This window comes from Megalobrama amblycephala, linkage group LG13 (assembly GCF_018812025.1).
Source record: "Megalobrama amblycephala isolate DHTTF-2021 linkage group LG13, ASM1881202v1, whole genome shotgun sequence".
Lineage (NCBI taxonomy): Eukaryota > Metazoa > Chordata > Actinopteri > Cypriniformes > Xenocyprididae > Megalobrama > Megalobrama amblycephala.
Genome location: NC_063056.1, coordinates 25,353,360 through 25,475,255, shown reverse-complemented (window position 1 = coordinate 25,475,255; position 121,896 = coordinate 25,353,360). Strand labels below are relative to the sequence as shown.

The window sequence follows — 121,896 nt, the reverse complement described above, 5'->3', positions numbered from 1 at the left end:
AACTCTCAAGATCCATAAAGGTACTAAAAACATATTTGAAACAGTTCATGTTAGTTCAGTGGTTATATCTTAATATTATAAAGCGACAATACTTTTTGTGCACCAAAAAAACTAAATAACGACTTTTCAACAATATATAGTGATGGGCCGATTTCAAAACACTGATTCAGAGCTTTACGAATCGAATCAGTGGATCGGAGCACCAATGTCACGTGATTTCAGCAGTTTAGCCGTTTGATAGGAGATCTGAACATAGCCGTAATTTGCGGGTGGGACATGTCCCCACCACTTTTTGAAAGGGTCGATATTGTCCCCATCACTTTTTGAAACACCTCGCGGATATCTAATACAAAATAAACACCTCTAGTTGATTAGCAATTTGTGTTAATAATAGGCGATTTGGCGCTGGGATGTGTTGTTTTTGAAATCATGTCGAGTGCTCGTTGTCACTGTTATTAGAGGCGCGTGCAACAGGGTTCTCAGCGCTCGTGCACACTGCACAGTCTTCACACGGATTTGCTGTTGCGGAGACTCTCTATTCGTTACGTTGAAATCAGAAAACAAAATACACATAAACGTGTCCCTGCTCTTGATATACAATCACTGATGAACATCTTTGGTTTTAATAAGAAAAAAAAAATCATTCATGGTTGGATTAGAACCGAGAACCTCTTGCACCCTAAACGGATTTACTGCCACTAGTCCATCAGGACATTTGATTATCAAAGGTGGATCGTCGTATTTATTAACTAATGTACATACTCTCGAGACTAACGTTAACGACATTTTGTATTATAGCAGATGTAGGGAAACTATCATATTTTAACACATTTATAATTTTAATATCATATTATTATTATTGTAATAATACAATTACGATACACCCCCCACACACACATTCTTGTCCCACCCACTTTTTAAAACAAAGTTACGCCACTGGATCTGAATCACTAATTCGAAACAAAAGATTCATAAAGGTCCGAGCAGTGTTTTGAAATCAGTGTTTTGAAATCAGCCCATCACTAAATATTTTTGAAAAGTTGTTATTTTGGGGTTTTTTTGGCGCACAAAAAGTATTCTTGTCAATTTATAATATTAAGATATAGAACCACTGAACTCACATGAACTGTTTCAAATATGTTTTTAGTACCTTTATGGATCTTGAGAGTTTCAATGGCTTTACTGTAGAGGCCTCACTGAGCCACTGGATTTCAACAGCAATATCTTAATTTGTGTTCCGAAGATGAACGAAGGTCTTACGGGTGTAGAATGACATGAGGGTGAGAAATACATGACATTATTTTCATTTTTGGGTGAACTAACCCTTTAATTGATGTTTTATTTTTTATTTTCTAACTTAAGAAAAGAGTTAAGAATATGTTGTATTCCCAAAAATACTTAAGAATGTTATCTTTTTTTTCTTAAAGTTATCTTTAAGATTATCATAGATAACTTATTAAAGTTAGGATAAACTCAAGCTTGTCTTAAATCCCCAAAGGTAAGAATTTTAATTAAAGGGTTAGTTCACCCAAAAATGAAATTTCTGTCATTAAGTACTCATGTTGTTCCAAACCCATAAGACCTTCTTTCATGTTCGGAACACAAATTAAGATATTTTTGATGAAATCCAACAGGTTTTTTCTTTATCCCACATAGAAAGCAATGTAATTACCATCATTCAAGGTCCAGAAAAGTGGTAAAGACATCGTTAAAATAGTCAGTGGGGGCCTCAAATCATTTCAACATTTGAGTACAGAATTCTCCTTAACCAGGATTTTCCTTTTTCCTATAGACTGAGGTCAGCCCTAAAGGCCTATGGTGTTACCTGGACTGCTAATATATTTCCACAAAGGAGTACTATTGAAAGACAGTACCAACTATTTATTTCTACCAGCTATTTATTCCTGGGAAAAGGAAGTAACAACCAAACCTGATTGGGATGTTGTATGGGCCAGCTGTTTCATTTGATCTAAAAAGCTGCCACATCAGATGATCCACTATAAACTTATTAATAGGGCTTACATTACTCCAAGTTTATTGTATAAAATGAAGATCAGATCTGATCCTTATTGTCATCTATGTAATACTTCTATAGTAGGTTCGTATTAGCACATGTTCTGGGAATGCCCTAAGGTGGTACCTTTATGGGCCTTTGTATGTATACGGCACTCTCTGATATTTTACATCTAGAAATACCTCAGGACCCCTTGATCTTCCTGCTCTAGATGACTCTACACTTCAGCTAAATATTCATCAAAAGAGGATCTTATTGGCTGAAAAAAGCTTTCCTAATCTTAAAGCTATGGATTGAACCATCCACCTCTTCTACTTCCATCTGGCTTTCTTACTTCAGAGACATTGCCTTGCTTGAGGGCACCACTGCTAAACTCAATGGGGCCAAGGACAGAACTATTCAAAGTTGGTCAATAACCGCCGAGATGTTAGAAAAAAAAAAACTTGACTTTCCGAAAATGTGTACTTGTTTTATGTAATTATTTTACTTTGGTCTGGGTAATTTTCATGGCATCTGTTTGTATATAGTTCATTGACTCTGTGATAATGTTTCTGAGACAGCTGAAACTTATAATACAATGTTAATAAAAAAAAATTCTCTACCCTGTCAGACTCGTACGCAGTTGACGCAGTGAACACAGTTCAGCGCTTCCGTGTTTACGTCTAAACGCCGGCTCAGTATTGGCTGATGCTGTTCACGTGAGCACCACAACTGCATCTTTAATACCTTTCTGGACCCTGAATAATGGAAATTATATTGCTTTCTTATGGGGGATAAAAAATCCCTTGGATCCCTTAAAGGTCCCGTTCTTTGTGATCCCATGTTTCAAACTTTAGTGTGTAATGTTGTTGTTAGAGTATAAATAAAATCTGTAAAATTTTAAAGCTCAAAGTTCAATGCCAAGCGAGATATTTTATTTAACAGAAGTCGCCTACATCGAACGGCCAGTTTGGACTACATCCCTCTACTTCCTTCTTTAATGACGTCACTAAAACAGTTTTTTGACTAACCTCCGCCCACAGGAATACACAAGAGTTGCGTTTGTAGAGTGTGTTTGTCGCCATGTCGTCGAAACGCTGTTATTTTCATCCCGCAGTCCAATCACCGGGTCTGATTCCGGCTCAAATTGATAGGGTAAGCGCGTGCATCTCCACGTTATGGTAAGAGGCGTGACCTTTCCGGGCAAGATGCGCTAAACTGCTGTCGAATCACAACACAGGAACCGCGGGCACAATCAGAACTCGTTACGTATTTCTGAAGGAGGGACTTCATAGAACAAGGAAGTCATCAGCCCGTTTTTATGACAGTGGAAACAGCGGTATACAGATAAGTAAATTATGTGAAAAATACTGTGTTTTTTTACACGCGAAACATGAACACATGTTATATTGCACACTATGAACACAATCAAAGCTTCAAAAAAACACGAAAAACGGGACCTTTAATTTGTGTTCCGAAGATGAACGAATGTCTTACAGGTTTGGAACGACACGAGGGTGAGTAATTAATGTCAGAAATTTCATTTTTGGGTGAACTAACCCTTTAATTTATTGGTTTATTTCAAATATTAAGCATTACAACCAGTGTTGGGGGCAACGCATTACAAGTAACTTGAGTAACATAATCAGATTACTTTTTTAAGTAACTAGTAAAGTAATACATTATTTTTTCAATTTACAACAAAATAAGTTACTTTTTCAAATAAGTAACAAAAATTACTTTTTCACATTTATGGACTGACAGCTCTCCTGTCCCCATGTTGAGAGAATTAAAGTGCAGAGGAGTTGTGTGCGCTGTGTGTAAACATGACGGTTATTGTAGTTCTAGACTAAATATGAACATGCATTTACTCATCTCACTTGAGACAATCAGTATTCCGCAAAATGAATAAAAACAGTGAAGTGCAATCTCAGAATTTTATGCAAACCTGTAATAATTAACTATTAAATTACACAAAGATACTTTATGTATTTTATCTCACTTTAATAACCAATGTCTTTGCTGTTGACCTCATTCAAACGTACCAATAAGCAAAATTTACTTTAGATTAGATTTAGAAATAAGAGTGTTTAACTTCCTCCTCCTGTATCCTATTCTTGAGAATGGCAGCACAGCTGAAAGATTTGTTTGAGCTGCGCCCTCTACTGTACAAATGTAAATATGCATTTCCTTCAGTCTGAGGCTTATTCATTTCACTTTTGGTGTGAGCCTTGACATCTGCCAAAAATATAACTTTATTTTTGTTGTTATTAAAAAAACAAACAAGCAAGCCCAGCCAAGGTGAGAAAAGGTAACGCAAAAGTAATGTAACACATTACTATATAGTAATGTAATGTAAAAGTAATGTAATACATTTAGTACATTTTGTAACACAGTTACTTTTTTAGGGAGTAACGCAATATTGTAATGCATTACTTTTAAAAGTAACTTTCCCCAACACTGATTACAACATAACACTATAGCTACATATAAGCAGGGTTCCTCAAATCTGGCTCTAGATGGCCGCTGCCCTGCAACCCAAATCAAAGACATGAACAAATTAAAAAGAACAAATTAATCAAGGTCTTCAGAGTTACATGTTAGTGATTTTGATTTGGGTTTGAGCTAAACTCTGCAGGGCAGCGTTTTTCACTTTGCCACAGTCCATTTTAAATGAGCCTTGGCCCAGAGAAAACGCCTGCGCTTCTGGATCATGTTTAGATATGGCTTCTTTTTTGGCCTATAGAGTTTTAGCCAGCAACGGCGAATGGCACGGTGGATTGTGTTCACCGACAATGTTTTCTGGTAGTATCCCTGAGCCCATGTTGTGATTTCCATTACAGTAGCATTCCTGTATGTGATGCAGTGCCGTCTAAGGGCCCGAATATCACGGGCATCCAATATGGTTTTCCGGCCTTGACCCTTACGCACAGAGATTGTTCTGGATTCTCTGAATCTTTGGATGATATTATGCACTGTAGATGATGATAACTTCAAACTCTTGGCAATTTTTCTCTGAGAAACTCCTTTCTGATATTGCTCCACTATTTTTTGCCACAGCATTGGGGGAATTGGTGTTTCTCTGCCCATCTTGACTTCTGAGAGACACTGCCACTCACAGAGGCTCTTTTTATACCCAATCATGTTGCCAATTGACCTAGTAAGTTGCAAATTGGTCCTCCAGCTGTTCCTTATATGTACATTTAACTTTTCTGGCCTCTTATTGCTACCTGTCCCAGCTTTTTTGGAATGTGTAGCTCTCATGAAATCCAAAATTATAGACATGTAAACAGCTAAAAATATTATGTATTATAACTGTTGTATGCTGTCTTAACATTATGTCATGGATAATACACAGTCAGATGGTCATTATTGCAAAATAAACTGTCATCTTTTTTCCAATAACTGACATCATCCCACTTTATTTGGATACTTGTAGACATTTAATATTGATTTGTTTTTAAATATATTTATTTATTTTAGCCAATATTTGATTGGCTCATTCAACTTTCAACATTTGATATGTTATCTATATTCTATTGTGAATAAAATATAAGTTTAAAATATACTTTTTTTATTCACAATTTGTACAGTGTCCCAACTTTTTGGGAATCAGGTTTGTAATTTTTTTTTTCAAGAATTGCAGTTTCGTAAAAACATTCTTAAGAACTTCTTGGAAATCTATCTTTAAATATTTCTTAACTTCTTTTATAAGAAGAATTTGGTGAATCCGGCCCCAGCTTGGTTATGCTGGGAGACCAGCTAGACCAGTTTAAGGTCAGAACCTCAGGGTTATAATGGTGGTACAGTCAAATGACTCCAAATGGGAATCAATGGAGCCTTTGCTTATGATGAGTGAGTTAAAGGTGCCCTCGAATGAAAAATTGAATTTATCTTGGCATAGTTAAATAACAAGAGTTCAGTACATGGAAATGACATACAGTGAGTCTCAAACTCCATTGTTTCCTCCTTCTTATATAAATCTCATTTGTTTAAAAGACCTCTGAAGAACAGGCGAATCTCAACATAACACCGACTGTTATGTAACAGTCGAGGTCATTAATATGTACGCCCCCAATATTTGCATATGCCAGCCCACGTTTCCAACATTATAAAAGGCATTAGACAAGGGCAGCCAGTATTAACGTCTGGATGTGCACAACCAAATCATCAGACTAGGTAAGCAAGCAAGAACAATAGCGAAAAATGGCAGATGGAGCAATAATAACTGACATGATCCATGATAACATGATATTTTTAGTGATATTTGTAAACTGTCTTTCTAAATGTTTCGTTAGCATGTTGCTAATGTACTGTTAAATGTGGTTAAAGTTACCATCGGTTATTACTGTATTCACGGAGACAAGAGAGCCGTCGCTATTTTCATTTTTAAACACTTGCAGTCTGTATAATTCATAAATACAACTTCATTCTTTATAAATCTCTCCAACAGAGTAGCATTACCCGTTAGCCACGGAGCACTATCAAACTCATTCAGAATCAGAAGTAAACAATATAACAGTATACAATACTCACATAATCCGACGCATGCATGCCGCATGCATGACGAACACTTTGTAAAGATCCATTTTGAGGGTTATATTAGCTGTGTAAACTTTGTTAAGGCACTGTTCAAGGCAAGCGCGAGCTCTGTGGGCGGAGAGCACGGGATTTAAAGGGGCCGCAGCATAAAAACGGCGCGTTTATAATGATCCCCCAAAATAGGCATTTAAAAAAATTAATTTAAAAAAATCTATGGGGTATTTTGAGCTGAAACTTCACAGACACATTCAGGGGACACCTTAGACTTATATTACATCTTTTAAAAACATAATCTAGGGCACCTTTAAGTACAAGTTGGACTTTAGAAATTAAATTTTAAGTTGAACCACCTTGTTTGCATTATTCAAGTTATTCATGTTTTTTTTTTTTTTTTTTTCTCTTGTACCCAAGAGATTTTAAGAAATTAAAGATCTACATTTAGCCCCAATATGTTTCTGGTCTTGCAACAAGACAAGCAGCTTAGATAATAAAATCTGGGGGTCTTGTTTAAATGTATTAGACTAGCACATGTTTTGACATTTGACAACATCAGTTTTAATTGGTTTAAAACCACTTAAATGAGGCACCTCATGTGGTTTGTCTTGTTGTGATCAGGCAGCATTAAGTTAAATTGGGATGCGCAACAGCTACAATGTGATATCTTTGGTTTGTTCTGAGAAATGTTCTGAGAAGGTGGGTCACTCACACTTTGTTTGTAGATTGTTAACTGTGTCTCCCAATGAGAATCCATGAGGTAATTTGACAAAGATACATGGATCTGTGTGTATGTGGGGGTATTTGTGTGTCCTGGTGTCATCTCTCTGATTCAGAAACTAATCAGGGCTGACTGTCCCTTAACCTTCTGCTAGCCAAATATAGATTTCTCTATACCCCACACCCCCACCCCTCTATGACATCAGAGATCAGTGGATTTCTTGGAAGGTATCCTTAATAAATCATTGGTTATTGCCCACCTATGTCATGTGTCAAAGTGAGTAAGAGTATTAAACAGAGTGTTGAACAAATTAAAAATCCTAGTGGATTATTAAAGAAAAACATTTGAAATATTTGGTTGGATTTTAGGTGTACAACTTAATTATAGACATGTAAACAGCTAAAAATATTATGTATTATAACTATTGTATGCTGTCTTAACATTATGTCATGGATAATACACAGTCAGATGATAAACTGTCATCTTTTTTCCAATAACTGACATCATCCCACTTTATTTGGATACTTACTAAATAAATAAATAGACATTTAATATTGATTTGTTTTTAAATATATTTATTAAGTTGGCTTGAAAAAGACAACATATTGTTATGCTATTTTCTTCTGAGACTAAAATTTGCAACTCTAACTCCTCCTAGAGCTTTAACTCCACAAACTCCAAACTCGGGTCAGACCTTCAGACTGTTCTGACTTAGTGTGCTATATCTTTTCTAACTGATCCGACTTACGGTTTTCCTAAAAATGACTGTTAAAGCTCGGAAAAATCCCATTGACTTTCATTGATGGAATGTTCAAATGAGCCAAGACTTTCAAATTCCAACTGTCAAAATTCAAATTTAAACTACGGAAGCCCATTAGACTCAAAAACTCAATTAGACTCAAGTGCCATTCTATGTACTACTTCTAATCCATTGAAACTCATTCAAACTCACAACCAGAGTACCCTAGCAACCGCATAGCAACACCATAGCAACCGCCCAGCAACCACACACATCACCCTGTCAACATCCTAGCAACCAACCAGAGTACTCTAGAAACCGCATAGCAACACCATAGCAACCACCCAGAGTACCCTAGCAACCGCATAGCAACACCTTAGCAACCACCCCGAGTACCCTAGCAACCGCATAGCAACACCCTAGCAACCACCCCGAGTACCATAGCAACCGCATAGCAACCACCACGAGTACCTTAGCAACCACATAGCAACACCCTAGCAACCACCCCGAGTACCCTAGCAACCGCATAGCAACACCCTAGCAACCACCCCGAGCACCCTAGCAACTGCATAGCAACACCTTAGCAACCACCCAGAGTACCCTAGCACCCGCATAGCAACACCTTAGCAACCACCCAGAGTACCTTAGCAACCGCATAGCAACACCCTAGCAACCACCCTGAGTACCCTAGCAACCGCATAGCAACACCCTAGCAACCACCCCGAGTACCCTAGCAACCACCTCAAATACCCTAGCAACCGCATAGCAATACCTTATCTATCTATCAAACTAAATCAATCAATCTATCTGTCTATCTATCTACTAAACTGAAAATTTCAAACTGAAAACTTTTAAAACTGCTTCAAACTTTCTTGACCGGCTTTTTCAAGCCAACCTAAAGTTTGTCTTGACGAACTTTTTTATCTAGTTTATTTTATTATACTTGTAGATTAATTTTAAAATTTCTGTTTGGAATACTCCATAGAAAACAAATATGCAATTTCTTATTAATATGCAATGTCTTTTAAGTAGCACACTCTTTGACTGGGGAGATCAGTTTTCAGGATGAATGATCAGTCATTGACCGCTGAATGCATATTAAAATTTATTTTACTACACCTTTCTCTCTTTCTGCAAGGAGGGACTGCAAAGGTTCCCCCATTTCAAAGGTCAAAAGTTATTTTAAATTGATACTGCCATAAATCCTGACCTTAACGCTAAATGTGTACCGTAAACAGTATGACATCTTGTCTTCTCGCTCATCTTTTCTGATTTTCAAACTTTCTTTGTGTAATCGAGCCCAGCAATAATCTAATATAGGAATCTATCACTCACTTAATATAGTGTTTCATGTTTCATATAGGCTAAACTGTTCTTTAGTGTTGTAGCCAACCTCTGCAAATTTACCAACATGTTTTTCTTCATCTGTTGTTGATCTGCACTGTTGCGGACACTTTACCTGTTCAGAATGATCCCAAGGCTAAATTTCCAGCATTAATGTCTAATGCGTGTGCTTTTTCCGTGTGTTTGCATATGTGTATTTGGCTGTGGTGACAAGCAGGCATCTCTGTTATGTAACCTGTAAAGTTGGCTGATTGAGTGTGTTAACATGCCAACATAGTAATAAAAGAACTCTTAATTTATTAAGAGCCTAGACAGGTTGATGTGGGATCCCCCTTATTGGAACGTATACACATATCCAGGAACAGTTATGAAACTCTCCAACCACAAGTCAACTTATGAAATTCACTATTAAATATGCACATTCATATAGAAAATAACGTATATTAGTAGAGTGTGAAAGAGTAATTTGGAAGACATTAATAAAAAATATTCTGTCCTGTCAGTAAATTTCAGTGTGAATAAGTTAAGGTTCTTCTCACGATTGGATTTTGGTTAGCAAGCTAATCGTCAATTTAAACAAAACATCAAAGCTTTTTGTGATTATATTTTTTATACCTCCCCAGTATAACGTTTTGTTCGTGTTTATTTAGCGACCTCTAACAACCGTGTAACTTTCGTAGCCATTGAAATTTAAAAACTTAGATTGATTTAAGGGGCCTAGACCCCGTATGTTGAAAAGAGAGAACGAGAGTTCAACTGGGCGCTATCCAAGCTAGCGAGTGTCTTATCTGACGAATAACGGGCGCAGTGGCGTCACAGCTTTTGGGAGGAACAACGTGTCCTGCAAAAAATAGCCGGTCACGGTTTACCCTCATGAGGCAGCGCTCAACCAGAACTGACCGGTAAGACAGCAGACTACCGACGGACTCACAACTCACAGCTGTCAACCAGGGCTTTCTTTCCCGTCGAAAACATGGTGAAAAAAGATAAAAGTCCCGTCACTTACTCAAAAATGAAGGGAATAGTTTCATATTTTACAGGTAAGCTCAAATACTTATTCCTTAAACTTTAATGAGAAGAGACAAATTCATATTTTTGACCAGATAGGTCAGATATAATGCAGAACCAATTTGCCACAATAACTGTATTATATAACTTTATTCATACTTTAACATCTATCTATCTTTCTATCACAATATAAATTAAATATTTGGAAATTTGCTTATTTTTAAAATGTAAACCAATTTAAAGGTAAGGTAAAGGTAAATGCTTAAATATACAGATTTGAACAGTCTTACAAAGTTTGTTCTATATCCACTATATGCAGCAGATATTTCACTCATTAACATATTTTTATAATATTTTATTTTCTCAGCTTTGATCAAGGACAAGAAGCTTGGATCCAGCCACCCAATCTATCGACAGTGAGTTTTGTCCTAGTCATCATTTTCCATTGCATGAGCTAAAAGTGAAGCAGCACATGGCTCTGTATGAATTCCAGTGCAGAGTTCAGAAAATTGACTCGTTATATGATTATTTCTGCAAAGATCAGCTTAAAAATCAGGAATGACTGAAATTGCACTGCATGTTTCAGACAGACCACCAGTGCACTTTTAAGACCATGACCTACTTATAGCAACATTCCAAAGTGAAACCAATAGCCAAGTGCTGTTACATAGGGGTCGGGCGACTTTGGGGCAACTTTAGAAGAATATTGCTAGAACTAAAGATTTTACATTTGTTAAAAACACCTGCATTTCTCTGATATGGTTTTTCTCATTCCAGGATGGATTTCTTGCGACCCAAAGATAGTCTTTCTGAGGAAGATGGTGCAGCAGCTGTAAGTGAACTTTTACAAGTACATGTCCACTATAGTCTTGGGCCTGCATACAGATTAACAATATCTAAGCTAAAGTATTAATAAAGGTCTCCAGTCCTTTCAGAAATATAAGGTCAAGTCAGCTGCACAGATTTGAGTTGCTGTACTCGCTGACCTACTAACAGGAAGTGAAGTGAACTGTGGTGAGGTTTCATATGTCACTGGAGTAAGCTGCTGACTCTATCCCTGATCTCTTTCCCAGGTTTGTTATAGTAATCTATCAACAGAGGAGCCTCAATCTTGGTAAGCGGGGTGCTCAACTATCACTCTATATGGACACAAACACATACAAGTACACATAAATATTTATTTCTATATGATTTTAGGGTATCTGCGGCTGATTTTGACTACTTGAAGGTTATCGGGACAGGAAGCTTTGGCAAGGTATAATGATTATAGAGACACTCTCTGCTTTGTATTTTCTATAACGTATAAAAAATTTTCAAACCTTGTTTAATTGTTCTTATTCAGGTGTTCTTGGCCACACACAGGGAAAATGGCAGATACTACGCAGTCAAAGTCTTACAGAAACATGTTATTTTAACAAGGAAAGAGGTGAGTATGACTGTATGAGTGTATTAGTATAATTATTTGACTCATAATGTGTCTGTATGTATTAATTGTGTTGTTTTTTACAGGAAAGAAATGTCATGTGTGAGCACAGGGTGCTGTTAAAGACTCTTAATCATCCATTCCTGGTGAAGCTCCACTTCAGCTTTCAGACTAAGGACAGACTCTATCTAGTGCTGGACTATGCATGTGGAGGAGAGGTATGTTTACTTATCTAAATGGGGTTCTATACCATTGACTTCTATTGTTCTATGTTATAGTTGAGTATTATAACATAACCCTAACAGAAAATGTTCTGCTTTTATACATTAAAAAAACATTATGTACTATATTTCTATACTGTTTTTACAAATAAGGACTCCAAAAGGAGTTTTTGTCAGATTTAGCTTACTTCTAAGTACATATTTGTCTCCGAAATATAGTTAAGTAGGCACAGACACAATCACATACACACAGCTTTGAATCTGGACATGTTTATGGAGAAGAATCTAGGTCAAAGGTTCAAGTCAGATGCCAATAATAGGATTACCCATCAGAACATTAGATTATAGTCAGATTATCAGATATTATTATCGTATTATCAGATTATTATCAGAATATTTGCAGTTGTAATTCAGCAATAGCTGGTTTTCGCATAGTTCTTATCTCTGTCTGAATATACATAACACAACATGTAACTGAATATCAAATCAATAAGTTGAGTATCTCCAATGTTTGAAGAACTCTGAGGCCAATTGTAGTGGACGAAGCCTAAAGTCACATTACTTAGATCTATTAGTCCATCTTTGCAAAACCAGACTGTGCAATTTCAGGAACAAAAGTACAAGACATTTTAAAAAAGATGAATTATTGCATTAGTCTAACTGAAATTGAGCTTTTAAAGCAGTGGTTCTCAACCACGGAGTCGGGGGTCTCAGCAAACTTCAAAGGGATAATTAATATATTATTCCCATATAATTAATATCTTATTATTAATAAAATTAACATAAATATTATTAATATACTAAAACATCTAACTTCATTAAAATGATGAAATGATATCTAAAATGATCTTTTTTTCTTTCATATTTATAGTTTTTTTTATTAAAGAACATGCACAAAATGAATTGCGGCTAATTGATTTTACACAGTTTCTGTTAATAATTCTGTTCATACAAAACGGTTGAGAATCACTGTTCTAAGTAACAGAACAATTTATGAAATATTCATATAAATTATATGAGACAAAAGGCTTGTGTTTTATTGTGGCATATCCAAATAATACAATTTTGTATGTATCATCATTTTAATGAATGTCTGTTTTCATTTTTGCAGCTCTTTTACCATATGCAGAGAGAGGGGGTGTTTGGAGAACCCAGAGCCAGATTTTATGCTGCTGAGATAGCCTGTGCTTTAGGATATTTACACTCCCTGAAGATTGTCTATAGGTACCAACACCCTTCTGAAATATCTGTGCCTGTATAAAGCAGATAAGCCCATTCATTTGTGCTTAGTGAGAACAAAATGAACACCAACTTTCAGCAGATTTACAGTAATCCATCTTTCTCACATGCTCACAGGGACCTGAAACCAGAAAACATTCTGCTGGATTCTGCAGGTCATGTGGTTCTGACTGACTTTGGCTTGTGCAAGGAGGGCGTGAGTGGACGTGACACCACCAGAACCTTCTGTGGAACCCCGGAGTACTTAGCACCTGAGGTTCTCCTGCAGAAGGAGTATGACAGGACTGTGGACTGGTGGGGTCTGGGCGCTGTTCTCCATGAAATGCTCTATGGCCTGGTAAACAAACCCACCAATGAATGCTCAGTTAGATAAATAATACAGGTAGACAGGTGTTATTTACACAGACTCTTTCTCATTCCAGCCACCTTTCTACAGTGCAGATCGGCTTGATATGCTCAGAAATATTATTTATCAGCCTTTGGCACTAAAACCCGGATTGTCCAGTGCAGGCAGAGATCTGCTGAAGAGACTGCTAAACAGGGACAGGGCCAAGAGACTAGGAGCCAAACGTGACCTGGTAACCCAACAAGCACACACACACATTCAATCACACAATCTGAAATTTGTGTATCTTGCGAGTGGCTAAATGTCATTTTGCCCTTTCTTTGGCTTTTAGACTGAGCTGCAGTCTCATCCATTCTTCTCATCTATTCATTGGGATGATCTTGTTGCAAAGAAAATTTCTCCTCCTTTCGTTCCCTCATTGGTAAGTTTTTTATTATTATTATTATTGACACATTTGTCTTTAAGGGGATTGTTCACCTAAAAATTAACATTTTTACTGTTTAAACCAGTAAAACTTTTTTTCTTCTTCTGTGGAACACACACAAAAAAAGAAATTTTGAAAAAACAAACAGACTATTTTTGTCCACACAATGAAAGTCAGTGGGTTCCAAAATGTTTATTTTCACTATACAGGGGGAAAAAAAATCTTCTAAATATATTTTGTTAGTGTTCCACAGAAGAAAAAAATGTAAGCAATGAGTAAATTGTGTGCTTGCATGACATGAGCTTATTTTATAAAAATAATGTGTAAATAATTTGAATGTTTACATTTCAGTCTGGCCCTGGTGACCTCACGAACATTGACCCTCGGTTTACAGAACTTCCTGTTCCACACTCACTAGGAGCATGTGAGGAGTCTGGAGCAACCTTTCCTGGTTTCACCTACACCAATGAAAACATTCTCTCACTGACTCGTGGACACTAAGACAAACTTTTGTCAGACCAATAGACATTTTGTCGGAACATGTTTCTAATGATGTTAAACACAGTTCATTTTTATGTTAGCTGGACCAATGCTTTTGCACATGACTACAAAGTTTCTATCAGGAAAAGTGACTGTGTTTTCCTAACATTCATATGTTATTTAATTCTTTTTTAGCCCTATTTCATAAAAAAAACTATTTGCACAGAAATACAATGTTTAGTGGTGTTCTGACTGTACTATATTGTAATGAGATGAAGTGAGACTACAGGTTGCATCAGATGTTTGATTATAAAAGAGATTTGAAGTTGTGAGACCGAAAGAATGTAATGAATGTACTTAATGTACTAGTGTACAGTATTAAGATTGAATTGGTAAGTGTTTGTAAGGAAATTGTATGATCAGTTAAAAGAATGTCCAGTTTTTGGAATGGAATCAATTAAATTATTTTAAGCTAATGTATACTTATGAAGTATGTTTTATTATGAAAGGTCGTGTTTTTGTGAAAAAGAAATAAGGTATCACAGATATCACAGTTGTGCACGCGCAATCGAGACCTAGTAGCATCTGGGTCACAAAGAAGCACACAGATCATTTAAATGTATCATTTGGCACTACTTTGCGTCATTTTTATAAATGCCAACAATGTTCTGCTTCCTGGATTAGCCTCAAACCGACTTTACAAACAACGTGCCAACCACTAAAAAGAACCTCCACTTTTAAGCTCACAGCGCCATCTTGTGGCGTCTTCACCGTCTTCCTTTTCGCCACTCTTGCCACAATGCGGCTGTCAAAACACTGTATTTAAACATTATGAACTTCAGTTTGTAGCTCGACACAGTGTTGTTTTATGAATAAGCTCTGCCTTTCACTATTTATTGCATATGGCCAAAGTATGCCCTTCAAAACTGATTTGCGGAGTAAAACCTGAACACGTGATTTTTACAGGAAATCAAATCAGAGGATCGCCGCTACAATGACTGTAAACTGAACAGATACAAAATCATACTCTGAAAACAGTGAGCACGCACTTACAGGACTCCATTAACACTGAATCATTTGGACCCCGTCTGAATACTACAAAGCGATCTCTTTTTGTTTAAAGTGCGTAAAAACGTAAAGTGGATCAAACCCATTTTCTATATCTGTAATAATAAGGCCTTCGATTGTTTTAGCGCAACAAGCACCGATTGAAACGGGTATCGCAGACTAGTCAATTCTGGGGTCACGTAAGGACAATAAGGCTCAGTTCCCCTGATTCCTCATCACATTAAGATCATCACTCACAAATATATGTTGTGATGATGAAGTTTATCGGGGCTGTAGAAGTTGGACAGACACATATCGACTGGCGCATGCGCAATAACGCCACCATCCAGCTCTAAATAAGAGTTAAGAGAGAAACGAGGTGAGTTGCACGTTTATCAATAAATATGACGTTAATGTCGTCACCCACGCAGTAAACAATGATACTAACACAGAGTGCGTTTCTTGTTTAACAATTTTCAACCATTGCGACTATTTTCAACGATGTTCAAAAACCGTAAAGATAAATAGAAGTCACAAGTTTGTGCAGAAGAAATTAAAAGCATGCAATTTGTTATTTCCGCGGGTCTGCATGCACCCGAGTTATTATGTTTATATACTGATGAATGACAACTCATTCAAAGTACCTCGGGGGATGTTTTTCTTTTGGATATGCAGGTGAAACTGTTGATTTGGTTTATTGTAGGCTGCCCTGCTAATGTTACAGCTAGCCGGGGCTATCAGTCGGGCTAACGACATTCCGTGACAAGGGGAAAGTAAGGAGTTTGTTGACGGAGGGGAAAACATTGCGTTTTAATAAAACAAGTTGTACACTTGGCTTTCCCGTGTTGTTTGAAGGTCCGTGCGACGTGAATCAGACCAGAAAACTGTTATAATTTACATACTTTAAACGTGTCGGCGGCCCTTTGCTATCCTCCGCCATTTTGTGTGTCAGTCGAATGCTAATAATGGGCGCTCGCGCATTACACTTTATTTATGCTCAGAATAAATTCAGTCATCACTTGAAATACCCAAACAAACGTTTTATAATAAATAGACGAGCTTTTGGGTGGTGTTTGCGGGGCGTCGTTCCTGTATAATTTTGATAAATTTTGATTTATGATAAACGACAGATCAAGAACGTTAATACACTATTGCCTGCTGTATACGAATGAAAACGTGCTTAAATAAAGACTTTCTTCTTTGAAAACAAATCCATCGTGATTACGTGCGTTTTAACTTGTCATCACAATTATCCGCGCTCTTTTAAAGCTCAGATTTAACGAGATTCTTTTAAAACAAGGAAAAGCTGAACTTGTTCGTCTAACTTTACTTTTAATCGCTTTCCTCCATTAATAACCACCAAAGTGGTTTAAGTGTGTCAGTGTGAGTTTGTATACCTAGCTAGTCCATAAAAATTATCATCATAACTATGCAGAAATACATATTTTTGTTCTCGTTTAAGTGCTTGTGCAATCCGTACCTCGAGCAGCAGTCGCCCCCTAGCGGAATTGGGTGAAACTACAAACGACGCGCGGCTATTTCGTAATCCCGAGTTGCGGTTGTTTCATCAGCCGCAGTCAAAACACGATTTTCGAGACGAGGTCGTCATATTTGAATATTGAAAACGACAGTTTTGTTTTGTTTAGTAAAACAATGTGTGCTGATCTACATTTTTAAAAACACCTTAGTGAATTTCTCATACCCTTTTGCAAGATGGAAATGATTATGATTAGGCCTATGAAGACCACTGACATCCAGACTGAGTAACGTTACAGTGATCATTTTTTTCAAGTCATTTTTTTATCAGACAGCTCTGGATATTCAGCATTTTATCTTGGTCTCGCATTATATTGCGTTCGAATATTTCTATACCACTCACAGCACATGTTTGGTTCCCAAAATGCAGTTATTTGTAAAGCAGTGGTTCTCAACAAGGTGTCCTCAGCAGACTTCCAAGGGGACCTCAACAATTAAAATGCCTCAAGGCTTAAAATAATTTAAAACAAGCATTAAAATAAGAGGAAACAACAAAAAATCAAGATATTGCTTATTTTAATTCATCCCTCTCTTTTTTGAAGATCCAAGATTCCCACAGTCTTGGAAAACTTGGATATATGGGGAAGTCTAATTATAAAAGTGTTATTTATAGAGCTGGAAAAGTTATGTACATGATAAAATATTAAAATGCCGTGTGCATTTTTATATTGGATGTACATTTTACTAGTTATGCCACGTTCTAGAATATTTTATTGGTAAAAATTGTGTTAAAAAAAAAAATCTATAATCCAGTAAATCATGAATGACTGAAAAAGTTCATTGGTTAAACCCCAAATAACATTCAGCTCTTAAAACTTCTTGAGTCCTGAAATTAAATTATTTAAATTTTAATTATAACTATTTTACTTTTTTAATTTTAAGAAACTAAGAGTGTACATAGATTAAAATAAGTTTTAAAAAACATAACTAGGGCTTGGGGGCCTTCAGATATCGCTGTGGACAATGAGGGGCCTTGTGTACATTAAAGGTTTGTTTGCCCTTTAGAGGTGTTTTTGACAGTTTGGTTAACTTTAAGATGCTTACTTCAATCATCTGCCCATGTTGTGACAATATGTTTTTCTCTTTTGTCTTCCATTTTGCAGGAAAAGATGGCAGAGACATCTACAAGTGATGGTCCTGCCACAGGAGCCGATTTTGACATGATGAGCGCTCTTGACTGGAAAGACGGCATAGCCACATTGCCTGGAAGTGACATTCGGGTACAAACATTTAGTGTATCTGAGGCATAAAGAGTGATAAGAGGGATTATTTTGAATATGTGCTAATGAAACTTCTCAAAATCTGGTCATTTTTTAGTTTCGGATGACTGAATTTGGCACCCTGGAGATTGTCACAGAGGTGGAGCCCAAAGTTAAAGAGGCGGAGCTTACAGGCCCACAGCCTCAAACTACAAGCACCAACAACAGTCATTCCGCTGAGCAAAACAAAACTTCAAATCAGACTGCAAAGCCTCAGTCGAATACAGACCTTCAGACAAATGCTGTGGGTGAGTACATGTAACTCACATAATTCTACCAACTAGAGGAATAATTTGCTCTTTCATTTATTTTTGAGAACTCAATTTCTCTTTTTTTCAGTTTCCACTGACCCCCACAGGCAGGCCGGGGGCAACAACACTAGGAGCCCCAGCACTGTGGAAAGCCCCAGCGTGAGTACAGTGCCCAATGCCATTGTTCCCATCACTGAGGCGACTGCAAACTGCAGGTCCTGTGGTCTCTCTGGTTCACAGGAGTCTTTCCTACAGGGCAAATTTTGCAGCGCTCCTTGTGTGCAGCCCACCAGTGGCAGGTACATGTTTTTGGCGCTTATAGAGGTCTGCCAGTAGCACTGTTTATGGTGTATTTATAAGTTCTTCTGCGTGTGCAGGTCAACCCCAGCTGAGGCATTTGAAGGAGAGCGTTTAGGTAAACGTGTGAGAAAGAAGAAGAAGATGTTCATGGAATCTGGAGATGAAGAGGAGGACAACATAGAGGAGGAAGAGGTAATACACACACATATTTCACACAAAAGAGTATACATTCAATATCAACAGGATGTGCTACTGTATTGCTCATTTTATTTTTTGGTTTTTCAGGAGAAAGTTAAATCCTCGAAGGGAAGACGAGCGGCTAAAGTTGCTAGACTAGGTTGGTAGTTTTCATTTAGCACACACACACACATGGAAATATAACCAGTGCTATAACCAGTAAATGTTTCTTGAGCAGCAGATCAGCATATTAGAATGATTTCTGAAGGATCATGTGACACTGAAGACTGGAGTAACGATGCTGAAAATTCAGCTTTGCCATCACAGGAATAAATTACTTTGTGAAATATATTCAAATAGAAAACAGTTATTTTAAATTGTAATAATATTTCACAATATTACTGTTTTTTACTGTATTTTTAATTAAATAAATGTAGCCTTGGTGAGCAGACGAAACTTCTTTTAAAAACATTAAAAATCTTAGTGGTTCCAAACTTTTGGACTGTACTGTATATATTGGATATATATCATCTAATATTTAATTGTGTATGCTCATTTTTACATTTAAATGACCTTTGCTGTTTAACGATCACATAATTAACTCAAGTTTTTATCCATACTATACATTTTAATGTTGTGATGCTTAAATTCACTTTGTCTGGTTTTAGTTTTTAGTCTTATAATATAGTCAAAATATTTTTATATTGCTGATTCGATTGTGTCTTTTATATTTTCAGTCAATTTCAGACTGTCATCCATTCCATGTTTTATAATTTTTTTTTCTTTGTATAACCATTTGGATGCTTTTCTAAGCCATCTAAAGTGCCTGTTTGTGATGCTGTTTCCATAGTGACAGCACCTCCTGTTAAGAAGAAAACCTGGAGTTGGTCAGCTTATCTGGAGGAGGAGAGAGCCATTGCCGCTCCCTTGAAACTTTTTAAGGAGGTGAGACACACAGCATGTATAACTGTATTTCTGTTCATTTACATAAAATAAACATGGAATGGCTAGGATCCTGATTAGTGTGGTAAGTTTGATGTCAATTCAGTTTTGTCATTAGAAAAAAGTGTTACAGCTTTTTAGCTGGAGAGATTTTTTTAAAAGCATGACATCTATGAAATTTAATAGTTTTGTATTTGTGTGTTTGCAATACAGCACCAGTCTTTTCCTCAGAGCAGGAATGGATTTAAAGTTGGCATGAAGTTAGAGGGACTGGACCCCTGTCACCCTGCTCTTTTCTGTGTTTTGACTGTTGCAGAGGTAACCAGGGTCAAATGTTACTTTTTCTTTTTAGGAGCACAAAACTAAATATAGTTTTTAAGTTGCACTTATACAAAAAAAGTGTATTTTCTGAAATATTTGACTTCTGTTCCAGGTGCAAGGCTACAGGATTCGGCTTCACTTTGATGGTTACCCTGAGTGCTATGACTTCTGGGTAAATGCTGACTCATGGGATGTGAAGCCGCCGGGCTGGTGTGAAAAAACCGGCCTCAAGCTATTGCTTCCAAAAGGTGCTTAATGTACTGATAAATATGTACTGTGAAGAAAACCCTGTTGTCAAGGATACACCATGCAAAACAGCTTTTGTGCAGAGCTTTACTTTTGTTTTCTGCAACATACTAGATCTGTTTTATAGATGTTTCTTTAGGTGTTAAAGCTAAAGCTTAAACTTAATATTCACTCTGAATGATGATTATTCTGAAGTTTAACATGGAAGTAATAGTATTGTAATTACAAGTATTGTGATTTATACAAATATTATTTATAAATAATAAATATAATTCAATATAATTCATGTTTTTTAATGACAAAACTGAAGTTTTTTATTCAGATGCTGTTAGAATATTTACATTTATTTTAAAAGAATTAGTAAAATGTATTGCATATGCTGTTCTTTACTATTTGTGTGTTTGCTTACAGGTTGCAGAGATGGAGAGTTTAACTGGAACACATATGTAAAGAACTGTAGGGGTCAACTGGCCCCCAAACATCTCTTTAAGAGTCTTAATACAGTATGTCATTTCATACGCACACACTTCAAGAGAATAAGAGATATTTCAATGTTAGTTTGTGTTCCAGGAGATCATGCTTTCTTCTTTAACCATGTGTTATCTTCCATATTTAGTCAGTCACACCATCAGGATTCCGTGCAGGAATGAAGCTGGAAGCCGTGGACAGGAAGAACCCGTCACTCATCTGCGTAGCAACCATTGCTGCTGCTGTCGACAACCGGCTCCTCATTCACTTTGACAACTGGGATGATACATATGATTATTGGTAAGATAGTGAGCAGAATGCTGGGCAAGTGAGCATCCCCATGAGTGTGTGCGGTTGTAAATGTATTCTGTTTGTTCTCAGGTGTGATGCCAGCAGTCCTTACATTCATCCAGTAGGGTACTGTGAGGAGGCGGAGTTAACGCTCACCACTCCTGCAGGTCAGGCTCTAAGTCAGTACATCATTTACATTACCTTTACATATTATTATTGAATTTTCTTATATAGTGTGTGAGAAACAGCTGAAATAAAGATAAATTTTTTGTTAACATTTGAAGACTTAGGGTTCACACTTGTCATGTTTGGTTTGATTAAAACGAACCCTGGTGCGATTGCTCGGTTAGTGCAGTTCATTTGAACATATGTGAACGCTGCCATCCGAACCCTAGTGCGCACCAAACAAGCGGACCAAGACCGCTGAAAAGATGGGTCTCGGTCCGCTTCCAAACGAACTCTGGTGCGGTTCGAATGATATATGAACGCAACACGGACCAAAGACATGTAAACAAACCAAAAACAGGAAGATGAGACCCTAAAAAGGACAGAATCCTCACGCATGTCGGTTTTTCTTGTCATAGTCGCGAGTTTGCCCATCACAGGCATCAGACGCATGTCTCCATGCAGCAGATAATTTGTGTGTGTGACGGATGGATTCCCGCCGCTGTTTTGACTACTTTACACATTTTATAAGCTCTTCACGAGTTCCCAGCTGGCCAAAATACCACCACATGCAGGCTGCGCACCGCTACACACACAACGAGCGCATTTACCTCAGCACACAACATTGTTTTGGATGTTCGGTATGTTCCGTCTCAAAATAGGCAGTACGTCATAAAATCCGACCAATCACATTGTGAATGTATCACTATGCCTTAAGGTTCGGTATCTTTTGGTTCGGTGATAAAATTGCCAATCTGAACGCTAATCAGACCAGGACTAAATGTTTTTTTTTCTTCTTTGGTCCAGATCAAATGAACCAAACGAACCGAACTACAAGTGTGAACGCACCCTTAAGATGCCCACCCAAAAGCTTCTTAGTGCCTTCTGAAATTTTCTTCGAAAATGAGAATTTTTATCAAGCTTGTATGTTTATGTTCAGTTATTTCACTTTAATGGCAGTGAAAAGGACCTATTAATTGCCATTAAAGTGAAATTACTGAACCTAAACATATGAGCTTGATAGAGCTCATTTTAGAAGAAAATTTCAGATGGCATTTAGAGCCTTTTGCATCTGAAGTCTTCATTTATATGTCATTGTACTAAATTATTAAAATATTAGAAGGAAAAAATGTACAATTTATAATGTATCTAACATCTTCTATTTAATTTAAATGTATTAGTATAGCACTTGATGCATTTTCACAGACCCCATAGCACCCCCTGTGGCCCCTGGACTCCAGTTTGAAAACCCAAGGATTAGAGTTTTCTCTTTTCTTTTTCTTTTTTTTTAAACAAGCTCTAATGTGCACAAAAAGTGTTATTTAAAAGTTATTTGAAGTTTGTTTATGTCTGTGTCTTAGAGTATAAGCAACCGAAGAGTTTTTCTTGGGAAAAGTACCTTGAAGAAACTGGAACCCAAGCGGCACCAGCCAGAGCCTTTAAACAGGTGAGGTTTGATTCACCGCTCTGAACCACAAGAGGTGTAGGTAAATCATTTAATGTCCTTTATAATTGGTAAAATGTCTTTTGAAAGGTCCTAGTATTTGGTGTGATGCAAAAGTAGAGCCTGTACAACACAGAAATAAAATGTACAAAGAATAAAGCACATTTGAGCTGGTTCAAAAGTAGTCAGAAAAAAAACACCATAATAAATTAAATTACAATATAAATGACATATGTGCTGTTTTATACATATTTGGTGTTTAACAATTTAATCTTCTACACAATTATAATTTATTAGGATAGCACTTTTCATAATAAATATAAACAAATAAATGTAGAAAAATAGCGAACAATCTAAACGTGACAGTGGTGAGGAAAAGCTCCCTAAAAAGATAATATAAATAATATTAATTACATATTTTGCTGTTTTATACATATGTTTGATTTAAGCATCTATTATTTATTAATATATTTCATTTTTTAAAAAATTTGTTTTCTAAATGCCCTTTGATCCTTGGCCATCCAGAGACCACCACATGGCTTCCAAGTTGGGATGAAGCTGGAGGCAGTGGACAAACGTAATGCCGTGCTCATCCGTGTCGCCACCATCTCTGATACAGAAGACCACAGAATTAAGGTTTACACACAAATTAATCTGTATTGTCTCATGAATTTAGTCTAATTAGAAACCAACATGGAAATACATTATTTAATATGCTAGTACAGCTCGTATATATTCACTAATCCTTTGTGTGTTGATATATAGATCCATTTTGATGGCTGGAGTGAGGAGTATGATTATTGGCTAGATGCCGATAGCCCAGAACTGCACCCAGTAGGCTGGTGTCAAAAAACAGGTCATCCTCTACAACACCCCAACGGTAAAATATTGTCCTACACACATATATACAGTGTTTCCGCACATGGCCACACCAGGCTCATAATCAAACTCATAATCTTATCAGGTCCCAGAGATTCTCCAGTCCCCCCAGGACAAGGCTGCCCTACCCCAGGATGCAATGGAGTCGGACACATTCGAGGACCTCGGTATGGGACACACTACACGTAAGTTATAAATGTGTTGTTACAAAACGACTCAAAATGCTCGTTCAAATGCAAACGAGTCTCTCTCCCATTGTTAGGGCGGTGAGTTGTCCATACTCGGATCTGAATTTGAATAAGGATGGGTTGGTTCCGGACAGACTGAGCGGGGAGAGGCCGGTCACGCTCAGTGGACCCCCCCGCCACCGCCGTGCTGAAACACTCACTCAGACGCACCCTCCCACACTCAGCGCCAGCACCCCAGACCCCCCTGACACCACCACAGACACCTGTCCACAAGCTCGGCCAGTGCGTGAGCACATTGTGTGAGTGTCAGCAGTGATGTACAGTTTTACTTTTCTCTTTCACACACACACACACACACACACACACACACACACACACACACACACACTTGTATATATGGTTTACGGGGACTCTCCATAGGTGTAATGGTTTTTATACTGTTCAAACTGTACGTACCTATCACAAAAAACATTCTGCATTTTTACATTTTTAATAAAACATTGTTTAGTATGTTTTTTAAGCTATTTTAAATATGAGGACTCATAAAACGTCTTCATAAAACATGTTTACGCCATAATTCCAGTGCAATACCCGTGTCATTATACAAATTTTTGTCCTCATAAATCATGAAAACAAGCGCACACATGCACACACACATTCACTCTTTATCTCTTTCTTATCCCTTTAGATCTGCCAGCGCTCCCAAATGTGTCAAGCCACCCCAAGTGAAGCAGGAAAGTGATGGGAAAGGTACAGATTTTACAGATATTGATATATTTTGGCTTAATTTGCTTTTTTATGGATAATCCATAACCTCTGAGAATTTTTGTACATGGGTCAATGAAGTGATGCTTGTTTTTTTGCCTGGATGTGTTAATTTATTCAAAAATACATTCAAGATAAAATTCATACATATAATGACTTGAATACACCTCATCTATGAAGTGCATATTTTTAATTTCTAAATTAAAATAAGTTTGATATTTTGGGGGGAATAAAGTCACACATATGATAACCTAATGAAGAAAAAAGCTTCATTCAAAAAATGAATTAATCTATAATTGTTATTTCTTATAACACCAAAAATATTTTAACAAAACTGCTTTACCCACTTTTGTCCACCAAATCAAAGCTATGACAACTAACATGACCAGAAAAACAAAACAGAAAATGATATCAGAAATGCATGCTGTCATGACTGTGTCAAGGTCAATAAGGTAATTTGACCTTTTTATAATAAAACAAGCTTAGTTCATGATATGTAAAGTAAAATGTGTTGTGAAATATTTATGAATTGAAAACGTTGTGCCTTGAAAAATATACTTGAAAGTTTTTTTTTTTTTTTTTTTTTTTAAATAATGATTAAGATGTTTACACTCGTATATATTCAGGGTGTAAGAAAAATATTAATACATTTACTGATGGTTATACTACATTTAAACATTTCATTCAAAATGTTCAACACCATATGAAAGCTACACGAATACAAAGAGCACATTTCTAAGAACTTGACACCTGTATTTTCAACTAGTAAAATTTTCTTTATTTTGGACTCTTTGTCATTGACTGACATGAGAACGTTTTCAAGGCATGTCATGATTAAAGTCTGTTTGTGTTGTAGATTCTCTTCAGCAGTTCCTGCATGAGTCTGTGTTTTGTGGATGGGAGCCACCAAGGTTTCAGCTGTGTTGGGAAAAGCATGGCAAACTGCTGCCTGAAGCTTTGGGCCTCACCGCCAAGAGAGTGGCAAAGTGGAACACAGAAGAGGTGGCATTTGTTAATTCTAGAAAAATTCACTTAGGTTTTATAAGAGGTCTTCTAAACGTATTTATTTTTATGGGGTCTTATTTGACAATGTTGTTTTTTCAGGTTGCAAGTTTTGTAAGAGGGCTGCCTGGCTGCAGAGAGCATGCTGCCACCTTCAGGAAGGAGGTAAATAACTAAAACATCAACTTTTATTGTGATTGTCAGTGTAATTTACACTACCATTCATTGATCAAAAATACAATAAAACAGTAATAGTGTAAAAACATTATTACAATTTGAATATAGTAAATATTTTCAATTTAATTATTAAAATGTAATTTATTCCTGTGATGGAATTTTCAGCACTACTCCAGCAGGGTTCGTACGGTCATGAAAAACCTGGAAAAGTCATGGAATTTTAAAATAGCAATTTCCAAGCCTTGAAAAGTATTGGTAAAATAAATAACCCAGAAAGTTTTAGAAAAGTCATGGAAATTTGTTTCACAGATATCTATATAATAGAATATATGCTTAATCAGTGCCTGAATTTTGGAGCAGGATTGCAGATATTGTGCATAGTTTTACTCATTCCTGCATGTTTCGCACTTATAATGCAGGGAATTCCCACAAACGTATTCATTATAACAAGTATGATTAGAGGAGTAAATGAATCCACACAGAATATCAGATCAATTCAGTAATTTTAAAACAGTGTGAGTGATTCAGTAGTGTCACGTCTTCTCTCTTCCTCACTCTCTCTCTCATATATGGCTTCACATCAGCACATTGCATCTGCACTACAAGCGAGTTGCACGCTGCATGCGATAAAGACTTTCGCTTGCGTTTTGAGACAGAATTGTCACTTTCCTAATTGGACCAGTGTGTATTGTCACAAAAGTTTATCATTTACATGTATTTTTAAGTCTTTTTAAACCATTCGGTACTCACATAAAGTTGCCTCGCAAACAGCTCACAAGTACCAAATTGAGTTCTTTTTTTGCGGCTTATTGTGTGCGCTTAAATGGCCAAATACACACAGAATCAAAATGGCCGTCTTGGCGAGTAAATAAAATCGGTTATCCCTTAACCCATTTGTGCCCAAATTTTTCTGAATGGTTTCATGCATATAGTCCTGTTAATAGTGTCCTATGTGAACATGTTCTGCATTTATTTTCCCCAGGTTTTTGTTTTTCTTCTTAAAAAACATGTTTGAATGTGCGGCAACTATAGTTGCCGGTGGGCAAATATGTTGTATGCACCCCTTCAATGTAAAATTTGAATAGGAGGAGAACATTTATGCATCTAACTCAAAATAACTGCTTTCAACAGATCAACAGATCAATCAAAGTTGAAGAACATTCGATGTGAACACAAAAAAGCTGCATCTAGCTTATAATCTCTTGAATATGAAAACACAACAAACAACAAATCCGTTTGTTTTAAAGTGGTGGAACATAGTGCAGAACAAAGTGCAGCCATTAAGTTGCTCCAACAGAGCATTGTGAATTAAAATATTAAATTACATTGTTCATTAGAAAAAAATACATCTATATGTGACCCTGGACCACAAACCCAGTCAGAAGTCACACAGGTATATTTGTAGCAATAGCAAACAATACATTGTATGGGTCAAAATTATTGATTTTTTTTTTCTTTAATACCAAAAATCATTAGGATATTAAGTAAAAATCATGTTCAATTAAGATATTTTGTACATTTTCTACTGTAAATATATAAAAAATTCTTTTTGTGAATGGATATACATTGTTAAGGACTTCATTTGGTCAACTTTAAGGCAATTTTCTCAATATTTTGATTTTTTTTTTTTTTTGCAGCTTCAGATTCCAGATTTTCAAATAGTTGTATCTTGGCCAAATGTCATATCATAACAAACCATACATCAATGGAAAGCTTATATATATATTCAGCTTTCAGATGATGTATAAATCTTAATTTCAAAAAATTGACCCTTATGACTGGTTTTGTAGTCCAGGATCACATATAACAAACAAACAAAAAATAAATAAATTTAAAAATAAATTAATTAACAAATAACAATATATAATATATAACAATATAAAATATTATGAAAGCAAAAAGCACTAAACAAGATTTATAAACCCATTAAACACAGTATACCCCATTTCCCCATGATATATGTACTTACAAGTCATTTGCCCACCGGCAACTATAGTTGCCGCTTGGACTTTTGACTAAGTATACAAAAAACTATAGATCTCTTGTAAGATTTGTTTTGTTTGGTTGATTCTAGAGACCCTCATGATTACATAGATATATGTCAACAAAAAATTCTTAATATTAACATGAAAATTACTTTTCTTTGGGAGGGTTTGCCTTCGCTATGCTTCCTGGAAGTAGGGGCTGGAAGTTGACACCCCCATGTCACAGGAAGGAAGTGAATATCTTTTTTTTGTTCTTGAAATCCTTTATTTGGATGTTTTCTTGCATGTCATTGAGAAATAAAACATGGAAAACATCTAGAAAAAAACTTACAAAAGGAAAATGACAACCATACACTGCGGCAACTATAGTTGCCGGTGGGCTAAAATGGGTTAAGTGAATGTAAACAGTTGAGAGAGAAAACATCAGTATGTTAGATCTCTGAATTTGCTCTTAAAGTGACAGCAGCCTAATAAACCTGCTGCTGTCTGTCATTAATGTTAATCAAACAACAAAAGACAAAGAGAAAATCACTCACTGCTCTTCACTGAATAACTGTAGTGGCTTTAATTTTAAGGTTTATAATGTACACTGAATTTACTGTTTTTAATTTACAGTTTATTCAATATCTGTAGTATTTCTGTACCTAAATACTAGTTAGACATGAAAAAAACTTACATTTTTATATTTATTCTGTTCATTTATTTGTTCTTATTTTTTTACTGACAGTTAGTAAATTAAATTCAGTCTGAAATCAAGCATTCTTGTGCTTTAAGCTATATTGCACAATAAAGTTATCTCAATGTCAAAACACAAATACATAGAAATAAAAAAAGACCCAGGCCCTTGTTTAATTAATAATGTTGGTTAAACAAATTACAATACATTCGACCATTTAGTCACGTGAAGTTGTGTTCTCGGCATGGAGTAACGTCTTGCACAGTCGCAGCTTGTACGTAATATTAAAACAAATAGTAAGTAAATAGCATTAACAGCATTTTATTTAAGATATGCAATGATATATTTAAACATGGATTTTTATTCTTATTTTACATGTATAAATAGACTGTCATTTGAACGGTGGTGTAAGTAAAGATCATTTAGCACAAATCTGTATTTTTGTTCTCGGACTAAGTGAATATGTTTTGTTTTTTTTCTTTTTCCTACAGCAAATTGATGGCGAGGCCTTCCTGCTCCTTACTCAGTCAGACATCGTTAAGATCCTGAGCATCAAGCTCGGCCCCGCTCTCAAAATTTATAACTCTATCCTCATGCTGAAGAGTGCAGATGAAGAGTAGGCACCTCAAAGCAACTGCTGCTCCATCAAACAACATGTTTGAAAGTTGCTCTTGCCTCCACCGATGTGTCCAGCAGACTGACAAATGATTGTCTCAATCATTGGTCTCATTTATGACTGACGGACATTGAAAATCAGCCGATCCAACAAACTGTGTGTGATCGGAAAAATCACATCTCTTAAGGCTGATAAATATTTGACGTCTCCCCTCCTCCCACTCTGCACTCGCTCTATATTAGGTCTGATATTCTCTTTTGAAACAGATCATTTGATTCATATTAGACTCTGGGAGACGTGACTACACTATACTGAGGCACCTTAAAATGTTGAAAGCTTAAACTGGATTGTTTCGTTGTTGATATTTATGCTTTTATGGTTGCTAAAATGCCAGCTAATTGCATTTGGTGCCAGAGGCACGATTGAAAGGCATGATGGTGGAGCTTTTACTTGAAATGTAATTTTTATTTTAAAAAAATGCAAAAGACCTTTGTTTGTAATTGAACACACATCCCAAATAATCCAGATTAGCCTGTTTGAGACCACTAGAGGGCAGCAGGATTCGGTATGTGTGTGCGCGAATGTGCGAGTGTGACTTTTGCAAGCATGCGTGTGTGTGAGAAAAATGTATAAAAGTGTGCTTGCATCTAATGTCAGGGAATTCTTGCTCTGGGCTAATCTGGAATTGAATGTCTCAGTTTGTATTTACTTCAGATGAAATGTGTAATCTTGTAAAATGCATTTGTAAATTGAAGAATCTGTATAGTGAATTGGACAGTGTGCTGACTCAGTAGACACTGCAAATAGAATTAGACATAGAAATGAGCGGGTGTGTGTGAGTGTGTATTTTAAGCTTCTGAGACCCTGACATTTCACCTTGTACAAGCATTCCTGAGTACTAAGTTCCGTCATTCACAGAGCGAAAGCTTTTTGTTCATCTGTGACCTGCTGTATAATACAGCTGTAATTCTCAGCTCTGCTACAACTGATTTTACTCAGCCATGTTGGAATCACTTCGCTGTCATGCATGGTTTGGTTTTTGCAGTGCTTCACAAAATTGTCATTATACGCACACGCAGGTTCTTCTTATAGCATTAGGCCGGATAACAGATCCAGTTGGGGTCGGAAACTGGAGAAGAAGTGGAATGTGGTTGTACTGAAGCTAAAATACTAAATAAAAATAGATAATAGTCTGCAGATTATTGTGATTGCAAAGGCATTTGGATGGTGATGGAAAATCAAGATTTAAAGAAAATCCTCATCACAGTGTTATGGGTCAAGGATGAGTTTGTATCAGATTTTGATTGTTTTCTTTGGTTTGTGTGTGTGTGTGTGTGTGTGTGTGTGTGTTTGTAGATTAAATGTCTCTCTAAGCAGACTGTTTATGTGTGACAGATTGTGTTTCTGAGTTTCAGTCCCAAATGGATGAATGGATAGAGCGACGGAGAATAAATATGAATTTCAAAGAGAACTGTTTAATTTTTTTGTTGTTTTCTGTCATAAAGATCTTAACAGATGCATAAAACTGAAATTAAGTTCATGTTTATAAACAGAGGAGTTACTTTTGTGTCTTTTTTAATGCAATTATACATATTGGGTTTGAAAGAAAAAGATTGTAATTAGATTGTAATAAAAAATAATAGATAGCAAATAAAAAGTCTTCTTAAAACTGTTTTAAATGACAAAATAAAGCAACTGATAATAAAACTCTTTGCACTGTGAATAAACTTTTTCCACTTTTTATTACGAACCCACACATTTTGTGCTCTGTTCTGCTGTTGCTTGCTTTTTTTAGCATATTATCAGCTATTTTTGTAATTAAAAACTGTTTTAATAAGACTTTTGTAACTTAGATATAATAGTATACAATTGTATATACTATTATAAATTTTACAATATAATAGTATATACAATTACAATATTATTACTTTTGCTCTTGAACACAATGAAAACGCAAAAGTAACTATAAACTGGCCACTTCATAACCCACAGAATGTACACTGAACTTCCATGAATGCCCACAGTTATCTGAAGTCATACTAATGTAAATACATATTTAAACAACTTAATATAATACAAAATAACAGTCTGAGTCAGTCAGGAAAAACCTTGAAATGGGCCTAAATCCCTTGAGACTCTAAGAATAGGTTATTCTGCCCACCGTGGGACCCAATGGGCTTGCACACATGTTCCCATGACCCTCTAACCACAGTATCTCTCTCTCTCTCTCGCTCACTCCCACGTCACTGGCCGGTTTAAAGTAAATGCGCCTCCCCTCACGCTCATGATACGCGCGCTTGCTAAGGTTAGAGACTGATGGATTTGAGCGTCTTCATCATCGACATGGTTATTAGACTCGTTGCAAAGTGCGCGCTCTCACGTCACTGAAGCAATTAAAACGGACCGTAGCTAATGATGTGTTTCCAGTGGAGAAGCAACTGAGGTGAGTTAAAGTGGTACTAACTTCAGGTGATGACTTGATGTAGGTCAACGTTCAGGATGAGTATGAAACAGAAGGGTGTACTGAAAACGTACTGCGTTTGGGTAATGTGCTTGGATACTTTTGAAGACACGCCCAAACTGTTTGTTACTTTAAAGGTGAAGTGTTTTACAGGGCAGCTATATTTTCAGCCATTTTCATGTTGATTTCCCTGCAAAAGTGTAAATGTTGTGGCGCTATCATAACATTATTCTGTTTGTGAGTCTAATAAGCCCAATCTAGCAACAGAAGTTTAGACTATCTGTATGTCTGACCAATAGAAGACAAAACTCCACCTTACATTTTTTCACCAAAACCAAGTCACCATGATATCAAAATTGACAAATCTTTTTTTTTTCTCTTCAATATTGCAGTATTTATTGTAAATTATTTATCCATGCACATCTTTATTAATATTATTATTATTATTCATGTGCCCTCCTAATCTTTAATCAAACTTTCCCACCTTCTTGCAAAGATATTTCTTCTCTGATGATGTGTTTACTGGCGTGAGGGTGAGACAACCTGTCAACCTTTCTCACATGAGATCAACCAATAGCAAACCATAACCATCTGCAGGTATGACGACAGAACTTCGGAAGTCTTATTCTCCCCTAGCTCCTTCAAGATTTTCCTATGGGTTTTTTTAATTTATGAGTAAAATAAAGCCTGTGGTAAACATAACTTGACGATGCTGTGATGTTTTGCTCTACAATGTACACTCCACACACTCACACCCCAAGCTGTCTTATCAAGTTACTTAAAAAGTTACTTTAAAAATTAACATAACTTTTTCAAAATTTGCGTTTTCGCTAAGAGTGTTATACGAATTGGGTGTATGAGTTTATGTTGTAGAACAAAATGTCAAAGTATCGTCAAGTTATGTTTACCACAGGCTTTATTTTACACATAAATCGAAAAATTCTATTCTAAAACCCAATAGGAAAATCTCGAAGGAACCAGCAGCAAATTAGTCTTCTGGTTTCTGACATCATACCTGCACCACCCTATAGAGTGCAACAGTTGGGCTCTGGAAGTAAAAACTCCTTTCAAGGAAAGATTGTGAACGACTACTTATAAACCTTTAAAGACAGACCTACTGTGAGCTATAAAGGTTGTTAAAGGGTTAGTTCACTCCAAAATTTCTGTCATTAATTACTCACCCTCATGTCGTTCCACACCCGTAAGATCTTCATTCATCTTCAGAACATAAATTAAGATATTTTTGATGAAATTTAAGAGGTTTTTTTTTTTTAATCCCCCATAGAAAGCAACATAGTTGTCATATTCAAGGTCCAGAAAAGTAGTAAAGACATCGTTAAAATAGTCAAAGTGACTGCAGTGGTTCAACCTTAATGTTATGAAGCTTCGAGAATACCTTTTGTGAGTGTGGTAATCATGTTGCTTTCTATGGGGGATAAAAAATCCTTTCGGATTTCATCAAAAATATCTTAGTTTGTGTTCCGAAGATTAACAAAGGTCTTACGGATGTGGAACAACATGAGGGAGAGTAATTAATGACAGAAATTTCATTTTTGGGTGAACTAACTCTTTAATCCATAGTATTTGATTCTGCTGAAGCCGTCAGCCCGCATTATTTTAGCTTATTTTTAAGATAATCATGTTCAACAGTGGAATTCCTGGTGAAAAACTACATTACCCATGATGCTGTATAGAAAATTACACCAAACAGAGAGTCAAAAAAACGTACTTGGTTACTAATGTAACCTCGGTTCCCTGAGATATGGGAACGAGTACTGCGTCGCTAGACGCGGTGGAGAAAACTCCTTTTCTCCGATTACTGAAGCCTTTTTCAATCACAGCAGTGCATCATAACCAGAAGGATCAGGGCGATCGGGGGGAAAGCGTAAAGGAGACGGCTGGGCCAATCGTGGGCCAGCGCATCCCTTTCCTTCAAAAAATGCTGCTTTCAGAGAGCGCAGGAGACAATCTGCCCACTCCAGAAGGCTCTTTGCCATCGTGAAGAGGTGTGGGGAGGAAAGGCCACCCTGGTGATTTACGTAGGATACTACCGCCATGTTGTCCGATTGGACTAAGACGTGGCATCCTTATAGATGTGGTAGAAAGGACTGTAAGGCCTGCCATACTGCCAGCATTTCCAGACAGTTGATGTGCATCTTTGTCTCTTCACTCGACCACATGCCAAAGGCTGGTTTGCCATTGCACAGGGCTCCACAGCCTGTGTTTGATGCTTCTGTAAAGATGACCTTCCTTTTGTGAAACCTCTCTTTGTGGAGAGAGTCAGGCACGCAGGACTTGAGTCGAAGTGAGCTCACTCATATCCGATCGCTGTGATCCTCTATCGCGATTAATCGTTTGCAAAATAAAAGTCTGTGTTTACGTAATATATGTGTGTGTTCTGTGTATAATAATTATGTATATATAAATACATGCACATACGTGTATAAATTAAAAAAATATATACATGTATAAATAAATATACATATTTATATATATTTTAGATTACATATAAATATAAATATTTTATATATAAATATAATTTTTTTCTTAAATATATACATGTATGTGCATGTATTTATATATACATAATTAATATACACAGAACACACACATATATTACATAACACAGACTTTTATTTTGCAAACGATTAATCGCGATTAATCGTTGTGCAGCCCTACCTGGAACAGAACCTGTTCCGGAGCAGGTTATATTCAGAGAGAAAGTAACTATGGCAACATACCCTGAAAGTTACCTCAGTTTTTACGGAGAGTTGAGGTTATCCACTTACTTACCCTTAAACATACCCCGGGTATGTCACATAACCTGCTTTCTGGAATACCTCCCTGGTTGACCTACGAGTTAATCTTATTTGAATGAACGGCTTAGTGGAAAAGTAAAATGTAAAATAGTATAGCATGGTTATTGTTACATAAAATAATATTGTTAGATTAAAATATGTTTATAAATGCTAAATTTTTGCGGTGCCATGTGACTTCTAGTTTAAGTTGTATTTGTTTGTATATCCTGCATGACTAGATGCGCTGGAAGTAAAAAGTAAAAAAAAGAAGAAGAAGAAAAAAACAACGTTTCTTAGAAATTTACAGCGATTCCACATCCTGATAGCTATTTTCTACCTAATCACGTGCTACTCATGATTTTAACACTTACATTTCAGTAGTAGTACATCTGATCATGTTTTCCTGTTGGCAAGATGTGTTACCCATGTGTGTATTTATTTATCTCTGAGTAGAAATGAAATGTCAGACAGCATTTGCAGTAAAACTGTGAGGAACTGAAAGTACAAAGAACTTAAAAAAAAAAAAAAAAAAGGATTATACAAGGATTGTCAAGGATTAGTTTTCTTCACCACAAATAAATGCTTCTGAGAAACTGCTAGGATTACTGTAATAATGCATGCAGTATTGTCATTTAAAAGACAAAAAGACATGTTTTTTAAGGACAATTCACACCGCACAGACAAACACCAACAAACAAGTTGGTCTTTGGATTTAGAATTTTATGAGAAAAAAAAAAAAAACGGTCATGTTCACACTGCCACAACAGACACCAACAAACGCTGATTGAACATGTTCAGTCGGGTGAAACAGATGCTGAGAGGGGTAACACACTGATCTGACAAAGCCATTTGTTGGCGTTTGACTGTGCGGTGTGAATTGGCCTTTAAATATACGATTTGCAGGAGAATTGCTTGAGTCCATTAGCCTATTTTTGCCTTTTTTTCCCAGGAGAATGTCTGAGGTAAATCCCACAGAAAAAGTAGCTGTAACAGTCCCAGAGTCAAAGACTCCACCTCCAAGTACGGATACAGGGCCTGTGATTGGTGGACTGCGCCTGCGATCTGCACCAGGGGCTTGTTTGTTGTTTGCTGCCGTTTTGCTGATAGTAGGAATCAGCGTCGCTGTGGTAGGGTATTGGAACAGTCAATCCCGTCGACACACGTCACATCATGTTTCAACTGGACGCACCTCTTCGGAGAAACTCAAGCTGATTGGTCCTGTCATCATGGGGGTGGGGCTTTTCATATTTATTTGTGCCAATACAGTTCTCTATGAAAATCGTGACAGAGAAAAACATCATGAACATGACCGAGATAAAGACAACCAGGAGATCCTGCCACTAGTACAAACTCATAGGAATAATCATTCAGAACGATTCTCACAAATTGAAACCAACACCAACATACATACATTGGACTTGTCTGAACTCAACATTCATTGCTTAGAAGAAGGGGTGGGAATTCCCACCCTAAAGTGCTCTTCCCCATCCTCTGGCTCATGTAGCTCCAGTCAGGTGAACTTGGAAACCGGATCACCCCTCCAAAATCACAGAAACATGGAAACATTGCCCTTGCCTATCATTAAACTCAATGACTGCTTGATTGGCCCCTCAGACCCAGAGCCTCCACCTCTCCCTGAACGGACATACCAGAAAAAGATGGGAGTGGAATATATAACAGATGTGGAGCTAACACAAGCTAATCCTGCAGATTCATCTCTTATGACACTGAGCAAAGAAGAGCTAACGGATCGGTAGTCTTTTACATCTGTTGTCCTCATTTAAGGTCCACATGTGAATATCTATTCATGTCAAAGTAATAAAGATATTAGGGCTGAGATTAGATACAGATTTCCCAATTTGATTCCAATTTACAAGTTCTCGATTCGACTCCTATTTTTTATTGTATTTAAAATGAAAATTACCCAGTGATTTACTCAACCTCAAGCCATCCTAGGTGCATATGACTTTCTTCTTTCAGACAAATACAATCGGAGTTATATTAATAATCACCCCGATGCTCCAAAGCTTTATAATGGCAGTGCATGGAAACCACCTGTTTGAAACTCAAAAAAAGTGCATCCATCCATCATAAACATATTCCACATGGCTCCGGGGGGGTTAAGCAATGCATTTGCTTAAGAAAAATATCCATATTTAACAAGTTATAAAGTAAAATAACTAGCTTCCGCCAGACCGCCTTCTGTACTGTACTTTTTACCTTGTATTAGTTGCTAATTTCAAATAGAGAATTTTTTTTTTTTTTTTTAAGTTTTGAATGAATCTGAAATTTTATTATTTCTTGATTCTGGTCTATTTTATCTATTTGTTTATATAACGCTTATGCAGTGTTGTTGCATTGGATTGATGGATTGTAATCTGCCTTGTAAGAGTTTTAATTGAATTTTAAGTAGGCCTAATCAATTATATATGATCCTATTTTTTTGTGTTCCCACCCACACAAGCTAAAAAGAATAAAGACTGCACTATGTGACACTGTGTTTGTAGTGCTAGTCTTTATAGTTCAAATAAATGTCAGAGCGAATATGAAAGGCGGCCACCTGTGAGACACACATAAATAGATATGTGTTCACACAAACTGATTCTCCTATCTTTTTCTTACAAAAAACAAGTTTATTCTAGTGTACTTCTTATAAACTAAAAAATAAGTAAGTTTCAGACTCATTTTTATGTACTTCTCTGAAATATACTTAAAATGACACAAAGTATATTTGGCATATACTTGTACTTGATCTTTTGAATAAGAAACTTAAAAGTACAATTAGCTGGTAGTTGTGTTTACTTAAGTGTATAATTGCTGCAAAACCAGTACAGCTGTCTGGTACAGCATCAGAGCTTAGAAATATGGATTAACAGTCTTTTCAGCAAGTATACAATGAGGGATGAAGGTTTGGCTGGTTAGCATGGTGGTTTAATGAGCTCCTGCTGGTGGATGATGTAACTACAGTATTTTGGAAGCAAAAAACAAAAACAAAAAAACAAGTGCATTCTAATGAAAAATATGTTTTTGCAAGAAACGTATAAATCACAAACGAAAAAGGAACAGAAACAATGTTTGCAGAGATATTCACCTGCTAGCCACAAAACAAACAAAAAAAAAAATCACCCATTTCATCAGAGCTCCAGTTTAGACTAAAAAAGTTTTTCCTTATTAGTAATTTTGTCTTGTTTTACAGTAAAATATCTAAACATCCTCAAAACAAGATCAATTAAATTAAGTAAAATTGTTTAAAATAATAATTATTTTCAGAGACTTGCATTAAGTTTTTTTTATATTTTTCTATTACTATTTTCCTATTATTTTCTTAGACTTATACCAAAATAAATAAATAAATTGCTGAACATGTTTAGAAATGGACAGTGTGCCACATATTGAACCATACTGAACATACTCAGAATAAACACATCTCAAATTTGGCATTGCATATGACAGTTTTTATTCTTTTTAATTATAATTGAATAGGTGCAAGCAGTTAAAATAAACTAAATTAAAGCTTGAGTACTATCATTTAATACAAATTAAATGATGTCAGCTGATATACTATTGTGGACATGATTACCAGTGTACAAGTAAACAACAATTTATCAGCAATTATGTTTTCATTATAATACAAATATAACAAGACATCACCAAAAGAAAAACAACACCTCAAAAAAAACTACACCATAATATAATAGGTTAGAAAAAAAAAAAAAAAAACTTTCAAAAATTTCAAAAAATAAAGAAAAGTACAAAGAAAGTCCAATGTCCAGAGAGTTACAAATTACAATATTCCTTGTAATATAATAGGGCGAAGACGAGGATACAAAGAGTCCAGATATGGGGTCCAGACTTTATAAAACTTGCCTGTCTTTTGATGTAGTACATAGGTAACTATCAACAATTTTAAAGTACACTGATCAAATTGATGAAAATGGCAAAAGAGAATTATATTCTATAAAACATGCAAAGCGTTTCTTTTTCCACACATTCACATCCTTGAATGTTTCAGCAGTGATTCAGCAAGTGTGTAGAAATGAAATGTTCAGGCAGTTTGAATTCAAACATATATTGTTTCTTGTTGGCGAAGCAAGACTATTTTTTCCTCATCTTTAATCTGCAAAAGAAGATTTTACAGTCACAATTGGTTCACAGACTTTTCTGAAAAGCATTTAAAAGCATTCCTTTTGGAAAATCTTTAAAGACAGGGGTGTGTGATAATATGAACGGTGGAACAATAAAGCTAAATCCCTGTGTTTATCTCACATATAGATAGTGTAGGTCAGTGGTTCTCAAACTTTTTGACCCCAAGCCCCCCTTTGTTCAAGACAATATTCAGCCTAAGCTGATATGTACCATTGGTACTTCTGTTGTAATAATTAAAAAAACATAAAAAATGATATCAATTTAAAGTTGTACATCTATTTAATTTAGTGTTTTTTGCATTTTAATTAAGATGTCAATAATATCACTAAATTTAAATAAAATCGACTTATTGGGCCCACTTTGCAGAGGCCCCCTGGTTGAGAACCACTGCTATTTTTAACAATTCCTTGTTGTGCACATTATAACTATATGCAGTTGTGTGTGTATACATGTATGTATGTAACTCACTAAGCCCATTCTGACGAGTATCTCGCCGTTGGCATGGGGGAGCTGAGCTTTGCCAGTAGGCGAGTATGACGAGAGACGTCTGTCCCATTCAGTGGGTCCGAAATCTTGCTTGACCTCCATAAAGACACGTTTAAGTTCATTAATGCTGGCGTGGTGCTTCAATATCATCTCTTGGGATACATCACATTCCTAAAGAGAGCATTTATTAGTAGGATTAACTTAGTAGAATTACCATTAAAGTAGACAAGCCAATATAAATTTCACACACTTCACAAACCTCCAGCATCAGAATGCTGTGACGAACATAAATGCTCTCTCCTTCAATTCTCTTTGTCCATGTCTGTGACTAAGGGAAAAAAAAAAAACAGGATTATGGATTAATATGCTCTGGATAAGAAGGAACATGACAAAGGTGATATAAATAGTTGAGTATCTCACCCTCCTCATGAGCACAGACTCATTCTCAGCCTGTTAAGTGAGAAAGACGATTTTTAGAGGATTGAAACTTATGAACATTTCACATTGTTTTGGTGTGTGTATGTGAAGTTTACAGTATGTGTGTATGTTTGTAACCTCAGACTCCAGTGTAATGTTCAGGATGTCTTTTGTCCTCTCTTGATGGGTTTTTGTAATGGACACAGGTTGTGCGGTCGGAGTGGAAGTCAGTGGTTGGTCAGCTGGGATCTGTGGGCGGGGTTTGGGCGGAGCCACTGGGGAAATAACAGGTGTGCGTGGAGGCATGGGAGCTAGAGACAGAGAAAGAAAGATGTTCAGGAATACATGGTAACAGTTTTGACAGATATTTGAAAATATTAATTTCTTCTAATTCTGTTTGTGATACATACCATATTCTTTACTGGAAATGCCCATAAGCGTAAACCAATCGCCCTCCACTTCTGTCTGCAACTGTACTGGTCTTTTCTCTGGTACAGATGGCCTTTTTGGTCTTTCGTCCACTCTTATTTGTTTTTTCTTCTCTTCTTCCCTTCTTATTTTCTCTTCTTCAGCCCTCCTGTCCACTTTAAGGACATCTGCGAAAACTTTAAAGAGAGTAGAGAATAAGAATTTGTTGACAAAGACTGCAAACTGTGTGAATGAAATCTGTCCAACTCAGTATATGTTATTTTGTATGTAAAAGGGACATATTTAAAAAAAAAAAAAAAAAATGATACACTAAAAATTTGGTATTCAGTAAGATACAAACAAGGACACATTAAATTGCCTTATAAATCAAAAATAAAATATTTCTATTTCAAATAAAATCTGTTCTTTTGAACTTTCTATTCATCAAAGAATCCTGAAAAAATGTATCACTATTTCCATAAAATATTAAGCAACACAACTGTTTTCAATTTGATAATAATAATAAATGCATCTTCAGCACCAAATCATCAAATTAGAATGATTTCTGAAGGATCACGTGACACTGAAGACTGGAATAATGAAGCTGAAAATTCAGCTTTGCCATCACAGAAATAAATTACATTTTAAAATACATTAAAATCAAAAACTGTATTTTTAAATTATATAATAATATTTCACAATATTACAGTTTTTGCTGTATATTTTGATCAAATAATTGCAACTTTGGTGAGAAAAGAGACTTTTTAAAAAGCATTAAAAATCTTATAGTAGTGTATATATAAATTTAAAATGTGTATGTACCTGTTTCTTTTGGTGAAACATCAAAAAGAATGAACCAGTCGTCTTCTACTTCAATCTGAGGCTGTACTTCTGTTGCCAGAGTAATAGATGGTTGAGCTCTTCTGGCTTCCAGCTCCTGCTTTCGCTTCTCCTGTTCTCTTAGTCTCCTCTTCTCCTCCTCTTTCACTCTCATCTCCTGCTGTCTCACTCTGTCCTCTTGTTCTTTAATCCTGCGCTCTTCAGTGACCACTGAAACAACAGATTAAACATATAAGAGTGTTACTGATTTATAATTTACCTCTCACCTGAAGCAATACTAGGATAGCATAGAGAATAAGACATGCAGCTATTGTTCCCACCTGAAGGGACGCTCCTCTTCTCAGAAGGTGTTGTGTCCAGAAGCTCAAACCAGACATCATCAACTTCCTGAACCCCAGCGGGAATCATCTGCGGAACAATGTCAGCTCTCTTTCTGCGCTCATCAATGACCACTCTCTTTTCTTCCGTGATCAGTCTTCTCTCTCTCATCTGCTCCTCCACCACCATCTGAACTCTCGGGTCTTTGGTGGGTTCACGGACCTCAAAATCTATGCCACTGACATCTGAAAAAAGCACAGTAAACATTTGGGTTTGTGTGCACTGTCGAAGATGTTTTGCATAATGAGAAGCTTGTGAAATTATTTGTACTGTAAATTCATAAAAAAAACCATGTCTGTCATCTTTATGAAAAGCATGTAATAATAATACTTAGTCTTACTTGCGGTAACCCTTTAAAATAAGTTGGTTAATGCATTAACTACGAGCAATACATTTGTTACAGTATTCATTAGTAGTGAATTAATGTTAACCAATGGAACCACCTTACTGTAAAGTGTTACCCATTATTTTAATTATACAGTTTACAGTAAAGTTGTATGTTAATACAGTATGTATCATGTTTTTAAAGCATTTAATAATATTTGTAAATGTTATTGAATACAATGTTTCATGTTAAAGGTGCCATAGAATTGAAAATTGAATTTACCTCGGCTTAGTTGAATAACAAGTGTTCAGTACATGGAAATGACATACAGTGAGTCTCAAACACCATTGTTTCCTCCTTGTGTAAAGACCTCAGAAAAAGAGGCGAATCTCAACATAACACAGACTGTTACGTAACAGTCGGGATCATTAATATTTATGCCCCCAATATTTGCATATGCCAGCACATGTTCAAGGCATTAGACAAGCCAGTATTAACGTCTGGATGTGCACAGCTGAATCATCAGACTAGGTAAGCAAGCAAGGACAATAGCGAAAAATGGCAGACGGAGCAATAATAACTGACATGATCCATGACAACATGATATTTTTAGTGATATTTGTAAATTGTCTTTCTAAATGTTTCGTTAGCATGTTGCTAATGTACTGTTAAATGTGGTTAAAGTTACCATCGTTTCTTACTGTATTCACGGAGACCAGAGCTGTCGCTATTTTCATTTTTAAACACTTGCAGTCTGTATAATTCATAAGCAACTTCATTCTTTATAAATCTCTCCAACAGTGTGTAATGTTAGCTTTAGCCCCGTTAGCCACGGAGCACTACCAAACTCATTCAGAATCAAATGTAAACATCAAAATAAATACTGTACTTACATGAAACGATATATGCATGCAGCATGCATGACGAACACTTTGTAAAGATCCATTTTGAGGGTTATATTAGCTGTGTGAACTTTGTTTATGCAATGTATTAGAGTCGCGAGCTCGGGGGCGGGGAGCGCGAGGATTTAAAGGGGAAGCAGCCTGAATTGGGGCATATTGAATGATGCCTCAAAATAGGCAGTTAAAAAATTGATTTAAGAAAATCTATGGGGTATTTTGAGCTGAAACTTCACAGACACATTCAGTGGACATCTTAGACTTATATTACATCTTGTGAAAAAGCATTCTAGGGCACCTTTAAAATGTATTAGTATGAGGTTTTAAATTTCCTTTCACTGAAATTGTTATCTTTTTATTATTATTTTTTTGTAATTATTGCTATACATCCACAGTGTTTAAAGGCATGTGTGGTGCTGTACCTGATGGAAAACTCTTCTGCTCATAAGGCACTTTGTCAAAAAGCTGAAACCAGTCGTCATCAACTTCCCTGGGCACCACTGGAAACTGTGGGGTTTGTATGATGCTCATTCTCTTCTTCTCTGGTACTATTATTTGTTCTTTAGTGCTCACGGTCATCACTTCAGTCACTTTCTCCTCTGTCCTCACTCTGCTCTGAATCACTTCCTCTCTGGTCTCCTCATAAAGTGCAACAGATGGGCCTCGCAGCCGTGGAGATGAGGGCACTAAAACAAACACAATGTATGATGAATATTTTGATGTGTTTACACGTGTGCATTTGTGGTTGTGTGTGAGTGTGTACCTGATTCTTTAGGAGAAACATCAAAAAGGATGAACCAGTCGTCCTCTGTGTCTCGTTCAGGCTCTGCTGCCTTCTGTTCCAGAATAAGTGCCTCTGGCCTTCTATAATTCACTGTCACCTGCTCCTGTTGTTTTATCTGCACTTCCTCTTTTATCCTCTCCACAGTTCTCTTTTCTTCAGCCTCCAAAGGAGCCACAGACACAATGCGAGTCTCTGGAGTGACGGATGAGGATGAGAAACGACCCGTTATCAATGAAAATCACCACAATAACGATCTTGAAGTATGTCAGTCATCCACGCAAAAATTCAGTAGCTTTCTGCTTTATTTCTCACATATAATTTTACTCACACTTACAATATAATGCACTGAAAATGCAAATTCTAGCATTATCTACTAACCCCCATCATGTTGCTCAAAGATTATTTTTGTTAACCCACCGCCAAGATGTTTTTATTTCTTGTTTTAAGCCCAAATCTCACTAAAGGATGTTAAATTTATGCTTAAAAACGACAAAAAATTTAATTAAAAATACTGACTGATAACATATTTTGAATAATTTAATTTTTAATACTTTTGTAGTGTAATTTGATGGTACTTTTTATTTTTTTGATCAGTGTCATTTTAGTAATATTTATATATTTAATAATAGTTTCAATTAGCTTGTAATTATATATTTTAAGTTTAGTTATTTTGTTGTGCTTTTTCATTTCTATATAGCTTTAATTCATGTTTATTTTAGTTTTAGTAATTTTAATAATTCAACTTAAACTTATTTCAGTTAGCTGCCAGTGCAACAATTCTAATACCTTTCTAATGATCTGTAATAATCTTAGTTTTAGTTAACATTCACAACATCCTTTTGAATGCCACAGTTAATGTTCATGTTTGTTTTACAGAAATGTGCAGCTAGGACGTTCTGCTTAATAACGTCTTATTTGTTAAATGGAAGAAAAAAATCATACAGGTTTACAAAAAAAAAAATCATGCAAAAATCATAAAGTGACAGGAGGGTGAATAACTGATGACAGAATTATTGGCTGAACTGTCTCTCTGAAATGAATCTTTATCACACAAATATCAGAATTGTGAAATGTGGATTGTGCTTGCAGTACTTCACCTGATGGAAAACCCTTCTGCTCATAAGGCACTTTGTCAAAAAGCTGAAGCCAGTCGTCATCAGCTTCCCTGGGCACCACTGGAAACTGTGGTATTTGTATGATGCTTGTCCTCTTCTTCTCTGGTACTATTATTTGCTCTTTAGTGCTCACGGTCATCACCTCAGTCACTTTCTCCTCTGTCCTCACTCTGCTCTCAATCACCTCCACTTTGGTCTCCTCATAAAGCTCAACAGATGTGCCTCGTAGCTGTGGATACACCAAGGTCTCTGCAACAAACACAACTCATGATGTATGTTTAGATACAGTATGTGTGCTTATGTGTGTGTGTGTACTTGATTGTGGTTGTACCTGATTCTTCAGGAGAAACATCAAACAAGATGAACCAGTCGTCCTTCACGTCTCTTTGAGGTTGTGCTGCTATTTCCTCAAGAATAACTTGCTGTGGTTTGCTATCTTTCAGTGTCACCTCCTCAGTTCTCACTCTGCTCTGAATCACCTCCTCTCTGATCTCCTCATACAGGTCTGCAGTTGGGCTTTGCAGATGTGGAGTCAAGGGGACTGAAAAAACAACAAAATCCATGATGTATGGTTTTATTTGTGCGATTGCATTATATGAGCAATGATGCTTGAAATGCCATCAATATAAATGTGTTTTTAATCTATCTATCTATCTATCTATCTATCTATCTATCTAATGTATATACATATATAGATGTGCTTCTGAATCAACACCTATCCCTCACGCAAACCCTAACCATAAACTACACTTGATATTGTTAATAGGAATATGGTTCTAGGATGATGGCACTGAGATAATTTACACTAAGCAACAGTGTGTACCTGATCCTTTAGGAAAAACATCAAAAATGATGAACCAGTCATCCTCCACGTCTCTTTGAGGTTGTTCTGTCCTCTGCTCCAGAATAAGTGTCTGTGGTCTCCCATAATCCACTGTCACTTGCTCCTGTGGTTTTATCTGCTCTGTTCTCACTATGCTCTGGATTACATCCTCTCTGGTCTCTTCATACAGCTCAACAGAGGGCACTGAAACAAACAATCCATCATGCATAAATTGATTTGTGCATTTTACATGAGTGCATGATAGTGGTTGTGTGAGAGCATGTACCTGATCTTTTAGGAGAACCATCCAAAACGACAAACCAGTCTTTCTCTTCATCTGTTTGAGGCTCTGCTGCTCTCTGCTCAAAAACAACGGTCTGTGGTCTCCCATAATCCACTGTCACCTGCTCCTTATATTCATTCTGTAGCTCCTCTGTTTTCACTCTGCTCTGGATCACCTCCTCTCTAGTCTGTGTTTTTGGCTTCTCTGGTGGCACCAGCTCTTGCTGTATTTTCCTTTCTACCTCTCTCTTCTCTTCTTCAGCCTGATATTCTTCAGGAACGGAGCTGCACACATCTGGTAGCAGAAATCCATTTTAATGGTTTGTTGACATTTGTTGATAAGCATTTCAAATCATATTTATGCATGTTTCCAGTGTTATAGTTCAGCAAGAATTTTGAACTTGAAGCTTTTGCTACTCACAGCAGGTACAACTAATTAAAAAGATTTTATAATTAATTATTTGTTATTTTAATAAATATTTTTTTATTAGCAATAATTTTTTATTATTAATTTAAAAAGAATCAATTTAGAATAAATAGTTTTGTGGCGTGGACTTCACTAGTATTCTCATATAATTAGAACGATTATTAAAGGGTAGGTTCACCAAAAAATGAAAATTCTGTCATGCCGTTCCACATCCGTAAGACCTTCGTTAATCTTCAGAACACAAATTAAGATATTTTAGTTGAAATCCATAGGGAGCAATGGACACTTCCTCTATCAAGATCCATAAAGGTACTAAAAACATATTTAAATCGGTTCATGTGAGTACAGTGGTTCAATATTAATATTATAAAGCGACGAGAATATTTTTGGAGCGCCAAAAAAACAAAATAACGACTTATTTAGTGATGGGCGATTTCAGAACACTGCTTCATGAAGCATCGGAGCATAAGTGAATCAGTGTACCGAATCATGATTCAGATCGCGTGTCAAACTGCCAACGGCTGAAATCACGTGACTTTGGCGCTCCGAACAGCAGATTCGATACACTGATTCATCTGTGCTCCGCATCTTCCTGAAGCATTGTTTTGAAATCGGCCATCACTAAATAAGTCGTTATTTAGTTTTTTTGGAGCTCCAAAAATATTCTCGTCGCTTTATAATATTAATATTGAACCACTGTACTCACATGAACTGATTTAAATATGTTTTTAGTACCTTTATGGATCTTGAGAGAGGAAGTGTCCATTGCTCCCTATGGAGGCCTCACGGAGCTATCGGATTTCAACTAAAATATCTTAATTTGTGTTCTGAAGATTAACGAAGGTCTTAAGGGTGTGGAACGGCATGAGGGTAAGTAATAAATGACAGAATTTTCATTTTTGGGTGAACTAACCCTTTAAACCTTTATTGTTATAGTTATAGTTATTGTTCTTGGTGTGAACGGGTCAGCAGTATAAAGTCATAATTGACCATTCTTGTTCTTTAGGGAATATTGCAAGAGCCTGCAGTGTGATACGAGAGACATGAAATAGTTGTTTTAGTTGGACGAAGGTGAAATATGACATCTGACTGCTAGATGGTGCAACGGACCAATCAGAATAGAGTATTTCAGAGAGCCGTGTAATTAAAACAGAAAAGTATTTTATAGATACCTGTAAGGGGACGCGATATCTCCATGGTTTGTGGGAGCACATCGAATAGAATGTACCAATCATCATCTTTCTTCCATGGTTTGGGGATATATACTATCTGTTGCAACTCTTCCTGAACTCTTCCTGAAAAAATGTTTAGTTTTCACCTTAGGCATTTTAATTAGCTTTTCAAATGAACTTAGAAATGTATTTAATGAAAAAGCAATGCGCAAAATTTCTGGTGATAGATGAATGGTTGGTCACATGACATACCTGTGGGAGTAGTAGTGAGCATCAATGGCCTGCGATCTAGTAAAATGTACCAATCATCAATCTCCACCTGTTGAAGCTCCTCTTTTTCAATTTGCTGCAACCTTTGCTCCAAACGTTCCACTTCCTGTAATCCAACCCTCAGTTCTTCCACCTCAACTAGCTTTCGTTCGATAGCCTCCACCTCCTCTAGTCTCTGTTCCATGATTTCCAGTCTCTCAAAAGTGTCCCCAGAAACCAATTTCTTCTCTTCAGTGACCATTACACGTCTTTCTACCATCTCCATGCTCTCTACCTTTTTCTCAACATCTACTTGTGATTCCACCAAAGAGCTGACCTCCTGTGTCCATTGTTTAGTGATTACTACCCTCTGTATTCTTTCTCCGTTGACTTCTAGTACTTCTTCTCTTAGTGTTTCCTTTAGAGGTTTCAATTCAAAATCAGGATGCTCTTTCTCAGTAACATCAGACCCCTCCTGGAGCACCTGAAGTTTATATGATTGTTTTATCACAAGCTCATCTGTGAGCCTCTCGTCTGAACCCTCCACGACTTCCACGTTCCACGTTTGAAGAGGCTGCTGGATGCCTGATACTGAAACTGGAACAAAATGAACCAAAATTACAGTCAATCACAACTCTTTCCTTCAGGGAATGTCAAGATTTAATGGAAACTAAAATATTTATTTATGCAGATCGGTCCAGAGGGACTTCTTGAATGTTATGGAAAATGTCAGCCCAACTTGCCCTTTTATCCTTATGTCAACAAATTTGGTAGATAACCAGTGGTGGAGCTTGACTTTTTGGCATATGGGCAGAAGTGAGAAAGCCTAACTTAGGTGCAAACTAAAAGAAATTGGATAAAGCTTATACCAAAATTTTAGGAGTTACAATATTTTATCATTTAATAATTATTTATTTTATACATTTATATATTGTTCTCAAATTATATCACTATATATATTTTGTGCATTCTAAGTTAGGCACCCATTGAAGCTTTTCTATAGATAATGTACACAGTGGTGTATTTGAGAGCATTAGACAAGACTTACATGGGCTGCCGTCAAAGAGAACACACCAATCATCTGCATGATGCTTCCACTCCTGCAGCTTTTGGCTTTCCAGCATCACATCATCTGTACAGTTCATCAGAAAATATTTTTAATGGCATAACGAACAAATATCCAAAAAGGAACCAAAAATCATGTAGTGAAATTTATTTTTTTGAAGAAGAATTATTCATTAAAATAAGGTGTTTGACACAATCAAATGTATTTTGTGGTCAAATAGCAAGAGAAATATAAATATTTATAATGCACTCAGTTATTTCAGTCAGATTACATTATTTACAGGACTTTACCTGATGTAGAAATGCGCCATTTGTCTGGACCATAGACCAGGAACCAGTCGTCAATATCAGATCGAACTGGTTGCTTTAGAATATCAAGAATTTCTTCATTTTCTGCAAACAAACAAACATTTAAAGTCAATAATTTGTATCCATAAATAAATAATCTAAAAAACTAAAGAAAAAGAAACAAATATACTACAAACCCGATTCCAAAAAAGTTGGGACAAAAACAGAATGCAATGATGTGGAAGTTTCAAATTTCAATATTTTATTCAGAATACGACATAGATGACATATCAAATGTTTAAACTGAGAAAATGTATCATTTTAAGGGAAAAATAAGTTGATTTTAAATTTCATGGCATCAACACATCTCAAAAAAGTTGGGACAAGGCCATGTATACCACTGTTTGGCATCCTCTCTTCTTTTTATAACAGTCTGCAAACGTCTGGGGACTGAGAGATCTGGACTGCAGGCTGGCCATTTCAGTACCCGAATCCTTCTTCTACGCAGCCATGATGATGTAATTGATGCAGTATGTGGTCTGGCATTGTCATGTTGGAAAATGCAAGGTCTTTCCTGAAAGAGACGACGTCTGGATGGGAGCATATGTTGTTCTAGAACTTGGATATACCTTTCAGCATTGATGGTGCCTTTACAGATGTGTAAGCTGCCCATGCCACACGCACTCATGCAACCCCATACCATCAGAGGTGCAGGCTTCTGAACTGAGCGCTGATAACAACTTGGGTTGTCCTAGTCCGGATGACATGGCGTCCCAGTTTTCCAAAAAGAACTTCAAATTTTGATTCGTCTGACCACAGAACAGTTTTCCACTTTGCCACAGTCCATTTTAAATGAGCCTTGGCAAAGAGAAAACGCCTGCGCTTCTGGATCATGTTTAGATATGGCTTCTTTTTTGACATATAGAGTTTTAGCCGGCAACGGCGAATGGCATGGTGGATTGTGTTCACCGACAATGTTTTCTGGAAGTATTCCTGAGCCCATGTTGTGATTTCCATTACAGTAGCATTCCTGTATGTGATGCAGTGCCGTCTAAGGGCCCGAAGATCACGGGCATCCAGTATGGTTTTCCAGCCTTGACCCTTACGCACAGAGATTGTTCCAGATTCTCTGAATCTTTGGATGATATTATGCACTGTAGATGATGATAACTTCAAACTCTGTGCAATTTTTCTCTGAGAAACTCCTTTCTGATATTGCTCCACTATTTTTCGGGGAATTGGTGATCCTCTGCCCATCTTGACTTCTGAGAGACACTGCCACTCTAAAAGGCTCTTTTTATACCCAATCATGTTGCCAATTGACCTAATAACTTCCAAATTGGTCCTCCAGCTGTTCCTTATATGTACATTTAACTTTTCCGGCCTCTTATTGCTACCTGTCCCAACTTTTTTGAAATGTGTAGCTCTCATGAAATCCAAAATGAGCCAATATTTGGCATGACATTTCAAAATGTCTCACTTTCAACATTTGATATGTTATCTATATTCTATTGTGAATAAAATATAAGTTTATGAGATTTGTAAATTATTGCATTCCTTTTTTATTCACAATTTGTACAGTGTCCCAACTTTTTTGGAATCGGGTTTGTAAATTAGTTACATATCTAATAAAACAAACTACAACTAAAACTAAGAAAATAAGTAAATAAATAAATGGTTGCCTTTTCTCATGATGATATAACGTGTGAATCGTGGAGGAGCTCGCGTGATGTTGCCACTGGCCTCGAGACACTCAGACTGAGTGCGTCCACAGTAGCGGAACCTTGAACCCAAGGTCAGGAGCCGTTGTGCCTTTGTGTCTTGAAGTCTGTTCCTGAAAAACACATTCAGAGGTATGGTCGTATTTCTTGAAACCTCCCAAAGAGTTTCAAAAAAGCATGTTTTTACTTCGAATAGACGTTTCAAAGAGTGTATTTGCATATATTTAACTGGAGCGCCCCCTTGTGTTTCTTGTGGTCAAATGGACACAAAAAATTGCTAAACCTTGTTATATGTGTGTGTGTGTGTGTATATATATATATATATATATATATATATATATATATATATATATATATATATATATATATATATATATATATACACACACACACAAGGTTTAGCAAAAAAAAAATTTTTGTTAAGCCTTTGTTACGTAATACACATACATACATGGACTTACCTGAAGAAACTATGATGTTCCACAGAGCATTTCCACAGTTGTTTGCAGGCTCGGTAGTTGGCCAAACTAAAGCTGACGACACCATCAGACTCATCCTGCTAAATCAGGTCAAATGGAAAAAGTTAACCACATCAGCTTGTTTGTCACTTCTCCAAAATAGCAAGAGCCATGCATAATCCAAAAATAAAATAAATGGGTTATAAAGAATAAAGCTAGTATGCATGAATACCTCAGAAGGACGCATTTTGAGAAGAAAGGTGCTGCGTTTGTGGGAGATTTTAAGAACTCTGGGCCAGTGGAAAACATTTGTTTTTATCTCATCCTCATAAACCATCAGTCCCTCAGAGCACACGCCGAGCATCACATCTGCACCACTGACATCCTATCAACAAATCAAACATTATACATTGTTCATGCCCCGTTAAAGAGATCCAAAAATGAAACTTCTGTTATCATTCACTCAACTTCAATGTCGTTTCAAGCCGTATGACTTTCTTTCTTCTGTGGAACACAAAAGAATATTTTGAAGAATGCTTTTGTTCATAAAATGAATGTCAATGGGGTGCAAAACAACACTGGACTGGATTGACTTTTATTGTATGGACAAAGAAAACAGAGACATTCTTCAAAATATCTTCTTTTGTGTTCCGCAGAAGACAAAAGAGGGTAAATGATAGCATAAATTTCATTTTTGAGGTGAACTGCTTCTTTAATACATTCCAAATATTTTCAAAATGGTTAAGCACAAGTTAAGTTCACTAATTAAAATTACTTTGGCAGGATGCAGGTCCACTCCATACATGGGGAGCCCCATGGCGTTCTCAAGGAAAAGCATATCTGCCTGGGCAGGACTCATAAATCTGTGTAATACATAAAGAAATGATACAGTATGTGTTTTTGTGTATAAGTAAGTGTACATATGTGTGTTTGATTGTTGGTACAGGATACCTGTATGTGGAATGCAGTTCCATCACTCTCTCCTCCAGCTCTTCACTCTGATTGGGTGCAAGAACAATTTCATTGACATAGTTGTCCCTGTGGAGATTTGGGTCGTAATCGCCAAGTGTTGACTGAACTGTGTATGAACCCAACAGAGCCAAGATGTCCGATGGACAGGGCAGTCGGCCAATCAGAATATCTTTCCTCAGCTGAAGACACAGGAGATATCTGAAAGAATTACAGAATTAAACAACTATTGATACAACTCAAGAGTTCAATGTGTATGTTTAGTATGTTTGTATTTTTCTCTTGTTGTACCTAGTGATGTCCTCAGCCAGAATTGATGGATCAGGTGGGTAAAACTTGATGCTGAAAAAGAATTCAGCTACTGGACCTGAAACCAAACAAACAGAGAACAAATGTAGAGTTGAAAACGCAAGCACGTGTGAATCTTCACCGTCCACTAAACAATGTATATCTGAAAATCACATACTTTTTATCTGTTTTCGGATCTCTTTAGCACAGTCCAGCCATACCTGAATCAATAAACACAGAATAATACTTAAAAAAATTATAATAATAATTAGAGTTTTTATTTGTCAAATATTGAATATAGTATCTCTATATGCCAGTGTGATATAAAATGAAATAAATACCCGGGTACTAGGAGAATCCCACATGACCAGACCATAATATTCCCTCTCCAGCAGGTCAAGGTGTTCACAAACTTTACTGAAGAGATCCTGTCCCACTGCATTTCTCTGTGCAACAAAAAAATTAAAACTAAGAGAATCTATATTACCTTTTTAATCTCTCTTTTTAATTTTTTACAGAAGAAATATCTAAACATCTTCAAAACGATAAATTTAGATAATACTTGTTTTCAGATAATATGACTGAATTTTTTTAAATACATTTTTTAGTTATTTTTAATATATTTTTTCTTCTTGTAAGCACTTTATTAATTTCAAAAGATTTTCACTTAAAACAAAACAAATATAAGTGATTTTTAAGTGATATAGTGAATTATTATTATTTTTTTTTTGCAATGTGAAAGAAAGGACAGAGAAGGTCTTTGTTGAGATACCTCCAGCTCCCACACAAAGTGGGTATCGTCCAGGAAAGTCACTCGACACTGCAACATGTCTCTCAGTTTTCTCTTTGTTTATTCCTCTGGTGGTGGAGTTCAGGTGGTCTCGTCCTTTTTCCCACTTTAGAAATCATGCAATGAGCTGCAAAAGTTGCAAAGTTTTACAATTCTCTTCAGAACTGCACTTCAGTTCACATTCATGTTCCTGTGCTTCTATAGCAGCACACGTCTGTATGAGGCAACATAAGAGGCCCTGCCCTCCTGCACTGTCCTGTTGAGTGATACTGGTACAAGTGTTTTAGAAAGATATGACACCCCCGCCCCCTTTGCCTATTCACAATCACATATAAATACATCAACATGCCTGTTTATAGGAATGAGTGAGGTGGTCAGTCATAAACATAAATTTATTTGTCCATCATGGCCGGGGAAAGAGAAGACAATAAGGAATTACTACAGTATAAATGGATTATTTATTTGATATGATGTTACCCGCTCTTTTCTCACTAAGATAAGCTGATAAGAATGGGTGGGGTATGCAACTCTTCCCTCACGTAGCATTATATTCATATTACAAAATATGGGCAAAATGACTAAAAAAAGAGAGTTACTTTTATCCAAACCCTATCTGTCCTATACTGTCAATATGTCATGGTATGCAGGGTTCAAACTGACCTTTTCAGTAACCCATGGGTTTATATATAATGTTGTGGTTCATGAAAAATAATATCTGCAAGCCTATTACATTAATATTTTATATGACAATTTTGTAAGATTGTCTGGAAAGTAAAAGGGAATATTCACAGTATTACTTAGACTCTCACTCTTACTAACAATAGCAAACATCATAAAATGCATTTTGAGATTTGTACTTCCGATTTTTCTTTTAACTATAAATTAAATTAACTGTCTTAAAATTTCATATTGCCTAATAGAAATTAAACAAGTCTGTTGGAAAATAACATGAATGATCAGCCTACCTGTGCATGTGAGGTCTTCATTGGTCTTCTCAGCAACTTCCACAGCAGTCTGTGACAAGGGTGTAAGATCAACACTATTTCCATGACGTTAGTACTGATAGTGAACAGTGCAGATGAAACCAGACCTAGTAGCTTAAAACTGAAAGCATTTTAATAAGTATCCCGCCAGCTGATAACTGCTTTATTTTATAACTCCAAAGTGAAGAGCTACAGCTTCCACTGATAAATATATTCCAACCTGATATTTACTGATATGATATGGGACACTTAAGTCTAAATATTAGACTAAGCAAGCCTTTCCATCCATCTATCCATTCTCCCAACGTCTTCTCCAGGTCACAGGGATGCTGGAGTCTTTATAAGCAAGCCTTTCTATTTAACATTATATTTTAGTGTAAGTGCAATATGATATTATTATATAAATGTGTGCAAATCAATCCCATAGCAGTCCTCTGTCTGTTATCTCTCTCAGTGCAGAGGAAAGCATGAGACTCAGATAGATAACACTGTACAGTAACTGTCATGCTTTTACACATGCACAGTCTAAAAGACATTTAAGACCAGTGGACAGTTGCATAAACTGCTAATCTTACAAGTTAATACTCTTTTTTTTTCTTTAAGACTGTTTTATAATTTATTTTTAAGCCAGTTACATAAAATTTATTTAAAATTAATTCAATTTAAGTTTCGAAAATCTCACATATGAGAGTTTCGAGGTTGAAAATGTTGTTTACCACAATACTGGAATAATTTTAAACACTTCTGACAATCTACCCAAAACATGCCCTTTCACAATAATTTGGACATCAGTCTTAGCTAATCTACATGAGTCTAGTGAAATCTGAGATTTTTCTATTATTAACCAACGTGGGTATTCCTTTTTTGACTGGAAGACTTAAAACGGTTGAGACATAAAAAACACATTCAGTCTGATAAGTGAGATAATTTATTGTTTTTGTTTCATCAAATTTAGTTTTTTTCCCCAACTTTCACCAGCTGATATCAAATGTTATACTGCATCTGTGAATAAACATACCTGACCCAATCAAATGGCAAATAAAAAACGGAAACAGTTATCTTTAATTGTCTTTATACAAAAAAATAGAAAATGCTTAAAATTAAGTGATTGTTGTTCTTGTCACATGATCATAAATGCAACACTGTTTCTTGCAAGTTCATATATCAGTGTAGCTGATTCAATGTTGGCTATTGTGATTCAACAGTAGCAAGGTTAATTGTTTTAGACAGATTTAAAGTTGATTAAAAAAAGCCTTTCTCTACTTAACAATCAATAGTGTTTTGCACTAATAAAGATGCCATTAGCATTTTTGAAGGCTTGAAAAAGAATATCTCAATCCTGACATAGTAAATCTCACAAATATAACACGAAAAGACCATTAATGATGATGCAAGTTGAATTTTAGCATAATAGAACAGCCTTTAAATTTCCATTTCTTTCTTTTCCATTCCATTTAAAGGAGTTTTCCAAGTTTAGTACAAATTACACTAAAACAACTGCATTTGTGGCATAATGTTGATTACCACAAAAATAATTTCGATTCGTCGAAGGGAATAGGTCCAGTTTTTGGAGGATTTAAAAGCAGAAATGTGAAGCTTATAATTTTATAAACACAAATTAATTGTACTTTTAAAACGTGTATTATTTGAGCTGTAAAGCTGATTAATCATCATTTTTGCAGTGGTTAAATAGGTTTTAGTGTTTATGGTGCTACATTGTCAGATTGACAAAATTGCACAATTGGATATAACTTGGATACAAGCAAAATTTTCCTACACTGAAATCATGTTAGGACATATTGTTAATGTCTTGTGGCAATACTATTGAAACAGTGACTATTTTAAATGTTTAAAAATATGTTGTAAGATTCTAACATGGTGAAATTAATTTCTGTGGAAATCATTTAAACATTATGCCACAAATTCTGTTACTTGGCTTAACTTGTACTGGATTCAGAATATTCCATAAATTCTGTTTAATTTGGTTCAATATAATTCAAACTGTATAGCAACTTTAGAGGAGGCAGCATGAGCATGTTTACTTATTGTTTGTGTATGGTCACTTTAGCAGGCAAGATAGAGATGGGTGTGCTCTGGAGCCCTGGGCCAAAGATGGGGAAGAGCCTTTCATTGAACTTATCATTATACGTGCACAGGTGCTTGTTGTTGCCTGTATCCCAGAAGGACACCTCTCCCTTCTCCATATTGACCTTTACTCTGATGGTTTCTGGCCGTCTCTCTAGATTCAGCACAGTGCGTGGAGTGGTCAGAGCATTGTAGATCCCTTTACTCAGGCCGATGGTCCACACTCCTGCTTTTGTTGTCACTGTGAACTTCCTCTTCCGAACCACTGACTCCTTGCACACTCCCAAGATCCATTTGGGGTGGTCAGCCACACGAACCTCCCAACGGTGGCGCCCTGAGGAGAAACCTTCTGAGCCAAGAACAAAAACACATGGATCAAACCTCTCAGGGTTGTCTGGGAAAGACTGCCTCTCAGGACTCTCTTGCACACTGGAAAAATCAGGAGATATAGAGAGCCAAGGCGAGACTGTGTTGGGATCCAGGATTACAGGCACTGCAGACACAAACATTTTAAGGTGACCCACAAAGTTGTCTGAGTTAATACTATATGTATTTTAGACAAGGTGAAATGTGCACTCACAACATGTGACATGAGATTGCATATTTTCCCAGATTTTGTAACCCAAAGCTCCTACATGCAAGGCCATGTTAATAAGAGCTCCTTCAACCTTCCTTGGTTCGTCACCAGTCCACTGGGTTCTGTGACAGACATCAAGAGACATTTACACTCTTACACACAACAGAATTCATGTCACAATGAAATGCAATAGCAATCTTTTCTGAGTGGAACGGATTATCAAAACACTTGGTTCTCTTGGTTGTTGATTGGATTTTGAGATGTGCATTGCACTTCTGCGTACGTCACATGTCAGTCGTTTTCACTGGAAGGTCCAGTTATGACATTTTAATTACATTTTGAGGTAAAAAAAAGAGAGAAAGAAACATATGCAGATGAATTGTTCACAATAAATTTGCAGTCACGTTTGTCGAAATCCAGTGATTTTAAAAAGGAATCCAAAAGATCGGGAATTTCACAAGTGCGAAATAATTCCTTTATGCACATTTCACAACAGATTCAGCTGGTCAGGTGAACTGACTAACAGAAAGATGCTTGGTTTTAAAATGACTTCTTTGTGAGCTGTGCTTATACATCATTTAACACTTAATTTTGCTAATGTGATCTCACCTTAACCCTTGTAAAGTTATTCGTTTGGGATGTACATTGTCCCAGAAAGACCCCAGAAAATAAAATGTGATTTTATAACAAAATAATGTTTTTTTTTAAAACAAATGTATTTTTACCTACTTTAATTTTACTTTACTTATGTTTTTACTCTTCATTTTTGCAGTTTTGTGGGATTTATGGCATGTTTAAAATTTATATGAATAAATTAATAAATGTAAAAAAAAAAAAAAAAAAAAAATATATATATATATATATATATATATATATATATATATATATATATATATATATATATATATATATATATATATTTTAAATAGTTTTTTTTTTCTTCTTCTTCAAAATAGCAACCATTTATGTAAAATTCACTTTAAAAAAGACCCACATTTCTAACTTTTATTCATGGAGATAACACTAAACTATGGTAAATTGTACAACCTTAAGATTTTTGCCATCCATTTGACATCTTTTCAAGTTTTTCCAGTTGGATTATTATGAAATCACAATTATAACAATAAAAATAACTTTTTGTCCAAGTTTAGCATTTTTATGTACTGATGTCAGTTTTGTACTGAAGTGTGTGCTAATTTGTATTGTCTCATCCTTTCATCTCTCTCCCCCTCTCTCTCTCTCTCTGTGTGTGTGTGTGTGTGTGTGTATGAGCGCACTGTTCTCCATCTTGGATGTGTCTTGGTGTCACCACTTTATCTTTGTGGTGATTGTGCATTTTGGCTGATTTTATTTGACATTGACAAATTATAGTCTCACTAATTTATTTCTCTCTCTCTCTCTCTGTGTGAGTGTGTGTATGTGTGTGTGTGTGCGTGATCATTTTGCATTGTTGATGTTTTAAAGTGTTGCCACTTAATTTCTGTCTATATGTGTTTTCTGCGTTGTTTCTGGTTTTGAGAAAAAAAAATTTTCACAGCCTGAGTGTGACTTTTTTCTGACACATTTTTTTGTAGATCTAGAAAGTGTTGACAGCGTTACAAAGTCTCATGCGATTTGGATCATGGGAACTTTTTTTTTTTTTTTTTTCAGCGAATGTCATGTGGGGTCAAAAAGACCCCGAATACCTCTGAAGTATAGTTGATTTTAATTTTTGGGTAAACTAACCTTTTAAGATCTATAATATGCATTTAGAAAATAGGGGGAAGTTTTATTTCAAGCCAAGTTTAAAGCATATTAGATGGAAAAAAGGGCAAAAGGGCATCAGTGTGTGCAAGTATAACATATCAATAGTGATATTAGGCAAGTAATTCATAGCATAACAGAACTATGAAATACATGAGAAAAAAAAAATCAAGAGGCACATACCGTCTTTTTAGTTTCTGGAAGTTCTGTGGAAAAAAAATGTGAAAAGTTCAATTAAAGAGCAGAATGAATGATTCATGTATAATTTAGTTATTAGTTATGTTACAGTGTGAGAAAACCCTGTATAAATGTAAGGGGTCAATGGCTCATTTTCCATATCTTGCATAGTTACAGGGATAAATGTAAGGTTTTGCTATATGTTTTAAAGCCTTGCATGGCTTAGCCCTACAGTACATTGGTGATCTTAGCCTTCTCCTTCCACAATATTTACATCTATGTTGAAATTTATTTTTCTCCATTGGCTTTGATGTTTTTTTATATATGTTAAGGCTACTGTAAACATGCCTGATTAAGCTAATCAAGGTCTTACTAAGCTTACTAGAAACTTCCAGGCAGATGTGTTGAGGCAAGTTGGAGCTAAACTCAGCAGGACAGTAGAGAAGGTTTGGATATCAGTTTTACTAGTCTGTTCTTATTTAACTTCTTAATTCTATTTTTCTTGATTGTACTGCACTTAAGGTACAGCATTTGTTGCTTTATAAATAAACTTGAACTTGAATCTATTAATTTATTCAAAAGTGCAATTCATTCATGCATACAATAACTGGAATGCACATCTGATGAACATGTTTAAAGGGTTAGTTCATCCAAAAATGAAAATTATGTAATTAATGACTCACCCTCATGTCGTTCCAAACCCATAAGACCTCTGTTCATCTTCGGAACATAGTTTAAGATATTTTAGATTTAGTCCGAGAGCTTTCTGTCCCTCCATTGAAAATGTATGTACGGTAGACTGTCCATGTCCAGAAAGGTAATAAAAACACCATCAAAGTAGTCCATGTGACATCAGAGGGTCAGTTAGAATTTGTTGAAGCATCGAAAATACATTTTGGTCCAAAAATAACAAAAACTACGACTTTATTCAGCATTGTCTTCTCTTCCGGAATCCTTTCCATTGAATTGATTCCATTGAATTGATTCCATTGAATTGATTCCATTGAATCCTTTCATCTGTCGGCGTTGGTAATGCACTTTTACGTCGCCGTGGTTGTTTTTGGCGATTAGGACATCTGCGACATTTTGAAGCATCGAAAATACATTTTGGTCCAAAAATAACAAAAACTACTTTATTCTGCATTGTATTCTCTTCCAGGTTTGTTGTCAATTCGCGTGCACGACTCCACTTCTTCTTCTTATTCTTTCCTGTTTTACGGAGGTTGGCATCCAGCTTATTGGTGCATTACCGCCCCCTTCTGCTCCGGAGTGTGGTTCACGACTCCGCAGTGACGCTGCTGATGTAAGACGCTGCTGACGTGCTATCCGGTGCGCCCGAGCTTCGTTTACAGTCTGAGGGAGACACACGCTGTATTCAAGCTATTCTACATTGTTTGTATTTTGTTATTGCTATATTTTTTAAAATTGTGCGTAAGTGTGAATGTCGCGGATGTCCTAATCGCCAAAAACAACCATGGCGACGTAAAAGTGCATTACCAACGGCGACAGATGAAAGGATTCAATGGAATCAATTCAATGGAAAGGATTCTGGAAGAGAGGACAATGCTGAATAAAGTTGTAGTTTTTGTTATTTTTGGACCAAAATGTATTTTCGATGCTTCAAAAAATTCTAACTAACCCACTGATGTCACATGGACTACCTCGATGATGTTTTTATTACCTTTCTGGACATGGACAGTATACCGTACATACATTTTCAATGGAGGGACAGAAAGCTCTCGGACTAAATCTAAAATATCTTAAACTGTGTTCCGAAGATGAACGGAGGTCTTACAGGTTTGGAACGACATGAGGGTGAGTCATTAATGACATAATTTTCATTTTTGGGTGAACTAACTCTTTAAGTAAGTCCAATCAAAATGTATGAATGCATATGTGTGTTCTCTTTACATTTGGTAAACAGAACATAAGTTTTAATTATTATCAGGTACACATACAAAAAAAAAGTCTTACCTGAAGGAAAGTCAAATCCTCTGCTCCCATTTCCCTCTTTACTGATTGAATTAATTCCGCAAGAGCTGAAATATCACGAGTAATGATTTCAATCCTCTCATTCATAATCATCTTCTTCTCATTTTCTTCTCTATACAAAGCATTTATTCTAGTTGTCTCCTCTTCATTTAAGACCTGATGAAGTCTCTCAATCTCCTGTTTGATTTGCGCTTCTGCCTCTTTAGTCTGGCCCTGTAACAAAACAGAGAAGTAAAATGAGCATTAGGTTTAAATGATCAAGATACTTGTATTTCACTGTATTGGAGTGTTTGGCCTTCAATTTTCAGAAACTGTTTACCTCAATAAAGGAGATTGTGTCTCTATATCTTTTTTTCATTCTTTTGAAGGAATCCTGCTTAGTTTCCAGTATTTTTATTTTCAAGTTAAGCTCATCCTAGAAAAAAACTGCACGTTAGAAATGTGCATTTATGCATTTCCACAAAAAGGTCAGTTTTAATTTCAATAGCTGTAACATGAAATGGGTTGCTTTTGGTTCACTAATGAGCTCACCTTGCAGAAAGGTACTCCCTGATCTATTGGCACCAGCTCGTGTCCTGGGTGAAGTGTCACGCAGTCCACGCACACTGGCTCCTCGTCTTTAATGCAGAAGAGCTGGAAGGGGCGCTGGTGCAAACCACAGCTGACCTCATCGAAACTCGGACCTGTTCTCCAGTTCCTCTCCTTTTTATAGGATACGCAGGTGTTGTTTAGTGCGCGGTTGGGGATCGGTGTCTCTCCGTCACAGTTTTTTCGGCACATCGGGCATTGCTGTTTCGCCTGGCCCTTCCAGCTGCTCTCCAGACATTGCTTACAGAAACTGTGGCTACACGAGAGCAACACGGGTTCCCTAAAGATGTCTTTGCACACAGGACACGTCAAGTCTGATTCGAGAAGAGATGGTCTGTCTGTGATATCTTCGTCACTGCAGTCTGCCATGTTAGACTCGAGCTGTACTTTCACTTTCAATAAACGGCGATATTTTCTTATAGGAGTTTAAAAGCTGCTTAAAAATCGCTGAGCTGTTTAAAACAGCGAACCTTTAGCATTTAAAAAGTGTTTTTTTTTTAAAAAAAGAGAAGTAGGAAGCAATTTTTTAAGGACGAGACGTTCTACCTGTTTTCGTCTTGTCACTGCAACTTCCGCGTGTGTGTGTGTGAGAGAGAGAGAGGGTGGGCGGGGGAGAGAAAAGCAGGAAAATATAATAAAAGTGCAAACAGTTAAACAAGTTTGTCTACATGTTTATACAGAATTGGCTTGCCATCTCACCACAGATCATTAACACCAGTAGTTAATTGGTTATGAATTTTTGTCAGTAATTTCTGGGACGCAATCGGTTGAAGTTTGTCTTGCATTTTTTTTTTTTTTTTTTTAATTGTCGTTTGTGATATGTATTTATGTATTAATCTTTAACAGATAATAAGAGATAAATAATAAATGGTGTTATGTTTTGTCAATGTACATTATTGATGATAACGAAAAGTACTTCAACAATATACTTATGAATAAAAATTAAATAAAAATATATAATTAAATGTAAATAAATAAATAAATAAGTTAAGGTGTGAAATACATTTATTGTTTCATTTATTTTATTTTTACATAGTGAAATGTTGCAATCGATAATATTAAACAATAAAAAGTGAGGGAAAAAATGAATAAATTGGTGAAATTTATGTAACATGAAAAGTACTTGAACAACATACTTATGAATAAAAATTAAATAAAAATATATAATTAAATGTAAAAATAAATAAATAAGGCATGAAATTCATTTATATTTTCATTTATTTTTATTTTTACATTGTGAAATGTTGCAATTCGGTAATATTAAACATAATAAAAAGTGAAGGAAAAAATGAAAAAAATTGGTGAAATTTATTTATGTAACATGAAAAGGGACCTGAAATAGGCATATGACATATACGCCTTGAAATGAAAAATGAAAATTTCATTATTTTTTCATATTATCACTCCATTTGTCTTAAATGCCTATATCAAGCTTGCTATTGTTTTGACACATCATAGCTGGGAGATCATCGTCATATCCTCCTGACACCCAGAAAAAAAAAATGCTTTTTTGAATTTAGTATTTTTTCACGTCATTACATTGTTTAGAGAAACAAATGAAAAAGAATTTTTTTTTTTTTGAAACATTTCATTATTCATATGTTATGCTATGTCCTCTGATGTGGACACCAGGACTAAGTTGTTTAAAAAATAAAATGACATGAAATTACATGTATAGGCAAAAACAATGGGATTTTTTAAAATCAATTTTTAGGCTTCAGAATTTTTTTAACCAAACTTTGTATAAAGATGATTCTCAACTATGTTCTGAAAGATATAATGCAATTAATTGATATACCATTTTACTTTAAGCAATATGTGGGTAAAATAGTCATACATGGGTTTTCCCATTCAATACAATGTATCTATACACTGTATCTTGTTTGCATATTAATGTGTTCTTGGAGCAACATGTAATGAAAAAAGTGTAATAATGGGCAACATTTTCATAATAATCTAATAATTAATAGGAATATTGATATATAATTTCTTTCCCTATTCACTTGTTGTGTCTCCTAAAATGCCTGATAAACATGATTTAAGTCCTGGTATCCTCTACAGAGGACATGTATGAAATCAATGTCCTGTTTCCCATAATATTTTCCTGAGATGTTGATTTATAACAAACAATTTGAAAATTAATCCGATTTAAATGATAATTTTCAAAATATTATCATATTTCCATAAGAGTGCTAATTTTCATTTTCAGTCATATTTAAAGACCAAGAAGTTGGTGTAGTCATGGCGAAACTGTATGATGTCAGAGAAAATCACTAAAATATAATGTCCACTACAGAGGACAAAAGTCTATTCCTGGGTCCCAGGAGGATATTTGGAGGTCCTAAGCATTACAAGTTTTAAAACCCCTGATATGTAAGATTGCAATACTATCAAAAGACCAGCAGAGAGCCCGTTCAGCATGCTCACGGTTATTAGGCTTTGTGTTGTTGACAACCATCTGGAAGCACACACACATTCCCAGTTCACAAACACTAACAGCACAGATGCACGATTCAAGACGCGTCCTGGACATCAGGAAAAAACTTAGGCACACGGTTGATATTGGAACAGTTATTTCTTAGATTTAGCCCGAAGTTGAACCAAAGAGGAAGCGCATTCTTCTTAATAACATCTGGAGATGTTTGGTAAATAAAGCCATCCTGTGAGCGGAGCTCAAGGCCTTTGATTCAGCGGCTCACACATCATCATCCGCGGTGGTCTCGCGCTTTAAACCGCCGCTGGGCTCAGTAGCACAATAGCTGCAGCGATACTGGGGCGTCGCTCAGCGGGTCTGTTTATTTATATACCTGACACAGGATGTAAGTTACGAATACCTCAATGCTTTAGAAACATGGAGACCAAGACTAGGGAATTGGTGAGTAAATGAGCGGAGGACGGTTTACTTTTTCCCGACAGCTAGCGGGATAGACATGGCTAGTCGGTTAGCTTGTTCAGCTAAAGCGCTGGCTCATTTGTCAGTTTTAACATTTTCTTTTATTGATACGAGTCAGTAAATGCTTAACTGACAGTTGAAATGTGTACATTGCTATATAAATGCTTATTTCACAAGGGACCACAGCCTAGTAAATTTGATGACAGAACAGCTAAGTATAAACCGTTAGCTCAGCATTGCTGTTACAATGATGCCTGTGTCAGCTCAACCACTAGACATACTAGCTTAAAAGCACAAATGCATTGGAAAGTTAATCAAATCCCAGAAGCATCCCTTTTTAGATTTTATGTTGAGTAACTTTCTGTTTGTATGTCACATAGTTTAGAGTTGAAAATGCTCTTTTTCTTCATAAGGTTTGTGCTACTTTGCAGCAAATATGGGTGATTCTGGTCTATTGCATAGTTTTAAGACAGCTAAGGGTTTTTGCAAGCATACCTTAGGCATAAGATTAGATAAGAATGCTTTGTAAAAAAGACAAAAACGTAAAACAACAATAATTGATAATGCAAATAAGGATTGTATAAACAATCTTAAACATTTGGCTTAAACCTGTAAACCCTAATATGATTTTTTCTATTCTCTCTCTCTCTCTCTCTCTCTCTCTCTCTATATATATATAAGTTTACTTTTTCGTTTTATGTTTTGTATCATGTTTGATACATCAGGCTTTTATGGCTCTATGATATTGTGAGAATATGGAGCTCACATTCAAGGAGGAGAAATACACATAATTTTTATTCATATATCTAAACTGAGAAAAATATGCAATTTAGTGCAGATGTTATTAATATGGCAAAAAAGTAAGATGAAATTGAGATCCTGATAGCTTGTAATGTGAATGAGTTTTATAAAAGTATAAGACTAAATGCATAAAATGCATATAAATATCAGTTGTCACTTATCTATATCTCCCAATATGTCTTAGTAAGATGTTATTTATTAAATTAAATTAATTAATTGTGGGGGCTGATTTACAAAAACAAAATGAAAGTTATTCTTCTGTTTACTTTACAAAATCATTAAAGATTTCACAGCAAAAAGACACGTGTACCACTTCCTGAAGGTGGAAATTTCTAGAATTATACTAAAAGGCCTTTTACTTACTAAAAGGCCTTTTACTTGCTAAAAAGGTATGAACTATCAGAGGGCAGAAGAAGACATGTAAAAGATTAGGGACTTTCGCACTGGAGGAATAAATAGTTCCTGGAACTATTTGCTAAAATAATCATATTTTGCTGTGTTTGCACCGCAGGAACTAGGAACGATTTTAGTTCTAGGAACTCCTTTTGGGGGAACTAAATTAGCTCCTACTTCAGAGTAGGGCCTAAACCAGCACTATATTAACTATCAGTGATGTAAGTGTATGTTGATTGGTCAAATGCATGTCAAACACCGGCACCCAGCATTTTTAGAAAGTCGTGTAAACATACTTCACGAACATGGAAAATAGCGATAACGGGATTTACTATCTGTTGTCTGCAGGTTCTTGTGTTCTTTTTTCCGTTGTCATAGGAGATTTCGTCTCTTAGCCCCACTTTTTGCTCTTTCAGTAACATAAATTATGAGTTTACATTCCATCTACGTTATCACGAAACCCACGACACAATACAAACAGAGCTCCGATCATGGCATTCTCCATCCGGTTTTTAGTGTTTGTAAATGCTGCGCTTAAAGGGATAGTTCACCCAAAAATAACAATTCTGTCATTATTTATTCACCCTCAGGTTGTTCCAAACCTGTATAAATTTCTTTGTTCTGTTGAACACAATGGAATATATTTTGAAGAATGTGGGAAACTGAACAGTTCTGGGGCACTATTGACTTCCATAGTGTTTTTTTTTCTACTATGGAAGTCAATGGTGCCCCAAAGCAGCCTGGTTACAAACATTCTTCAAACTATCAAAGAAATTTATACAGGTTTGGAACAACCTGAGGGTGAGTATATGATGACAGAATTTTCATTTTTGGGTGAACTATCCCTTTAAAGATGCCGCTGTTGGCCGCTTCAGAGTTCCTATTCTGGTGTGAATGCAACCAGGAACATGACCCAGGGGAGAAATTAGTTCCTGGGGAAATATTTTTAAGTGGCTAATTCCTATATATATATATATATATATATATATATATATATATATATATATATATATATATATATATATAATATATTTTGATGTTTTTTTTCTTTTTATAGGTCTCCATACTGTGAGCAAGTCCAACTTCCCACGCTCCAGCAGTTTCTCCATCTTTTTCTCACTTTGCCCTTTGTGGGTGAAGGAGAGGATGATTTCCCACACCCAAGCTCTCCTGCTGCCTGTCTTGGTGGTTCTGATCCCTGTTATCTGGGCAGGAGACTGTAAAGGCCAAAGACAGGTTCTCCGGGGTGTCCCAGGATATGTCACAGATGGGATGGGAAACTACTCTGTGAATGGGAACTGCGAGTGGCTCATTAAGGGTTGGTGTCAAAAACTACAAAAACAAAGGACTGATTAATGAGAAAAGCCTTATTAATATATAGTAGAAATGAAAGGAATTACTGTTTTTAGCTTTTTGCTTGTAATTTGAATGAAATGTGAATTCACCCAATCTTTTTTTCTAAAAACATTATTGTGAATGATTCGTCCATGCATCCATGTTTCTTTTTTAATTTTTCATAATTTGATCAAACTCAATCTTCTGTTCTTCTGTTTTGTTCAAACTACAGACCTCTCTGTGGTTACATATGCCAGACTTTCCAAATAACTAGTCAGTCTAAATTCTACCCCTTTCTTACAATTGGCTGCATGCAAGCTCACATTTAGATCTACCTCTATCCAATCAACAACCGATAGATAAAATCAAGTCTTATACATGTCATGAGAGCTAAAGGATATCTTCTGCAGACCTATCATGTTACTAAGGATGGCTTGCATAGAAATTATTACAACTACTAATATCAGTAGCTAAGTGACTATGACCCTTCACTCTCTTAATTGTTATAGTTGAATGTTTGTTCTATTTGTAATTGGAACTCTTCTGTCCTCCTTCAGCTCCAAGCAGAAACCATCGCATCGTGCTTAACTTCACGTTTATGGAGACGGAGTGCACCTATGACTATCTGTTTGTCTACGATGGAGATTCCTACCAGAGCACCCTACTGGCAAGTTTAAGTGGCAACACCTTACCACAGCCAATTGAAGCCAAGTCTGGTAAGGTAAGCCCAAAAGTATCAGTTTACATTATCTGTTCAACTCTAGTCTGAGTCTGTGTGCTTTTTATTTTTCAAGGAATCGAAATGCACTCCCATTTTTTTCTTTTTTTCTTGCTTAATGCTTTTTATTTAGCTTTAAGAAGAAAGGAAGTTCCATTTTAGGTATTTCCATTTCTGTCAGCGTGTGTCCGTTTTATAAGACCATGAGTCATAAGAAACTATGCCAGAGCTTGACTGCTAGATTGGTTTTATGCTCACTTTCTGCCCCTCTTTGTGCATAGTCATTATAATTTTTTTTCTTCATGTGTTCTTTACAAGATGCTGCTCCACCTCTTCAGTGATGCTAACTACAACCTGCTGGGTTTCAATGCCACCTACACTTTTTCGGTTTGCCCTGGGGACTGCGGTGGTCATGGGCGCTGTGACGTAGCTACTGCCCACTGTCAGTGCCATCAGGGGTGGGGAGGAGTGGACTGCAGTACCCCTCTATGCTCCCAGGTCTGCACACAACATGGCCATGGTCGCTGTGATAAGGTAAGCAAAAAGGGAACCTCTTTGTCATATGTAAATTGAGTAAAAAGTTATTTTAAGTAATATTTCTGTTTTATTGTTCTAACGTCACCAAGTAACCCATTCTTAGTTACCTCATTCTTCAGAAGATATCCTTCAGTTCTCATGTTATAAAAGCAGCAAATACTAAAATACCAACTGAATCATTTGACTAAAGAATTATTTCCTTCCTCTTTTGATCACAGAGGGGTGAGCATTGTATCTGCAACCCAGGCTTTGTGGGACAAAACTGTCAGCTGGGTCTCCGTGACAACAGTGGGGCAGGGCAGTGGTGGGAGGTGAGCCCAGGTGACTTCAAAGCAGCCCCTCGCACCGCCTCTGCTGGAGTTTACCTGGCTTCCGCTGGAGCCATGTACATGTTTGGAGGTAAGAGAGAGGGAGAAGTTATTCAGCCTTTCCCATCACTGACTGATCATTAATCATGATCTGGGATATGGGTTGCATATATTTAAAAAAATATTTTTGTACTTTTGGTTTCTTGCAAAGGACCCCCTGCCTACAATATAAAGGCAGCCATGTATCTTCAAGTATAAAAACATTTATACTTTGTGAGCAACATATTTATCTGTTTTAAAGCACATTATGATATATTAAATAATTATTTCCAGCTGTATTTCATATTATCAGTCTACAAAAACAATATATATATATATTTTTTTTATACAGACGTAAAAGTGTTATATATATGAACTATATACAGATTCTTTTCCACAATTTTAGAAAAGCAGACCTAAAATGAAATAGCAATATTATACAATTCCACGAATGTGAAAAAATCATTATTTAATTAATATCTTGTTTTCAAACATTAACTTGAACATGAACTTTAATTTTATTTTACTCTCTTAGTTTGAAAAGCCTTGCTTTAAAGTACAGCTGTGGTGTGATTTATTTAAATTCTTTCATCATTTCAGGGTTTGATCTGAACAGAGCACTAGGGGACCTTGTTGTTTACAATTTTTCGACCAATAATTGGGAACAGATGTCACATTTATATAGTCCAGTAAGAAACTCTTAAACATTTTGTCTTATCTTATATATTTCTAATAATCTGTTTTCATTTTAATGATCCCATAAATAATATCACGTCTCTATCAGGCTCCTCGACATTCCCACACAGCGGTAGAATGGCAAGGCAACATGGTCATCTATGGCGGTGAGCTTGCTAATCACTCATTGGCTAGTGATGTCTGGGTGTACCGTGCACAGCAAGATGAATGGCAGCAACTAGGCCAATCAAACGCTTCAGGGGCACCCAGGCTGGCAAATCATGCAGCAGCAATAGTTGACAACTATCTATATGTTTTTGGGGGTGAGTAGACATTATTCCTTTCCTTAAATATAAAAAGAGTAACATTTTATATATATATATATATATATATATATATATATATATAATAATTTTTTTTTTTTTTTGCTTGGACTTTGAGAAATTGTACCTATCCTTAAGAATAATTAATCAACCTATCTTTTCAGGGAGGACAGAGGAGGACATGTTCTCCTCATCACTGTACCGGTTCCGGTTGTGGGATGGAGTGTGGGAGGCAGTTCAGCCTACAGGCGGAAAACCACCTGCTACCGCAGGACACAGCATGGTCTATCACGCCCCTTCCAAAACTCTGCTAGTGTACGGGGGACACAGACCTACCACTGCTAGGTATAACAACACCACATACCACTATATTGCACAAGCTGATTATATAGTACAAGCTGATTATAGCACACACACCCGTGTATATATATTTATCAGATATATACACAGCTGCTTGATGGTTTATATTGTAAGCTGTATTATCACACAGTTCTATATATAAAGTTGGACATATATTATATTTGAATGTATCCACATACATGCAAACACCTGCTTGATTGCTTGTATCATCACAAAATATATATTCTCTCCCATCTCTAAATGAGACTAAAGCCAGGACACACCAATCCAATGATCAGTTGTCGGGCAATGTCAGACTGTTTTTAAGTTTTTCCGGTGTGCTCTGCACCATTGGCTCTAGTCGGATGCCGTCTTTTTTTTTTTTTTTTTTTTTTTTGCCGATTCAGCATGTAGAATTGGCATCGGGCAAGAGAAAGAACTCAGATTGGCTGTTCAGTTTAGTGAACGAGTCAAAGTGTGAGAATAATAGCAAAACAGTGGGCAAACAATTCAAGGCGGTACAGACAGAAGGCTGTTATGCAGGCGATGCGAGGCAACAACACAGTTGGCTTTTATCAGTGCTAGTTCTATGGCATTGGTTTGGTTTGTCCCTACCCTAAAAGGCATTAAGATATTATAAACATTAACATCATGATTTTCTGTAAACTGCTTTAAAGCAATGTGTATTGTGAAAAGTACTATACAAATACATTTGATTTGACTTGACTGGCAGCTGGAAAATACTGTTCAAATCACATTGAAAGGGCTCAAAAACATACAAGAAAAGTTAGGTTGAAAATGTGTGTAGTTCCTAAGTCTGTAAAAACAGGAGTTCTCTATTAAATCTTATGTTCACATAATTGGCTTCAGAAAACAAAATGGGGGAAAATCATGAGTAAATGTAAAAATTGTAAACTTTACATGGAATCTTACAATGTTCAGTTTTTGTGTAAAAGTTCTTAAAGTTACAGTCTTCTGCTATCTCAACCAGGTTCAGTGTGCGTGTGAACTCAACTGATGCTTTCCATGTTGAGAAACGATTTTGGACTTCCTTCCGCTCACGTTTTCCTGCCAGTGGCCCGAGGGAGAGAGCATTCCACTCTGCCACCGTCATCGGCAACTACATGGTAGTGTATGGTAAGTAGAGATCAGTAGTAGAGCTACACACAACCTTATTGTTTGTGCGGTTTCAATGAGTGGGAATAAAATTAATTAAAGGAGATCTGTTTCTGTTTTTCTATCAGGAGGGAATGTGCATATCCACTACATAGAAGAGAAGTGCTACGATGAGGAGATCTTTTTTTATCATCTTGGTTGCCATCAGTGGGTGTCTGTTGGTGAAAGCCTCAGTCAGCGTAAGTGTATTTTTAATGGTCAGAGAAAGGGAGTCTGTTTGATATGTTGTTTAGAGAGGAGATGAAGTATGATGATGCATGCTATTGATGACCCATGACTTCCTGAGGATTTTCTGCAAGAAATAACAGGAGAGCCTGTAAGGACTCTTGTGCAAAATGCTTCAGTTTGACTGGGGGCTTGTTATGACCTACTCTTGAGAGGTCATTTGTTGTGTAAATTCCCTTGTGTCTGATGCAGATTTACTGGCCTGCAGCTTTTAAACAAATAGATTCATAAGAAGTAAAACTGCCCTTGGATAAAAGGTTTATTTATTTATTTATTTATTTATTTATTTATTTATTTTTAAATATTGTAACTTTATCACAGAAAGCTCATGTAGGTTTGGTACCCCTCCTAGTGCCTGTCAGGATTTTTGGCATTGTTATTTTTGGTTCGCAAGACATTTTTCTAAAAAACAACTATTTTTGACATGCTCTTCTTAAAAAGCTTTTTAAATAAAATGAAAGCTTTTTTGATATTTTTAAATTATTTTATATTATTTGTTCTGTGACATGCTAACACTGTTTCCTCTGTGCTCCTATAGGAGGTGCGTCAGTGAGAGGCCGATATTCCCATATTGCTGCTGTCATGGAGGGACGTGTGCTGCTAGTTGCTGGCGGTTACAGCGGGGTTGCCCGTGGTGACCTCTTGGCATATAAAGTACCACTATTTGTAAGCAGTGACCCAGGAGACAGGGTAAAGACTTTAGATTGCACTTTTTCTAGGGTTTGTTTGTCTGCAAGTTTTTGTGTACACATACATTACCATTCAAAAGATTCAGGTCGGTAAGATTTTTAAAATGTTTTTAAAAGAAGTCTCTTATGCTCGCCAAGATTCATTTGATAAAAAAATACAGTAAAACAGTAATATTGTGAAATATTATTACAATTTAAAATAGCTTTTTTTTATTTTAAAATGTAATTTATTCCTGTAATGGCAAAGCTGAATTTTCAGCTACATTGTCTTCAATGTCACGTGATCCTTCAGAAATCATTCTAATATGATGATTTGGTGCTCAAGTAACATTTCTTACTATTATCAGTGTTGAAAACATTGTGCTGCTGCTTAATATTTTTGTGGAAACTGTATTTTTTCGGGATTCTTTGAACAAAGTTAAAAAGAATAGCATTTAATTTAAACCAAAATCTTTTGTAACAATATGAATGTCTTTACTGTCACTTTTGATCCATTTAAGGTGTCCTTTTTGAATAAATGTGTGTTTGTGTTTTCGTCTAACAGGATACAGTATGCGCCGAAGCTCCAGATGAAAGCTTGTGCCTCAAGAATCCAGAGTGCAGTTGGTGTGAGGGTCGCTGTCGGGAATACCAGCCCACCAACCCGGTAATACTTCCCCAGTCTCTTTCATTTGCGTTTAGCTCGCTTTTGATCACTTGTGCCTTTCTATTGCTAACAATAATTTTCACGTGTGTCTCTCACTGCCTCATCTGATTTATGTGTGCGTTTGTACACAGTGTGGCAGCACCGGATGTCTGGGTCTGGCTCGTTTCTTGTCGGACTGCCAGTCATGTCTGGTGTTCAGTGGGGTGCCAAACTCTCTGCCACGAGTCTCTGCCGAATTTGGCTGGTGTGTGCAGAATGAGTCCTGCTTGCCTGTTTCAGGTAAAGAGAGAGGAGAGAGCAGAGCATAACATGACTCAAAACGATGTAGATATGCGACCACACACTGCTCAGTAAATCTTTATTTCTAGACACTTTTACAGTCTGTGAAATAATCTGTTACTGAGTGCCATGTGTTTGTAGATCAGTTTTAGTCATGCTGTGTTAACACGCTGTGCTCTTCACTGGTTTTTAAGCTCATTTACACAATATACTTTAATTTCAAGTGACCTGAGTGTGTATGTAATCCTTTGGCATATCATGTGTAAATATTGTACACTTTGACCCCTGGCAGAGCGCAGTGCATGCCGCGTGGACCAGATCTCTGGGGCGTACGGCTGGTGGGGGGAGCGCACGCGTTTCCTCACCTCCCTCCCCTCCTGTCGCACCGAGAACTATGTCCCGGGACTGCACCTGCTCACCTTCCAGCATCCACGCAATCAATCACAGCCTGACAAGGTATGACAGGTTCAATCTTGACCTTAACTCTAGACGCTTTCTCTTTTCAATGCAGCCATATATGGTTTTCACTTCCTAAAAACTTTTATTTTTCTGTTTGTTTATGCCCTATTTTTGTGCTTTGACTTTTAATAATCATAATAAATCATTTTCTATATATTTTCTACTTCCAAATTTTGTTTTACTTTTTATCATTTTTTTAAAAAATTGATGTTACTTCCTCTGACCACCCTCCACCTCTGCTCTTCTTCTCTCTCACTCTCATGTGCGCTTCTTTGTAGGTATCTATCCTACGCAGTACCTCCATCATCCTCAATCCTTCTACAGAGATGGATGTGACCCTACAGTTTCGGGGATTCATTCATCCATTATGGGGCGCCCCTCCTCCTGCAGCACCACCTCAGGAAACTGTTGCCATGTGGGCTCGAATTCAGAAGCTCCACTTCACTGCTCAAATGGCTGCTGGACCCAACTCTCTTCAACTGGTATGGAATATCACAAAATCAGGTTTCCTCTGTTAAACAAGAAAGTCATGTCATTGCATATAGACTCTTGAGGCTTTTTTTTTTTAAAACCGCTCTTCTGTGCAGACGGATGTGCTGGGACGGTGGTCTGCTCAAGAGGAGAAGGAGATCCGTATGCTATCCCGGCCAGATGGTTCCCGTCTGTTCCAGAATCTTACACGAGGAAACTGGTACCTGATCCAGGCGGAGGGCTACCTGAATAACTCGGCGTCAGGACAAACTAGTGAGATGGCTCTTACCTGGAATCGCACAGCTTTACCTGGAGGCAGTGTAAGTGTATATTACCTAAAAGAGCCGCTTAAAATAAGTCTCATATTCGAAATGTGCATTTCTTCATTAGAAATGCATAATACGCTGCAACTATTGCAATACCTATTAAATTTCATTATTCTTGATAAATGAAGTGTTTTTAGAAACCGTTTGAAAACAGCAGAACTGTAGTAATCTTTATTTTTATTCAATCGCATTTAGTGTTATTCATATAAATGTTATATTAATATCTAATTGTTCATATAAAAATATTGTTTCTTATACATGTTGAATATAGGATTTCAGATTTCAATTAAATTCCGAAGTTTATAACCCTTTCATTTGATAAATATTATAGAAAATTATACAATGAATGTTTTTTTTGATCAAAATAATTGTGACCTGGCTAATTATTTTTATTATAGATAGCACACATTTAAAATATGCTTAAATATTTATGTATTATCATATAATGTGGTTCATTGCTCTTTTATGTGCTTTCCTTCATTTCCAACATTTTATAGGAGATCTCTTTCCTGTTCCTTGAACCCTTCCGTTCCAATTCGTGTTCAGAGTACCGCTCGTGCTCGGCCTGTCTGTCTGATCAGTCTTGTGGCTGGTGTCCCACCATGAACCTGTGTTTTCTGCGCTCTGACAACAGTCAGCAGCCTTGCATTGACCCCCAGGGAGAAGAGCGCCACCTACTGCTCAACCCTCAGCATTGCACATTGTGTGAGGAGTATAGAGACTGTGCCGCCTGCACTCAGGTACTGCATCTACATCAACGTGTCTGAGAGACTGCCACGAGTGTTTTGATCCAGAGCAGCATGCAGTCTGTTTATCAACTTTAGTTTTCTGTAAGACTGCTGCAGAGTTTCTCTCATGTCTGTATGTTTGTAGGACCCCTACTGTGAGTGGCAGATCAACTCCAGCAAGAAGGGAGATTATTTGTGCAGTCGCCGTGGGAGATTAGAGGGGTCTATCCGGGAACCAGGAGGGTGTCCTAAAGTTTGCAACCAGTGAGTTTGAAGTGATAAACTTATATATATGAATTATTTGTTTGTTGTATTTAATATCTGATGAGGCTGAAGGACCTCAAAAAGATATCGACCTAGGTTCTCTTTTCATATGCCATCTTCTTTCTCTCTCTCTCTCTCTCTATCAGGAGGTTGACGTGTGGAGAATGTTTGTCTAACTCCAGTCAGTGTGCATGGTGTGAATCTGCTCAGTCCTGTTTCTACTTTGCTGCGTACCTCACAAAGTTCCCCTATGGAGAGTGCAGGGACTGGTATGACAGGTAGGATTGTGCAGCTTCTGCAGAGACTTTAAATCATCAATCACAATAAAGTAGGATTTGCAAAATCTACAAATTAACAAGCAATGGCTATGAACTTTAAAGTGTCATTGTATAATAACATTCACAATGTTGTTGTTATGGAACCCATTCAATGTGAAAATATAAATATATATAAATAAATATATAAAAAAATAAAAAAAATAAAAATATGATTCATATCAATAATCATGAATGTAATAATAATGATATTTAGTAGTAGTATTATAACAAGATTATAAAAAGATAATATAAGACAATATATCACTGTTGAGTTATAATTATACTGTAAAATAAAATATATTCAATAATGATGATATTTTTGTTGTTAATAATAACAATAATGAGATTAATAATAATAATATGAAATATAGCTGCAAGCAGCAATTACGGGGCCAAGCACAAAAACGGCACAATAAGCCAGCCAACATGGCTGTGAGCATCAGACCAACTGCAACTGTGAGCAATTAAAGACCTATTAAGATCATTTTAGGCAAAAGAGCTAAAAAAATAATTAAAAATTAGGATTTGCTGGTTCATCACTTTCGACCAATAGGTGGCGCTGTGACAAAATTAATGTGGTATAGTCAGAGTGAGGTGACAATGACATTTGCAAAGTTTGGTGTCAATATGTTAAAGCATTGCAGAGATACAGCTTCAAGATTAGTTTTTGCATCATGCCTCAAATTCGTTGCTCCGGTATACGAAAACTGTTTGACGTATATCGATTTGAAATCCATAACTTTTTGTCGGCATGGTCTGAAGATGATACGGTTCAATTTTGGTGAAAATCGGAGCAACGGTCTAGGAGGAGTTTGAAAAAGTAGGTTTTTAAAGAAAAACAATATGGCGGACAGGAAGTTCAGCCGACTATGGCAAATTTGATATCTATGTTCTCAGAATGATCTAAGGAATCTACTGAGTCCAGTTCCATAACAATCGGTTAATATAGTCAAAAGTTATTAGCATTTTTGTAAATTGTTATAACTTTTAACCACAAGGTGGCACTGCGCCAAATCTTTTTGAGAATGGTCAGGGTATGGTGCCAAAGACGCATACCGAGTTTCGTAACGATACGCTAATGCGTTCGTAAATTACAGCATTTTAGCACAAAATTCAAAATGGCCGATATGGAAAAATTGGATATCATTTGTTTCGGCATGATGCCCCGAATCCAACAAGACCAAATTTATAATTTTTGGACAAACCCATCAGAAGTTATAAGCAAAAATAGCCATTTTTCATATCTCCGGACCAGTAGGTGGTGCTGTGCCGAAACGCTGCATGTTGCCTCAGGTCATGCTTGTGATGACGTGTACCAAGTTTGGTCTGAATACGATAAAGCGGTGCGGAGATACAGCCTTATGTCTATTTTCGCAAGCGCTATTTAAAATTAGTTCATGTGTTTTTCGAAAACGGTTTGAGGAATCGACTTGAATTCCATAACTTTGTGTCGGCATGGTCTGAAGATGATCTGGTTCAATTTTCGTGAAAATCGGAGTAACGGCCTCGGAGGAGTTCAAAAAAGTAGGTTTTTCAGAAAATTCTAAATAGCGGAAAAATTTTCATGACGGAAAATGACGTCATAGGGTGCAATCGATACGGCTTGAGCCAAGGAATCAGAGGAAAGAATTTTGTTTCTAACCTTTACGGTTCAAAAGTTATTAACATAAACATAAGTGCAATTTTGGGCAGCTGGTGGCGCTAGAGGGATTGAGTTAGAGACTCCAAATTTGCTATGGACAAAGGTCAGACTGTCCTCCAACTGTGTGCCAAATTTCACAACTTTCCCGCAAGCGGTTCTATGGGCTGCCATAGACTCCCAGAGCGGAAGAAGAAGAATAATTAAAAAGAAATCTAACGATTACAAAAGATGCCTACGCACCTTCGGTGCTTGGCCCCTAATTACAGTACAGCAGTAATAGTTCTCTTTCACAATTTCTTCCACTTCACATGTACTTGTACTACACAGCTTGTCATTGCTTTTGCTGAAAATCTTCCTCTCTGATCTTCTCTCTCCAGTGTTCACTCTGTCCCTCAGTGTAAGCAGTGCTCTGCTCTCGCCACCTGTTCAGAGTGTCTGCAGACCTTTCAGTGCGGCTGGTGTGGAGACTTCAACAACCCCACCATTGGCAGGTTGGATAGAAGCATATGTCCATGAATTAACTTCATAGAAACTTCTCATCATATCTCTGTTATCTTCTTTACATTACTTCCTGTCCCCTCTGGTTTTTCCTCAGGTGTTTGAGAGGTGACTGGGGTGGGATGGATGACCCCTCTGCTGTTAACTGCAGTATGGCTGTAGCTGAGGTGAAAGCCAGCAGGTGAGATTAAAACTCTTTATACCTTAGTGGCTGAGCAAATGTCTTATGATAATTATTTAATTTACACCCCTTCCCTCTTCCATCAGCCCTGAGCCTCAAACTTTATCGCCCCCTCGGCTGATGGAACTTGAGATGGAGATGGAATTGGAGCTCGAGCTGCTAGAAGGTATGGAAGGAGATGGAGATGCTGTGTGGTCCTACCCATCCTGTCCAGATGTGGAGGAGTGTCGCTTGGGCTTGCATACTTGCCATCCCTCCGCTACCTGCGTCAACACCCCAACCTCCTATGAATGTCACTGTGAGAGGGGCTTCACAGGAGATGGAGTGCACCACTGCAACCAGACGTGAGACTTTGTTACATTGTTTTCAGGGGTGGATGTGCCGTTAGTTATTACAGCTCATAGTTCTTCCTTGAAATTTGTAATAATGTTTATGCTCTCTCTCAGATGTTATAACGAGTGCCGTCAGGGCCGGTGCAGTGGGAGTCCTCGGTTTGAGTGCGAGTGCTCTTTGGGTTGGACCTCGGACCCGGCCACTCTGGTGCTGAGTGGAGTAGAGTGTGACGTGGATTGTGGATGTAACTTCCACAGCACTTGTATTACGGCTCCAGGGATCTGTGACCAATGCCAAGGTAAAGAACCCTTCTGAGTTTAAACCTCCATTTCTTTATCCTTTAGCAAGTACTAAACCCCTATCTACTATATTTTTCTTTCCCTCTTCAGACTGGACAACAGGGCCGCACTGTGAGCACTGCAGGCCAGGTAGTTTTGGTTCTGCTTTGGCGGGGGGTGAAGGTTGCGTTCCCTGTCAGTGTAACGGCCATGGTGACGCTCTACAAGGATTCTGCCATAACCAGACCGGTCAGTGCTACTGTACCCACCACACCCAAGGCCCACACTGTGAGTCTTGCCTGCCTGGATACTATGGAGACCCCAGGTGAGTCTCACACTTAGGATGAGCTCTTATTTGCTGAGATAGGTGTCTCAAATGTGAGTGCAGATTAAAATGTGATGTAAACCAAGTCATAGTCCAATCAGAAATTTAAATTTTGTCATTAATTACTCACCTTCATGTTGTTCCAAAGGCACAGGTTTTATTGAAACTTGAGAAATTTCTGTCCTCCATTGAAAGTCTTTCCCCCCAAAACTTTTATGCTTCAAAAAGTGCCTAAAGGGAGTGTAAAAGTAATTCATATAAATCAAGCTTTTTAATCCAAGTGTTCTTAAGAAACAGTCACTTTCTACAATGAACAGACATTCAGACATTCTACAATGAGCTATCATTCTAGACTGGGTAAACCCAGCCTGATCTGCCGGCGATTTGATTTCGCCCGGCAACTCAGTCTAGAAACCCGTACATTCATTTCTGCTGCTTCTGTTACACTTTTGCGGGAACCAGTCACAGACTGGCTTATCCACCTTGCTCGCTATTGGCGGGTATAACATGATGACGATAGAGAAGCGACGGCAAGCAGCTTTTTGTTTACATTGAACATGGCGGCCACCGAAGCGCAGCAACCAGTTGATGCCGCTGTCGATGCTGTTTTAAAAGATTTCAAAGGCAAGTTTTCTTTGAAAACGGAACAGAGACTTGCCCTGGAACAATTCATAAAAAAGAAGGATGTGTTTGCCTTACTACCGACCGGCTTTGGTAAAAGCTCTGCAAAGTACGACACCCAGATCGTTGATCTGATTGGTTGAAGGACTATCCAATTGCGTGAATAGTGCTTGTTGATCATGCCTCTTTTGCAGTAGAAAATACATAGCAGACTCCCCAGTCCAATGTTTAATTTTAAATTGAGCTTGGTCTGGTGATAGCCAGACAACTATCATTCAGCTATGTATGAAGTTTTTGCAATGTAAACATCATAACAAAGTATGTTAATCAATTAATATGGTACCATATGTGTGTTATTTTAGGCCTAATTTTAAAATACAGTACTCAGTAATTATACAATATGTAACAATGAAATTCACATTTTCCTCACAGGAACAACGGCACCTGTTTTAGGCAGTGTCAGGGTCGCTCTGTTCTGCTTTCCTCCTCCCCCTCTGTACCCCTGTCCCTCTCCTCCTCTCTGGGGTGGCATGGAGCAGTCGGTGGCCATGGAGGGCTCTCTCACTGCCTGTGGGTCCTCTCTGTGTCCCAGGATTTGGCACCATGCATGCCAGGGCAATCATGCCCACCCGTGGCCCTGACCTGGCACCCAGATTCACACACACAATGCACAGTGAGTAGATTATTCCACATCTGCATTCATTACTGTCAAAACAGCATTTGTGACATGTAAAATATAGTTACCAGCAAATATTGTGGCCTGAAATGTTTGCATTTCTTTATCCGACAGAACTCCTATGTTTATGTATTTGATGGGTTGCCACGATTCCTCAGCAACGGTGTTGTGCACTCTGACCACAACCTCATTGGAGCATTCTGTGGCACAACAAGAATGGAGCCAATTACCGTTGAGGCTACATCAGGTGAATGACAAAAATAAGGACCGAACAATTGTTTCTCATCACACACATTAAAGCAAAGTTAGAAATTACTGTTATAGTGATATACACTACTGAAAATTTGGGGGTGGTAGCAAAGATGAATTTTCAGCAGCCATTACTTCTTTTGGTGCATTTCAAACATTTCATATTCATTATCAATGTTGAAAACACTGTTTTTGTACATTTGTGATGCATTATTTTAAAGATTCTTTGATGGGTAGAAATTCAAAAGAACAGCATTTATTTGAAACCAAAATCTTTTGTAACATTATAAATGTCTTTACTGTCAGTTTTGATCATTTTTGTGCATCCTTGCTGAATAAAATTATCTCATTATTTTTTTTTTTTTTTTTACTGACCAGAGACTTTTGAACAGTTGTGTAGTTTTATATATTGTCATTATAAATGACCTAATTTCTTCTCCTCTAGGGGTGGTATCTGTGTATTTTGAGGCAAATGTTACCTCAGGACGTGCTCAGGGTTTTAATGCCTCATTCTGGGTGAAGCGATGTGGAAATGGAAGTTCTGGAGAGGGTACAGCTGTCTCGCCTGAGTGCCAGGCAGGAGCTCAGTGCATAAACGGCCTTTGTGAGTGTCCCCATGGTTTTGGGGGTCCACAATGTGACCGTCCTGTTTGCCCAGGGAATTGTGGGGCAGAGGAAAGCCGAGGCACCTGCAACATGGTGTGTAACACTCCTACTGTAACCAGCTGTATTGCTCAAGAACATAAGATGTGTACTAAAGTGCATTTAAGACATGTCCCACAGTTCTCAACTTACATGTTTGCATACACTTTTACAGACCCTTGGCCTGTGTGTGTGTACTGAAGGCTGGGCTGGATCAGACTGTTCTTCTATCTCTGACTCGGACAGTCTGGTTTGGGAAACGTTGCTTGATACTCAGCTCTCTGCGGTTAGATTAACTATTTCCTTCTAAGACTATAGAAAATAGTTTCTGTTCTTACAAACTCTCTGAAATTTGATCTGTTTATTTTCTTCCCATAGAACAAGGCACACAGGTTCCTCCAGAGGATGGGCCACTCCTTGGTGTCTGGGCCACAGGGCACTCTTTGGATGTATGGAGGCCTCTCACTCTCAGAGGGCATTCTGGGAAATGTTTACAGGTATAAGCTTGTGCATTTTACTTGATGTAAATGTTAATTTTTATAAAAAAAATGTGATGATACATTTTTATATAAATTGGTCCAGGTATTCTGTGGCTGATCGTCGCTGGACTCAGATGTTGACCAGTTCAGTGGAGGAAAGTTCAGTGCCTCTGCCCCGATACCATCACGCCTCTGCTCTGGTCTATAATCATGACCCATTTTCTGGCTCCCAGGCAGCCACTCACAGTTTGATGTTTGTGGTTGGTGGGGTCACAAAGAAGGGTGTTGCCAATGACACATGGTGTCTGAACCTCAGCAGTCTGGTGTGGAAGCAGTATAAGGTATTGCATTTTGAATATACTCGCAGTGCTCCTAGGCTTCTCTTTGGTTGTATTAAGTGTGTAAACTGACTTTGACTTCTGTGTTTAGAGCTCAGTGCTGCCCCCTGTGGCTGGACACACTCTAACCGTGCGAAGAGGCTCATCTGTGCTTCTGATTGGAGGCTACTCGCCAGAAAATGGCTTTAACCATCATTTGCTGGAGTTCAGCCCTCAGTCTGGGAACTGGACTATAGCTCCACACACTGGCACACCCCCTACAGGTAGAGATAGAACACTGCACCTTTTTCTGTACCTAGGACTAGCATAATTGAGAAATTTTGACTGTTTGTCATTTATAATTGCGCTTAACAATTTAGCTGCACTGAAAGTGTAAGCTTAATACCCACACACATATTTACAATAAAATACATGTTTCATTTAGGCTTTATAAACCAATTTGGGGTCAGTGTGATTTTATTTGAAATTTATTCTATTCTGCAATGATACATTAAATTGATCAAAAGTGACGGTAAAGACATTTATAATGTCAAAGGATCTCTATCCTAAGTAAGGGCTTTTCAACTTTCTATTCATCAAAGAATCCTGGAAAAAAAAAAAAAAAAAAAAAAATTCATCACAATATCCACAAAAATATTGAGAAGCATGACTGTTTAGTAATGGCTGCTGAAAATTCAGCTTTGCCGCCACCAGAATAAATTACATTTTAAAATATATTAAAATAGAAAACAGTTCTTTTAAATTGTAGTAATATTTCACAATATTACTGTTTTTGTTGTATTTTTGATCAAATAAATGCAGACTTGGTGAGACTGCTTTCAAACATATTAAAATATCATACTGACCATAAACTTTTGAAAAGTAGCATAGTTACTAAGATTTTAAAATAGTTACAAATGTTGATATTTCTCTAATGGGTCCACTTAAGAGATTTCCTTTCACTTAAATATAATAATAATAATTGTTGTTATGATTATTAGAATACTATTCAATGGTATCATATTTCTATCTTAAAATCTTCACTTTATTCACCTATAATGAACAAAAATTATTCGCCATTACCCCAATATTAAAAAGTGAAACTGTTTTAATCTCCTGATTCAATTATTTTTCTGTCCTTCATCTTTTCAGGTCTTTATGGCCATTCAGCTGTGTATCATGAACAGACTGATGCTGTGTATGTGTTTGGTGGTTACCGTTTCCACGTTGAGGCTGTGGAACCTTCTGGAGAACTCTACAGTCTTTATTACCCCAATCTTACTTGGTCCTTACTGGTGCCCTCTCAGGGAAACAAGGTAACTGTAAAATACAACCAAATGGAGGTCAGGATGATGAATGTAGAAGCAGTTTAACTGGTAGATGACCCTAATCTTCTCTTTCTCTCCAGCCTCTCTCTCGCTTCTTCCATGCTGCGGCCTTAGTGAAGGACACCATGGTAATTGTAGGAGGCAGGACGGGGGAAGAGGATTACAGTAACACAGTTTCTCTCTATCAGATCAACTGTAACACATGGATACAGCCAGGTAACTGTTACATCTGGATCCAGATTATTAATTATAGACCCGTTAGCACTAGTTTAAATGGTGTGGGAAGGTTTCACTCCTTTTTAAGGCCTATTCTTGCCCTGTTTCTCTAGTGTCCTCGGTGGGAGAACCTGTAAACCGTTCGGTTTCCTTGGCGATGACTGGGTGGGGTGGTCGCCTGTTCCTGTCTGGAGGTTTTAACGGAGTGAATCTGGGGCGGCTTTTGACTCTTTCCCTGCCCACTGACCCCTGCATCCTTTTGCCCACTCCTGAGGCCTGTAACAGCAGCACTGGCAGCTGTGTGTGGTGCCGAGGCACCTGTGCTTCATCGGACACTGCAGAAAGGTATTACAGGAACTAGTAGCATCTTAATTGACAGTAGGCCACTATGGGCTCCAGAACATTTTTCTAAATGACGACGTCTCTCTTTCACTTTTTAACAGATTGGGTTGTACCGTTGGTCAGTCTACCTGTTTTCCTACTCCTCGTTCTCCTGATCAGTGTCGCAGACTTAAGACCTGCAGTGAGTGTCTGGCCCGCCACCCTAAAACATTTTCCAGCCCTATGCAGGTAAGATCATCACATCACAACACAAAGTAATCCATCTGTGTAAGACTGAGCTATCTAGTAAATGCACTACAAAACCAAACAGTATCTAATTAACAGGTTTGGCAAGGCCTTTTAATTCCAGTAAAAACAAATCATATAGTGTACACTGTCATTCAAAAGTTGGGGTCTGTAAGTTTTTGTTTTTTAAAGAAGTCTTTTATGCTTACCAAGGCTGCATTTATTTGTTCAAATATACATTAGAAACATTTATTCCTGTGATGGCAAAGCTGAATTTTCAGCAGTCATTATTCCAGTGTTCAGTGTCACGTGATCCTTCAGAAATCATTCTAATATGGTGATTTGGTGCTCAGAAATGTTGAAAAACATTTTTTTTTTTTTTTTTTTTGGTGGAAACATGCCATACGCCATACATTATTTTAGGATTATTTGATGTCTAGAAAAGCATTTATTTGAATGGAAACAGTCTTTCCTGTCACTAATAATTTCTTTAAAAAAATCTTACTGACGACAAATTTTTGAACTGTAGTGTATGTAATTATTTTTGTTCATAATAGGATGTTTGTTTATAAAGCCTAAAGGAAACATATATTACTTGCTGACCTTACACTTTTGAAGGGTAGTGCACATATGGTCATACTTTTTTAAAGATCAAGAAGAAAAGTTCAAAACTTCTTAGAGTTAAAGCCAATCTTAGAATTGGAATAATGCCATGAAATTTTCTCCATCTTTCAGCCTGCTCTGCAGTGTAAGTGGTGTACAAACTGTCCCGAGGGAGCGTGCATCAGCAGCTTAGTAAGTTGCACATCAGAGCACGACTGCAGGATAAACCAGAGAGAGATCTTCCTGTCCAGTAACTGCACTGAGACTAGCTGTGAGGCTTCTGACTGCCCCAAATGCACAGCTTCTGGGAAATGCATGTGGACACGCCAGTTCAAACGCACAGGTGAGAGTGACCACACAATGAGCAACAGTGATTCAACGGATGCTGAGATGGGAGGAACAATTATTATATAACATTATTATAATGTTTTATAACATTGAAATTTAGTTTTTCCTCCCACCTCATATAATTTTCATCAACAATTTTGTGTTTGCAAGAAAAAGCTAAAGTTTTGCATTCTCTTACACAAGTTTTGCAACAAACAAATTTGCAAACCAATGCAAAATTTCTCTGGGAAACTCCAGATTTAAATGTTTCTTTATACATGTACCAGCAAAACAGCTTGTAGTTAATATATTTGACTCTTGATTTAACCGTCCAGGTGAGACCAGACGTATCCTGAGCGTGAATCCAACGTATGACTGGACGTGTTTCAGCTACGCCTTGCTTAACGTGTCTCCCATGCAAGTGGAGTCCTCTCCACCAATGCCTTGTCCTGAACCCTGCCATGAAATCAAAACCTGCAGCCAATGTTTAAGCTCCCGTGGCTCTGATGGAGGCTGGCAGCGCTGTGTATGGAGCATGGCACTGCAGCAGGTAATGTTTTCGTGAAGTTATTTCAACTGGATGATTTTCTACAAGAAATTCGACAAGTAACCTTGTCACCTGTCCTCTTTCTTCAACAGTGTATGAGTCCCTCCTTTGTTCCGCTGCGCTGTGAGGCGGGTCAGTGCGGCCGTTTGCTCACGGATGAAGATTCCTGCTCTCCCCAGTGCTTTCAGCTTACTCAGTGCTCCCAGTGCATTTCCAGGCCGCAGTGCGGCTGGTGTGCTTCCCGTGGTGGTAATGGGGCAGGACGCTGTCTTCAGGGAGGACTGAATGGTACATCCCTTTATGTCTTTCTGCAGATTTGGCTGGTGAATCATGTAAAAATTGATGACACTCAATTTATTATGATATAATTAAACATTTTAGAGGCCTAAATGTTGGATGGTTTCATTTGGGTACAATATCCCTGATGGGGTATGGAAAGGGGGAGACATGGTTTAGTTGTCATTATACAAAAGTTTTGGAGCACTCATTGTCATGATTGTCAGTTCAAGAATTCCAGAGAGATATATAGTTCACGACCACTTTTTCAGCAGCTTTGGTTTTGGAAGTATTCCTATTCATTTTCCCCATAGGGATTTTTAACAAAGTATATATATATATATATATATAAAAGCTACAAAACAAACCAAGAGGTGAACCACAACATTACACACTGATTTGAAGAAAAGAAAAAAAAAATCAAAGTCTGTACTTAATGGCTTTTGAGGAAATACAATCCCATGAAGCAATTGATTGAAAAATTAAAAAACAAAACAAATGTGACTTTTACTTCCAGAAACTGACTTTTGCAATCTATGTAGACCCAACATACCTCTCTCTAGACAACTTCTTAACTGTTAGACCCCACCCATTTCACACCTTTATCTATTTTTCTATGAAATTAAAACTTTGTCTTCCTACTCTGCAGGTGTGAGTGAGGCTCTGTGCCCACAGTGGAACAGTAGCTGGTCCTTCCTGCACTGCCCAGAGGAGGACGAGTGTGCCAATGGACATCACCACTGTAATATCACACAAGACTGCCATGATCTGCCTGAAGGCTACCACTGCACCTGCAGACAGGGCTACGTACTAAGCAGGTATATTTAACAGCTTTCATTCTCAAACAGGATCATTGACCTTCCTGCGGTTGAGTAGTTAATGTTTTCTTCTTCTCGCTCTTTTTCTCAGTGTATCGGGTCAGTGTGAGCCAGTGTGCGCTCAAGGCTGTGTTAATGGGACCTGTGTGTCTCCAGGAGTCTGTCAGTGTCACTTTGGGTTCGTCGGGGAGAACTGCTCCTCTCAGTGCCGTTGTAACAAACACAGTAACTGTAAAAGCATCTCTCAGCTGGACACCTGTCTAGAGTGCAAGAATAACACAAAGGTAGCAGTTTTATTTATTTATTTATTTTTGCCATGAATAGATCCTTATTAGAATGATTGCCTTTCATTGTATAATATTGTAAAAAAGTTTGGGGTTTGTATATTTTTTTTTCACCAAGAAGTCTTTTATGCTCACCAAAGCTGCATTTATTTTTATCAAAAATACAGTAAAACAGTAATATTGTGAAATATTATTACAATTCAAAAAAGCTGTTTTCTATTTTAATATGTTTTAAAATGTAATTTATTCCTGTGATAGCAAAGCTAAGTTTTTTTGTAGCCATTACTCCAGTCTTCAGTGTCACATGATCCTTCAGAAATCTGAAGGATCTTATTAACACAGTTGAACGTACCGCAGATGTGCTGCTTAATATTTTTGTGGAAACCGTGATGCATTTTTTTCAGGATTCTTTGAATAGAAATCTTTTATAACATTATAAATGTCTTTATCAATTTAATGTTTTTTTTTTCTTATTAGGGTCAGCACTGTGAAAAATGTAAGCCCTTGTTTGTGGGCTCAGCAGTGGGAGGTGGGATGTGTCGCCCCTGCCGTGAGTTCTGCAGAGGGAACAGTGATGTCTGTCTGTCCAAAGATGAGCATCGGAGGGCAGTGGAAAATCCAAATGACTATTCACTGGACCGTGACCACGTAAGTAGTTTAGGAGATCTGTTCTCTCTGTATTCAGTTTATGAAGTTTTGTTGCAGGGCTTGAGTCCTTCCTTGTATACTTTTGCTTCTTAGATTGAACAATGGGCAACAGAGGGCCCTACTGAGGACAATGCTGTGTGTGTGAGCTGTCAGAACAACAGTGTGGGGGATAAGTGTGAGAGCTGCCTCAGTGGCTACTTCCTGCTGCAAGGAAAGTGCGAGAAGTGAGTAGATCAGAAAATTAGCATTGTCTGTAATTGTTCTCTGATATTTCATTAGATGTTTAATAATTGTATTCTTGTGAGATGGTATGTATGCATGCACTATATATAATGGGCAATGTATGCAGATTTTATGTATGCACTGAAAACATGCATGGAATATATGCAGTAAAACCATGTGTGCTGCAATGCTCTCAACTTGGAAGAGTTGTCATTTATTTCTATTTTTATTATTAGCAATAAAATTACCAGAACAACTGTTTCCGTAAATACACAAATGTGCTGTTGACACAAGCAATTGCATTCCATCTTTTTACCAGTAAGATACCATTCACACATCAGTACCAAAATACCGGTAAGCTCTATTATGTCAGTCATATGACCTTGAAACACTGAGCCATTTTCTTCATCCATCTGGATGAGAAGTGCTTTACAGAGCGTTGAGTAGTGTAACATTCAGACAAAGAGCAATGAGCATTGAAACATGGACAAGATTAAGATTATTCATTAAACTGCTGCTTCTGCTCTTCCCTGGCTTTCTCAGTCAAACTCTCAGGCTTATAGAAGACTTATATCTTCTGGCAGGGATTTGGTGTCCAGGGTCAAATCTGATATTTCTGACATGGAGATCTATCCAATCTAACATTTCAGGATGATTTAACAGGGATAATCACACAGAACACAAGATGCATAATACTTACTATAGTACGCAATAGTAACCGCAGAACCGCAGCCTGATGAATAGAAAAGAAGGCAGGGGTCTCAAGTGCGAGATGTGACGCAATGGCCAGTTGTCAGCGCATGTTTACATAGAAGAACAATTAAAAGCAGCAGAACTTGCAGCAAACCGCTCTGACAGAGCTTTATGATTGGCCTAAAGCAGCTTTCACAGCTTTTACATCAATGCATTCTGACCTCATACATGCTCATACTGGTATTCTTCTATTTTTTTTTTCACACACAGCATCATACCGGTAATTTACTGGTAATGTTACAACTTCTCATACCAGGAAATTGCCAGAACTGATTTACTGGTATTTTTGAAAAGGTCCTGTTCACACAATCTCTTAATGGTAATTTACCAGTAAAGACTCTGTGTGAAAGGGGCTATTATTTAATTTGACTGCCAAAAGTTAGCACATGTTTACAGAGAATTGAAAAAAAAAATTAGGCAGTTGTCTTTCAAGTTAGAGATAAGAAAATGCCTCTGATTTAAAGTCACTTTGTAAAAAATATATAATTTCTGATGCAGTTAGACTTCCATTATTTCTATTGCTTGCTTGTAGATGTCAGTGCAACGGCCATGCAGACACTTGTAATGAACATGATGGCACTGGCTGTCCCTGCCAGAACAACACCGAAACTTCATCCTGTCTGAGCAGCCCACAGAATGACCGCAAAGAGTGTTACAGACAACAGGTAATGGCCAATTTATTACAACCAATGACATTTTACTCTATATTTCACAAATAAGACCTTGCATGAATTAATCATATTTGTGCTTGTAGTGCGCCAAGTGCAAAGATTCATTCAACGGTAATCCAGTGAATGGGCGGCAGTGCTACCGGCAGTTCAACGTGGACAGTGAATGCTGCTTCGATCCCACATCACAGGTCAACTGCTTCCATGAACCCAACATCCGCAATCTGCTTAGGGGCCGCACAGTGTTCTTTTCGGCCCAGCCCAAATTCACTAACGTGGATATCCGCGTCACCATTGACGTTACATTTGGAGAGGTCGAGGTCTATGTGTCCAACTCGCATGACACTTTCATTGTGGAGGTAGACCGACAGACCGGTGTGCATACCATCAAGATTGAGGACGAGGCCACCTCTGCGACCGCTTCGCGGGGAGATAAGGAGGTTCCTCTCGCCCCACCGTCGCCCATGAAGGTGTTTGCGAACTCCTCGGCGGCATTACTCGGCACCCTGCAGGCTACAAAGTCGCATGGTACAGATCGTGAGGTGCGGGAAGAACGAACCGAAGGTCTCATTACCTACATCACCGTGTGGAAGCCACAGACGGTGTTAATCGTGCGCGGCGTACGGGACCGTGTGGTCATCACCTTCCCGCATGAAGTGCACTCACTCAAGTCCAGCCGTTTCTATATCGCGCTACGCGGCGTGGGCACGGTGACCCATAACGGAGAGTCTCAAGGCCTCCTTTTTCTACGACAGGACCAAGCCCACATTGACCTCTTTGTCTTTTTCTCCGTCTTCTTCTCCTGTTTCTTCCTCTTCCTGTCCGTCTGCGTGCTGCTCTGGAAAGTCAAGCAGTTCTTAGACTTCCGCCGAGAGCAGCGACGGCACATTCAAGAGATGACCAAGATGGCTTCTCGCCCGTTCGCCAAACTCACCGTCTATCTGGAGCCCGAGGAGCCGCAGCTGGTTTACTTGCCCTCTGCCGGAGGGGGCAGCACTGTAACCCTGGCCCAGGTCCGGACAGGCAAGCTTGGTGGCATGGTGATGGGCCAGAGGGGACGACCTGGGGCTCTGTCCTACAAACACGACCCTGGCACAGGCACTACCATTCACCACCACCACCACCACCATCTCGCTCTGAGCGGAAGCAACAACGGACAGCACCTTCCCCTGCACTACCTGAATGCTCACCACTATGCGCCCAGCTCTACGGCCAACACAACCTCGCATCACCACCACCATCATCCGGTCTCACATGGCAGCTACCAGCATTTCTGCCGCTCCGACCCCTTCCTGTCTCAGCTCATGGGTTTTTCGTACTCGTCCTTCAAAGTCGGACCAATCACTCTGGAGCCCACAGACGACGGGATGGCAGGGGTGGCCACTGTGCTCATACAGCTGCCAGGAGGCATCCTCGCACCCAACCGGGCCTGCTTGGGTTCGGCGCTCGTCACTTTGCGGCAGAATTTGCAGGAGTACTGTGGACATGGTGGAGCAGGAACGCATCCTGGTGCTGGGGGCGGCCGAAAAGGCTTGCTGGGCCACCAGCATCTAACCACCATGGCCATGTGAAGATAACATAATGAAATGGGAAATGAGTGGGAGAAAGAGATTGAAAAGGAAAAAACAATTAAGGGAGTTTTCATGAGCAAGAATAGGGAGGACAAAGGAAGTTGCAGAGATGTTAAAGGGACCGTTCACAGCCAAAAATGAAAATGCTGTCAGCATTTACTCACCCTCATGCCTTTCCAAACCTGTATGACTTTCTTTATTCTGTGTAACACAAAAGAAGATATTATGAAGAACTTTTTTTGTCCATGCAATGAAAGTCAAAAAAGCAGAAAGACAACAACAGAAAACGTTGGACCACATTGACTTTCATTGTATGGACAAAAAAAGTTCTTCAAAATATCTTCTTTTGTGTTCAACTGAAGAAATCATACAAGTTTTGAATGAGTAAATGACCATTTTCATTTTAAGGGGATCACCTTAAAGGGATTGTTTACCCAAAAATGAAAATTCTGTCATCATTTACTCCCCCTCAAGTTGTTCCAAACCTGCATGAATTTCTTTGTAGAAAGATATTTGGAAGATAGCCAGTAACCAAACAGATCTCGCCCCCATTTACTACCATAGCATTTATTTTTCCTACTATGTAGTAAAGCGGGGACGAGATCTGTTTGGTTACCGACATTCTTCCAAATATCTTTAGGTTTGGAACAACTTGAGGGTGAGTAAATGATGACACAATTTTCATTTTTGGGTGAACTATCCCTTTAAGGTGAACTATCCCTTTCATTTTGGTTTGCTTTGTTGGGGTTACAAAAGGGATGTATTTAATACAGGAGAGGAAAAAGGTAAATCATAGGAAATGTGATTTGTACATATACTGTAATTAATTAAGTGTCGTTTACTTGTTTATCACTCCTAACAAGCTCCATATTGACTTAAGGCAACAACCTTTATGCAATGCCCTACTTGTATCTTCATGCTTTGTTGCTGCGTCCTTTTGTCCTATATACACTACTGAAATTAGCTGGACAAGACGATGACAACGGCATGACATATCAACTGGTGAAAAAATTGTCTTTGCAGCTGAACCAATGTGCTTTATATTTTTTCATGTGACAATCTGAACTGCCATCCGAACCAAGAGACGGTGCAACATGTCCGCTTGAATGTGCAAAACTTTGATCGTCTGCAAAAAACGTGGACAGATGTTGTAAAAAATGTAGTTGTAATGCTTTTGTTACTGGTATTTTGTCATGGCTGTGATTGGTTGATGCTTCCTGTAATATAGCAGATTTGAATCTAGTCAATAGGTCTGTTTCATGGTGAGCCATTGGCTTATTTTTATACATATTCATTCAGACTGAAGATGCATTTCAGACTGTCGATCGACAGCTTATGGTTACATGTCCATTTTGTTTGCATTGATGACATGCCTTTACTCACTTTGCCTTGACCATACGCTAATATAACTGTGTGACTGAATCCTCACACTCTTTTCGTATTAAATTTAGGATTGAATTATTATTATTATTATATGAGTTTAGGTCATTAAGCTTTAGTGCTGCAAATGTGAGTGTGTATATATATATATGTAAATGAAAGAATAAGCTTATTAACAAGGGCCCGTGCAGCAAAGTAACATTTTTTTCACATTGTGTAGGAAATGAAGGATACTACTTTTTTTCTTTTCTTTTTTTCTGCTCCCTACTTACACTACTTCAGTTTCACCAACTGTTGAATATTTGTATCATTATTTTGTAGGACAATGGGCTAAACCTGTAGCATGTATGAACTGTGTCCTGATGATCAACTCAATCTATCGCCCAATCTGGGTTGCTGCAGCATTTTGGTCATGTTTAGCCCGATGTATGAGATCTGTTGAACAAAAAGTGCAATGAAAATTTTAAACATTAAAATATAGTATGCTCCTGGTGAGACACTAAGGTTATAAAATAAAGAGAAGAAAACACTGAAAACACGAGTTAGCTCTTTACCTGTATGATGGCTTATGGCGTTTGTTACAGTATTCCCATTTATATGGAGTCACCATTGTTTTGCTTATTTTGTTTGTTTTGAGGATGGACTGTTCTTTTCTGAGCGCAATCTGACTGATATTTATGTAGGTTGATGTATAAAGTTACATTTCTCTCTTTTTTTTCCCTTTTTTTTTTTTGGAGGGAGAATTGAAGAGTCCTGGTGAATTATGAGATACTATGAAAAGTGTTCATTTGACACAATGATTATTTAATGTAAATATTAAAAACACAACAGGAGAAGCCATATGTTTATCTCGGATGCCGCACAAGGGATAAAGCAATTTTTAGTTGACAGTTGGTTATTTTGTTGCATTAAACCAGGTTTGAATAAGGTAAAGGAAGCTTTGTGTTCTGTTCAGACATTTTCAAATGCTTTTACAGTTTTTACTGTGGTTGATGCACATGCTTTTCATGCTTAACAGCAGTTTGTCCATAATAAAATATCATCCATTAATGGTTACCAGGGTTTGTCTTTTTTTTTTTTTGGACCTGACATAAAACTTTCTTCTTAAAAAAATAACCCACTGCTGTGCAGAAGCAAAACCAGTAACTGCACATTTGATCAAAATTTAGGTATGATTTAAATTGGGTCTCTTACACAGTGATCATTCCTGTGATAGGTTGATTTGGTTCTATTATGATTAGCTGTAGAGAAAACGGTGTGAAAATTGACATCAAAGCATTTTTGTTTTTATGGAAATTTACACAATTTTAATTAGTTTAAAATTGTTTTATTGGGAATAAGTCTTTTAAAAGTTATCTCCACTCTTTTATTATTATTATTATTATTATTAAAGAGAAAAATATAAAACAAGCGTTCAAGAACTTTTATTTTGAAAACCGTTACAGCGTTTACCTTATTTTGAAACGTACTACCGTTGCTGGCTTTACATGTTATCTATAACCAATAACGAATTTCAGACCTGGACTCTATTGCAAGCTGCTTTAGGTCCCTGATAACTAAATTTCCCCTAGTGTAATTATACGTGGTGTTGTCATTTTAGGAGAGGATGTACAAAACGCCTGTTTGAGCTGTAGGATGCTGTACACCAAAGGCTGTCAGAGTCCACTGGACAATCAACACGATCTTCAGTCCAGTTGGATTTTCATTGCCGTCTAAATGAAACCGATTAACTAAAGGTTTAGCATTTGCGGTAAGAAGATTTTCTGCTTTACTTTGGTCAGCAGGACCCTCCTGTTTACATCTGCATGTGTGCAACCAGCTAATACTGTCACATTAGCTATATGAACCTTCATGATTAAACATGCCTGCTGAAAAACATAAACCAGCCTATGGTGGTTTCCTGGGTTTAGTTGGTGTCCCTGTGTCCTCAGGCAGTCTTCTTGGCTGGTTTAAAAGGAGTTTTGCACACTTTTCAGCTGGCCTGACTGAGAGACCAGCTAAACACCTGCTTGGCCATGGTGGGAAACCAGCTAGACCAGTTTGTACAGACTGTTAGACCACCTTTAACCAGCTACCATGTTCCAAAACAGATTTAGATTAGAGAACAGAAACATCTATTAGTTTAGGTTATAATTAAAAAGATAAAATTTTGATGTAATAGTAATAATATCACAGTATTAATGCTGTTCCAGGAATGTCTTGTAATTAAAACTATAAACTATATTATTGTCCTTCCCAAATATTTCTTTAGGTTGTGCACAAGAAGATGAAAGCTAACATGTTAAAGAAAAAAAAGAAAATAACCAAACTGCTGCAAAATGTTGATAAAGAGCCATTGCCATCAAATAGTGATGGCATCAGTATCGACACGGATAAAACAAAAACATCTAATAACACTCAGGACTGTGTTATGGACGTCTGTCCTGAGGTCACACAGTTGAGACCAGAACAAGAAGAGCTGGAGGCTTTGGGAGTCCTAACTGTGTCATCTGAACAACACCAACAACAGAAGCAACAGCCTCATCCCACTGCTTTCAGAGCATTTATTCCAAAGACAGAACCAGACTGTGTCCCCTTAAACCCACCCAGTTTTCAGATCAAAACTGAGCCTGGCATTTATGAAGTGCTGCAGAGAGAGTCTGCCTTGATTGTGAAGGAGGAAAATGAGAGTTGGAAGGAAGTGAAGCTTGAGACAGCAGATGAAAACTCTGTGGGTGCTTCTGGCCTGGAGAAAAACTCAGGTAATTGATTTATTTAATATTCCTTGGTCTTATAAATTAAGTGAAGAGAAGTGACATGAAGGCCATGTATGGTAACCCATACTCGAAATTTGTCTTCTGCATTTAACCCATCAAAGTTAGTGCACAGTACACACAATAGGAGCAGTGAGTAGTGAACGCACACACACACTGCAACCGTGGACTCACACACCCGGAGCAGTGGGCAGCCATTCGGGGAGTGATTGGGGGATTAGTGCCTTGCTCAAGCGCACCTCAGTCGTGGGTATTGAGGGTGGAAGAGAGTGCGGTTCATTCACTCCCCCACCTACATTTTCCTACCGGTATTGAGAATCGAACCTGCAACCTTCGGGTTATATGTTTGACTTTCTAGACATGCGTGAAAATTCAAGAGAATTACTGTAATTTCGAATTTTGATTTTTATTTCTGTTTTATTTTTGTCCTTTTATTTTCGTTTAGTTTGGCTGTTTTAGTATTTATTATTTTGATTTTATTTTATTTTAGTATTTTTATGCTGCCAAAGTGTGTGGTAAATTATATAATTTAAAAAGTGTTATCTGGTGGCGTATTCGTGTTTCATGAAGGCAGGTTATACAATTTGCCCATAACAATATATTCTGTATCAAAAACTGATACCTATAATGTAAATATTTAATTTGTTATAATGACATTAAATAACAGTTGAGTTGATTATTTTTGAAATGTAAATTTTATTTAGAAATTGTTTTTAAATAAATAAAAGTTAATAAGAGTTATATGGATGTATATTAATTTATTTCCAGTTCCTTCAATTCTACAAGTTTTTATTTCAGTCTACAATTTCATTTAGTTCTTGTTAACATTAAAAACACAAGAAGTCTTCCTGTTAGTGGCATATCCCTGTTTAATGAAGGTTATACAATTTGCCCTGTATCAAAAACTGATACTGACTGTATAAATATTTAGTTTTTATAATTAAGTTGAACAATAGTTGGATTATAATGAATGTAGCATTTATTTCAAAAGAAAATATAAACAAAAAATATACATTTATTTGCGTCCTTTTTTGTGATTTTATAAAATTACATTTAGTTTCAGGACTTCCAGTTATATACGGAAGAGGATTAGGGCCAAGCAATAATAAAAAAATAAAACCATCTCGAGATTAAAGTTGTTAAATTTCGAGAAAAAACTCATTAAATTTCGAGAAAAAAGTCGAGATAAAATGTTGAGAATAAAGTCATTAAATTACGAGAAAAAAGTCATTAGATTATGAGAACAAATTCGTTAAATTATGAGAAAAAAAGTTAAATTTCGAGAAAAAAAGAAGAGATAAAATGTTGAGAATAAAGTCATTAAATTACGAGAAAAAAGTCGTTAAATTATGAGAATTTAATGACATTTTTCTCATAATTTAACAAATTTGTTCTCGTAATTTAACAACTTTTTTCTCGTAATTTAATGACTTTGTTCTCAACATTTTATCTTGACTTTTTTCTCGTAATTTATTCTCAACATTTTATCGACTTTTTTCTCGAAATTTAACGACTTTTTTTCTCGTAATTTAACGAGTTTATTCTCAACATTTTATCTCGACTTTTTTCTCAAAATTTAACGACATTTTTCTCATAATTTAACGAATTTGTTCTCGTAATTTAACGACTTTTTTCTCGTAATTTAATTACTTTATTCTCAACGTTTTATCTCGACTTTTTTCTCGAAATTTAACGACATTTTTCTCATAATTTAACGAATTTGTTCTCGTAATTTAACGACTTTTTTCTCGTAATTTAATTACTTTATTCTCAACGTTTTATCTCGACTTTTTTCTCAAAATTTAACGACTTTTTTCTTGTAATTTAACGAGTTTATTCTCAACATTTTATCTTGACTTTTTTCTCGAAATGTAACGACTTTTTTTCTCGTAATTTAACGAGTTTATTCTCAACATTTTATCTCGACTTTTTTCTCGAAATTTAACAACATTTTTCTCATAATTTAACGAATTTGTTCTCGTAATTTAACGACTTTTTTCTCGTAATTTAATTACTTTATTCTCAACGTTTTATCTCAACTTTTTTCTCGAAATTTAACGATTTTTTTCTTGTAATTTAACGAGTTTATCTCAACATTTTATTTAGACTTTTTTCTTGAAATTTAACAACTTTAATCTCGAGATGGTTTTATTTTTTTATTATTGCTTGGCCCTAATCCTCTTCCGTAGTTATATATGTTTGTCTATGTTGTTGTTTTCATTACCATTAATAACATTGCCTGTTAATTGATTTGAGATCATAACCTAAACCTAAGAATACTTGACATTTTGACATTCATGTTATATTTTTCTGTATTTTCCTCTCACAGCTTCTTCCTCCCTTGTTTTTCCTTGCCCCCATTGCTCTGTGACTTTCACTGAGTTTACATACCTGGACAAACACCTCAAATGGTGCCATCAAAGTGAATATCTGGCATGGGTAAAAAACCACAAAGTGTACAACTGCTCTAAAATATCCTCTGGGATGCTCAGCTGCTCGATGTGTCACTATTGGTTCTTCTCTCAGAGGCAATTGGAGACCCACATGCGCAAGGCACACCTTCCCACGCCCAAACCCACCCGAAAGCGCTACACCTGCCCGCAGTGTGATCGTAGCTTCGATTACATCGGTAACCTGCAAAACCACTGCCGCAGATGCCATGGCTTAGCCACGGTGTGTAAAGACGGACATATTAGCTGTGCCGCATGTGGTAAAAGCTTTGCCGGAGTCTGGGGTCTCGGACCACATCGCTGCCACGAGGATGAGACGAAACTCAAAGTGGATGTTGACGAACCCATTTGCATGGACCGTGGCTACTTGTGCCGAGATTGTGGCAAGAACTGCTCTACGCTTCAGTGTCTGACGATACACAAACGCACTCACACGGGCGAGAAGCCATTCGTTTGCGAAGACTGCGGCCGTAGGTTTTATGATATGGGGAGTCTGCGGAAGCACAGAGTCATCCATACGGGGATCCGGCCTTACAAATGCCCTGAATGCGAAAAAGAGTTCGCCAGGATGGCCCACCTTAGATGCCATCTGCGAACCCACACTGGGGAAAGGCCGTACCAGTGCCCCCAGTGCGGGATGAGATTCAGCCACCTATCGACGCTTCGTATCCACCAAGAAGTTCACTCTAAGGAAAAAGCATTTCCGTGCCCCGACTGCGGCAAAACATTCTCCGCTCTGAGGTACGTGAAGGTCCACCAAAGAGCGCACAACTCCGAGCGATTACTGCAGTGCAGAGAGTGCACAAAGACATTTTCACGGGAGGACGTGCTGAAGAAACACCTGCGCATTCACACGGGAGAACGGCCATACTTCTGCAACGTCTGCAGCAAGCGTTTCGTCCGTATACAGCACCTGAAAAACCACATGCGCACGCACACCGGCGAGAAACCGTACCGCTGTGAGCAGTGTGGCTCCAGCTACGCCCAGTCTGGCGATTTGACCAAACACATAAGGAGACACACGGGGGAAAAACCCTACGCCTGTTCTGACTGCGACCGCCGCTTCAACAACTCAGGCGACCTGAGCAAGCACAGGCGCAGTCACACGGGCCATAGACCCTACAAGTGTACGGAGTGCGGGAAAAGTTTTCTTCTGCCCCAGCACCTGAAGTTACACAAACAAACACACACGGGCGAGAGGCCTTACAGCTGCCCGCGGTGCCTCCGCACCTTCACTCGTTCGCACCATCTTTCTCAACACATGGAAAAGCACATTTGAGGATAAGGGTTCTGCACCATAAAATGGATTGGGTGTTTTTAATGAATTGGAAAGTAGTTTACTTAAAAAGTAACTGAATCCAGATGCATTGTCTTCCTTTCTGGACTGTCCTTAAAGGTTTAGCATATAGTTATTTTGCATGCTTAACTCCACTGGAGACATTAAACGAATAGAATTAATGCCTTACAATTTTTTTTTTTAGTTTGGGTATTAAAGGATTAGTTCACTTTCAAATGAAAATTAGCCCAAGCTTTACTCACCCTCAAGCCATCCTAGGTGTATGTGACTTTCTTCTTTCTGATGAACACAATCTGAGATATATTAATAAGTATCCTGACGCATCCAAGCTTTATAATGGCAGTGATTTGGATCAACGAGTATGAGCTGTGCATCCATCCACATCCATCAATTCATCACAAACATACTCCACACGGCTCCGGGGGGTTAATAAAGTCCATCTGAAGCGAAACGATGTGTTTGTGTAAAAAAAAAAAAATCCATATTTAACAAGTTTTGAAGTAAAATATCTATCTTCCGCCAGACCGCCTTGTGTATTCAACATATGAAGAAAGTGTAAAAGAATTTAAGTTAAAGTTAAAGGATTAGTTCACTTTCAAATAAAAAAATTCCTGATAATTTACTCACCCCTATGTCATCCAAGATGTCCATGTCCTTCTTTCTTCAGTCGAAAAGAAATTAAGGTTTTTGATGAAAACATTCCAGGATTATTCTCCTTATAGTGGACTTCAATGGCCTCCAAACGGTTGAAGATCAAAATTACAGTTTCAGTGCCGCTTCAAAGGGCTTTAAACGATGCAAGACGAGGAATAAGGGTATTATCTAGAGAAATTATCAGTCATTAAAAAAAAGAAAAAATTATATACGTTTTAACCATAGATGCTTGTCTTGAACTAGCTGAATGTTTGATGAATGTTTTCATCAAAAACCTTAATTTCTTTTTGACTAAAGAAAGAAGGACATGAACATCTTGGATGACATGGGGGTGAGTAAATTATCAGGAAATTTTTATTTGAAAGTGGACTAATCCTTTAACTGATGCAACGCCAATTCCATTTTTTTCATAATTTGAATATGGAAGGCGGTCTGGCGGAAGCTAGATATTTTTCTTCATAACTTCTTAAATAAGGATTTGTTTTTTTACACAAATGCATCGCTTCGCTTCAAAAGGCCCCCAGAGCCATGTGGTGTATGTTTATAATGGATGGATGTGGATGGAAGCACTTACTTCAGCTCATACTCGTTGATCCCGCTCACTGCCATTATAAAGCTCTGATGCGTCAGGATATTTATTAATATATGTTTGATTGTGTTCTTCAGAAAGAAGAAAGTCATATACACCTAGGATGGCTTGAGGGTGAGTAAAGCGTGGGCTAATTTTCATTTGAAAGTGAACTAATCCTTTAAATCTGAGAGGGAAAAAAACCCCACCAGACAAACAGTGCTTTGACTTTAATGTATCTAGTTAAAGGTGCAGGCAGCACTAGCAGTGCAGATTAAATTGTAAAATAATTTAAAGAAACTGTTGGTTCATAACAATGAACGAGGATGTGACTTCTACTTCATTTGTTTAAAAAGACTGCTGTGGTATAATAATAATCTATGAGCTTTAAGATGGCTGCATCATCTATAAATTGAGGTCAAAATTTCTCTTTTTGCTCAACACTCAGTGTATCTGACATGATGAAAAGATGAATGAGGCAAAGGTACAGAATTGTTTTGTTTCTACATATGTTTTTAGCCTGACTACGTCAGACTTCCTACTTCCGCTCAATTTCATTTCGCTTCTGTACTCAGTCTGATACAGCGTCAGAGCTTTGTGTTTGCCACCGGTCTGGAAACAGCCGGGCCAATCAACGAACAGAGGGCGGGCTGAGAGCCGTGACGTAGATGCTAAGCGCCGAGTTTTACATTGTAGGTTAGAGAAATCGAAAACCGAAACGACCGCGGAAATGGGAAACGAGACACGGGATGCAAACTTCGGGATGCATTAACTTCGCGTAATCTGCAAAAGTCGTTTACAGCCATGTTCACTCCGGTATTTCGCTCACATCATCATGTGTTTACAACAGGTTTACAGTGGAAGTTCAATCATAGATTTGAGTTCGATGCATGATGTCTGTGCTTCGATGCGGCTGTACAGGCGGATAACATACGTCATAACTAAACGTATCTGATTGGCTTACGGGTAACCAATGATTTTAAACTTCAGACAAGCGTCCCCTAGCGAGAGAGAAAACACTTCTCTATTATGCCATTCCAGACTCTGTCTACGAAGCAAAGTGAAGTAGCAGAGTCTGGTATTACCAGGCTAATATGTTTTGCCAACTAAGTGTAAAAGCTGTAAAAGTTTTTGTGTTAATATAAAAGGGACACTTTTGCCTCATATTCATCTTTTAATGTTTTCAGATGCCTTGTATACCGCAAAAAAAGCAATTTTCCTAATGCTTTATGGAGGGCACTGTATATCTACCTTTGTGTGTTGAATTTTCATCAAGTAAATACTGTAATGGGTTGGTTATTTTACAGTTTATTGTTGTAACTGATCCTAAAGTCCTTCCATTTAGTGTTACTGTTCAATGCCAAAGTATTTTGAGGGTAAGATAATTTAATAATTATTATTGTGGCATGTTAAGATGAAAGTAATTTTACATGTATTCATTGAAGCACTGATAACTTGATCATACTGATGTAAATCAGTATGAAGCTCTAAGATATAAGTTCATAATTTTTCAGTTAATTTTGAAATATATGACTTGTGCTCACTAAAACTACGCAGTGGTTTCGTCATTGTATTGGCTTGTAATGTGCATCAGAAACTGTATTCTTCTTATCTTAAATAAACAGTAAAATACAATATGCAAACCATGGCCATTTTGTCTAAAACAATGTCTTTTTGTCTTTCCTTCTCAGCTTGTGCAGAGACTACCAAAGCATTGTCGCAAACGCTTAAAGCCAATAGATGGATCACTTGGTCAAAGGGCCCAAACAGGTCTGCTTCAGTCAATGTTGGGGGAATAGCCCTATTATTTTTATGTCTGCGATTACGAGGACAGCAGCGTGACTGGTGCACCGACACAGATAACAAAGATGTATTTAGGGCTAAATAATATTGAGTCTACCTTTGTTTAAAGCTGGAATCAATACTTCTTAAAGCATGTCCATTTTTCATTTAGCAAGCCTCTTGTCTGAGAGGAGGGTCAGGGAGATGTATGGAAGGGAGCGTCTTTTAATTCTCTCTGTTGCTGTAGTATAATAATAATTGTCAGAACAAGCACGGCTCCTAAAGATCGGGTGATAGGGAGGTGAGCCACGCACAAAATTAATAGATTTTGAAAATTGAGACAGATTATGTGACATGTCCCCCCCTCCCTCACATGATTTTCTTGTCTTATAGGGTACGGACAGAAATGACCACTGGAGACAGAGTATCATGGGTAAAATTTTGGAGTTTTTGAATATAGTCTCCAAATGCAGTTTTTGTATTTTTAATGGCTATTTCAGTCACTCTATAGAAACTGTACATTTTTATAAATTGCAACAAATGTTTCAATTTGGTAGCAGTTCCTCCTGTGGGGCACCAGGGGGAAACAGATATCTGTCGATGTGTGCTTTTGGGAATTAGGATGTGCTTTGGTGCCATCTGTCTCTGTCCTGTGCTTCTCACTCTTCCCACAGTGAGACAGCCTGCTGTGTTACTTCACACAAACAAGTGAAAAAGCATAACGGTTTCTAATGCGTAACATGTAATCCTGTTTGCGCTACTCCCTTGTCTCCGTGTCAAATTATGATTATAAAATCAAACTTTTATCACACAGAACGTGTTTGTGCGTTTTGCTGCACTGCTTTTACATAGTTTTTCCATAGTTTTTCCAAGTATACATGGGCTTGACGGACCTCTTTGACTGTCGAGACGGGGGTAGCTGCATGTCGGAGTAATGGGGGTGCTGAAAAGTGAATTGCTATAACAGAAACTAACCTCTAACCCTACCCCACACACTAACAGGCAGCTTTCACGACGAGTCGTAAAGACCTTTCTGCACCTTTCGTCACATCCGTTTCTCCAACATGCACATAATCACGGCTGCATCCGAAAGCTTAAAAATGCTGCCTTCGAAGGATGCATTCAAAGGTAGGAAGGCATTGAGGCACGTCCAAATCCAGTTTTAGCTTCACTTCCTGTCTCATGAGATGCCTTCATCTGATCGATTTTGAAGGCAGCATAGATGTATCCCTCACTTCCTTTGATATCCCACAATTCTGTGCGTTCCATTCTGTGACAGTTGAGCTAAAAAACAAAGATGGCGTCTGAAAGTTGCGGTTGGTGGATGGTTTGTTTGTAAACATACATTTTTGACCAACGTTTTCCACTTTTGATGTCATTTCTAATAAGAAATTACTGCTGTAGTAATGTGTGTGTTGAAATGTTTGCTTGGTTATCACTAAAGATCTCTCTATTTAGTTGTAGATTATTAGCCTGTTAGCGTTCCACTGTACTGCCCGCGGTACACATACCTTTCATATAGTCCAAATGGTTCAAGAATAGCATGCAGTTTACTTTGGGTATGCATTTTAGGCAAATTTAATAGGAATGCTAAGGGGTTAACTGGTTACACTGCCTCAGAAGTCTGTCCAAAATCAGTTTTGTGAGGTGCAAAGTCATTCCCTGATAGGGCAGCGAGGTAACAAGTCAGCTGCCTAACACCGTTTCTACACCAAGCCAAGTCAAGTCACCTTTATTTATATAGCGCTTTTTACAATGTAGATTGTGTCAAAGCAGCTTTACACTGATAACTGGTACATTAGTTTGGTTGCACAGCAGCTCTTAAAGAATAGTGTCAATGCAGGCAGATCAAAGCACTTTTGAATATCAAATGTCAAGTCAAATGTCAAGTGTCCCCAACTAAGCAAGCCAAAGGCGACAGTGGCAAGGAACCCAAACTCCAACAGGTGACATCAGGTGGCAAACAAGTGGAAAATAGGTGTTAAAATGGAGAAAAAAAACCTTGGGAGAAACCAGGCTTAGTTGGGGGGCCTGTTCTCCTCTGGCGAACAGTGCTTTGTTACGACTCAGGTTGCTATCATAAGTCTGATAGGATCACAACATTCAAAGTATTTATTTCAGTTCCATCCAGTTGAGGATCGTATTCATCACGCCGGTATGGACGGTTGTTGAGGAGCTGCGCCACTGGTTGTCATGTTGATGAGGCCTTCACAGTGGATGATCTAGTTGACTCGATCTCTCTTGATACTTCAGGGCTGCGTTGTGGTCGTGTCAAGGCACAGGTCCTTGGTCTCACCTGGATACGGCCTGGATCCGATTGACTACGGTAAACCTCGGGATAACTACGGTAAACCTCGGGATACACCAGATGCATCTTTTTTTGCGTCACATCGCTCCATGCCACAACAGCTAAAAGCTGTCTAAACTGAACGCAACAGGCCGACCGTTGCAAAGTCAAGTCAAGTCACCTTTATTTATATAGCGCTTTTTACAATGCAGATTGTGTCAAAGCAGCTTTACATTGATAACTGGTATATAATTTTGGCTGCACAGCAGCTCTTAAAGAAAATGGTGTCAATGCAGGCAGATCAAAGCACTGTTGAATATCAAATGTCAAGTAAATTACTCGGACTACGTCAGAAATAGAACGGGGAATCCGTTTACTGTCGCGAATTTTTCGCGACACATCCAGTGCAGACAATGGCTGCGTCCGAAAACTGGAAAATGCTGCCTTCTGAGGACACATTTCAAGGTAGTAAGGCATCAAGGTATGTCCGAATCCAATGTTAGCTTCACTTCCTGTCTCATGAGATAACTTGCTCAGATCGATTTTTGAAGGAAGCATAGATGTATCCTTAGCTGCCTTTGATATCCCACAATCCTGTGCTTTCCATTCTGTGACAGTTGAGCTAGAAAAATAAAGATGGCGTCCGAAAGTTGCGTTTGCTGCTCAGTTTGTGTATACCAACGTATTGACCAACATATTTAAATTTTGATATAATTTCTATCGGGAAATTACTACTGTAATAATTAAATATTTGTTTAGTTCTCACCAAAGCTCGCGCTATATTGCTGTAAATCATTAAACTGTTACGCTGCCTCAGAAGTCTGTCCGAAATCAGTTTCGTGAGGTGCCTTCATGCACAAACGCTGCCGTACAAGTCATTCTCTTATAAGACAGCGAGGCAGCAAGACAGCTACCTAGGTTTTCGGACGCAGCCTTTATCACTAATTATAACGGGTTCTGTTGTCTTTTGACGCGTCGCGCTGCTCGCATCCGATGTAGACACGGTTTGGACTCAGCACACATTCCGAGGTCTCCCGAATGAGGGCTGTGGTTTTAAGAATCTGACTTTTCTTTTTTCTTTTTTTGTTGCGCTGCAACGCTGTTTGTGTGAACCATAAAATCAAAATAGACAATTCTTGTTTTTTTTTTAAATAGAATATTTAAGTAGGCCTATTTGTTATTATAAATTATTTATCCGTACACATCATTCTTTTTTAAAAATTCACGTTCCCTCATAGTCTTTAATCAAAAAACGTCCCCCTCCCTTTTGCAACTATTCTTCTCTTCTCTGATGACGTGTTTACTGGCACAAGGGCAGGACAACCTGTCACTCACATGAGATCAGAGCAATAGCAAACAACAACGATCCAGTGATCCAATCAATTACCGATGGACAAAACATGTCCCGCCCTAAATTTTTTTCAGATACACAGTATACTGTGCAAAAGTCTTAGGCCACCACCAACTTTGTTGTTTTAGCATTGTTTTAATGACCATCCATATTTATTTTTTGGTCTTTATTACAATACAAGCAGAAAATACAGGAAATAGGCCTATGTACATAACTTCCAGACTTTCGAGTTGTTCCATACACAAAAAACTCACGCAGACGCATGCACCTCGTTGCAAGGAGACACATGACTAATGAAAACGTGTTCTAAAATCAGCTCAATATATCAAACATGTTTGAGATTCTCCGACTGGATGGAATCATAGTCCAAAACTAAAAAGTCTATGCCTATTTAGTTCATTATATTCTATGCTAACAAATGTAAGGACTTATTTTCTGTGATCATAGTTTGATCTTTGACCTCTGGTATGACCCATGTTCTTTTTGTAAAATACTCCATCAACGTTTAGTGCTGAAACTCTAATACCCTTATTTACAGGCTGTTTTCTGACTGACCATCTCTAAAATACTCTAAAATTGAATTACTTCAATGTTGAATTAAATAAGAGCCCTCTTGCACATTTTTTTCCTATCTCCAATTTTTTATATGTAATTCCAACAATCCAATTTTCTCTATATTTTCTCTCAATACTCTTGTCAATTTGCTGAAGGAACACATTGTTGGCTTTGGTGTGCCGGTGTCACAGTGTCGTCTCGCTGCAGTGGTTTTGGCGCTTGTTGGCCTCAGAGGTCAGTGTGTGGGAAGAGCCGCCGGCTTTCGGGGTCTTGAGGGGGCTTTAGGGCGGCTGCGTCTGTGTCCCATTGGGCTCAGCCAAGCCCAAATCCACTTCTCTCATTCATGAAAGGGTTACAACAGAGGTCAAATCACCACTTTCCACTCCCTGCGAATAACACAAGCCGTGCGTGAGGGATGGTTTATGTAGGCGTAGATGAAACTGTGTATTTTAGGTGGGGTTTTTTTGTTTTTTGGTCATGGTACTTTCTTGGCACGTATTAAGTGCACAAAATGTGCCTGAAAGCTCAGGCGCACAAAAGACTGAGAAATGATGCTGTGAGTTTTGCTTAGGGGAGGCTGGTTAGCACAGAAAACGAGTAAGGTCAGCGCTGTCAAACTCAAAATGAGGAGCTTCTCATTTTCGATTAGCGTCACTGTGCACATCTTTTAATCTGTTTTGTGGCTCCTAGCACTAGCTTTCCTTGTATCCCCAAATCTACAATCCACAACAGCTCCATTTTTCTCCTCCTTACTACTTCTCCCCAGTCCACCCTCTTGTCCTAACCTTTGGCTCTGGGTGTCTGTTTAGCACAGGGATAGAGATGTGGAGGGTGAGGGAGACTGACAGTGTGTGCTCCCCTACTCAGTAAATATGAACTGCACCCAACAGACAGCCTCATTTATCACAAGGGAAAGAGCGCGGGAGGGAAGGAGAGAGAGCGGGAAAAGGGATAACCGGCTGGGACGATGTGGCCTCAGTGAGCACGAAGAGAGCTTCGGGATGAGAGACATGCGAGTAAGGAGGGGAAGACAAGAATAACACAACAACTCGAGCAAGTGCGGGAGGAGAAAGAAGACAAGCAGACGTGACGTTTAGAGGAGTCAAATAGTGGGATCAAAAGAATGTAGTTAGAAGAGAGGAGGTGTGGAGAAAAGATGCAGGCCTTTTGAAATACTGTGAGTGAAGAAGAAAGAGCAGAGACCTGACAGTGCGACCAGATCAAGTGCTTAAAATCAAAAAGCGTTTGTGATAATTCTGTAGGTCTGAGCAGATCATAAGAGAACAGGGCAAAGTAAATGTAAGCGAGACAGAAAGGTGTGCTTGGGGTCAGTGTAATGAATAAATCTCATTTTGATCTGCAGTGAATGAACTTATTAACGGATCACAACCTGTAATCTGGCTGTGAGTGTGGATCTTGACAACTCTGCTCCAGTTGATAAGGCTTTAATCCTCAGTGCTGTACACAGGTACTGACCACAGAGACCAAAGGTGACTGAGCTTAAGATGCTGACTTCAGAGTCATTATCGCCTGCGTTCAGTCAGACACTACCACTCGCTTCCGAGCGCTATCGCAATTAAAGCACTAAAGGTAAAAGAACACAGTAGTTTATGATCATTCCTGCATGTGCTGTTGTACAAGCGTCAACTGCATACTGAAACTACGTGCGCTATTTTTGTAAATATTATTTTATATAACACGCCAAAATTTAGCTTTTCCTTCAACCTCATATCATTTTTAACTCATTTCTACATGCATTAAACTGTATAGATAGAATATCTATCTATCTATACAGTTTTCAGGTAAATTGTTAAAGTGTTAGTTCACCCAAAAATGAAATTTCTGTCATTAATTACTCACCCTCATGTCGTTCCACACCCGTAAGACATTCGCTCATCTTTGGAACACAAATTAAGATATTTTTGATGAAATCCGAGAGGTATATGACTCGTCCATAGACAGCAATATAATCAACACTTTCAAGGTCCAGAAAGGTACTAAAGACATCGTTAAAACAGTCGACGTGACTGCAGTGGTTCAACCTTAATTTTATGAAGTGACGAGAATACTTTTTGTAAAAATAACGACTTTATTCAACAATCTCTTCCCTGTCATTATCCTTACGCACAGTGAAGGCTTCCGTTTTTTATGTCCAAATGCCGGCTCAGTATTGGCCAAAGCTTATCACATGAGTAGCATGATGCATGCGTGTGATGCTGACGCAGGAGACGGCCAATAATGAGTCATCGTTCTGACGTAGAACCTGGAAGTGCAGGACCTTAACAACGAATGAGAATGACACAGAAAATGTTTTTGAATAAATTCGTTATTTTTGTTTCGTTTTTGCACAAAGCGTCATGGGGCGTAGGAATAAGGTGGACGCCTCCCTGATTTTATCAAAAATATCTTAATTTGTGTTCTGAAGATGAACGAAGGTCTTACGGGTGTGGAACGAAATGAGGGTGAGTAATTAATGACAGAATTTTCATTTTTGGGTGAACTAACCCTTTAAGGTGACATGTTGTTATGCTATTTTGCTAGATTATTTGTCTAAAAAACACTTGCTAAAATACTGCAAAAGCATATTTATTTACTGTACTTAAGCAACAAAGTTCAGACCTGTATTTAAATTGATCATTTATTATTGGATCAGAGCCTGAACAATGTTTAAGATTATTCTGTGATATTCTAAACTAATTATTGTGCATATGGTAATCACAGCCTATTTCATGTAGTTATCCTTTTCAGTAACACCTTTTAAAAGGGTTGGAATGGTTGTAATTAAGGGCTGCTGTAATGAACTAGGCCTGAGTAGACTAATATCCCATAATTGGCACTAATAGCTGCTAACTCAAAGCCAATTGTTTGCCAATAAGAACCTTGTACATTGCCCTCTAGTCTTCGTTATGGTCAGTATCTGACCTCTGCATTCCCAAAGACTAAAGGACAGATTTTATTCATATTCGCATTTAGCTTTTTTCCTCTTCAATCTCAAGACTAATTGAAAACACTGAGCTTATGCAATTCTGCAACAAATACATGCTGCTAATAGTTTAGATCAGGGAAGTTAAGAAACTACAATTTGGATAAAAGTTTCAAAATTAAAATATACAAGATGTCTCTGTCCAACGATTTGAAAGACTTCAATATCTTCAAAAAGTAAACATCATAAAATTATTTAAAAAATATTATTATGGTTCTATATTTATGTTGTTATAGACCAGCAGTTTATACAGTATGCAATGGTGGTCTCTGCTCCATCTCTGTCCACCAAGGAGTACTAGGCCTGAAAAAAGTTGAAGACTCTTGACTTGGATGAGATAAGAAATAGGAATGATAGTACTGTAGGCTGTTTGTAGTTGTACTGCAGAGTTTCTGTTGACTTATGCCACTGCTTGCTACACATTGTTATGTTACAGTATGAGCTGAAAGGCTTCAAGCAGGTCTATAAATTAAATCAAGGCCACGATAAGGAAATTGACAGAGAGAGTAGTGCCCCAATGAAAGCAATTGGATGCTCGTAAAACGATCCCTGGTGGGCCCTCTATATCTCTTTCCTCGCTGTGCGTCCTCCACTTTTCCTCTTGTCATTCCTTCTTTTCCCTTTTTTTTCCTCCAACACCTCACTTAGCTCTTATATGCTCTACCTTGTTAAATTTCCAGTGCTGTTCTTTTTGCTGTGTTAATTTCCATCCTACCTTTTCTCCTACTTTCTGTGTTGATTGGCTTTTCTCTCTTTTTCATGTTTTTTCTCTTACTCACTATTTCTCTTCGACTCTTTCTCTGTCTGAACCCCCACTCCATGGAGAGACAGGAGAGAGGAAAGATGATGTGTGACAGTTGCTATATTTCGATCTTCTGTCAGTGAGATTAATATTGACACAGTGTGTATCTTACCAGAGGCCTGTGGACTGTGTACGTTGTGTATTTATTCATTATTCTGGGTTGGGGCATTTTTCTCAAGAATCAGACAATAACTGATGTGTGGACTTAGATAGAGAGAGTATATTGGTGGCCTGAAACGAGTCGATATGGTCACATCTGGGTTTGTCTTAACCATCGTCTTTGTCTCCATGGGGTGGCTGCAAAGTCAAACCTTGTTGTAGTTTCATGGGGTTTGAAACACCTCATGTTTCACTGACAAGCCCTTAGATACGGTCAAAGTTTGTCATGGAAGATGTACCAGTTAATTCAACATTTTGGCTACTTTGTGTGTTTAAATGATCCAGCTGTGAATGGATTTGGTGTTTCTAGGATCAACTGATCAATTGTTTCAGCATAATTATGTTGAATGTACTTTGGCTTTTGAAGAAAACTCGCCCAAATATCCCCTTAATTTTTATTTGAATGAAAATAGTGTTTCTGACATTTTTTATTTTAATATTATGCTAGTATTCCGATATATTTTATTCCGTTTAATTCTACCAATTGGTCTGTAAGAGTTCCAATAAACTGTAGAAAGGTTTTCTGGAGATAAACAAATAGAAACAAAAGGGGAAAAGAAATAGTACCAGAAGTGCAAGAGCCCAAGGGGGGAAACAGTTGTCGCTGGAGACTTTTATTGACTTTCCCCCCCTCTTCAATCGCACGTGACTGGAGCACGCGCGGGGGCCAACAGATAAATTCACAGAGAGGGGCTGAGGAAGAGAGAGAAATGGGAAAATAAATTACTCTGGAAAGATATGACGATGGGCTACATGCGGCTTTAAATCTAAAAGGGAATTCGCGACACACTCGACCAATTTGTCACTGCGCTTTTTACCCTTCTCTCCGTTTCTTTTGGCTAGTTTTTCTTTATTATTTTTCCATGTCTTCAAAACACGTACAATACGTGTGTGTTTTTTCTCTTTTATCTGTGTTATCCACTAATGAATAATTATTGCCTATTTAAAATAACCTACATATTCTGTTTAAAATAACCTAGGCTAGTTTTTAAAAAGTAGAAATGGCGCGTACGAATAGAAGTCGCGTTTGACTGAGGTAACCATAGCAACCATATACAGCTCAAATATTTTGCATAATGAAAAATACTTTATAATTATTTTACCTAAATATGCATTTGCATAACAAACTTTTCTATAAACATTCCTTTAATAAAGTCGACCCCTTATATTGTGAATGTGTTCCAATTTAAAACTTTTTTTTTTTTCTTCATTTTGTCCTGTTTGATATGCCAGTTTACAGTTTCTGCAAATATCCATACATCTATCACCCCATTCCAATTGTCTTTCCCTCGATCTCGGATTATGTGTAATACACCGTCATGCCCCACCCCCTATAATATCTATAACAGCCAAAGGAGAGAGGGAAATGAGATGCAACAAGGGAAAAAGAATGAGATGGACTAAAGTGAAGGATAGCTGGAAAAGGGGGAGAGAAAGAATGGAAAAGAGAAAAGAAAGAAAACGCGGTCTTAAAGTATACCCCCCTCTTTTATTTAATTTAGACGCCAGGCGAAAATCGATCCTGCCATTCGATACGCAATCCGAATCAAGGCGAATTAAGCGGGCGGAAATTAACTCTGAAAATATTTTTGATGGAGTGGCTTGTAGTCTCTCGGCCAAATGGACTGCAAAGTGGAACAAATGACAGGGGCCTAGTGGTGGAGACAGCGGCGCTCCATCTTCCATTAGGGCGTAATGGGATAGGTCCAGCCCCCTAGCTCGACTCGGCTGCATTAATCAAAACAGCCTCTATATGAAGATTTATGGTTCTCCCAGCGTCGCCGCTTCACTTCAGCGCCGCTGAAGCCGGAGCCAGTTCTTGTGTGTTTCTCTCTCGCTCTCTCCCTCCCTCTCTCTCCCTGTCGCTCTGTTTTACGCTGTGTGTAGGTGTTAGAGAAACCTTCTCCCTCCTTATCTCCTCCTTTTTTGTTAGCCCTACTAGTACTTAAACAGAAATACGTTTCTCGCCTCGGTAATCGTATCGTGTCATCATCTTCGCGAGTATGCGCGATGTAGGCTATTCCTCATCCTTTTACAATGACGCGGGTCAAACATTCAGAATTCCAGTCCACGTTTCTACAACATTTTGCGCCACTTAGATTTTTGTATTTAAAGCATAAAAAAATAAATACAGACTTCAACTAAAACACAAGTCTCATAAAATTTCTACCACAACACAATTATGAATTATTGCTTTGAATGGAGTCATTCGGTGTCATAAAATGTGCTTCAGAAGTTCTCTGAAGGTTCAGCAAAGAACTATTTTGGTTCTTTATAAAGTTCTTGATGGTACATCATAGGTTCTACAGATTAGCCTGTTGGTTTTAGAGTTAAAGTAGGCCATTGCCATAGCTGGTTAAAAACTGGAGAGAAAGTTTTTGAGGAGCTTCTCCAGGCATTGGGATGTAAACACTTTTTGTATCTATAGCAGGAACCTTTATTTTCAAGAGAGCACTTGTGAGAGAGAGGTAGAAAGAGGAGAGGTGAAGTAGTGGACAGGCTTTTGACAAATTGGAAAAGTCTTTGATCCGGTAATTTTTTAAAATCACATATTTTTTCACTTTTTGTCTCCCCGCCCTTAGAAAGTCCCTTCTCAATGTTTTATTTCTTTCGCTGTGATCCAATCTCTTCCCTTAGCTCTGTTGTTCTCCAACATCTCTTTCTCATTCCACCCCCTTCCAGCCCAAACTCTCTTACTCCAGAGCCAAATGCATGTGGAGACATCTCTATATCCCCCATCTATCTCTCCTTTCCTCCTGCCCTGCCTCCTTTCCATTTCTTTGCTTTCTTTTCCTGTGCACAGAGGGGAAGCCGGCTGCCAGTTTTAGTCTGCCGAAGGGTTTATTCAAATTAGAAACGCTTCAATCTCCTTATCCCCTCTTCTCTTTCTCTCTCATGGAAACACTCACTCTCTCACCTGCTTTCCGTGGCTCCCGTCATCCCTCAGAAGTCCCCAGAGCCCAGCTAGTTTAGGGGGACGATGTTTGTGGAGAACTGGGAGATGAGGGGAAGGAGAGGTTAGGAGGAAATCAGGGAGGGAGCAGCACGGAGGGCGCTCAGATTTGTCTGGAGGGACCTGTTAGCCCTTTGGTTTCTTGTCTCTCTCATGTTTGCGACTGATTTAGAAGCTGTTATGAATGTTTATATATTTCCCTTCAGCATATATCTCCTTTTGTCTGATTTTTTGTCAACTTAGAAGTTTAGTTCTTTCCATTGTCTTGCTTCTACATATCTCTCACTGTTGTATCCATCTTTATGCTCTTTTTTTGTTTTTCTCTGACTGGCTGTCAGTCAAGAAGATGGGACTCAGAGGTGAGTCAACCCTGATTATCATCACTGTAAATTGTTATAAACTTTTTTCTTGGTTTTCTTCTCTTTGCACTTTTCATCCTTCAAACTTCTCTTCTTATGAGCATGTTTCAGTGGTCTGGGGTCATATTGTGGGGATCATACATTTAAAACACGTTTTAGACCCACTTTTTAAAAAAAGTGTTCCGCAGAAGAAAGTAAGTCATGCAGGTGTGGAAAGAGTAAATGATGACAATTAAACCAGTAACCAAACTTCAACTAAAATATTTTTTGATTCTTTAACATGTACTGACAACCACCATAACACAGGCGGTAAAGAGAAAGCCATGTGATGAATCAAAGTTCATCATTAGTAAATTTTCCACAAACTGAGGTAAACAACATAAGATGTAGGCCTAACACAAAAACATAATGTAACTTATAACAAAAATTAATGACAAACACAATCATTTAAATGAAATACCATCAAATAAATGTCACACAGGGAATTCTAGAAATGTCAATTTACATTTTTTTACTGTAAATTATCCACATTATATTTTAACATAAGAGCAGGTGTGGCCATTTGTAAATTCACTGCGTCTGGCTTCCGGTGTCATCCGCTTCCAGTTATTTTTAGCTGTATAGAAAACGACTAGCTATGCTGCTTAATATTGCAAACTGGTATTTCTTATTATTTTAATGTATTGTCATAATTATAAACACACTGGCTTGAAGCACAAATAGTTTAGTGTTTACTGCACATTGTTATTCCTCTAGTTATTTGAATAATAACGGCTATTTGAATAAGTCTCGCATATTTAATAACTTATTTCTGCATTGTAAAATAAGGTGGATAAGATGACTTGTTCTTTTTACTTCCAAAAACTGTTTAACAGTATTTTACTGTAAAATTCCATGAAACATCCTGATAGATCTATTACAGTTTTTCACTGTATATAGTAAGGGAACTTATACTGTTAACCAATTAACATTTTCTTTAATTAGCATTTTTTACAATCTTTTACTGTTAAAATTACAATCATCTTTACAGTGTTGCAATCATAGGCCTACTTTTGCATAGTTTGCATTATATTATTATGTTACTAATATTGTATGATGTTTTAGCCAGCGAAGGGTCTGAAAAATAGCATGTCTATAATAAAGCTTAAGGAAATCCAAGTATATACAAACAAAGCAAAATTAGACTAAATGGAATGGATTAACATGCTTATTAATAAGGCATATTCAACTCAGGGAACATGTTGGACATGCAGCTTTGATTCCATTATATGACCAGTGGGAATTAATATTTTCGTTATTCAAATAGGTTAAAATAACTGAAAGATTAACCCCATTCTAGTCATTATACAAATGAGCCAGGAGGCCTCAGCTGGGCCTCTATGCCTGTCATATGCAAAGCAGGAGATGGGTCCTGTTTGTCATATTGAGACATGATATCACATTAATACACACAGACTAAGTGCTTCTAATAATCAACTGTGTTTGCATATATAATTTAACTTTAAATAATGGATTCTGAAGCTGATTTTTAAATTACATTCATGTTTGAAAATGTTCATATATGACAATGCAAAAAAAAAAATCATTATTAGTCGTTATTAACATTAAGAACTTGATGCTTCATATAGTCGTATGCAGTTCATTATTTTTCAGTATAACATATGGCATTGGTTATTTATAAACCCTTAACCCCATAAGGATTAGCCTTTGCCAGTCTTTACATAAGAGTTAATTGATAAAACAAGCCCCAGATTCCACTCAGGCACAGAACTTCAAAACTTAGAGCTGGCATTGATTTGCCTAGGTATCCTAATCACTCAGAATGGACTTCTATAGTCATTAAAGCACTTGTGGAAACTTGTAATTGTGATGTACATTGTAATTAAGAAGCATGAGATGATCGCCTTGATCACAATTCAGGTTCAATGAGAGTGTGGCCATGTAGGCATAGAGTTTCTCCACACATTGGCTGCAGGTGTAGATACTGTATATAGGCCACAGTGTAGGAAAAAACAACATGAAATACTAAGTAAGGTAATACATTAGTTTCTTCATGTTATACAATAATGTTTCATGTGTTTTACTTGCTTAGAGTTTAGTAAGTCAACAAACTATTTTCTGCCTTGGTTCTAATCTTTTTCTCCATGTGAAATTAACGCATTTTGCAGAAATAATTAAATAATTTTCTTAAAGAATTATACGTTGTCTTGAGCTACTTGCTTTTGATTGATGTCTGTTTATGATTCGTTCCGCTTAGAAATTCCTACAACATTGCTTTCCTGATAATATATCAATTTATCAGGAGAGGTTTTATGTTAATTTCCGCCCTCCCCCATACAAATACCCATCATAGTCCAATACCATCTCGAGCTAATTAAGCAAGTGTTAATTAAAATGCTGGAGAGTATGAACGCGAAGAATTGTTATGGAAACGTTGAAGTTAATCAAGCTTTCAAATTATTGATAACATCCTGAGAACGGTGATCGATCGGGAAGACATTAAGAGGCGAAATATAGCAGATATTTGAGTTTGTGTGTGTGTGTGTGTGTGTGTGTGTGTGTGTGTGTGTGTGTGTGTGTGTGTGTGTGTCTGTGTATGTGAGAAAGAAAGAGGAACGCGTGCGAGAGAGTTTGTGTGAACGTCGCTGTATTTTATGCCTTGTGTGTTTTTGTCCGATCTAATTTTCTTACTCTGCCATCCATTTTTTGTAACCTATTAACGGAAAGTTTCTCATTGAGTGCTTACAATCACTTACATATTTTGTCCCTGACCTGCGTCGACTGAAAAAAGTGAACATGACTCTCTCGAGATGGAATCTGCTGCCTGCAATGGAAAATCACACGCACTAACAGCTATGCAAAGGCCACTCGGTTAAGTCTTTGGAAATTAATATTTCCTCGACCCCTGTAAATGCTCTCATTCAATCCAGCGTGTGGTATTTGTGCTTATTCGTTTTCACCCATGTGTTTGTGTGTGTGTACTTGTATGTCCTGTACTTACAGGCCCGCTTCATCATTCAGCCAGCGATAGGAGCAATTCACCCATAAAGTGGCGCTTTCGGCCATAAATAATATTCAAGTCGGTCTATTGTTAAGTGAAAAGTTGACTGGTGTTTGATATTTTTTTCTTTTTTCCTCCTTCTTCTTTTCCACGGCGACCTCGGGTTAGGACTCATACATCACGGGATGACAGCTATAGAAAGGCCCTAAATTAGCAACTAAATCGAATATTGATCAGCTATGTGCGGCCCTTCGCGTCGCGGTTCCTTGCCGTTTCTCCAGTGGAGAGAGTGAAGAGAGGTAGAGGTGTACTGGAGGAGGGGGGTAAGTCTCTCTGTGTTGTTCCGTTCTTATTTTTGTGTATCGGATTCGGCAGTGTGCGAATTATACAATGATTTCAGGGGGATCCAAAAATTAGGAGTACAATCTGTTCTCCCAACTGTTTTTATAAATGTTTTGAATGTTGAATAATGGCAAAATAATTTTTTTTACGATGCAAAAAGTTGGGATAATGATAAAATAGTTCTGTAGGCCTATGGTTGGTATTCGAAGGGTTAGTTCACCCAAAAATGAGAATTCTGTCATTAATTAGTCACCCTCGTGTTGTTCCACACCTGTGAGACCTTCGTTCATCTTCGGAACACAAATTAAGATATTTTTGATAAAATTTGGTGGCTCGTGGGGCCTGCATTTACAGCAAGTTAATTTAGCTACACTTTCAATGCCCAGAAAGATATATTTAAAACAGTTCATGTGACTGGTTCAACCTTAATGTTATAAAGCGACGAGAATACCTTTTGTACACCCAATAACTACTTTATTCAACAATATAGTGATGGCTGATTTCAAAACACTGCTTCATGAAGCTCTGAATCTTTACGAATCTTTTGTTTCGAATCAGTAGTTCAGAGCGCATATCAAACTTCCAAAGTCACGTGATTTCAATAAACGAGGCTTCATTACTTCATAAGTGTTTCGAATTTTTAAACAAAACAAAAGATTCGTAAAGCTTCGAAGCTTCATGAAGCAGTGTTTTGAAATTGCCCATCACTATATTGTTGAATAAAGTTTTTTTTTTTTTTTTTTTGCTGCGCACAAAAGGTATTTTTGTCGCTTCATAAACATAAAGGTTGAACCACTGTAGTCAAATAACTGACCCCCCAGAGTGAGTTTTTTAAGGCGACCATTATTTTAGAACGTTTACCCTTACTGTTTCCACGGCGACGCGTCATGCGTGTATTGTTTTGAATGGGAGAAAGTGTAACGCGCAATATGGCGGAACAAGTCCCGCCTTCTAAATAAGAGCCAATCGCCGACTGGTAAAGTCACGCATCACTTCAGCGGCAGTTAGAATCACCGGTTTCTATAGAAACAGTCAGACGCGAGCCTCTGAAGAGACGCGCATTTAGGTCTGCACATGCGCATTAGCTTGATCCAGCCTGAAAAATAGTTTTTTTTGGTCATGATTCGAGCGTTTAGAAACTAAATTTATGAGCCGGTTGTTGTTAGATTTCATTGGTGATTTCAAATCTGAAATTTAATCGTAAGGTTGGCAAACAGTTTTGGAGAATTTGATGTTTCCCCATTCAAAGAGATTGCATGATGCCCAGGATGCCCGAGAGGCGTTTCAAAGATGGCCGCCGAGTGAAATGACTTGTCTTAAAGGGACTTTGGCTGAACTCAGCCACAAAAACACTATATGACAGATGGATCACTATTATTTAGTTTTTCCTTTTTATTTAAAATATTTACAAATTTGCTTACCATGTCATCAACTATCTGATATTCCAATTCTCAAAAATGAGTGTGTTTTGTAATTTAAAAACCTTTATAAATGATTTATCTTGATCGCTGCCATCTAAGTTTGCCCCGCAGTCCTGTCAGTCAGATTTACAGCACGTGAATTCATCAGTTTCTCCCGAAATATATGCAAGTAAGTGGCTGGTGAACTGGAAGAATAATAGAGTAAGCTTTATAGTTACTTAAGCCCATTATGTCTGTCTGATATGAATAAATGTCGGCAAATTATATTTGAAAGGATTGTTACTGCTGCTTCCACTGATGTCTGACGTCTATAAACTCTTAATGCATTGTTTTACTGGTGCTTATGCATATTTAAATGTCTGAAACCTTAAAAAAAAACATCATGTGGCTGAAAACACTGTATAGCTGTGATATATGACAAGAGCTGAGCGCGTCAGTCTCGCAGCCAAAGCGCAAAAACACAGTTTGAATCTGGCAGTTATGTGACGTCGCTGAATGTTCTAAATCCCATATGTGGGACTGTACCGCTCAAAGGGTTAAATATATCTTTAGTACCTTTCTGTGCATTTGAAAGTGTAAATTAATTTGCTGTCAATGCAGGCCTCACTGCTAAAATATCTTAATTTGTGTTCCGAAGATGAACGAAGGTCTTACGGGTGTGGAACGACATGAGGGGGTCAGTAATTAATGACAAAATGTTCATTTTTGGGTGAACTAACCCATTAAGTCTTCAGACAAAAGCGACTTATGTTCACTAGCATCTTTTTACCACCAGGTGAAAAGAGACTCTCTACTTCTAATCTAACTTTTGTGATCTCTGAAATATTTGAAACCCCAGCTGAAGCATCTATAAAGTTACACATAAAAGTGTAGGCCTATGTTTTTAAGCTGCCTTGTGGTTCAAGTCACTATTCGCACCTCTGTATCGCTGCGGCTACCTGTACTCACTAAATCATGAGTGTTTCAGCTCCCTTGTACTAACTATACATCATCGTTACTCATATACCATAATGTTATTCAATGTATGCAAAAATAATTATGCACGCCCAGTATCTCAATTAAGAGCAGCTTAATTTGCCTGCAGTTATTAATGACTGAGTGACAGCAAGCGTAGCCGGTTCTCAGCACTCGCTTTCTTTTAGAATGCAAACTTTATATTATCCAATTATCTATTCACCCATGCAGACAAATCCACTCATCCATTTATCTGTCCGTCCACACATCGACATGGGTCTTCCTTCATCTCCATTTCATGTGAATGCTTCCCTAATATCTATGTTGAATATGAAGTTCTTGCTCAGTGAATGCTGATTGGCAGTGTTTGTAAATGGTCTTAGTATACTATTGATGTTCTCGCGCTTGCTGTTAGGAGTGGGAGGTCCGTTAGTTAGCGCGTGCTGTTGGACAGCATTTGATGAAACGATCTAGAGATCTCTCGCGGGAAAGCTCTGTGTCCGGGGCATGGCCGTCCAAACCCAAGGCCGCAGTGTAGGTGGTCAAGGTCATGCAGGGTCACTCAGATGAGCCTGCTTGTGCTCTTTTTACCAAAGGGCCGGATCGTCAGGGTTGCCGAGTCCAGATCAAAGTATTGAGTGTTGGCATCATGGTAGAACAAGCAGAGCACAGAACCGCGAAGAGCTGGAGATTACAACAGTCTAATTGAAATGGATGCTCCTAAAGCTGAGCGCTAAATGAGGCCTCAAATACTTCTGTTGTTCACTCGAGAGATGTGTCCGGGCCATACACTGCCCCGTGCATCATCTCCCACATCAAATATTGACCTTTGACATTAGACGCATTTATTTAAAAAATGTGTCAAAATTGGTCAGTAATTTGAACATGTATGTAAATCAAATCAAAGAACTTCAGAGGCTGCAAATGGTTTTCAGTGGCCCTAGCATAACCCTGAAATTTAAGCACCATGGACAGCGCACCCATTTCCCCTAAACTAAAACATCTCACTTTTATTTTTCATTCATTTTAAGTCATTTTAGTTAGTCTGGCTTTTAGTCAAAGGTGTAAAGAGTACCTGAAAACCATACTTGAGTAAAAGTACTGATCGAAAATGACTCCACTACAAGTTACAAGTAACCAATTCCAATACGACTTGAGTAAAAGTCTTAAAGTATCTGATTTTAACAGTAGAATTTTACTCTTGTTGAATGTAGGCTCAGAGATGCACTAGTCCTGAGAGACATGCCAGTGAAAATAAGAAACTGATTTGTAAGATGAGAAATCAAGTTTATTTTCTAAAATTAAAATAAAACTGAACACCTCAATGTTGCAATAAATCAAGGTCGACACAACAACCTTTTAAACGTCTACAAACTCTCAAGTCTCAGTTAAGCTCATGTGCACAAAAAGGCCATAAGTAATTCAATATCCGTCAAAACGGTCTTGTCAATACAGCGGATAAATAAAACAATGTTAAGTAAAATTGAATAGTCAAAGTCTACTGTATGTGCTGGTTTGAGCCTCATCACCAGCTGCAGTCATTTCCTCATCTAATAAATCAAACACCTGCGATCAGCAACTACCTGCTAATGGACTCACATTCACGTAAAGTATCCTTGTTGACAAGTTTTGGGGGAGTGAAGGCAAAACGCCAAGATGTAGTACTTCATAATATGAAACAACTGCTACAGAAAAAGTTTGGTGCCATGAAAAATTTAATTTGTAATTGCATTACTCATCACAAATGAAGTGGAGTAAAAAGCATTTACTTGCTCAAAATGTAGTCAAGTAGAGAGTAAATGTTGCCAATATCTTTGATACAAAAAGATACTTAAGTACAGTAACTAATTACATTTACTCAAGTACTTTACACCTCTGCTTTTAGTTGAATATTATCTCAGTTTTACAATTTTACGTAGTCACCAGAACAGCACTGTATGCTCTTTGCAGAGCACATGCTGACATTCTACACGCACAAAATATTTGACAATATTTCTGAAATGACACACGTGCTACTAGATGCCCTCACCGCTCATCAGCGACGTTCTTGGCAAACACTTTTAGAAATTTGCTTGAGGACAATTCCGGCAGCCATCTGTTTCTGGCAGAGCTATGTGCACGGGGCAGGAAGCTGAATTCACAAATTTTTAGAGGGAAAGGTGTTTGTCAGCCAGTAAGGTCGTTACCGTGAATGTGAACCACTTTATTTATTTTCATTCTCGCTCCCACTTTTGAGAGCGAACAGAAGGTAAGAAAAGACATGTTATTTTCCTGTTCCTTTTTTTCTTTCCTGGCAAAGTGCCGTGATCCTTCCTTTTGCAATTCCGAGTCTTAACACGACACTTTTCCTTATTACCACTCTTTGAAACAAAATCCGCCTTATTTTCCTAACACGCCTTTGCACTATTTACTCCATAATTATCTGGACTGTACATTTTACACACCTAGTGAAAGTCATTTATGCTAAATCTTTCTATGCATTAATGCTAAATGACTAAATGACAAGATTTTATGTATTTGTCTAAAGAAAAGTGAATGCATTTTAATCATTCAGTGTAAGTTTGACAGGAATAAATAATTTAGATAGATAGATCTATCATTTGTCATGCAGACATACCACCTCAAGATGTCTCTTAAAACTTTCATGAGCAACTAAAACCAATGCTATCTATCTATCTATCTATCCTTAAAAGACTTGTATGCAATAGAATAAGTCAATACGTCAGTATGATAGATTAATGAGCATCTTGCTTATTTTTGTTCCCAAGGCCTTGTGGTGCAGTTGGAGATAAAGTTGAGTAAAGTGTGAAGAGGGAGACAAAGACGTTCACACACAACAGAATTTCAGCAGTGCCTGTCACAAAACAAGAAGTGAATCAGAGAGAATCACTGCAGAGTAAGTAAAGGAAACCAATACCCCATAGGGTGAAGTAATACAAACAGAGAGCCAGATTATAAGGAGGGGGATGAAGTGACTGAGAATGAGAGAGAGAGAGAGGGAGAAGGAAGAGATGAATGAAAGGTAATTGCATTAGAAAGAAAAGAAGGCCAGAAGGAAGGAAATGATTAGAGGAAAAGAGACTGATAGCCGATAGAGAGGGAGTGGGAGAGATGGACAGAGAGAGAGAAAGAGGGTGGGGTGGGGGGTGTTCATTTACTCCTTTCATTCAATACACACTGACACTCCCTCAGTGTCAATACAAAGTGTGTGTCTGCTCTAAACACACTATCTAGGTAACTTGTCTCTATTAATGTTGTACCGTATGTTTGAATGAGTCTTTTATATACACAGTTTGCCCAGTAAAAACTTTTATATCGTATATGCATTTATATTGTAAATCTAATTTACATCTAATGAAACTTTAATTTGGAGCATATTTCTAGAATCCCCCAAATCATGTTGTAAAAGCATGTGATGGAAAAACTCAAGAAAGACCACTGGCCTCTGACCCTCAACAGCCATTTTCCTCTTCAGTATCGTAATCTCACCTCAATCTAGCTTTTGCATTTTAGGCAATTCATTCATTTTGCCAACTGTTTAGTATGAAATAACAGTAATCACACAAAATGCTGAATGTCTTTTCTGTCTGTGTCTCTCTGCCTCTTCTCGTTCTCCTTTTGTCATTGACCTTTGGACCCCGTCTCTGTCTGCATATTGACTGTTGGACTGTGAGTCACTTGAGCTGCCTGTCAATACTTACCTGGTTTAGACACCCTGAGAGCTGCGGTCATCAAGCAGACACACAGAGAGTTGGGGGGGAAGACACATGCTGGATGAGAATGAAGAGTGAGAGAGGAATTTATGATTATTTTATCATATTATTGGTATCATTTTTAATCAAAGGATAATAAATGCGAGTTATACAAAAAAGTGGAGATAACCCACTAAGGT

At 37.5% G+C, this 121,896-nt stretch overlaps 7 protein-coding genes and 1 long non-coding RNA gene across 16 annotated transcripts; 6 read left to right on the top strand and 2 right to left on the bottom strand.

Annotated features, from left to right (window-relative positions):
• Window positions 1–10,123: 10,123 nt before the first annotated feature.
• On the top strand, window positions 10,124–14,950 carry sgk2b (serum/glucocorticoid regulated kinase 2b). The gene is made up of 12 exons (XM_048152499.1): window positions 10,124–10,373; window positions 10,709–10,757; window positions 11,119–11,173; window positions 11,415–11,455; window positions 11,539–11,596; window positions 11,684–11,767; window positions 11,851–11,982; window positions 13,097–13,209; window positions 13,342–13,561; window positions 13,647–13,802; window positions 13,902–13,991; window positions 14,346–14,950. Exons 1-12 carry the CDS (start codon window positions 10,307–10,309, stop codon window positions 14,493–14,495), a joined length of 1,215 nt encoding a protein of 404 aa, XP_048008456.1. The 5' UTR covers window positions 10,124–10,306; the 3' UTR covers window positions 14,496–14,950.
• A 152-nt stretch (window positions 14,951–15,102) lies between these two features.
• Window positions 15,103–30,680, top strand: l3mbtl1b (L3MBTL histone methyl-lysine binding protein 1b). 6 transcript variants are annotated; one of them, XM_048152498.1, is made up of 22 exons: window positions 15,103–15,900; window positions 18,161–18,277; window positions 18,375–18,564; window positions 18,656–18,726; window positions 18,823–18,866; window positions 18,945–19,059; window positions 19,153–19,204; window positions 19,895–19,989; window positions 20,200–20,304; window positions 20,420–20,555; window positions 20,965–21,056; window positions 21,170–21,321; window positions 21,403–21,491; window positions 22,839–22,924; window positions 23,447–23,557; window positions 23,687–23,801; window positions 23,886–23,985; window positions 24,063–24,287; window positions 24,677–24,738; window positions 25,610–25,755; window positions 25,858–25,920; window positions 29,085–30,680. In XM_048152498.1, exons 2-22 carry the CDS (start codon window positions 18,167–18,169, stop codon window positions 29,211–29,213), a joined length of 2,289 nt encoding a protein of 762 aa, XP_048008455.1. In that variant the 5' UTR covers window positions 15,103–15,900; window positions 18,161–18,166; the 3' UTR covers window positions 29,214–30,680. The 6 variants fall into 6 exon arrangements, with proteins under 6 accessions (XP_048008455.1, XP_048008454.1, XP_048008451.1 ...); XM_048152497.1 differs by having other exon boundaries at window positions 18,808–18,866; XM_048152494.1 differs by having other exon boundaries at window positions 18,656–18,866; window positions 21,403–21,479.
• Window positions 30,681–31,303: 623 nt separating this feature from the next.
• Window positions 31,304–36,485, top strand: LOC125244126. Its single transcript, XM_048154104.1, has 2 exons — window positions 31,304–31,652; window positions 35,418–36,485. The coding sequence occupies exon 2, from the start codon at window positions 35,422–35,424 to the stop codon at window positions 36,223–36,225; it is 804 nt and encodes a 267-aa protein (XP_048010061.1). The 5' UTR covers window positions 31,304–31,652; window positions 35,418–35,421; the 3' UTR covers window positions 36,226–36,485.
• A 1,416-nt stretch (window positions 36,486–37,901) lies between these two features.
• epb41b (erythrocyte membrane protein band 4.1b) lies at window positions 37,902–54,313 on the bottom strand. 3 transcript variants are annotated; one of them, XM_048152210.1, is made up of 28 exons: window positions 53,764–54,313; window positions 52,781–52,925; window positions 52,350–52,454; window positions 52,187–52,229; window positions 52,012–52,087; window positions 51,703–51,921; window positions 51,527–51,614; window positions 50,984–51,136; window positions 50,755–50,849; window positions 50,255–50,406; window positions 48,576–48,677; window positions 48,268–48,351; window positions 47,223–47,816; window positions 46,971–47,093; window positions 45,376–45,666; window positions 45,090–45,293; window positions 44,598–44,807; window positions 44,249–44,515; window positions 43,131–43,343; window positions 42,790–43,053; window positions 41,086–41,328; window positions 40,748–40,975; window positions 39,928–40,122; window positions 39,656–39,828; window positions 39,521–39,550; window positions 39,351–39,428; window positions 39,083–39,271; window positions 37,902–38,585 (listed from the first exon to the last, which is right to left on the bottom strand). In XM_048152210.1, exons 2-28 carry the CDS (start codon window positions 52,835–52,837, stop codon window positions 38,529–38,531), a joined length of 4,533 nt encoding a protein of 1,510 aa, XP_048008167.1. In that variant the 5' UTR covers window positions 52,838–52,925; window positions 53,764–54,313; the 3' UTR covers window positions 37,902–38,528. The 3 variants fall into 3 exon arrangements, with proteins under 3 accessions (XP_048008167.1, XP_048008166.1, XP_048008168.1); XM_048152209.1 differs by having other exon boundaries at window positions 50,755–50,852; window positions 53,764–54,311; XM_048152211.1 differs by having other exon boundaries at window positions 39,360–39,428; window positions 50,755–50,852; window positions 53,764–54,307.
• Window positions 54,314–54,691: 378 nt separating this feature from the next.
• trim35-28 (tripartite motif containing 35-28) lies at window positions 54,692–61,548 on the bottom strand. The gene is made up of 6 exons (XM_048152212.1): window positions 60,887–61,548; window positions 60,675–60,770; window positions 60,338–60,568; window positions 58,370–58,392; window positions 56,447–56,565; window positions 54,692–56,359 (listed from the first exon to the last, which is right to left on the bottom strand). The coding sequence occupies exons 1-6, from the start codon at window positions 61,310–61,312 to the stop codon at window positions 55,824–55,826; spliced, it is 1,431 nt and encodes a 476-aa protein (XP_048008169.1). The 5' UTR covers window positions 61,313–61,548; the 3' UTR covers window positions 54,692–55,823.
• A 1,838-nt stretch (window positions 61,549–63,386) lies between these two features.
• Window positions 63,387–90,484, top strand: megf8 (multiple EGF-like-domains 8). Its single transcript, XM_048152283.1, has 44 exons — window positions 63,387–63,818; window positions 66,088–66,348; window positions 66,923–67,086; window positions 67,402–67,617; window positions 67,839–68,019; window positions 68,568–68,656; window positions 68,752–68,965; window positions 69,130–69,310; window positions 70,296–70,441; window positions 70,549–70,659; window positions 71,244–71,395; window positions 71,939–72,040; window positions 72,172–72,319; window positions 72,612–72,775; window positions 73,057–73,260; window positions 73,366–73,569; window positions 74,073–74,315; window positions 74,449–74,567; window positions 74,714–74,845; window positions 76,904–77,017; window positions 77,122–77,205; window positions 77,292–77,549; window positions 77,652–77,836; window positions 77,928–78,141; window positions 79,195–79,435; window positions 79,553–79,685; window positions 80,133–80,386; window positions 80,505–80,615; window positions 80,708–80,826; window positions 80,912–81,149; window positions 81,238–81,409; window positions 82,278–82,441; window positions 82,534–82,669; window positions 82,783–83,014; window positions 83,113–83,239; window positions 83,972–84,182; window positions 84,502–84,716; window positions 84,806–85,001; window positions 85,639–85,807; window positions 85,899–86,091; window positions 86,569–86,739; window positions 86,833–86,963; window positions 88,247–88,379; window positions 88,469–90,484. Exons 2-44 carry the CDS (start codon window positions 66,177–66,179, stop codon window positions 89,951–89,953), a joined length of 8,628 nt encoding a protein of 2,875 aa, XP_048008240.1. The 5' UTR covers window positions 63,387–63,818; window positions 66,088–66,176; the 3' UTR covers window positions 89,954–90,484.
• A 2,277-nt stretch (window positions 90,485–92,761) lies between these two features.
• On the top strand, window positions 92,762–98,073 carry LOC125243535 (zinc finger protein 883). 2 transcript variants are annotated; one of them, XM_048153258.1, is made up of 4 exons: window positions 92,762–93,083; window positions 93,265–93,351; window positions 93,585–94,074; window positions 96,416–98,073. In XM_048153258.1, the coding sequence occupies exons 2-4, from the start codon at window positions 93,349–93,351 to the stop codon at window positions 97,813–97,815; spliced, it is 1,893 nt and encodes a 630-aa protein (XP_048009215.1). In that variant the 5' UTR covers window positions 92,762–93,083; window positions 93,265–93,348; the 3' UTR covers window positions 97,816–98,073. The 2 variants fall into 2 exon arrangements, with proteins under 2 accessions (XP_048009215.1, XP_048009216.1); XM_048153259.1 differs by lacking the exon at window positions 93,265–93,351 and having other exon boundaries at window positions 92,764–93,083.
• Window positions 98,074–100,024: 1,951 nt separating this feature from the next.
• On the top strand, window positions 100,025–102,056 carry LOC125243614. Its single transcript, XR_007179069.1, has 3 exons — window positions 100,025–100,825; window positions 101,010–101,138; window positions 101,231–102,056. It is a non-coding gene; the product is annotated as an uncharacterized LOC125243614 (long non-coding RNA).
• The last annotated feature ends 19,840 nt before the right edge of the window (window positions 102,057–121,896 follow it).

Excerpts from the sequence above, each read along its gene's own strand:
- trim35-28 (XM_048152212.1), bottom strand. The coding sequence starts at position 61,312 with ATGGCAGACTGCAGTGACGAAGATATCACAGACAGACCATCTCTTCTC. Across the intron at positions 60,771-60,886 it reads AGGGAGTACCTTTCTGCAAG|GATGAGCTTAACTTGAAAAT; the intron begins GTGAGCTCATTA and ends GTTTTTTTCTAG. Across the intron at positions 58,393-60,337 it reads AGGATTTGACTTTCCTTCAG|AACTTCCAGAAACTAAAAAG; the intron begins GTAAGACTTTTT and ends TTTTTTCCACAG.
- epb41b (XM_048152209.1), bottom strand. The coding sequence starts at position 52,837 with ATGTTGCAGTGTCGAGTGACTTTCCTGGACGATACCCACTTTGTGTGG. Across the intron at positions 52,230-52,349 it reads GGGATTCTCCTAGTACCCGG|GTATGGCTGGACTGTGCTAA; the intron begins GTATTTATTTCA and ends TTATTGATTCAG. Across the intron at positions 40,123-40,747 it reads TGTTTCACCAAAAGAAACAG|TTTTCGCAGATGTCCTTAAA; the intron begins GTACATACACAT and ends CTCTCTTTAAAG.
- megf8 (XM_048152283.1), top strand. The coding sequence starts at position 66,177 with ATGATTTCCCACACCCAAGCTCTCCTGCTGCCTGTCTTGGTGGTTCTG. Across the intron at positions 72,776-73,056 it reads ATCAATCACAGCCTGACAAG|GTATCTATCCTACGCAGTAC; the intron begins GTATGACAGGTT and ends GCTTCTTTGTAG. Across the intron at positions 77,206-77,291 it reads GCTGAGGTGAAAGCCAGCAG|CCCTGAGCCTCAAACTTTAT; the intron begins GTGAGATTAAAA and ends CTCTTCCATCAG.
- l3mbtl1b (XM_048152492.1), top strand. The coding sequence starts at position 18,167 with ATGGCAGAGACATCTACAAGTGATGGTCCTGCCACAGGAGCCGATTTT. Across the intron at positions 18,867-18,944 it reads GTGCAGCCCACCAGTGGCAG|GTCAACCCCAGCTGAGGCAT; the intron begins GTACATGTTTTT and ends CTGCGTGTGCAG. Across the intron at positions 25,921-29,084 it reads CTGCCACCTTCAGGAAGGAG|CAAATTGATGGCGAGGCCTT; the intron begins GTAAATAACTAA and ends TTTTTCCTACAG.
- LOC125243535 (XM_048153258.1), top strand. Across the intron at positions 94,075-96,415 it reads TGGCCTGGAGAAAAACTCAG|CTTCTTCCTCCCTTGTTTTT; the intron begins GTAATTGATTTA and ends TTCCTCTCACAG.
- sgk2b (XM_048152499.1), top strand. The coding sequence starts at position 10,307 with ATGGTGAAAAAAGATAAAAGTCCCGTCACTTACTCAAAAATGAAGGGA. Across the intron at positions 11,456-11,538 it reads ACAGAGGAGCCTCAATCTTG|GGTATCTGCGGCTGATTTTG; the intron begins GTAAGCGGGGTG and ends ATATGATTTTAG. Across the intron at positions 13,210-13,341 it reads TCCCTGAAGATTGTCTATAG|GGACCTGAAACCAGAAAACA; the intron begins GTACCAACACCC and ends ACATGCTCACAG.
- LOC125244126 (XM_048154104.1), top strand. The coding sequence starts at position 35,422 with ATGTCTGAGGTAAATCCCACAGAAAAAGTAGCTGTAACAGTCCCAGAG.